General features: G+C 44.2%; 6 protein-coding genes and 1 long non-coding RNA gene across 14 annotated transcripts; 3 read left to right on the forward strand and 4 right to left on the reverse strand.

The window, feature by feature from the left end:
* The first annotated feature begins 39,775 nt into the window (after positions 1-39,775).
* ARAF (A-Raf proto-oncogene, serine/threonine kinase) lies at positions 39,776-50,359 on the forward strand. Of its 2 annotated transcripts, none has more exons than XM_043458127.1 (16): positions 39,776-39,930; positions 41,629-41,783; positions 41,927-42,030; positions 42,804-42,906; positions 42,990-43,144; positions 43,257-43,355; positions 44,771-44,912; positions 45,017-45,044; positions 45,124-45,269; positions 45,364-45,566; positions 47,190-47,366; positions 47,457-47,503; positions 47,989-48,107; positions 48,303-48,434; positions 49,431-49,565; positions 49,771-50,359. In XM_043458127.1, the coding sequence occupies exons 2-16, from the start codon at positions 41,688-41,690 to the stop codon at positions 49,903-49,905; spliced, it is 1,821 nt and encodes a 606-aa protein (XP_043314062.1). In that variant the 5' UTR covers positions 39,776-39,930; positions 41,629-41,687; the 3' UTR covers positions 49,906-50,359. The 2 variants fall into 2 exon arrangements, with proteins under 2 accessions (XP_043314062.1, XP_043314060.1); XM_043458125.1 differs by having other exon boundaries at positions 39,777-39,930; positions 44,756-44,912.
* On the reverse strand, positions 50,353-102,198 carry SYN1 (synapsin I). 2 transcript variants are annotated; one of them, XM_043458124.1, is made up of 13 exons: positions 101,665-102,198; positions 86,018-86,075; positions 85,821-85,912; positions 83,595-83,751; positions 83,333-83,422; positions 56,656-56,718; positions 55,416-55,558; positions 55,243-55,317; positions 55,040-55,142; positions 53,543-53,689; positions 53,082-53,169; positions 52,391-52,982; positions 50,353-51,396 (listed from the first exon to the last, which is right to left on the reverse strand). In XM_043458124.1, the coding sequence occupies exons 1-13, from the start codon at positions 102,039-102,041 to the stop codon at positions 51,369-51,371; spliced, it is 2,013 nt and encodes a 670-aa protein (XP_043314059.1). In that variant the 5' UTR covers positions 102,042-102,198; the 3' UTR covers positions 50,353-51,368. The 2 variants fall into 2 exon arrangements, with proteins under 2 accessions (XP_043314059.1, XP_043314058.1); XM_043458123.1 differs by having other exon boundaries at positions 50,353-51,434.
* Positions 60,712-64,438, forward strand: TIMP1 (TIMP metallopeptidase inhibitor 1). The gene is made up of 6 exons (XM_043458128.1): positions 60,712-60,916; positions 61,824-61,952; positions 62,688-62,767; positions 62,950-63,076; positions 63,343-63,467; positions 64,165-64,438. The coding sequence occupies exons 1-6, from the start codon at positions 60,781-60,783 to the stop codon at positions 64,333-64,335; spliced, it is 768 nt and encodes a 255-aa protein (XP_043314063.1). The 5' UTR covers positions 60,712-60,780; the 3' UTR covers positions 64,336-64,438.
* Positions 102,199-105,765: 3,567 nt separating the features above from the next.
* LOC122435388 (complement factor properdin) lies at positions 105,766-111,497 on the reverse strand. The gene is made up of 9 exons (XM_043459525.1): positions 111,010-111,497; positions 110,777-110,927; positions 109,407-109,585; positions 108,765-108,935; positions 108,436-108,627; positions 108,079-108,252; positions 107,639-107,830; positions 107,361-107,472; positions 105,766-105,994 (listed from the first exon to the last, which is right to left on the reverse strand). The coding sequence occupies exons 1-9, from the start codon at positions 111,074-111,076 to the stop codon at positions 105,844-105,846; spliced, it is 1,389 nt and encodes a 462-aa protein (XP_043315460.1). The 5' UTR covers positions 111,077-111,497; the 3' UTR covers positions 105,766-105,843.
* A 4,029-nt stretch (positions 111,498-115,526) lies between these two features.
* On the reverse strand, positions 115,527-131,149 carry ELK1 (ETS transcription factor ELK1). 4 transcript variants are annotated; one of them, XM_043458663.1, is made up of 7 exons: positions 130,568-131,149; positions 125,149-125,211; positions 121,700-121,943; positions 118,902-119,345; positions 117,777-118,244; positions 117,006-117,107; positions 115,527-116,920 (listed from the first exon to the last, which is right to left on the reverse strand). In XM_043458663.1, exons 3-7 carry the CDS (start codon positions 121,907-121,909, stop codon positions 116,822-116,824), a joined length of 1,323 nt encoding a protein of 440 aa, XP_043314598.1. In that variant the 5' UTR covers positions 121,910-121,943; positions 125,149-125,211; positions 130,568-131,149; the 3' UTR covers positions 115,527-116,821. The 4 variants fall into 4 exon arrangements, with proteins under 4 accessions (XP_043314598.1, XP_043314595.1, XP_043314596.1 ...); XM_043458660.1 differs by having other exon boundaries at positions 121,700-121,973; XM_043458661.1 differs by lacking the exon at positions 125,149-125,211.
* Positions 131,150-131,165: 16 nt separating this feature from the next.
* Positions 131,166-136,499, forward strand: LOC122434870. 3 transcript variants are annotated; one of them, XR_006267482.1, is made up of 3 exons: positions 131,166-131,505; positions 132,112-132,459; positions 136,335-136,499. It is a non-coding gene; the product is annotated as an uncharacterized LOC122434870 (long non-coding RNA). The 3 variants fall into 3 exon arrangements; XR_006267481.1 differs by having other exon boundaries at positions 131,171-131,505; positions 132,112-132,338; XR_006267480.1 differs by lacking the exon at positions 136,335-136,499 and having other exon boundaries at positions 131,177-131,505; positions 132,112-132,565.
* Positions 131,857-138,754, reverse strand: UXT (ubiquitously expressed prefoldin like chaperone). The gene is made up of 7 exons (XM_043458664.1): positions 138,623-138,754; positions 138,331-138,437; positions 137,263-137,344; positions 137,060-137,127; positions 136,685-136,792; positions 132,168-132,231; positions 131,857-131,952 (listed from the first exon to the last, which is right to left on the reverse strand). Exons 2-7 carry the CDS (start codon positions 138,426-138,428, stop codon positions 131,902-131,904), a joined length of 471 nt encoding a protein of 156 aa, XP_043314599.1. The 5' UTR covers positions 138,429-138,437; positions 138,623-138,754; the 3' UTR covers positions 131,857-131,901.
* Positions 138,755-142,601: the final 3,847 nt, after the last annotated feature.

A 142,601-nucleotide genomic window follows, 5' to 3' on the forward strand; every position in this document is an offset into this window, starting at 1 on the left:
TCTTTGTGAACCCATGAACTGTAGCCCGTCAGGCTCCTCAGCCCATGGAATTCTCCAGGCAAGAATACTGGAGTGGGTTGCCATTCCCTCCTCCACAGGATCTTCATGACTCAGGGATTGAACCTGGGTCTCCTGCATTGCAGGCAAATTCTTTACCGTCTGAGCCACAGGGAAGCCCATATTACCCAACAATTGCATTCTTGGGTTTTTGTCCCAGAAAAACAAAAACTTATGTTCACACAAAACCCTATACACAAATGTGCATAGCAGCCTTATTATTATAGTGAAAACCTCGAAACAACCCAGATGACCTTCAACAGGTAAGTAGGAAAAGAAACTGTAGTATATCCATACTCTGAAATATTACTCAGCAATAAAAAGGAACAAAACATTGATACACACAACAGCTTGAATGAATCTCCAGGGAATTGTGCTGAATGAAAAAAGCCAAACCCAAAAGTCATATATTAATACTATATGATTCCATTTATATAATAGTCTTGAAATGGCAAAATGATATAGAACAAATTAATGTCAGGGGTTAGGGTCATGGAGGGTTAAAAGGTAGTGGTTGTGGTTGTAAAAGGGTAGTAGGAGCAATTCTGTGCCTCATGTCAATGTTTATTCCCTGGTTATGATAATATACTGTCATTTTGGAAGATGTTACCAACAGATTAAACTGGATAAAAGGTATATAGGTTCTTTCTGTATTATTTCTTACAATTGCATGTGACTTTACAGTGCTTTCAAAATTTTAAAAATCTTTCATTTTTTAAAATGCACAGCTCACACATGATGGCTGTGTATCTCTGCTTTAGTGCATGGCTACAAAGTAGTAACCAGAAGAGCAGTGAGAATAAGGCAAAGAAAGAGGAAATTTTCTGGAGGCAGAAGAGAAGACCAAGCAATTACGTGGTGGCAAGAACCCCACTATGTGGGCTAGAATCTTGACTCTGACACATAACTAGTTCTATAGCCCTGGCTAAGTTACTCCCTTTCTCTGTGCCTCAGTTTCCTCACTGTAAAATGTGGATGAATTAATATGTACAAATCACTTAGAACAGCAACTGACATATAGCACTCAAGGGTTTGTTATTATTTCTATTCTAGGAAGGATATGCTCAACTTCTGGCATTGCTACAGAAATACTAAGTTGACATCTTAAAACAATTCCATAAAAATCATATCACATGAATATTTAACTCATGAGAATTTCACTATTTATGCTCTGTGGATAAATAGCATCTATGTAATAATTTGAAAGACTATTCAGATTTTCTGTTTTTTTTAATTCATTCTTCTCCATCTTTATCCTTATTTGTATAATAAAAGTAATATACATTAAAAAATAAAATAATAATAAAAACAGATTATAACTGATAGAATAAATAAGGAATTATGAGTCCATATTTATATAAATAAATGAATACATTGAAAATTTGATGAGGAACAGGATATTTACATGATCTTCATAAATTACATATTAATTACAAAGGGAGAAAGAGTAACTTTACAGTATCGAAGTCTGGCAGACTCACCTTACTTGAGTCATCATAGTGAATTATCATTGGTTATAATGCAAATTTACATTTTGTGCCATCTGATTGGATACACTCAGGACACAGCCTCACTTCTGTGCTATCCCTGACAAAGATTAATTACCTGAGTTTAATCATGATGAAGCATTGGACAAATCCAAGTTGAAGGACATTCTACAAAATAACTGCTCTAGAAAGGAATGGCAACCCACTCCAGTATTCTTGCCTGGAGAATTCCATGGACAGAGGAGCCTGGTGGACTACAGTCCATGGGGTTGCAAAGAGTCGGACATGACTGAGCAACTAACACACATAAACCTCAAAAGATTATGAAAGATAAAGCAAGACTGAAGAACTATTCCCAATTGAAGAATACAAAAGAGATATGGAAACTAAATGCTAAACATAATCCTAAACTGAATTCCTTTGCTATAATGAATGCTGTTGGGACAATGTGCTCAGTTGCTCAGTCACGTCCATGTGGTTTGATCTCTGGTCTGGGAACTAAGATGCATATGCCTTGTGGCCAAAAAATCGAAACATAAAAAACAGAAGCAGTATCGTAACAAATTTCATAAAAACTTTAAAGAAATGGTCCAGATAAAAAAAATCTAAAAAAAAAATTTAAGCAGGCAATTGAAAAAAGAAGCAAATAATCATATAAAAGATGCTCAGGCTCATGAATAAAATCTCATAAAGAACCAGAGGCAGTAGTCATTGTGCTATTAACCCAATACTGGAGATCTTCCAATACTGTAAAACCTACTTAATAAGAAAATGATTGCTTTCCTCATCATACATATAAAAATGATTTGTGCCTAGTATATTCAATAGCATATGAGTAAATGTAGCTAAAGTGTCTGATCTTCATAGTGATTCAAACCTGTTCTGCAATATTTATTTATTTATTTAACAGCTTTAGTGAGATATAATTGTGCAGAGAAAAAAATGTTGCCTGCTATTTCAGTAAACAAAGAATCTTGCCTGTCATTCAAGTAAACGACGAATGTTGCCTGCCATCAAGTCATCAACCACTGCAGCCACCACTGATGATGCACCTTGAGGGGAATTCAGGATGGAGAAAAACAGGACACTGGCCCTAGATAGTTAAGATGCATATCTAAGGAATAATTTCAGTGGATCTAGATTCTTGCATCTTCCTATACATAGAAAAGCACTAAAGTAATTAACTTGAGATGTCTGTTTTTCTGGTTAGTAGTAATGTTTTCATGTTTGACTATATGTTAGGTTATTTCCCCCACAAAAAACTCCTATATATCCTGGCTCCTTTGTTATTACTTTGGAACAGTTCCTCCAAGCTATCTGAGAGGCTGTCTCCCAGCCTATCGTCCTCAGTAAGGTCCTTGAAGAACACCTAACTCACAACTTTTAGGTTTTGCTTTTTTTTCTTCAATCAATAATTGACACATAGCATAGTGTTAGGTACCACCTCCATCCTGTCACATAGTTACCATTTTATTTTTGTGTGTGTGTGTGGTGAGAATGTTACAGGGAAGATCCAACTTGACTCCATGTTGGATCTGTTTCTTTTACTTTAATGTTTGCTTCCTAATGCTTTTGTTCACTAAAAAGATACTGTTAATGCGTAATGGCCTGCCTCAAGGAACCCTGCCCCTCTGCCTGAATGTTAATCCGATATGCCTTTGTTTAGGACTCTTTCCACCTGTTGATGGCTTCAGGAAGGAAGAAATTGACACATCCCCATCCTGAAGCTGGCCACTCCAGGAGATATTTGTAAGATTAATGGCCCTTTTTACTTTACTTCCTCACCGGCCCCCTCTGTTCTATAAAAGAAATTGGCATCTAGACCCCATAAGAGGGTTATTTTGAGACATTAGTCTGCTATCTTCTTGGTCTGGTGGCTTTCCAAATAAAAGTCATAGTCCTTGCTTCAACATCTTGTCTCTTGAATTAATGACCTGTCATGCAGTGAACAGAGCAAGCTTGGACTTGGTAACAAGAACATTTAAGATCTACTTTGTAGGCAACAGTCAAGTATATGAAACAGTATCATTAGCTATATTCATCATACTGTACAAAAGAACCCTAGATCTTGTTCATCCTAAAGTTTGCATTTTGTGCCCTTTGACTAGTATCTCCCCCATTTTCCTACCCCCAGCCCAGGATAACCACCACTCTACTCCATTTCTGAGTTTGGCTTTTTTACATTCTACATATAAGTAATATCATTCAGTGTTTGTATTTCTCTGCCTGGTGCTTTATTTCGTTTAACATAATCCCCTCAAGGTTCATCCAAGTCATCACAAAAGTCCTTCTTACTCACAGCTGAATAATCTTCCATTCTTTAACCACTCATTTGTTGACAGACACTTGGGTTGTTTCCATTTCCTAGTTATTATAAATACTGCTGCATTGAACATGGGAGTGCAGATATCTCAACAAGATCCCGATTTCTATTCCTTTGGATATATACTCAGAAGTGGGATTGCTGGATCATATGGTAGTTTTATTTTTAATTTTTGAGGAAGCTCCATACAGTTTTCCTAGTGGCTGTACCAATTTGCACTACCACCAATGGTGCACTGTTTCCCTTTCTCCATACCCTTACCAACACTTATCTCTTGTCTCTTTGATGATATTCTAACAAGTGTGAGGTGCTATCTCACTGTGGTTTTGATTTGAATTTCCCTGATGATTCGTGATGTTGATTACCTTTTCTTGTATCTTTTGGCCATTTGTATGTCTTTGTTGGAAAACTGTCTATTCATGTCCTCTGCCCATTTAGAGTTGAGTTGTTTGAGTTTTTAATATATTTGGATATTAACCCCTTATCATATAAATGCTTTGCAAATATCCTCCCGCATTCCATAGGTTTCTTTTTTTCATTCTGTTGGTTTCCTCTCTGTGATGTAGTCCCACTTATTTTTTTTTTTTTGCCTTTGTTGCTTGTGCTTTTGCTGATATATTTAGGAAATTGCTGCCAAGACCAATGTCAAGGAGCTTTTCCCTGCATTTTCTTCTGAGAGTTTTCTTCTAAGAGTTAAATTAAGTCTTTAATTCATTTTTAGTTCATTTTTTGTGATTGGTACACATTCAGCAATATTGTTTTACCCAACAAAAAGGTAAAGGAAAACTATATTTCAGTTAGCTGCCTTACATTCTGTTGGCTCAAAGCCAGAGAGCAAAATTTACTTGTACTATTAATCCCTTTAAACAACTACTCTCTTATAAACTTAAGATGAAGGCAATAAGAACTCTTTTCTTCCCTACCAACTTGGAGATTTTGATGTCAAAATAGCATGCATCATGATTTCCAGGTGTTGTGACTTTTCCCTGTTCAAGGAATACCATGACATTGTTCTATTTTTGGTAGTGATTATTTTAATTACCTGTTTCATGGCATTTTCTTTCTCTATCTCACTACTTATAAAACTGCAGAGTTTTAAATAAAAAAGAAATGAAATATTTCCAGTTTTCTAGGGTATCTAGTAGTTATTTGGGGAAAAAATGAAAACATGATATCTGTCTTCTCCTTGTACCAAAAAAGAACATCCCATCTGGTTTGAAGCTCTAAATGTTAAAAAAAGAAAACAGAAAAGAAAACTCAAGGAGAAAAAACCTTGAAAGTGTTAAATTAAAATAAGGGCAAATATTTTTATAATTGACAGATCAGATGTCATGAAAGAAAAAAACATTGATAAATTAAGCCTCCTAAAAATATAATTGTTTGTGTGTGCTTCTGAACATTTTGCTATTCTTATACCAACAAAATTTTTTAACAAAAAATGAGATCAGTGAATGCTTATTGCTCTGCAACTTATTTTTATTCACTTTGCAATAAAATAAAGGCATCTTTCCAAATCAGTGCTTTTGTTTTAATGAAAATATATCTCATTATATGGAAATCTATAATGTATTCTTTTATATTCTTCTCTTTTGTTAGTATCTTAACTAACCAGGCTATAGGAAGAACAAAGAGTAAGCCTACACCAACACTTATAATGCCTAGAGGTTCTTATCAAAGGGTTTCAAAGCACCTAATGCAATGCTTTCCTAATATTCTTTGCTTCAACAAGTGGCAGGAAATAAGTGATTCTGAAAAGAAAACTGCTGAGTCATGAAGCATATTTTTTACACCACCCACAGGTGGATATGAAGTTTAGTATTTAAAAAAAGTAAGATTCTGAAGAAAATAAAGTTATGGATGTTGAAAATTACACAAGTTTGCTTTTCAGAGTGATAATAAAATGTACCATGTTAGTAAATTTAAAAAATAAACTTAACACATCAATACATCTCAGGTGATGTTAACAAAAAGGAGAGGAAAAATGAGCTTTCTAATTTGATGATTTAAATATTATATCTTCTAAGCAGTTTCCAAATTGTATACAAAATAAAATGTATATTTAGTTGTCTTCTTTGGTTCTCAGAAAATTTTTTTCCTACATTACATTCTCCTTGGCTTGTTTCCTTCCAGAAAGCTCCCTGGATGGAATTTTGCATAAGGCCCAGAAGAGGGCTCTGTGTTCTGAGCCATAGTCAGGCATACATAGAAGACACTGCAGACACCCAGTTAGGGAATCAGGAATGAGGGCTCCTACCTCCCACACTCCAACCACAGGGCTATCAAGTTCTAGTTACAGCTGTTCAGCTAACAACAGATGGTGTTTGCACTTCCTTTTAATCAAGGAGTCAGAAGAAATGGTTTCTAAGAATAACTAGCAGCTTGGAAAAGTATCCCTTATGTGAATTACCATGCAAGTATTTTATATTGCAGCTTTTATTCCCTTAAGTTCTTATTTTCATTTTAAAATGTATTTGAAAGATATACAGGTATATAACATAAATGCTCAGGAGAAATACATTAAAAAGAAACACATCACAGTGGTGGTGAACAGTGGTTACTAATGAAGAGATTATGGTTGATTTTGCTACATTCTTTTTTCTCCTAAATTTTACAGTTTGTGCAGTTCTTTTGTTTTGAATATTCCACTTTCAAAAAGAGAAAATATAGAAGAATGAAAAAGCAAGAAACAGGAAGTGAATAATGCTTATCAAAAAGATTCAAAACATTTGGAGCAACTTTAAACAATCTTTATTTGAAAGAGTTTTTAGAATGGTATAAAATAATGTATGTGAAAATGATTCATTTAGCCTATATAGAATTGGACCATAAAGAAGGCTGAGCACTTAAGAATTGATGCTTTTGAACTGTGGTGTTGGAGAAGACTCTTGAGAATCCCTTGGACTGCAAGATGAAGCCAATCAGTCCTAAAGGAAATCAATCCTGAATATTCATTGGAAGGACTGATGCTGAAGCTAAAGCTCCAATACTTTGGCCACCTGATGTGAAGAGAGCTGACTCATTAGAAAAGATGCTGATGCTGGGAAAGATTGAAGGCAGGAGGAGAAGGGGACGACAGAGGATGAGATGTTTGGATGGCATCACAGACTCAATGGACATGAGTTTGAGCAAACTCTGAGAGATGGTGAAGGACAGGGAAGCCTAGTGTGCTGAGGTCCATTGAGTTGCAAAGAGTCAGACACAACTGAGCAACTGAATAACAACAATATATAATTGGTCATTTTTAATCCTTTCAGGGAAAAATAATGGAAGAATCCACTTATGTGAAGAAGGTATGGATCTTTTTTTCCAGAAACAAAGTTTAAAAGATGCACCATGAAGTACTGTTGTTTTTATCTCTGTTTCAAGGAGGGGTGAAAACCCTGTCTGATGACTCTGTCATTAACATATATTTTGAATTAAAAGATCATTTACTCCTTTATTCCACAAATATTTAGATTCCTTTTATGTGCCAGGCACTTTCACACCCTGAATGCTTCCCTATCAAAACCACAAAAAAGGTTTGCCTGCCTAATCTAGATCTTATCAGGAAATGCCCTTATCAGGAAACTAAACATGTTACCATCTTATCCCCTTTAAGCAGGTCCTCTATCTCCCCAACTCCAGCTGTGACTTACCCAAGCCTCCTTCATTCTTTGGTTCTTCAACTGTTCTTTTCTTCTAGTTGAAGTATAGTTGATTTGCAATATTTTATTAGTTTTATTTTATTAATATGCAGGTCAAGAAGCAACAGTTAGAATCAGATATGGAACAGCAGACTGGTTCAAAATTGGGAAAGGAGTACATCAAGGCTGTATAGTGTCACCCTGCTTATTTAACTTATATGCAGAGTACATCATGGGAAATGCCGGACTGGATGAATCACAAGCTGGAATCAAGATTTCTGGGAGAAATATCAACAACATCAAATATGCAGATGACACCATCCTTATGGCAGAAAGCAAAGAGGAACTAAAGAGCCCATTGATGAAGGTGAAAGAGGAGAGTTAAAAAGCTGGTTTAAAACTCAACATTCAAAAAACTAAAATCATGGCATCCAGTCTCATCACTTCATGGCAAACAGATGGGGAAACAATGGAAACAGTGACAGGTTTTATTTTCTTGGGTTTCAAAATCACTGCAGATAACTGCAGCCATGGAATTAAAAAATACTTGCCCCTCAGAAGAAAAGCTATGACAAACCGAGACAGTGTATTGAAAAGCAGAGACATCACTTTACTGACAAAAGTCCATATAGTCAAAGCTTTGGTTTTTCTAGTAGTCGTGTATAGATGTGATAGTTGGATGATAAAGAAGGCTGAGCACTGAGGAACTGATGCTTTCAAACTGTGATGCTGGAAAAGACTCTTGAGAGTCCCTTGGACTGCAAGGAGATGAAACCAGTCAGTCCTAAAGGAAATCAGTCCTGAATATTCATTGGAAGGACTGATGCTGCAGCTGAAGCTCCAATACCTTGGCCACCTGATGTAAAGAGAGCTGACTCATTAGAAAAGACCCTGATGCTGGGAAAGATTGAAGGAAGGAGGAGAAGGGGCTGACGGAGGATGAGATGGTTGGATGGCATCATGGACTCAATGAACATGAATTTGAGCTAACTCCAGGAGACAGTGAAGGATAGTGAAACCTGGTGTGTTGCAGTCCATGGGGCTGCAAAAAGCTAGACACTTACTCCACTTAAAGTTATTATAAAATAATGGTTATATTTTCCTGTGCTGAACTATATATCTTTGTTGCTTATTTATTTTATACATGGTAGCTTGTGCCTCTTAATCCTTTACCCCTATTTTTCCCCTCCCTCCTTCCCAGTGGTAACCACTAGTTTGTTCTCTATATATGTGAATTTGTTTATATTTTGCTGTATTCATTTGTTTTATTTCTTAGATTTCACTCTCCAACTATTCTTCAGGGAGATCTACTCATCTTCCCCTACTGCAACTAGAAAAAATGGATTTGTAAGCATTCTGTAGTTCCAGGATGGGTCTTCCTTCTCTTTCCCACCATATTTTATTTTACTTTTTAAAAACTGAAACATAGTTGATTTACAACATGTAAATCAGGTGCACAGCAAAATGATTCAGTTATATACATATATATTTCAGATGGTTTTCCATTATAGGTTATTACTAGATATTGAATATAGTTCCCTGGGCTATACAGTAAATCCTTCTTACAGTAGTTTATATCTATTAATCCCATATTCCTAATTTATCCCTCCTCCTCTCCCTTTCCCTTTTGGTAACCATAAATTTGCTTTCTATTTTATATTTTTAAATGTTTATTTGGAGATTATTTTAAACTTAGAAAACTTGTAAGAACAGTACAAAGAACTCCTTCATCCAGATTCCTCATTTGTTAACATTTTGTCCCATTTGCTTTATCCTTCTCTCTTTGCACCCCCCTTCATTTATATTGATGACTTAAAAAATAGTCATAACCTAGAAGTCTAGAGTTGTTTTTTATTTGGTGGAAATTTTTAGGACTTCAAGCTCAGGAGACAGCATCTCAAGAGACCCTGAGAGAACTTCCAAGGAGGTGGGGGTGAGTGGGGAGGAGTCAGGTTATATAGAAGCTTGCAACAAGAGGCAGGTAGTCTGAATATCAAAAGATTATTGTTAATTAAGGAAAACCAGATATCTCAAAGTTAAGGAACTTAGCCCTTTTCTATATATGGGAAGAAGCAAGAGTCTGGGCTTACTGAAATCATTCCTTTCATATGCATCTCAGCTATCTGAGGCCAGTATCCTGGCTTTTTTATATCCTTGGTTTATATCCTTGGTTTTCTCAGTTCACTGCAGGGAGTGGCTGCAGCCTTATGGTGGCAGCTTGATGGCTGCCAGAAGAACACAATTCTTTCTGGATGCCCTCTGGGCCCAGAAATTCATATTTGGAGGACCAGGAAAGCTGATGGCTGTGACATCCTTGTTTATTGATATGAAAGGAAATACACCACTTCACAATATATATAATATTTTGGCATGATTTCCATTTACCCTTAAATATTGTGAGACTTTAAAGAAAATATTTTCATGTTTCTGCATATTCAGGGTTTTCTGAGCAAAGAAATTTAGGCTAAAAGATAAGCCTTAGAAGCTAAAGGGTGGTTAGATAGTAGGAGACCACTGGGAGAAATTCGCCATCCCAAAGATATGAGTTTACATATCAAAGTGAGAAGAAACCCAGATCCAGTTGTTTACCTTCCAGAAGATTCTGAAGGACTGGGACTAAGGTACAATGGGTTCTCCCTCTCTTTCCCAGAAAGGAAATGGGAGGGCAACTGTCCTATTCCTATATAACTTCCAAGATTCCTAATTTTGGTCCTCCTCTCTTATAGCCTAAACTTGGTGTTGCATGTCTGTCAGTTTAACTCTTAATGAATTCCCCTAGAAGAGGGAAAGATAGGGGCAAAGGGAAACTGATGTAGTTATTCCTGTAAGTAAATAACCTGCCTTGAAATCTTATGCTTACTTTCAATATAATATGAATAAATACAGATATTAAAATTTTATCAAATACTTCAGATTGTATCTCCTATTAACAAGGGCCTTCTCTTACAAAATCACAATTCAATTATCAAATTCAAGAAACTTAACATTAATATGAATATTATCTACTCTACAGCCTTTATTCAGACTTTGACACTTTTCCTAATAATGCCTTTTAAAGCAATTTTTCCTGGTCCAGGATACAATCCAAAATCACACATTGCATTAATTGTCAAATTCATTTTAGTTACTTTTAATCTGAAATGATAGATTTGATTCAACATTAACTTTGGTTTTTTTATTTTATTTATTTATTTATTTTGATTCAATATTAACTTTGATCACCTGGGTAAGGTGGTGATTGCCAGGTTTCTCTATTGTAAAGTTGCTGTTTCTTTCTTCCTAATTAATAAGCATCTTGTAAGGAGACACTTTGATGAATAGGATATTTTATAGACTCAAACTCCTCCCCTCCCATTTATTGATTGTTGTTGTTTTTGTTGTTTAGTTGCTTGGTTGTGTCCAACTCTTTTAGACCCCATGGACTGTAGCCCACCAGGGTCCTTTGTCCATGGAATTTTCCAGACAAGAATACTGGAGTGGGTAGCCATTCCCTTCTCCAGGGGATCTTCCCAATCCAGGGAACCCATGTCTCCTGCACTGGCAGGCAGATTCTTTACCACTGAGCCACCAGGGAAGCCCATTCATTGATTATTCTTGCCTACATCAAGACTGGTTGAAAATAATGATTTTTCTAACTCTATAATATTTTCTACTTTTAATAATAGCTTTCTGGGCTTCCCTAGTAGCTTAGTGGTAAAGAATCCATCTGCCAATGCAGGAGACTTGGGTTTAATCCCTGATCCGGGAGGATCCCATAAGCCGTGGAGCAACTTGAACACGTGCACCACTTTGAGCCTGTGCTCTAGAGCCAAGAAGCTGCAAGTACTGAGCCCACCTGCCACAACTACTGAAACCCACATGCCCTAGAGCCCATGCTCTGCAACAGGCCATTGCAATGAGAAGCCCATGCACCACAACTAGAGTAGCTCTCGCTTGCTGCAACAAGAGAAAAGCCAGCCCAGCAAGAAAGATGCATCACAGCCAAAAATAAATCAATAAAATAAAAAATGCTCTCTAATGTAAAGCACTTGGTATAGGCTGAATATTTGTATACTGCTTCATTCATATGTTGAAAACCTAACGCCCAATGTGGTTGAATTAGGAAGCAGAGCCTTTGGAACATGATTCGGTCATGAGGGTGGAGCCCTCATAAATGGAATAAAAGAGGGCCCAGAGAGCTCCCTCTTCTCATCCACCAAGTGAGGGCACAGAGATAAGTTGGTACTGAGTAACTCAGAAGAAGGCCTTCACCAGAATCTAGCAATGCTGGCACCCGAAAATCTTGGACTCCCAGTCCCTAGAATGGTGAGATAAATTTCTGCTATTGTAAGCCACCCAGTCCGTGGTATTTTGTTTTAGCAGTTCGAACAAACTAATATAACATAGGCACGTGTGTGCTAAGTCACTTTAGTCATGTCCGACTCTTTGCAACTTTATGGACTGTAGCCTGCCAGGCTCCTCTGTCCATGGGATTCCCCAGGCAAGAATACTGGAGTGGGTTGCCATGCCCTCCTCTAGGGGATCTTCCCGACCCAGGGATTGAACCCACAACTCTTATGTCTCCTGCACTGGCAGGCAGGTCCTTTACCACTAAGGCCACCTGGGAAGCCCATATATATATATTATATATATATATATATATATATATATATATATATATATATGGTATGGATTCTTAGTTTATTAAAATGATTACAGTCTATTACAATGACAATCTATTTTGATGCTCATATGATTCCATATTTGCTCAAATAATACCACATTTGGCCAGTGCAAGCTGGCTTTTGTGTCCTTTTGACATGTCTCTATCACTGTTTGAGCACATCCTCACTTAATTGCACAAGATGTTCCAATTTCATTTGTTTCCCCTTCCATGGGTTCCTTTTAATGGGGAATTGAATTTAGACATCAAGATTTGTATGCATATTAAATCTTGAAGAAGGAAATGGCAACCCACTTCAGTATTCTTGCCTGGGAAATCCCATGGAGAGAAGAACCTGGTGGGCTACAGTCCATGGGGTCACAAAGGAGTTGGGCACAACTTAGCGACTAAACAACAAAATGCATGTTAAAGCTTTTTATTTATAATTTACAATTACAATTTACATTTTCCTTATAACAGTTAATATTGAGTATTTTTGAAGCAATTTTAAATGTAAATGTTTGAAGTAATTTTAAATATAAAAAAGTTATTTCATTTCTTTTACATTTTCATTTCTTTTTCTATTTCATTTAACTTATATTGTGATGGAACACATAAAATTTTGTATACTTATTTCAGTTGCATTTTATTTTTAATCCTTTAGTTCATTACTAAACCAACCAAAATTTCACAAGATCTTGATTTTAGTATTTTTGCTAAAATTAAGGAAAATGAATTATATGGAATGTGCATGTAATAATTTAAACATTTTATGTGCATTCTTATTTTAATATTCATCAAAATATCAGCTATTCATCAACAGAATACATATGGGCAGTGATAATTACAATGTAATTACATTACAATGAAAGCAATTTTTTATTTTATTTATTTATTTTTGGGTGTGATGCATGTGGTGTTAAGTGGTTCAGTCGTGTCCGCTCTTCACAACCCCATGGACTGTAGCCCACCAGGCTCCTCTGTGCATGGAATTTCCCAGGCAAGAGTACTGGAGTGGGTTGCCATTTCTTCCTCCAGGGGATCTTCCCAACCCAGAGGTCAAACCCAGTCCCCTGCATTGCAGGCAGGCTGTTTACCATCTGAGCCACCAGGGAAGCCATAATTACGTTTAGCCACCTATAATATTTTGCTAACTTTGAGTCATAAAACTACAGTTGCTCCAACCTGTAAAAGCTGGAAGATGTCTCTTTCATACTTACAATAAGAAAAAAGTTGGTAAAACTGAAAATCAATGACTCTTGTTAGATCCATCAGAGAACTGAAGTCACAGGACAAACTTCCACCCCCAATCTGGAGAGACCCATGAACACAGAGAATTCATGTCAGTTTACCAGAAGCAGAAGCTACTGGAGCCAATAAATAGTTTACGTTTGGCCAGGGAATGGGGGGAAAAGTATCCATTCAGAAACAATCCCAGAATGTTCTCCCATAATGTTAATCCCATAGCAAAGAACTACCCCACAATGGAAAAGTCTTTGCCAGGGCCTTATCCAACTTGGAGGAAGGGAAATTACCCAACTTTAGTCCTCTCCAGGCTTTCTGTCTGAACTAAGGGTCAGGGAGGAGCTGAGAAACACTTGTGTATGTCACAGGCCAGGGGCCAAGAGTCACTAAAAGAGAGAAACCTAATCATATGATTATAGGAAGTTTCTCTTCCTCCCACACCTAACATCAACATTGTTCCTGTATAATAGCAGTGGATTAAGCTGAAAGAACTTTGAGCCTTGGTCTCCATTTAAGAAGAATATTCTAGGGAAATCCAAAAATAACAGGAGCTGTAATACAATGACACTAGAGGAAATTGAAGCCCCTGAAACTTGAAGATACGACAAACTGTAAACACAGCTTACCTCTAGCCATATTAATATAAAACCTCACACTAAAGGTCTATCTACCTCAGTTCCTATTACCCAATATATTATGTATGGCTTTTAGCCAAAAAAATTACAAGACATGCTAAAAGGCAAGAAAAAACATGGTCTGAAGAGACAAAACATGCAACAGAACTAGACTCAGATATAGCATAGATTTAGAATGATCAGACCAAGAATTTAAACAGCTCTGATAACGTGCTAAAGACTATAATGGAATAAGACTATAATGACTATAATGGACAACATGCAAGGATAGATAATGTAAGCAGAGAAATAAAAACTCCAGAAAGAATAAAAAGGAAATGTTAGAAATCAAAAACACTGTGATAGAAATGAATTCTTTTGATGCACTGATCAGAGGACTGGACAGGATCAAGAAAAGAATCAGTGAGTTTGAAGATCTGTCAATAGAAACTTCCCAAACTAAAATGCAAAGAGAAAAAACCAATGAGAAAAACAGAACAGAATATCCATAAGATGATTATGAAAGATGTAAGAAAAATGTAATAGGAATATCAGGAGAATAAATGAATTGAAGAAATAGTTGAGATAATAATGGCTGAGAATTTCCCAAATTTATTGATATAAACCAAACCACAAATTCAGGAAGTTCAGAGTATGCCAAACAGGATAAATAACCCAAAACATTTATATCTAGGCATACCATCAACCATGCAACCTTGAAGAGAGTGGAGTGAAATATTCAAAATCTAAAAAAAACCCCATTAACTTAGAATTCTGTATCCAGTGAAATTGTCCTTCAAAAGTGAACAAAAACAGAGAATTTGTTGTTAGTAGACTTGACTTGCAAGAAATGTCAAAAGAAATTCTTCAGAAAGATGGAAAATTATATAGGTCATAAATTTGGATATACATAAAGAAATTAAGAGCATCAGAGAAAGAATAAATGAGGTCAAGAGAAAATATTTTTCTTACTCTTATCTAATGGAGAATTGTTTCTTCAAAGTGATAATAGCAACAATGTATTAGGTGGTTACAGCATGGATAAGTGAAAGGAATGGCAGCAATGCTATAAAAGATGGGAGGGAAGAATTGCAAATACTCTGTTATAAGGTACCTGTATTACCCATGAAGCACTATAGCTTTATTTGAAAGTGGACTTGGACTAGTTTTAACGTATATTGCAAACTCTAGGGTAACCACTAAAATAAAATTTTAAAAAGATGCATAATTTATATGTGAAGAAAGAGAGAGAATAGAAGCAGAGGGAATTACTTCCTAATTCATTCAGCAAGGTCATCATGACTCTTAATACCCAAACAAAATAAAAACGTTCCAATAAAAGAAAACTATAAACCAATGTCTCATTAAACACACATGTTAATATCCTCAACAAAACAGTAACAAATTGAATCCAAGAAAGAATTATACAGCACAACCAAGTAAGATTTATGTCAAATATGTAAGGCTGGTTCAATATTTGAAAGTCAACTAATGTAATTCATGACATCAACAGCCTACGAGGAAAAATGGTATGACCATATTGCTAGATGCAGAAAAAGCGTTTGATGAGTCCTAGCACTTACTCTGGAGAAGGCAATGGCACCCCACTCCAGTGTTCTTGCCTGGAGAATCCCAGGGAAGGCGGAGCCTGGTGGGCTGCCGTCTATGGGGTCGCACAGAGTCGGACATGACTGAAGTGACTTAGCAACAGCAGCAGCAGCAGCACTTATTCGTGACAAAAGCTCTGTGTGAAATAGGAACAGAGAGGAACTTCTTCAAGTTGATAAAGAACCTCTACAAAAACCTACAGATAACATACTTAAGAGTGAGAAACTAGAACTTTCCCATTAAGGTCAAGAAAAGGTAAGGGTGTCCCCTCTCACTACTCCTTTTCAACTTTGTACTGGAAGTCCTAGTTAATGCAGGAAGACAAGAAAAAGAAATAAAAGTTATACTGATTGGGGAAAATGAAGTAAACTCTGTTCACAGATAACATGATTCTCTATGTAGAAAATCCCAAAGAATCAACAGCAACAACAAAAACCCTTGGACATCATAAGCAATTAAACAAGGTCACAGAATATAAAATTAATATATAAAAGTCAATTGCTTTCCTATTTGCCAGCAATGAACAATTGGTATTTGAAACTGCAAACACAATACCATTTACATTAACATCAAAAATTACTTAGACATAAATGTAACAAAATATGGACAGAATGTATATGAGGAAAACTATGAAACTCTGATGAAAGAAATCAAAGAAGATATAACTAGATGAAGAGATTTGTATTCATGGGTTGGAATTCTCTGAAACTTCATTTATACATACATTCAATACAGTCCTAATCAAAATCCTTGCAAGTTATTTTGTGGATACTGATATACTGATTCTAAAGTTTATATGGAGAGGCGAAAGACCCAGAATAGCCAACATAATACTGAACAAGAACAAAGTCAAAGAACTAACTCCTAAACTTAAGACTTAATATAAAGCTACATTAATTTAGATAGTGTGGTATCAGTGAAAATATACATAAATTGGTCAATGGAACAGAATAGAGATCCTAGAAATAAAACCATACAAATATAGTCAATTGACCTTTGAAAAAGGAATAAAAGCAATTCAATGGAAAAAGGATAGTCTTTGCAACAAATGGAGCTGGAATAATTGAACATCAATATGAAAGAAATCTAGGCACAGTCCTTACACCTTTCACAAAAATTAACTCAAAATGAATCTTAGACCTAAGTGTAAAATGCAAAACTATAAAAATGTGGTGCTGGAAAAGACTCTTGAGTGTCCCTTGGACAGCAAGGAGATCAAACCAGTCAATCCTATAGGAAACCAACCCTGAATATTCATTGGAAGGACTGATGCTGAAGCTGAAGCTCCAGCACTTTGGCCACCTGATGCAAAAAGCTGACTCATTGGAAAAGACGTTGATGCTTGGAAAGATTGAGGATGGGAGGAGAAGGGGGCGACATCGGATGAGATGGCTGGATGGCATCACTGACTCAATGGACATGAGTTTGAGCAAACTCCAGGAGATAATGAAGGACAGGGAAGCCCAGTGTGCTTCAGTCCATGGGGTCACAAGGAATCAGACATGATTTAGTGACTGAACAACAATAACAAATAAAACTTCTAGATGATAACACAGGAGAAAATCTAAGTGACCTTAGGCCTGGCAGTGAGTTTTTAAATATAATACCTAAAGCACAATCCATGAAAGAATAAATGGTTAAGTTAAAATTTAAAATTTCTGCTCTGCAAAAGATACTGTTCAGAGAATGAAGAGACTCAGAGAAAATATCCGCAAAACACATATCTGATAAAAAAAAATACTTGTATCTAATATATACAAACAACACTTAAACCTCAACAAGAAAACAAGCACCCCAATTAAAAATGGACAAGACAGGGCTTCTCTGGTGACTCAGTGGTAAAGAATCCCCCTGCCAATACAGGAGAAACAAGTTTGGTCCCTGATCCAGGAAGATCCCACGTGCTGCTGAGCAAATAATCTTGTGCACCACAACTACTGAGCCTGCGCTCTATAGCCAGGAAACCCTAACTACTGAACCCATGTGCCATAACTACTGAAGCCTGTGCACCCTAGAGCCTGTACTCCACAATAAGAGAAGCCACCACCATGAGAAACTCTCACACTGCAACTAGAGAGGAGCCACTGCTCCCTGCAGCTAGAGAAAACCTGTGCACAGGGATGAAGAACCAGTACAGTCCTTAAATAAATAAATAAATAACTTTTTAAATGGACAAAATAATCAAAAAATTACTAGAGCTAATCAAATAATTTGGTAAAGTGACGTGATATAAAATTAAACAGAGAGATCCCTTGCATTCCTATACACTAACAATGAAAAATCAGAAAGAGAAATTAAGGAAACAATCCCACTCGCCTTTGCAACAGAATAAAATATGTAGGAATAGACCTACCTAAAGAGATAAAAGATGTGTATGTAGAAACTATAAGACACTAATGAAAGAAATCAAAGGTGACCCAAACAGATGGAGAGATATATCATGTTCTTGGATTGGAAGAATCAATATTGTCAAGATGCCTATACTACCCAGAGTGATCTACAGATTCAATGCAATATCTATCAAATTACCAATGACATTTTTCACAGAACTAGAACAAAAATTTTCACAATTTATATGGCAACACAAAAGACCCCAAATAGCCAAAGAAATCTTGAGAAAGAAAAATGGAGTTGGAGGAATCAATCGTCCTGACTTCAGACTATACTGCAAAGCTACAGTCATCAAGACAGTATGGCACTGGTGCAAAAACAGAAATATAGACCAATGGAACAAGATAAAAAGTCCAGAGATAAACTCACACACATATGGGTACCTTATATTTGACAAAGGAGGCAAGACTATACAATGAAGAAAGGACAGCCTCTTCAATAAGTAGTGCTGGAAAAACTGGACAGCTTCCTGCAAAAGAATGGGCCTGGTGCACTGTGAAGACCCAGAGGGATCGGATAGAGAGGGAGGTGGGAGGGGGGATCGGGATGGGGAATACATGTAAATCCATGGCTGATTCATGTCAATGTATGACAAAAACCACTACAATATTGTAAAGTAATTAGCCTCCAACTAATAAAAATAAAATGAAAAAAAAAAGAATGAATTAGAAACTTCCTAACATCATACACAAAAAGTAAACTCAAAATGAATTAAAGATCTAAATGTAAACCCAGAAAAACTATTAAGTTCTTAGAGGAAAACACAGGCAGTACTCTGTTAGACATAAATTGCAGCAAGAGTCTCTCGGATCCGCCACCTAGAGTAATGGAAATAAAAATAAACAAATGATACCTTTAAATTTAAAAATTTTTGCACAACAAAGGAAACTATAAACAAGATAAAAAGACAGCCATCAGATTGGGAGAAAATAATTGCAAATGAAGCAACTGACAAAGAATTAATCTCCAAAATATATAAGCAGATCATACAGCTCAGTATCAGAAAAACAATCCAATCAAAAAATGAGCAGAGGACCTAAACAGACAGTTCTACAAAGAAGACATACAGATGGCCAATAAACACATGAAAAGATGCTCAACATCGCTCATTATTAGAGACGCAAATCAGAACTACAATGAGGTATCACCTCACACCAGTCAGAATGGCCATCATCAAAAAAATCTACAAACAATACTGGAGAGAATGTGGAGAAAAGGGTACCCTTCTCACTGTTGGTGGGAATGTAAACTGATACAGCCATTATGGAGAAGGGAATGGAGATTCCTTAAAAAACTGGGAATAAATCTACTATGCATGTGTGCATGCTCAGCCACTCAGTTGTGTCTGACTCTTTGCAACCCTGTGGACTGTAGCCCACCAGGCTCCTCTGTCCATGGGACTTTCCAGGCATGAATACTGGAGTGGGTTGCCCTTTCCTCCTCCAGGGGATCTTTCCCACCCTGGGATTGAAACTGAGTCTCCTACATCTCCTGCATTACAGGAAGATTCTTTACTGCTGAGCCATCAGGGAACCTACCATATGACCCATCAATCCCACTACTGGGCACATACCCTGAGAAAACCATAACTCTAAAAGGCACATGTACCCCTGTGTTCACTAAAGCACTATTTACAATTACCAGGTGTGGGAGCAACCTAGATGTCCATCAACAGATGAATGGATAAAGATGTGGTGCATATGTACAATGGGATATTACTCAGCCATAAAAAGAATGGATTTGAGTCAGTTCTATGAGGTGGATGAACCTAGAGCCTGTTATACAGAGTGAAGTCAGAAAGATAGAAACAAATATAGTATATTAACGCATATATATGGAATCTAGAAAATGGTACTGATGAACCTATTTGCAGGCAAGGAATAGAGACGCAGATGTAGAGAATGTACTTGTGGACACAGTAGGGGAGGGAGAGTGAGGGATGAATTGAAAAGGTAGCATTGAGATATATATATACACACACTATCTGTGTAAAGTGGCTACCTAGTGGGAAGTTGTTGTATAACACAGGGAGGCCAGCCTGGTGCTCTGTGGTGACCTAGAGGGGTGGGATGGAGTGGGAGAGAGGTTCAAGAGGAAGGAGATATATATATATATGTATATATATATATATATATATATATGGTTATGACTGATTTGTGTTATTGTACAGCAGAAACCAACACAACATTGTAAAGCAATGTTCCTCTAATTTAAAAATATATTAAAAATAAATCAAAAAATAAAAAGGCAAAATATCTGAGCATAAGAAAGAATGAAGAATATACACAAATGATAAACAAGCATATGAAAAGATACTCAACATAGTATGTCATTAGGGAATTGCAAATTAAATCAGTAGTGAGATACCACTACGTCCTTGTTAAAATGGCTAAAATCCAGAAACTGGCAGTATCAAATACTGGTGAGGATGCAGAAAAACAGGAATCCTCATTTACTGCCCATGGGAATGCAAAATGTGTCACTTTAGAAGACAGTTTGGCAGTTTCTTACAAAGGTAAACATAGTTTTACCATACTATCCAAGTCAGTTGAAAACTTATGTCCACACAAAAAACCTGCACACGGATTTTTAAAAATCATTTTTAGTATAGGTGAGGGAGATTAAGAGGTACAGAGTTCTAGATGCAAAATAAATGAGTCATGGCATGAAATGTACAGTGTGGAGAATATAATAAATAATTATGTAATATTTTTGAATGGTGAAAGACAGTAAAGACTGTCTTTACTCTGAAAGACTTATTGTGGTGATAATTTTGAAATGTATAGCAATATACAATCACTATGTTGTGTATAATAACAGGAACTAACATAGTGTTGTAGGTCAATTATACTTCAAAAGCAAACTCATGGAGAAAGAAATCAGAAATGTGGTTACCAGAGGCAGGGTGGGAGGAGGGGGGATTGGATGAAGGCTGTCAAAAGATACAAACTTCCAGTTATAAGATAAATAAGTACTAGGGATGAAATGTACCACATGAGAAACATAATTAACACTTGTATGTTATATATGAAAGTTGTTAAGATAGTAAATCCTAAGAGTTCTCATCATAAGTAAAGAATTTTTTTCTATTTCTTTAAACTATATGAGATAATGGAGTTCGCTAAGCTTACTGTGGTAATCATTTCATGATGTACGTGAGTCAAATAATTATGCTATACACCTTAAATTTATACAATGTTGTATGTCAATTTTATCTCAATAAAACTGGAACAAAACTCTTTTTAAAAAAATCATTTTTAGTATTCATAATTGCCAAAAACTAAATGGAATCAGGCTCAGATGGTAAAGAATCTGCCTGCAATGCGGGAGACCCAGGTTCAATGCCTGGGTCGGGAAGATACCCTGGAGAAGGGAACGGCTACCCACTCCAATATTCTTGCCTGGAAAATTCCATGGACAGAAGAACCTGGCGGGCCACAGTCCATGGGGTCACAAAGATCAGATATGACTGAGCGACTAACACCAAAGGAATCAAACTGTCCTTCTATAGGTGAATAGGCAAACAAACCGTAGTACATCCATATAATTGAATATAATTCAGTGACAAGAAGAACTGAACTATTAAGCCATGAAAGATACAGATGAATTTTAAACACATATTGCCAAGTGAAAGAAGCCAGTCTGAAAGGCTACATACTGTATGGTTCCCAGTATGTGATGTTTTGGAAAAGGCAAAACTACAATAAAGACAATAAAAGATCAGTGGTTGCCTCGGGTTCAGTATAAGGGAGGAAAGGGATAAATAGGTGACACGTGGGGATTTTTTAGAGTGGTGAAATTGTAAAGTATGATACAGTAATGCTAGATACATATCATTTTGCATTTGCGAAAACTCATAAAACTGTATAATACAAAGAGTGAACCTTAATGTAAACTATGAGTTTTAATTATAATTTTGTATCAATATAGATTTATTCCTTGTAACAGATATACCATATTAATTCAAGATGTTATTAAGAGGGGAAACGTACTAGTGGCAGGAAAGATGTGGGGGACAGGGCTCTATGAAACTCCATGCTCAATTTTTTTGTAAATTTATTTTTAAAAAATATTTTATTTATGGCTGCATCAGATCTTAGTTGTGGCATGTGGGCTCTGTAGTTGTGGTACTTGGGCTTAGTTGCCCCATGGCATGTGGGATCTTAGTTCCCTGACCAGGGATCCAACCCACGTCCCCTGCATTGGAATGTGGGTTCTTAGAATTGACCACTAGTAGTAGTGCTCAGTTGCTTAGTTATGTCCGACTCCTTGGGACCCCATGGACTGTAGCCTGCCAGGCTCCTCTGTCCATGGAATTCTCCAGGCAAGAATAGTGGAATGGGTTGCTATTTCATTCTCCTGGAGACCTTCCCAGCCCAGGGATCAAACCTGCATCTCTTGCATCTCCTGAATTGGCAGGTGGATTCTTTACCACTAGTGGGTAAAGGGAGCAGCCCAGGGAAGTTCCTTGTTCTGTAAATTTAAAACTAATTTTTTAAAGTGTGAAAAAAAACCTGTCATTGGTCAGTATGAAGTTTGTTTGTCAAGACTGGAAGAGGCAACATGTTTTCTTAAATTTTTAGTTAGATTTATAGCTTTAAAATATGTGTACCTACATATACATATATATACATATATATGTATATATATATATATACACATATGTACACACACATATGCTGGAGGAGGCAATGGCACCCCACTCCAGTGCTCTTGCCTGGAAAATCCCATGGACAGAGGAGTCTGGTAGGCTGCAGTTCATCGGGTCACTACGAGTCGGACACGACTGAGCGACTTCACTTTCCCTTTTCACTTTCACACATTGGAGAAGGAAATGGCAACCCACTCCAGTGTTCTTGCCTGGAGAATCCCAGGGACGGGGGAGCCTGGTGGGCTGCCGTCTATGGGGTCGCACAGGGTCAGACACGACTGAAGTGACTTAGCAGCAGCAGCATATACATATGCATTATTGATATGTGTGTGTATATATGTGTGTGTGTGTGTGTGTATACATATATAGGGAGTATGTGGCCTATATCTTCATTCTTGCTTTAATATCTGATAGAGGCGGCCTTAAATTGTGTAGATGATCTTTCTGAAGAAAAGCAAGTTTGGAAGACTTGTTCCACCAGATTTCAGAATGTTGACAAATTAGGGCAATGTTAATAGTTATAGGGATAGGCAAGCAAATACTAACCCAGGTGGCACTAGTGGTAAAGAACCTGCCTGCCAATGCAGGAGACGAAAGAGATGTGGGTTCGATCCCTGAGTTGGAAAGATCCCCTGGTGAAGGAAATGGCAACCCACTCTGGTATTCTTGCCTGGAGAATCCCATGGTCAGAGGAGCCTGATGGGCTACAGTCCATGGGGTCACAAAGAGTTGGACACAGTTGAAGTGACTTAACAGGCAAGCAAATAAATGAAGTTGAATGGAAAGTATAACAGTATGTCCAATATAGACTCTTAACCTATGATCTAGGTGTTATTACAAAGCAATGGGGAAGGTAGGCCTTTTCAATAAGTGGCTCTGGGCCAACTGTGTATCTATATGGAAAAAGGCTGAAACTGGTTTCCTCTTTCACACTGTCCACTAAGCATCAACTATCAGGGCATTATAGATCTGGATAAGAAAGGCAGAACTATAAATCCTTTAATAGATAAGATGGGGAATATCTTCATGAGTTGGTGGCAAGGAATTTCTTTTTTTTTTTTTTTTAAGGAATTTCTTTTTAAATGAAAACTCCAAATCACAAATCTTAAATGTGTGATTTCTTTTACTCTATTAAATTAAGAGATTTGTTCATCAAATTATACTGTAATTAAAATAAAGAGATAAGCCACAGTATGGGAGAAAATATTTGCAACATAGCTATGAAAAGGGAAAAAGAGTTTTTGCAAATCAATATAAAAATGGGCAACCCAACAATAAGGGGGTATGCAGGCAACTCATAACTAGGAACTTCAGATGACATATGGCATATAAACATATGAAAAAGTGCTCTATTTTATAGTAGTAGGGACATTGCCAATTAAAACCATAATACAACGCCACTACCCACTCAAGAGATTGTCAAACATTTTAAAGTTTGATGGAACTGTAAAATCTGCACCTTTTTCTAATGACTTTATGGATATGTACTCTCTATGACACAGAGATGTAAACACATGTCTGTCAGAGTCATTCATAAGGATAAAGTGCCATAGGCTGGCTGCAGTTTAATCCATGCAAGTGTAAGGATTTCCCTAAATAGTTCAATTGGTGTACATTTCCTGAACCCCAGTAATTGGACCATTGAAACCCTATTTCTTTTTTTTTTTTTTTTTTAGTTGGAGGCTAATTACTTCACAACATTTCAGTGGGTTTTGTCATACACTGATATGAATCAGCCATAGATTTACACGTATTCCCCATCCCGATCCCCCCTCCCACCTCCCTCTCCACCTGATTCCTCTGGGTCTTCCCAGTGCACCAGGCCCGAGCACTTGTCTCATGCATCCCACCTGGGCTGGTGATCTGTTTCACCATAGATAGCATACATGCTGTTCTTTTGAAACATCCCACCCTCACCTTCTCCCACAGAGTTCAAAAGTCTGTTCTGTACTTCTGTGTCTCTTTTCCTGTTTTGCATATAGGGTTATCATTACCATCTTTCTAAATTCCATATATATGTGTTAGTATGCTGTAATGTTCTTTATCTTTCTGGCTTACTTCACTCTGTATAAGGGGCTCCAGTTTCATCCATCTCATTAGGACTGGTTCAAATGAATTCTTTTTAATGGCTGAGTAATATTCCATGGTGTATATGTACCACAGCTTCCTTATCCATTCATCTGCTGATGGGCATCTAGGTTGCTTCCATGTCCTGGCTATTATAAACAGTGCTGCGATGAACATTGGGGTGCACGTGTCTCTTTCAGATCTGGTGAAACCCTATTTCTAACATCCACAAGCTAATAACAAGCACTTGTTTTGCAAATGAAAAGACATTTTAAATGTTCAAAACGTTGATCAGAGAGAATATAGATGAATAACCAGTAGTAGCCTTCCAGAGTGAGGCCTTCCTGAACAAATGCTAGCTCACTCTCCTTGCGCTGGGAATGCTCAGTTAGAATAACTTGCTGTTCTAGGTGTCAGTTAAAATCAACTCACCTAAGGAATTCCTTGTGGTCCAGTGGCTAAGACTCAGTGCTCCCTATGCAGGGGCTGAGGTTCAATCCCTTGTCAGGGAACTAGATCCCACGTGCCACAACTAAGAGTTTGCAGGCTACAAGGTGAGATGTATGGAGAGTAACATGGAAACTTATATTACCATATGTAAAATAGATAGCCAACAGAAATTTGCTGTATGGCTCAAGAAACTCAAACAGGGGCTCTGTATCAACCTAGAGGGGTGGGAGGGGAGGGAGATGGGAAGGAGGTTCAAAAGGGAAGGGATATATGGCTGATTCATGTTGAGGTTTGACAGAAAGCAACGAAATTCTGTAAAGCAATTATCCTTCAATTAAAAAAATAAACAGGTTAAAAAAAAAGATCTTGCATGCCGAAACAAAGATTAAAGGTCCCACATGATCAAAGGTCCTGGATGATCATGAAAGCTATCTTAGGAACTGCATGTAACAGCTAGACTTGTCCCTCTGTCCAGTCTGGCCTCTCTGCCTCCCCTACAAATTCACCAATAACAAGAACATTCCAGTATAAATCATCTGAACATTAAACTCCATCATGGGTTGGGACTGCTTGTTAGAGAGCCCCACCTGCAACATCAACTTCTTATCTTGCTGCCTATGCTGTCAGGTTTTAAAAGAAATGACGAACATTGCAACTACCAGATCAGATGGATCTGATGGATCAGAGTCTATGGCTTCAAGGTATATGGTTTCAACAAACTTGTGTATATAACATAGCTATATTCTGGAATACACCTCAAGTTGCAAAGCTTCAGCCTACTGTGAAATGTGTGCATTTTGAAGGCATAAATGGAAAAAAATCATTTAACTCAGCTTAGATTTCAATTAGTTTGTACAAATGCTAAGGTATTCGTATTCTTGGATTAAACCTGAAAACCTTTCCATTAATTATAAAGAAAGAAAGAAAGAAAAAGAAAAAAAAAAACTGATGCTCTAGAAATACAAGAATTTTATCTGAATTAAAACTTCATATTGAAGGTGAAATGGTTTTTTACCATCTTATCCCTTTTTGTTTCTTATATTTTAGTGTGACATAAAATTTAAGATTAATCTGAACAGAAACATTTGAACTCAGAGTAAAAATTAGCAACTTTTTACAATCTTATGCTAGTTTCCGGTGTACAGGAAAGTGATTCAGTTTTATATATATATATATATATATATATATATATATATATATATTCAGTTATATATTAATATATATTCAGCTATATATTATTTTTTATTTTTAAAAATTTATTTATTTTTACTTGAAGGATAATTTCTAATTTCTTTACAATATTGTGTTGGTTTATGCCATACATCAACATGAATCAGCCATAGGTATACATATGCCTGCTCCCTCTTGAACCTCCCTCCCACCTCCCTCCCCATCCCACCCCTCTAGGTTGTTACAGAGCCTTAGTTTGAGTTCCCTGAGTCACACGGCAAATTCCTATTGGTTATTTTACACTTGGTAGTGTGTATGCTCCTGGAGGAGGGCATGGCAACCCACACCAGTATTCTTGCCTGGAGAATCCCCATGGACAGAGGAGCCTGGCTGGCTACAGTCCTTGGGGTCGCAAAGAGTCGAACATGACCAAGCAACTAAGCACAGCACAGTGTATGTGCTTCCATGTTGCTCTCTCCATTCGTCCCACCCTCTTCTTCTGCTCCCCCAGCCTTGTCCTTAAGTCTGTTCTTTATGTCTGCATCTACATTGCTGCCCTGCAAATAGGTTCATCAGTACCGTCTTTCTAGATTCCATATATATGTGTTAATACACGATATTTGTTTTTCTCTTTCTGACTTACTTCACTCTGTATAATGGGCTCTAGGTTCACTCACCTCAGTAGAACTGACTTAACTGCATTCCTTTTTATGGCTGAGCATTATTCCATTTTATATATGTAACACAGCTTCTTTATCTATTCATCTGTCAATGGACATTGAGGTTGCTTCCATGTCCTAGCTATTCTAAAGAGTGCTGCAATGAGCATTGGAGTACATTTGTCTTTTAGAATTTTAGTTTCCTCTGGGTATATGCCTAGTAGTAGGATTGCTGAGTTATATGGTAGTTTCATTCCTAGTTTTTAAAGGAATCTCCGTACTGTCTTCCATAGTGGCTGTTAGCAATTTACATTCCCACCAACAGTGCAAGAGGGTTCCCTTTTCTCCACGCCCTCTCCAGCATTTATTGTTTGTAGACTTTTTGATGATGTCCATTCTGACTGGTGTGAGGTGGTATCTCATTGTAGTTTTGCTGTACATTTCTCTAATAATGAATAATGTTGAGCATCTTTTCATGTGTTTATTAGCCATCTGTATGTCTTTCTTGGAGAAATGTCCTTTTAGGTCTTTGTCCATTTATTGATCCGGTTGTTTGTTTTTCTGGTATTGAGTTATATGAGCTGCTTGTAAATTTTGGAAATTAATTCTTTGTCAGTTGTTTCATTTGCTATTTTCTCCTTTTCTGAGGGTTGTCTTTTTACCTTGTTTATAGTTTCTATTGTTGTGCAAAAGCTTTTAAGTTTAATTAGATCCCACTTGTTTATTTTTGCTATAAATTATTCAGTTATATATTAATATATATTCAGTTATATATATCATATACAGATATTCTTTTTCAGATTCTTTTCCATTATAGGTTATTACAGGATATATTAATAGAATATATTTCCCTATGCTATACAGTTGGTCCTCTTGTTTATCTATTTTACATATAGTAGTGTGTATCTGTTAATCCCAAACCTCTAATTTATATGTCACCTCTGCATCTTTTTGAAATAGACATTTTTTGTGCAATATAAATGCCTAAGTCTTTGTTGAAATCTTTCAACAGTGCCACTAGAGGGCCTGCACTTTAGGAACACTTGGTATAGTAGAGATTGCTAGGTTTAGCAATTGATGGTTTTAAGAGCCTTAAAAACTTTAAGACAGAAAATAATCTGCATGAAGGAAATGAGAAAGAGAGAGATACAGAGAGAGGTAGATAGTGACAACAAAGCATTAGGTGTTGATGGGTTACAAAGTGTGTTAATTACTCACTTGTGTCCAACTCTTCGAGACCATGGACTGCTGCCAGCCAGGCTCCTCTGTCCATGGGATTCTCCAGGCAAGAATACTGAAGTGGGTTGCCATTTCCTCCTCCAGGGATCTTCCTGACCCAGGGATTGAAATTGGGTCTCTTGCATTGCAGGCAAATTCTTACCCTCTGAGCCATCAGGAAAGCTGATGGGTTACAGGAAGGATCTTAAATGTCCTAGGGCCTAACAGTGCCAATATTGCTCTTCAGAATTAAGAAGTACCATTTCTCATGGGAGCCTGAACTTTTAAAGAAAAAAGGTTAAAAGAAACTCACCCTTGGGGACTTCTCTGGCAGGTCATTGGTTAAGACTCCACACTCCCCATGCAGGGGGCTTGGGTTCCACCCCTGATCAGAGAACTAGACCAACATGCCACAACTAAGAGTTTGCATGCCACAACTAAAGATCCCGAGTGCAGCAACCAAGATATGGTACAGCCAAATAAATTAAGTATTTAAAAAAATAAAAAACAAAATGTAAAAGAAACTCACCCTTCTTTGGCATCCTTAAAAGCTTTGGCATTGTCTCTAGCATCTGTTAGAATTCTTCTAATATTATGATGCAAATTACATTAAGAGCAAGGTTGGGAATAAAGAAGTGGACACAGGTTTAGAAGCTAGGCTAGGCCCTGCTGGGAAAGGCAGATCTAGGCCCCCTCATTTTGTCCCTGGGAAGTTTGGCCTCCTCATGCTTAGGACCAGGGAGGGAAGAAATGGGATCTGATTCTCCTCACTTGTTCCAACTTCATGTTTGCCAGCCTCTGCCTAGACTGACTCCAATTTAGGACACCTCAGTCTACATTAGTGCCTTAAGACATCATTTTTCTCTTCTGCATTGAAAAAGGCTTCCCATGAGGTAGAATAACATTTAGACTGGAAAATTTGGCATCATCTATAAAATTGTAAAGATTTTCAAATGTGTGTGCATTTGTGAATGCCAAGAATTGTTATTTTTCAGTGATTTCTCAAGGGAACACTGATAAGAAGATGTTTTGAATATTTTCCTTCCATGCCCTTTGCTAACATCATCTTTGCTCACGCATTTGCTGAGAACATGAAACAGAGACAAAAATGTTGTGCAATTTAGAGGAAAGAAATGTTCCCAGATCCTTATCCTTGAATGAGAAATATGGTGTATTTAGCTTTTGGAGTTGCCATAACAAAATACCACAGACTGGATGACTTAAACAACAGAAATTTATTTCTCACAGTTCTGGAGGCCGGAAGTCCAAGATCAACCTGCCAGTGAAGTGAATTCCATTCTGAGACCTCTTCTCTTTGTTTTTAAGCAGCTGCCATCTCACTGTGTGCTCACATGACCTCTTCTTTGTGAAGAGGAGGAGAGTGAGAAGAAGAGAGATAGGAAGAGAAGGAAGGAGGGAGACAGAAGAGATAGAGAGGGAGAGAGAAAGCTCATGAGCACTTTCTGATGTCTCTTCCTATAAGGACACTAAACCAGCAGATCAGGGTTCCATCCTTATGACCTCATACATGCTTGCTAAGTTGCTTCAGTTGTGTCTGACTCTTTGTGACCCTTTGGACTGTAGCCCACCATGCTCCTCTGTCCATGGGATTCTCAGGCAAGAATACTGGAATGGGTTGCCATGCCCTCCTCCAGGGATCTTCCTGACCCACCCAGGGATTGAACCCATGTCTCTTAGTTCTCCTGCATTGGCAGGCCAGTTCTTTACCACCAGCGCCACTTGGGAAGCCCCCTTATGACCTCACTTAACTGTAATTACTGCCTTACAGGCTGCATCTTTAAATATAGCACATTGGGTATTAGCCGTCAACATGTGAATTTTGAGGCAACACAACATTCACTCCCTAACATATGGTGAAGATGCCTTCATTCTCTTCCATGAATAAGGAGCTGAATGTACTTGATATACTTGTTCCTAATAAGTATATTGGTAAAATCTCCTTAAATATTAAATTTAAGAATGGAATTCTACAGCATAGTAAAATTTTTTCAGAAGGCTCAGAGACTATTCTTTTTATGCCTAAAGGTATTTATGTTTCCTATAAAACAGCTGATTAACAGAACTATTGTGCTGAAGCAAGTTATATACCTAGGCTATTTCTATATTAAGCATTTAACTGCTAACCTAGAATTAAACCCAAGAATAACAGACAGGGCTTTTCAAGAGGAAAGATGCTGTGTGTAGCAAAACTTCTCCTGCAAACATGAAAAAAAATTCAGGGAAACAGAGCTTTTAAAGAGACTTTAACTAGACTTATATCATTATTTTTGGGAAAGCTCCAAGATTTTTATTTAGGGGTTTACATGGAGCCACTTAGGAAAAGGAGCAGGCACTTCTGATTCCAGTCAAGATGAAGTAACAGGTAATAGATATAACCTTCCATCTGAAAGAACCAAAATACATGAAATAATATAAATTAAAATGGATAAAATAAATGAAACAATGGGTTTTTAAGACACTGGCTATCAGGGAATGAAGGAAAATGATCCATGAGATATGGAACATAAGGTGAGACCTGTGATTGCCCTACCTTACTGCCTTGAGAGAACTTCCATGCCCAGCAAACCATCAGAGAAAGAGATGAAGCCCGACAGACTCCTTGAGTTGAAAAGATCTCCTGGTTGTGACAGTATACTACAGTTTTGCAAGATGTTACTATTGGGGGCAATTTGGAAAAAGGATACACAGACTTCTCTTTATTATTTCCTATGACTGCATGTGAATCTACAATTATCTCAAGATAATTTGTCTTAAATTTTAAGTTTTAAAAATCTTAACTTTAAAAATAAGACAAATAAAGGTGCTTCAGATATAGAAAAGCTGAAAAAATTAATCATTAGTAGACCTGTAGTATGAGAAATGTTAAAAGCATTTCGTTAAGGCAAAAGGCAAATGATGTCAGATGGAAATCAGGACCTACACAAAGGAATGATGAACACTGAACATGTAACTACATATATAAGTATATAAGATTTTGCATATTCAAATCTCTTTAAAAGACAATTGTCTGGGCTTCCCTGGTTGGGGTGGCTCAGTGGTAAAGAATCTGCCTGCCAATGCAGGAGACATGGGTTCAATCCCTGGTCTGGGAAGATCCCAGATGCTGCAAAACAACTAAGCCCATGCATCACAGCTATTGAGCCTGTGCTCTGGAGCCCGGGAACCACAACTACTGAAGCCTGCGCCCTAGAGCCCATACTCTGCAACAAGGGAAGCCACCACAATGAGAAGCCCATACACTTCAATGAAGAGTAGGCCCTGCTCACCACAACTAGAGAAAAGTCCTTGAAGCAATGAAGCCCCAGCACAGCCAAAAATAAATACAAAAATAATATTTTTTTAAAAGACAACTGCCTGTTTAAGCAAAAATATTAATACATGTTGAGGTTTATAACAGTTGTAAAAATATAATGCATGACAACAATAGTATAAATTTCAGGAGGGTGAAATGGAAGTATACTGTTGTAAGGTTCTTATACTCTATATGAAGTGGTATATTATAACTTGAATGTAGACTATGATAAAAGTTAAATATGTTTACTATGAAACCTAAAGCAACCACTAAAGTAATAAATAATTATAGCTGGTAAGTCCACAAAGGAGATAACATGGAATCATCATAAAACTATCAATCTAAAAGATGGTAGAAAAAGAGATAAAAGGGCACAAAGAAAAAGGGACAAATAGAAAATGATTAGCAAGAGGATAGACTCCAACCTAACTGTGTCAGTAACCACACTGAACATAAATGGTCTAAACAGCCAAATTAGAAGGAACAGATTGTCAGACTGGATAAAAAGGCAAGACACTACTATATGCTTCTTACAAGAAACACACTTTATTTTTTTTTAATTTTTATTTAACACCAAAACGTTTGTATTGGGGTACAGCCAATTAACAATGCTGTGGCAATTTCAGGTGAACAGTGAAGGGACTCAGACATACATATACAAGTATTCATTCTCTCCCAAACCCCACTCACATCCAGATTGGCACATAACATTGGGCAGACTTCTATGTGTTATACAATATGTCTTTGTTGGTTATCCATTTTAAATACAGCAGTGTGTACATGACCTTCTCAAAATCCCGAACTATCCCTTCCCCCTCGGCCACCATAAGTTCATTTTCTAAGTCTGTGAGTCTCTTCTGTTTTGTAAGTAAGTTCATTTGTATCAAGAAACATGCTTTAAATATAAAAACAGAAATAGGTTAAAAGTAAAAGAGTGGGAACAGATGCACTGTTCTAACACTAGTGAACACGAGTGGAGTGACTATATAAATATCACACAATGTAGATTCCAGAGCAAAGACTACATCACAGAAAAGGTCATTTCAAAAGAAAAGAAAAGGTCATTTCATAATGATAAAGTAGTCAATCAAGAGAACATAACAATCCTAAACATTTGTGTACCTAATAACCGTGGATCAAGACACATGAAGCAAAAACTGATTGAAATGCAAGAAGAAATAGAAATTCCAATATCTTTCTTTCAAAAGCTGATAGAACGAGTAGGCAGAAAATTAACAGGAATACAGTAGATGTAAACAACAACTGTATTATTCTGTTCAGGTTGCCATAACAAAAAAAGACTCAGTGACTTAAACAACATAAATTTATTTTCTCACAGTTCCAGTTGAAAGTCCATGATCAAGGTGTTGGGAGGTTTGGTTTCTCCTGAGGCCTCTTTGTTTGGCTGCAGATGGCCATCTTCTTACTGTGTTCTCTAAATCCACTATCATAGTTTGGAGATATAAAACACCTTTCTTTCAGAAATGGACAGATCCAATAGGCAGAAACCAGTAACTAAAAGATCCTTGGAAAAATCCCCCAATATTTGGGAACTAAATAATACACTTCTAAATAACCCATGGATCAAAGAGAAATCAAGAGGAAAATTTTTTAAATCTTAGAATTTGTGGTATACTGCAAAAGCAGTATTTAGGAGGAAATACCTATATTAGGAAAGAAGAAAGATCTCAATTCGATGAGCTTAGCTTCCACATTAAGCAACTAGAAAAAGAGGAGCAAATTAAACCCAAAGTAAGCGGAAGGAAGAAATTTGTAAAGATCAAAGGAGAACTCAAAGAAACAGAAAACTGAAAAATTAGGAAAAAAACCAATGAAATCAAAAGTTGTTTTTTTGAGATCAATAAACTTGATAAACCTCTAGATAGACTGAGAAAAAAAAGGCACCACTTACCAAAATCAGGAATGAAAGAGGTGACATGACTACAGATTCTACAGATATTAATAAAGATAATTATGGAATATTATGAATCATTTTATGGCAATAACTTTGACAACATGGGTGAAATGGGTTAATTCCTTGAAAGACATAAACTACCAAGGCTCACTCCAGAAGACAACCTGAGTAGCCTTAAAGAAATCGAAACTGTAGTTAAAATGTTTCTATAGAAAAATGAAAATCTCCAGGCCATGACTTTACCAGTGAATCGACTAAATATTAAGGAGGAAATAACGATTTTACACAAACTCTTCCAAAAAATTGAAGAGGTGGCAATACCTCCCAACTCATCCTATCAGGTCAGCATTATCTTCATTCCAAAATCAGACAATGACATTACCAGAAAAGAAAACTACACACTAATATCCCTCAGTAATATAGACACAAAATTTGTAAACAAAATTTTGGCAAATAGAATTCCATAATATGTTAAAATTCTATTACATTGTGGCCAAGTGGGATTTAGCCCAGGAATGGAGAATTGGTTTAACACTTGAAAAGCAATTAATGTGATTCAAAATTACCACAATGACAAAGTAGAAAAGAAAACCATAATCATCTAAATAGATGCAGAAAAACATTTCACAAAATCTGATACTTATTTTGATAAAAACTCCAATAAAATTAGGATAACAGGAAACTTTATAGGGTATCTGGGAAAAGGAAAGGAAAGGGAAAGAAAGGAGCAGAGCTTCTGAAGGCCACAGCACTGGCTAAGCAGGGTAATTGCAGGCCACCAGGACTGCTAAAACATCTGTCAGTGCCTCTGAAATGAAACCAGCCTTCATCCTGGATTCTTGGAGATATTTAATTTATTGTAATCCTGTCAGAATCCTTGAACTTGGATCATACATCAAGTTCTGCCAAGGGACAAAGATCTTTGCTTTGATATTTTATTAATATCGGCAGTGATGATAGTGATAATAGGAATAGCTAACAATTACTGCACAGTCACTATGCACCAGGCACTTGATATAGTTTGATATAGATTAGTTCACAGAGTTTTACAACAATTCTATCACGGAAGTACTTTTTAAAAATATATTAAAGATAAGGAAACCGAGACATAGAGAAAGGAAATAATTCATCCAAGGTCACACTGTTACATACCAGGACATGGAGATACTCACACACTCCAATTAGGCAAAAGATCAACTCCTAAGGCATTCTGGGTAACTTCAGAATTGATTTTCTCATACCACATGATGTGACACAACATTTTTATGGGCGGCACAAAAACTGTGAGGAATTTTTATATACACGTGTGTGCTAAATAGTTTCAGTCATGTCTGACGTTTTGCAATCCTATGGGTTGTAGCCCTCCAGGCTCCTTGGTCCACAGGATTTCCCAGATAAGGGTAATGGAATGGGTAGCCTTTCCCTTCTCCAGGGGATCTTCCCCACCCAGGGATCGAACCTGAGTCTCCTGCATTGCAGGTGGATTCTTTAGTCTGCGACACCAGGGAAGCCACCCCCTTTTATATATACAAATGATTAAATATAATACATATGTCAAGAATGATATAGCAAAGACCACATGTTGGTCATTTATGCAGAAATAATGAAAATTTATTTGGAGCATATTTATCTGAAATCTAATTTACAATGATTTTACAAATTGAATAAAAATTTATTGAATAACTGTGAGGTAAACCTACAGATATTAAACTCTTTTTTTTAACCCTTGATGGGCCTGTGGATCAGCGTACATGTGTTTGGAATAAATATGCTAACCTTGAGAATGTTGTTTTACCAAATGTGTTTCTGATCAAAACCAAAAGCAGACATTTCAGGACCACTTCCTTTGGGGAAATTGCTTTTTGTTTGTTAAATTAATTGATTAAAATAAAAAAAATAATTGCTGACCATATTGAATTGCAGTCCTTACTGAGGGAGCTACCATGGAGAATCAGAGGTGTGTGTCACTGTTCATGGCACCTCAAAGATGGCTCCACTGATCAGTTTGTAGATTTATATTGATCCCTTTGCTCAACTATTAAATATTTTCATATTTGAGTTTTGCTTTATTTCTGAGAAATAAACATACCCACCAAAGGATTTCCTTATCAGAGTAAACTTAAATTACAGGGCTGTTATTTGGTTTATTATTTTTTTACCAAGCTTTATTGAGAAATAATTGATCTTTTAAAAACTCATCTGATCCTTGGGTTTGGAAATTGAAATTATATAAAACTGCATGTTTGATTTTACAAAAGCACAGAAGTATATATATATATATAAGGAGCTTTAAAAAATTTTAAGAACCCTCTCTGTTGGTTTAATAGTGTGGTTTCCATCAATTTGGTTCACAGAGATACCAAATTAAAATTACCACCCATTGCATTTTAATAAGGGATATTAATGTTACCAGTAGCATTTCGGTTCACTTGTAAATTTCCCACACCTCTGACCCCGAGGTTGTACATTAAAAAAATCTCTTCAAGGAATATTCAGAAGTGGAAATTTCCATACTCTGCTGTAGATGGAACAACTACAATTGCATTGGCACTCATTTAAAAGCAACATTAAATTGCTGGTTGGTAGCAAGTCTCAGTCCAGCACCACCTCCTATTGGTTGGGACCGCCCAAAACCCACCTCCTATGCCTAACTACTGGTCTGTCAGTGGCTCCTAGGTCTGGATGGCTCTCTCTTTTCACTCCTAAACGCTGGCGGTGAGGTAGGGCCTATCAATGGCCCCTGGCATCCCAAAGCCCGCCCTCCACCCCATTGTCATTAGTTGATCTCGCTGCCTGTCGGAGGCTTGGAGCTCAAAGTGACTTCCTTCAGAAGAGCCAACAGTTGAGGGCGCTGAGTCAGGGCTTTGGGACCCCTAGCAAAGTCTTGAACTGTCGCTCAGCAAAATGTGTATGCAGTCACATGTGAGGTATATGACTGAAGTCGTGTTAGTTTGGGATGGGTTTTGAGTGAGCCTATGACTCTTTGGAGAGAAAGGATTACCCTTGAGTGAGCCTCACCTCCCCTCCCACCCCCCCCACAGCACCTGTGCAGTGACCTTACCCTGGAATTTTGCTCATCTTTTTGTAAACGTTGAGCAACAGAGTCAGAAATCTGTGTTCAAATACTGCCTAGAAAGTAAAGTTTTTAAACAAATTAAATAATATTTAGATGAACTGAAATTTAAAATACACTCTCCCCATCCATGAAATTATTCTTTCTTCTGGTAAGCATTTTGGAGCCCTTCACTGAGCTCCAACTGAAGTTGTTTCTGACCCTATGTGGTGCTGAGGTTGCCACCAGGGCTCCTGCACTGGGAAGTGGGGTACCTGGTCCAGGTATTCAATTTCAGAATAGAGAATTAAAAAAAATCCTGTAACCAATTAGAATTTATAAGAAATCAAACGTTTAGAATTATGTTTGAAGCCATTTTTTTGCCATGAATTTTTAAAAATCAAGGTATATTTTACATACAACAAAATATACCCATTTTCAGGGAATTCCCTGGTGGTCCAGTGGTTAAGAATCCCTCTTCCAATGCAGGAGATGTGGGTTCTGTCCCTGGTCAGGGAACTAAGATGCCACATGTGAGGGTCAATGAAGCCCACATGGCCACAACTACTGAGCCTGCAAGCCACAACTAGGGACCCTGTGCGTCTCAACTACTGAGCCTGCATGCCCCAACAAAGTTCCCATGTGCAGCAACTAAGACCTGATGAAGCCAAAAATAAAACTAAAATATAATAAATAAACATGCCCATTTTCAGTACAGATTTCAATGAGTTTTGACAAATGCATACTGAACAGCCCAATCACCTCCAAAAGCTCCTTCATGCTCATTCCAATAATTCTTCCCCAAGACAACAACGATTTAGATTTCCTTCACTACAGATTACTTTTCCTGGCTTAGAATTTCATACAAATGGAATAATAACAGCATTTCTCTTTTGTCTGTGGCTTCTTTCACTCAACCTTATGTTTATGAGCTTCATAGACATATGAAGTAGTTTGTCTCTTTCATTTGGTAAATAGTATTCTATGATCCCCTTGTTGTGTTTGTCAGTTCTTTAGTTGTTGGACTTCTGAGATGTTTCCAGTTTTTCGCTATCATGAAGAAAGCTAATGTGGGATTTCCCTGATGGTCCAATGGCAAAGACTACACTCCCAATGCATGGGGCTGGGGTTCCATCCCTGGCTGGGTGGGGAACTAGATCCCACATGCCACAACTGAGAGTCCAAACACTGCAACTAAAGATCTCGCCTGCCACAACGAAGATAGAAGAACTCACGTGCTGCAACTAAGACCTGGCACAAAACGAAGATAGAAGAACTCACGTGCTGCAACTAAGACCTGGCACAAAACGAAGATAGAAGAACTCACGTGCTGCAACTAAGACTTGGCACAATCAAATAAATATATAAATTTTTTTAAAAAAGAAAGCCAATATGAACATTTGAGCACAAGTTTTTTTGTGCGTGAACATATTGCGGTAGTATGCTGTGGCTGGCTCACCAGAATCAATTTTGCCAATCTCTTCTCAACTCTGGTTCTGTGATGTCATATTAGTACACAGTTTGAAATAAGCCACGATGGGAGTATTTATACCATAGTTGGCAATTGCTACAAATTAGAGCTTTATTCCCCTGGGGAGCTGGTTGGTAAACATTTACCAGCACACCATTGGACATATTTGTTTTCATTGTTTTTTTCCTTTTTTAGAGTAAATACCTAGGAGTGAAATTGCTGGACTGCATGATGTATCTATGTTTGACTTTATATGAAGCTGCCAAACTGTTTTCAAAGTGGTGTAACATTTTATACTCTCAAAAGCAACATATGAAAGTTCCAGTTGCTCCACATTCTCATCAGTGCGTGGCATTGTCAGTCTTAATTTTAGCCATTGAATGAAGATCTGAATAGAAGAGGGGTGATGGGAAATGGAAGTTATATGGCAGCCCAGTAAGCCATACATTTGTTTTCTCTCCTTACAAATGGAGAAAGCCCTCAAATACAAGTAGAAGCATGTTGAGATCCCCTCACATAACACCCTTTCTCTGATGTTCCCATTTCACTGCAGAGGAATGTTGATGCTACCAAGGAGAGAAGGTAGTCACTTCAAACATAACAGGCCATGTTCATGATGTTGGGGAATAATTAAAAATAAAATCTCATGCCAACTCAATGAATTCTCAACACAAATGTAGAAAAGAATGAACTGGTTTTATTATCGAGTAAGCATTAAAACAGACAGTGAAGTGTATCACAAACAATTCACTAAAGTGATTTAGGAGAAAGTAACCTCATCCTTTTATATAACCAGGCAGATAGAACCCATTTCATACGTGTTCTTAGGACATGATAACTTGCCTTCAAGAGAACTTGACAGCACTATTTGCTACACACAGTTCATCTCAAATTTACCTGGTAATTGGTGTAGCCATCTGCCTTTAGGCAAAGGAAAAACAAAGCACATATCTCTCTGACAAACAGCGACTTGGAGCCAGCCACCTAGGTCAAATTCCTAGAGACCAGAAGATAGGGCGCTATCTTCGCTGACATTTACATTTCAAAGAGATGGCTCCCAGGGCCTCAAGAACAACATTCCTGAGTTGTAAAACTGGCAGGAGGCCTATTTAGCTTTTATTAAAAGGAGTTACATACATATTGAAGGGAGGGAGAAAAAATTTACAATTGAAAGTTTTCTAAGGGAACTACACTATGAAAAGGGAAGATGGAAAGTCTCATTTGTTGACACCAATTCGACTTTTAAAACCTTTGTGTTTACCCTACAATACCTCCACACGCTTCCCAGCGTTATGCACCATTCCAGGTCCACAATTCCCCTACACGTCTAGGATTAGTCTTTCAAAACCCTTATCAACTCCATTCCTAAAGGAAGGAAGCCTCCTCTAACAGCAGACCGCCACTCCTAGGGTAAGACCTCCAGTCCCAGCCACACTAGAGACTCGCTGTTTTCAAAAGTTATGACTACAGGCTCTCAGAATTGGAAAACGTTGCAAATGTTTGGTCTGATTCCAACCCATTTCAAAGACGGTAAAACTGAGACACAGGAATGGTACTTAGGGCGCTGGGTCACTGGAGCAAAAAGAGCGCTTAAGGATCCCCCACCCAGTTTCGGGAACCCCTAAAGTCAGCCCCAAGTGACCAAAAAAATAAAAGCCCTGCCTTATTCCATTATGGCAAGATTGGGGTTAAAACCCTTGGCACGCAGGTCTTTTCCCGACTGCGCCTGCGCGAATCCGGACGAGCGAATTTGCCCTAGACCCTGACGTTTCAGGCAGCCTCTCCTAATCCGGAACACGACCCACATTCCGACGGCCCCTGCTTTGACAGGCGTGTACCTAACCCAATAAGGATGGAGGGCTGAGTCCTCCGGAGCCAATGGCCAAAGTCCGAGAGGCGGTGGAGGCGGACTCTGTAAGGAAACAAGACGACAGGCCCAAGATGGAGGCGGCGGCGGCTGTAGCGGCGTGACAGGTGAGGGCGGGCCCGGTAGGGTTAGGTTTCTGGAGTTACTGTCGGGCACGGGTAGGGAGCCGGGAACGAAAGCTCAGCTCCAGGATGACTGCGCCTGGGCCCTAACGCCCCCCCACCCGGAACCGGAGGAGTGGTTTGACCCGGGGCGAAACCATTGTCGACAGCGCGGGGGGGGGGTGCGGAATTGGAATGGGTGCAAGGCTGCGGGGGATGGTTTAGCCCGTCGCGTGTGGCAGCGCGCCTGCGCAAAGCTGGAAGGCCCTCGGTGGGCGGAGCCGGGCCGAATGTGGCTTGGATTGTGGTATCTCATCTTGTGGAGTCCTTCTTAACCTCTTTAAGGTATCTGATGCCCCTTCCTTACCAACAACGGGGAATGCGTGAAGACACGGATCATTCCTCGCTTTCCTTATTCTAGATCAATGTCTAACCCAATAGGAGAATGTTTGAGGATTCTCACATTCCTCCTCTTTAACCCTCTCCAGCCTCCATCCATTATCACTAGTAATATGTCTGCGACCCTTTCATTAGCTGTCGAGGAGAATTTTGGAGCACCCTCTGCCTCATCTACGCTTTACCCCTACTTATCTCGCCTCAGCCACATCTGGTGATGCTCCATAACCCTCATTTCCCCCATTACAATGTCTGGTGATACCCATTGTCCACTCTTCTTCCCATTACAGTCTCAGTTCAGTTCAGTCGCTCAGTCGTGTCCAACTCTTTGCGACCCTATGGACTGCAGCACGCCAGGCCTCCCTGTCCATCACCAACTCCCGGAGTTTACCCAAACTCATGTCCATTTTGTCGGTGATGCCATCCAACCATCTCATCCTCTGTCGTCCCCTTCTCCACCTGCCTTAAATCTTTCCCAGCATCAGGGTCTTTTCAAATGAGTCAGCTCTTTGCATCAGGTGGCCAAAGTATTGGAGTTTCAGCTTCAACATCAGTCCTTCCAATGAACACTCAGGACTGATTTCCTTTGGAATGGACTGGTTGGATTTCCTTGCAGTCCAAGGGACTCCTTACAGACTCCTTACAGTCTCTAGTGACGACTATTACATCTCCCCTCAGCATAGTGTCTCTGAGCCTTTATGAACTCCCCATCACAGTCTGGTGACTCCTATTAGGCACCTAGCACAGTACCCGTGAACCTACTGTCATTACAGTCCAGGGCTTCAGGGTGCCCACAATGCCCTTACAAACACTGGTGCAATTCCCATTTCCCCCAAGCTAAGGGCAGTGTCTGATGATCCTCAGTTAGTTCCCCATCACCCCGTCTGTGACTCCTCCCACACCACAGTATCTGGTAACCCCCTTCTCCATTCGAAAGCCAGGACAGCCTGTTCATGTCCATTATGTACTTGACACGCCCCAGTGTAGTGCGTGCTGACTTCCCTGTTAGTCCCCAGCACAGAGACTTATGTACTTCTATGCCCTGCGGGACAGTGTGTGCTGCCTCTCACTATGTCCTACCCCCACCCCACCCCACCCCGCCCTGTGCAGTGAATCTGAGACCTTGGCACTTAAGCGTGAGACAAACAACTGGAGGGGCTGAGCAGAGGAGGAACTGGATCCCTTGAGCAGTGTGGAAATTAGGCTACAGGGGGTGACGTGAAGTCTGGAGATTGAATTTTTTGTCCTCTGCAACTTTACTTCCATACTATTATTATAAGACCTCTGAATTCTTCCTCTGTCTTTTAGGAGCCCCATGGCACCTGCCCAGCCCCACCTTAGCCCATCTTGACAAAGTCCTAGGCTCCATGGAGCCACCACGGGGCCCCCCTGCCAACGGGGCCGAGCCATCCCGGTCAGTGGGCACTGTCAAAGTGTACCTGCCCAACAAGCAGCGCACGGTGGTGAGTCTGATGGGAGCAAAACTGGCTGGGGGTGGGCATGGATCTAGTTGTAAATCTGGGATCAGAAAAGTGACAAGGGCTGGGAGAGTCCACTGCGGACCCCTCTGGGTGCTGACTCCTTACATGTGTGCACACACACACAGGTGACTGTCCGGGATGGCATGAGTGTCTATGACTCTCTAGACAAGGCCCTCAAGGTGCGGGGTCTCAATCAAGATTGCTGTGTGGTTTACCGGCTCATCAAGGGGTAAGTGTGGCTCTCCCACCCCCAACTGGGTGCCCAGCCTTCCACCCCCTTCTCAGAGTCATCCAACTCCTCCACTCTGCTGTGCAGTCTCTGTTAGTCTTCGCTTCACTTAGTGAATCCAGCTTTTGTCTTATTGCTTCACTAGTTCATTGACCTATAAAGTCAGTAATTCATTTTCTTCTTAGATCTGGAGTCCTCACCGTGCTCCATCGTCTCCTCCCGGAATTCATCTGTTTCATTCTTTCACTGTTTTATCAACTTCTCAACTCCCTCCTTCTTCTGTCTCCTTATTCTCTGTCTGCTGTGTGGGCCTTGCTGACCTTCAATTTATTCCTCTGTTTTAGAGTTCCTTAACTCTTGTATTCAGTTCACACATTGCTTTTTTTTTTTTCACGCATTGCTTTTTATTTGTTATTTCAGTGCCTCGCCAGCTGCTTTGTCGGGGGCTTGCTTAGCACCTCTGAGATTTAGTTGTTTCTTCACTGTCTCATTTCCTCCTCCTCTTGTAGCTAAGAACATGGGCTCTTCACACTGTCCTTCCACTCATAGTCCCTTGTGGCTCTGGGCAAGTCATTTCATCCCTCTTTGCCTCAGTTTCCCCATACATAAACAGGGGTAAGGACAGTACTAGTTCCTAGAGTTGCCATACTAAAAATGCAACATATCATCTTTTATTTCATGGAAGGCAGGCTTGGAAGGACTTTTGGTGGGTTCCCTTCCTCCTTGTGGCCCCTGGCCACCCTCCTGCTCACTCCCTTCCATGCCTTTTGCAGGCGAAAGACAGTCACCGCCTGGGACACAGCCATTGCCCCCCTGGATGGCGAGGAGCTCATTGTGGAGGTCCTTGAAGATGTCCCCCTGACCATGCACAATTTTGTGAGTGGAGATTGGGGGCAGACCGTGGGCATGGCGGGAGGGTCCATGACCAGGCTTCAACCTTTTCTACTCTGTGGCAGCAGGTACGGAAGACGTTCTTCAGCCTGGCCTTTTGTGACTTCTGCCTTAAGTTTCTGTTCCATGGCTTCCGCTGCCAAACCTGTGGATACAAGTTCCACCAGCATTGTTCCTCCAAGGTCCCCACAGTCTGTGTCGACATGAGTACCAACCGCCGACAGTGAGCCTGGCCTGGGGTGGGTGGGGAGATGGGGAGGACAGAGGCCCAGCCACAAGGCTTTTACAGACAGCTGACCCATGTTCCCTTGCTTTATACCCCAAATGCCCTCAAGGTTCTACCACAGTGTCCAGGATTTGTCCGGAAGCTCCAGACAGCACGAAGTTCCCTCAAACCGCCCCCTGAATGAGCCACTCACCCCTCAGAGTCCCAGGTAGGGGATGCCTTAGCTAAAGGGCTACTGTCAGAAGAAAAATATCTGGAGGCCTCGGTAGAGATCAAGCCATACTTAATTCTTTTGTCTACTCAATGGACATTTAGTGAGCACCTACAAGTGTAAGTAAGGGCATGGAGCTGTGGGGCCTCAGGCAAGTTCCCTAGTCTCTCTGGACCTTAGTTTTCTTATTTGTAAGGAAAGGATAATGATACTTTTACCACATAGGGTTCTGGTGTGGATTAAATGAGTTACGGTGGGTCCAATGTTTAGAACATGATCCAGCACAGGATAAGTTCTTCTTATTAATTATAATATATATCTATGTATATATTATCTAACTACTTTGTTAATTCTTCCAGTATAACCATGCTCAAGCCTTTCCACTTTGGAATACATATTATTTTCTCATAAATTCACTTTTACTTCTCCTTTAAGTATAATAATACTATATTTCAATATTGAAATGTATTATCACTGTAATATATCATGTTTATATGATATGCATTTTGTATGTATATGTATTTTATAATGTCAATATTTATATGATTTTATGCTATTGTATAATGGTTATATTGATAATATTTTCATACAATGTAGAATATTAAATATTTTTATGTAATATATAAAATAGTAAAGTTAGGGCATTATGTTATTTTTAATTATGGGCACATGTGAATTACCTATGAATTGCATTTCAGGATAGTGAAGGAAACATTAAGAAATATTTTTATAACATAATATATTTAATATATATCATGTATAACACATGTATATTTGTAACATTAACATTATATGTACATGTAAAGCATTGCCATTTTAATATAGATAACATTGTATATTACATAATGCATAATATATTTGAGTACTGCATATAGTTATACAATATTACATATTGCTCTTCCCCCACTATCTGTGTGGCTTTGCTGTCCTTCCTTTAAGTCTTTGCTCAAATGTCGCTTGCTCAGAGAAGCCTTTCCTGACAAGATCAGGGACACTTCTTGTCTTCTTACGTTGCTTTATTTTTTGCTTTACTGCTTCTATCACCATTGAACGTATGAAATATTCTGTTTTTTATTTCTCTCTCTCCCTACTACAGTTAGTCCCATGAAGGCAAGAACCTTTGTTTTTCATTTATTTTTTTTAATTTAAAAATTTTAGTACAGTTCAAATCTGCATGTGTGTAGAACCTTTATTTGTTTTGTCCACAGTTTTATTTCCACTGTCTAGAACGGTATCTGGCACACAGCAAGCAGTTAGTCAGTGTTTCTTAAACAAATGCATAATAGTAATGACAGTGGACATTTACTCTATGTGAGCTAAACACATACCTAGAAAGGGGCAGTGGGTTGGGGGGATGTTCTGCTGGTTCTCTCATTCACTCAACAGTGATTTCACAGCCTTTCCCCTACCAGCTCCTGCACCCAGCACTGCGACCCCGAGCACTTCTCCTTCCCTGCCCAGGCCAACACCCCTCTCCAGCGCATCCGCTCCACATCCACCCCCAATGTCCACATGGTCAGCACCACAGCCCCCATGGACTCCGGCCTCATCCAGGTTGGTGTTGAGGCAGGCGGTCACCAGGGAGCATGAGGCAGAGGGGAGGGCCATTCCTGTTGTCCTACATGTCCTCTCTCTGACTCCCAGCCCTCTTCTTCCAGCTCACTGGCCAGAATTTCAACACTGATGGTGAGCCCCCCGCTGCCTGTGCCCTGAGCCCCCCATCCCACCCCACCCAGCTCCACTCACACCCTCTCTGTAACTGCAGCTGCTGGGAATAGAGGTGGTGGTGATGGAGCCCCCCGGGGGAGCCCCAACCCAGCCAGCGTGTCCTCGGGAAGGAAGTCCCCACATTCCAAGTCCCCATCAGAGCAGCGGGAACGGAAGTCCTTGGCTGATGACAAGAAGAAAGTGGTGAGCTCCAGGGGACACCTTTGGTGGGGGCACCACAGGCTGAGTGATGAGGGGTGTGGACAGGCCCCTGAGATGCCGCCCGTGTGGCCCACAGAAGAATTTGGGGTACCGGGACTCGGGCTATTACTGGGAGGTGCCACCCAGTGAGGTGCAGTTGCTGAAGAGGATCGGGACGGGCTCGTTTGGCACCGTGTTTCGCGGGCGGTGGCATGGTGATGTGGCCGTGAAGGTGCTCAAGGTGGCCCAACCCACAGCTGAGCAGGCCCAGGCCTTCAAGAACGAGATGCAGGTGCTCAGGTGAGATTGCTCGTGTGTGTGGATGGGGCGGGGGCGGCAGACATGGCCTCTGTGCCTCTCTGGGGAAAGGCCCTGCTAAGGGTGCTTCCTCACATCCCCCATATTTATGTTGTGTTATAACCATAATAGTAAGTTGTTTGTTTATCAGAGAAGTGCCTTTCCCCTCTGGGAAATGGGTATGTTTAAAGGATCTCTGATGAGGCTGTTGTTTGTGTAAATATTGATATTAATTAATGGCCCTGCCTCCAAAATGTGACTCTTTTTGCTTGCTTGTTGTGAAATGAGTATCACTGCAGTGTTATTGTATTTACTGACATCAATAGCATAATGTTAGTTAGCTGCATCGCCCGGTAGGCTGGTTGCCTTTCTTCACTGCTTGTTCTGCACCATTAGTATGTATTTACTGTGTTACATTCTTGTTATTAATTACAATAATACCATTCTTTAAAGAACAGTATTAAAACTATAATCAGAAGCATAATTTAATCATTGTTCGGTTAATGATTGTGATTGCTCTACTTAATATATCATCCTACTATATTAATTCATTCACACTGAGAAACCCTGGTGCTCCCTTTTGTCACCCTAGTTACTACCACTCTTGGGGTTGCTGGTGTGGGCTTTCCCCTCATGACAAGTGGGCACAATTATGTTGCAGAGTTGACGTTTTCAGTCTCTGCTCCTCTCTGTCAAATGACAGTGATTTGAACAGGCTGTGAATTTGTATTGTGTTTGTACTGAAACCATAACCTAACTGCTATGAAGAACTCATGTGCTGTTATCCACTCTGATGTGTGCAAAACTGTGGACTGTCATTGATGTTCTTTGCATGTATGTTATCCTTCTATAAGGAATGAAAGTTTTCTTCTAAATGAGGGTGCCTGTTCATACAGGACAGAGTTTCTATAAGGTAGATCCAGGTACCCAGTAGTGATGACAGCAGGGACAGTGGTATTTTTAGGGTGCTTGCTTGTGTTTGGCCATTCAGAGCACCTTACAGGTTATTATGTAGTCCTTCCAACACCCATGCCAGGTATCTCATAGAATAATCACAGTTTTTCAGTTAAGGAAAATGAGGCACAGAGAGCTTAAGTGTCCTCCCTGAGATTGCACAGTGAGTACCTGAGGAAGCCCGGATTAGAACATAATTTTAGTCCATACCCCAAACTCTTTACCTCTAAGCCTCTCATGGTTAACAGGACATAGTCATACATCACTGATGTTTTTACCCAGCAGTTATCAATGTTATGTTGATATATCACTGATGAAGGTTGGCATTCCACTTTCTCATCTCATCTCAAATGGTCACAGGCTCAGGTCATGGTCATGGTCAGAGGTGTGGCAAGTCTGATGATTAAGATGCTCCTGGTCAGTAGGGAGAGAAGGGTTATCCGTCCCTCCTGCTTTTGTTGGGAGATTTGGATCAGGAAGTTCAGGACATAAGTGCTCAGCCCAGTAAACATATCTCACAAATTCACTGAATCTGGCCATAGTCTGGTCCTGAGCCTCCTGAAAGACAGGGTGGAAATGATGGCAGAAGGCAGCAGTGAATAGCACCCTTCCAAAGGCTCAGAAAGTTGCTGTTTGCCCTCCCTGCCCTGATACCGCCTGCCCCACCTGCAGGAAGACACGTCACGTCAACATCTTGCTGTTCATGGGCTTCATGACCCGGCCAGGATTTGCCATCATCACACAGTGGTGTGAGGGCTCCAGTCTCTACCACCACCTTCATGTGGCTGACACACGCTTCGACATGGTCCAGCTCATTGATGTGGCCCGCCAGACTGCTCAGGGCATGGAGTGAGTGTTCTGGCTCAGGGACTAGGGGGTTGGGGGTAGGGAGATGAGGTAGCCCCCCAGACAGTCTGACACCTGCTTGTACCCCTACAGCTACCTCCATGCCAAGAACATCATTCACCGAGATCTGAAGTCTAACAGTATCTACCTATCCCTCTCGGGCTGGGCTGGGACAGGCAGCATCAAACAGGATGAGGACTTAGAGGAATGGCTTTTGTGGGGGGCCCTTCTGGGGGCAAACAAGGAGGGGCACCTGTTGCATTTCCCTTTGCTAGGTGCCAGAGTTGTGGCTAGTTCAGGTGGTGTTCTTTGGGACTCTGGTCAGGGTCTGAGGAGTGACAGTGGTGGAAGGCATTATGGGGGTTCCTGATCAGTGTCATAGGCATGGTGAGTGTGGGTACCATGAGAGGAGCTTCCTAGTCAGAATTCACAGGGGAGCCAAGTATAGGGAGTGTTAATTAGAGCTCCCCTCCAAGTCAAGATTGTACCTAGTTTGTGTGACACTGGGGGGCTTCCGGTCAGGGTTAGAGGCAATGACTGGTGTGGAGGCGTCGATGAGAGCCTCCCAGTCAGGGCAAGAAGCATGGCTATTGGGAGACCCTGTAGTGGCCCTTAACCCTGGCGGACATCTTCCTGCACGAGGGGCTCACGGTGAAGATTGGGGACTTCGGCCTGGCCACAGTAAAGACGCGCTGGAGTGGGGCCCAGCCCTTGGAGCAACCCTCGGGCTCTGTGCTATGGATGGTGAGTTGGACCAGGCTAGACTGGGGGTGTATAGGGACATGGGCTGCTGGGCTAAGATGTGGAAGGAGGAGTGGGGTCGGGGTTTCCTGCACCAGGTGTGGGTGTCTGGACCACTTAACGCTTCACCTCGTGGGGGCGGCTCTGAAGTCACTTGCTGACCTGCACATTCCTCCTGCCCGGTCCCGTCTGCTGAAGGCAGCTGAAGTGATCCGTATGCAGGACCCGAACCCCTACAGCTTCCAGTCAGATGTCTACGCCTATGGGGTTGTGCTCTATGAGCTCATGACCGGCTCACTGCCTTACAGCCACATTGGCAGCCGAGACCAGGTGAGCCCCATACCTTACCCGCCTTATCTCAGGCCAAGGGATCCCCTTAGACTCCAAACCTCAGATCTTCTCCTTTGCACAGACCATGAACACCACTCTGCCCCCAGGAACCCCAAATTTTCAGAGCTGAGGACTCCCAGACTCCTCTGGGTCTTCTGTACCCAGAATTCTTTCCTTCACTCATATCCACTTCTCTGGGTCCTCAAAGTCCAGAATCTCCTGAGTCCCCTATACCCAGAATCCCCCAGGTCCCCAAAAGTCCCCCTAGACACATACAGTCCTCTGACCTGGGTACTCAAAACTCCCCAAAGCCCAGAATCCCATTTCTCCCAGAAACAATCCCTTTGTGCTTCTGGAATCCCCACAGATGTTTGTGCTTCTGGAATCCCCACAGATGCCCACAACCACTCAGGCCTTGGGTATCTGTCAAGCTCCAGGACCCTTGAATCCACAATACTCTAGGCCCCAGACTCTCACATTTCTCCAGGTTCAAAGACTAGAATCTCCCAGGCCCTCAGAAACCCAAGATCCTCTAGGCTCCAGGTACCAATAGTCTTTGGGTCTTAAGCACTCACTGTCCTACAGGCCACTTGGACCCATAGTCCTCTCAGCCCTAGACTGCTACAGAAATACAAGTTCCTGAGGACTACCAGCCTTTAACTCCCTCCAGACCCAGAAATTCATGTTTCCCCCAGACTCAGTTCTTTCCAGGCCCCTAAGCCCCCTAGAAACCTGTGGACGCATAATCCTTTGGGCCCCAGACACTTAACCATTTTTGATTCCCCCAAGCTTAAATCCTTCTGTACCATTAAGCAGAGAATCCTTCCAAGTTTTCAGGGACCCAGAATCTCTAGATCCACCAGATACCCACAGTCCTCTGGGCCCCAATACCCAGAATACCCCAGTTCTCCCAAAAGGAGTCCCTGAGGTCCCTCAAGACCCAGAATTCCCTGTGCTTCCCAGCCCAGATCACCCCATTCTTGTCCCCTCTCCCAGATTATCTTTATGGTGGGCCGTGGCTATCTGTCCCCGGACCTCAGCAAAATCTCCAGCAATTGCCCCAAGGCCATGAGGCGCCTGCTGTCTGACTGCCTGAAGTTCCAGCGAGAGGAGCGGCCCCTTTTTCCCCAGGTGGGCTGAGGAGGAGGGCTGGACACCCTGGGGAGGGAGCCTCTGAGGAGGAAGACTCTGAGGTGCGAATGTGAACTGTGTGTGTTCAAGGCTCCGAAGTGTACAATGTGTGTGAGTGTGTGTTTCCCCTTTAGGCTGGGGTTTGGGGGTGTTTGGATGCCCACACGGCTCTGGACATCCCCTCCTCACCCGCCCCTGCCCCCAGATCCTGGCCACGATTGAGCTGCTGCAGCGGTCACTCCCCAAGATTGAGCGGAGTGCCTCCGAACCCTCCTTGCACCGTACCCAGGCTGATGAGTTGCCTGCCTGCCTACTCAGCGCAGCCCGCCTTGTGCCTTAGGCCCCAGCCCCAGCCACCAGGGAGCCAATCTCAGCCTCCCACGCCAAGGAGCCCTTCCCACAATCAATGTTCTGTCTCTGCCCTGATACTGCCTCAGGATCCCCCATCCCTGCCCTGGGAGATGAGGGGGTACCCATGTACTTTTCCAGTTCCTCTGGAACTGGGGGACCCTTGAAGACCGAGACCCCCATAATTTGGTTTCCTCTTGGCTTTGGGGATACTTTTAAATTCGGGAGCTCCTCCATCTCCAATGGCTGGGATTTGTGGCAGGAATTCCACTCAGCACCTCTCTGTAATTTGTGCCTGATGTGCCTGATGTAATTTGTGATGATGTGCCTTCCACTGGATTTTGGGGTCCCAGCACCCCATGTGGATTTGGGGGTCCCATCTGTCTCTTTTCCACCATTCAAGGACTCCCCTCTTTCTTCACCAAGAAGCACAGAATTCTGCTGGGCCTTTGCTTGTTTATTTTGCTTCCCGACTCTTCTCATGGGGTTCAGAGCCGCTGAGGGGTGAGGGTGAGTCCAGGCAAGGGGTGGAGTTTGGGGGGAGGTGCGGATCACACAAACAGTGCCACTGCACGCATCACCACAGGCGGCACGATGAACGAGGACCACATATGCCAAGCACAGGCACGAGAGGAGGCCACGTCAGTCACAGACACAGACATCACGGCAAAGGTGGGGAAGTGGGAGACCACTGGCCTTCTGTGTGCACAGGATTCTGGGAGGATGGGTGGAGTTTGCATATTTAAAGACAGCTGTCAGAGGCAGGAAAGTGAGGCAGGGGTCCCTGGGGAAATGAGGGGTCCTAGCAGTGGGAGGAGCTCTCAAGTGTGTTGAGTGGGGTTGGTGGGGGGAGGACTGAAGGGAAAACCTTGGGGGGCTGGGTGGGGACAGTTGAACAGGTGGATCCCCAGAGATAGGAAATCCAAAGAAAGGGTATCAAAGGGAGGGGTTTCTTAAGGATTGGGTAAATTTTGCTGGGGAACAAGGTGCACTGGAGAGATCTGGGGCCAGGAAGGCGTTTTCCAGGAATTTAAGGGCTCCAGGAGTGGTTGCCTGGTGTTTGGGAGCTTCCAGGAAGGAAAATGCACTCGGAGGGCACCATGGGTTGAGGTCTTCAGGGATCTGGAGGTTCTAAAACTGAGAAGTAGTTCTTGAGATGACTGAGAGTGGGTTTTTCAAAGGATGTGGGAATTCCAAACATGAGGACTGGATTTAGGACCAGGAGTGAGGTTTCCCCAGGGACTTGAGCATTCTGAGGAGTGAGAAGAGGGATCTTGACGATCCAGGAGAGGACTTCTCAAGGGATGAGATTTCCAAAAGTGAGAAATAGATTCAAGGCCCAGACAGGGGTTGCCCAGGGATTTGGGGGTTCTCAGGGTAGGGTGTCAGTCGGAGAAGAGGCTCGCGAAAGACTTCCTCAGGCTGCGGATGGTCTCAGCTTTCACCTCGTCCTGGCTAAGGCTGGGCCTGGGCGGGGCTGGCTCTGGAAGGTTGAAGGCATTGGTCAGAGACTGGGATTTGCTAGAGAGAAACAAGGTGGAGGCGTGGGAGGAAGGGGGAAGAGGAAGGGAGGAGGGGGAGAGAAACACAACGTTACCCCAGGCCCGGCCCCAGCCCTGCCCCTCTGGTCCTGGGGCTGTGCCTGTTACCCTCCCACCCAGCAGCACAGGCCTGGACTCTGAGGGATTCTCAGGAGGAGTGGGGAGTCCTGGGCTGGGTGGGAGGATTTGGATCCAAGGTGAGGAGGCCTGGGATGGATGGGAAGAGCTCTGGGCTGAATCTTCTCAGAATTCTAGACCAGATTGGGAGGAGTTTGATATAAGGTGATGATGGGCAGGAAGGTTTCTTTCTAGTCCAAGGGTGAGGAGTCCAGAAAAGGGGTGGGGTAGGGCTTGGACCAAGGACAGGCTGGAAGGGGAAGATCTAAGGGGGGAGCACTTGGGTGGGGCAGGGAGGGCTTTTGAGGTAGTGAAGGAGGTCTGGAATGGACCAGAAGAGGCAGAGAGGATAGTGTGATAGTGAGAGGAGACTCAGATGGACCAGAAGGGAGCCTAGACTCTGGAGAAAGTAGGAGGATGACTGGAAAGTGAAGTAACTTAGGATTGTGGATTGGGCTGGGAGGAGTTTGGGGGTTCGGTTGCAGGGAGTCAGGTTGGGCAGGAGGAGAATGAGTTGGGCAGGGAAGTACTGAAGAAGGGTTAGCAAGGCGCCTGGGGTAGGCCAAGAGGAGCTGGGCTGGGGGGCTTTCCCAGGGCCTACAGGGAGGATTCTGAACTGAAAGGGGGGATTCTCTGGAATGGAGGGTAGAAGCCTCTGTGAACCGGGAAGGGTCTGGCTCAGACTGGAACCGGAGAGAGAGCTGTTAGGACCCCGTGCAGGACCGGGGTCTGAGGAGCCAGGGAGCCCAGGGCTGCCCTCCACGTGCAGGAGCCCATTTTGTGAGCAGCAAGGTGAGGGCTGCTGTGGGGTCCTCTTACTTGAGCTGGGGGTGTGGGGGTCCCCCGGCAGCAGCAGTGGCAGGTGGTGGCACATCCTGGCTGGGTTTCTGGGCCAGTTGTGGCTTGGTGGGACGTCCAGCGGGGCCCGGGCCACTGGGTCGCGGCTGCTGCGTAGTGGGTGGCCCAGTGCGCGGCATGGGACCCGCCTGGCTGGCCTGGCGTGTGGGGCCAGCAGGGCCTGGGGGTTTCTGGGGTGGGCCCTGGCGCTGCTGACCACCCGGTGGAACCCCTGAGGCCTTTGGCGGAGCCTGACCAGAGACTGATGTCTGACGAGTAGCCTGTGGGGGGCCCGCCTGGCGCTGGGGAGATGGGGAGGCAGGTGGGCGGGCGGCTGGAGGTGCCCCAGGTCCTCCAGCCACTGGCCGGGATTGGCGGCCTTGACCCTGGGTCAGCGGTGTGGCCTGGGATGCAGGCTGCTGGGGCACTGATGTGGGACTTGGTAGACGCTGGGGCAGGGGGCTGCCAGCTGGGGGTCCAAGGCCCGAAAGGTGCTGCTGGCCCTGTGGGGTCGGGCGCTGCTGCAACGGGGGTCCCTGGCGTTGGGGGCCCGGGCCCGGCTGTGGAGGGCCGCCTGAGGGACAGAGAGAAAGTGCACATGTGAGAGTGAGCCAGTGAGAGGTAGGAGGCTGCCAGGCAGAGTTGGGGCCCAGGAAGCTGGCCCCTCACTTACCCTGTGGCGGGGGTCGTTGCTGAGCTGGGGGCCCCGCGGGCTGCTGGGAGATCTGGCGGCCCAAGGGCAGGGCCCCTGGGGACGGAGTCTGCGGCAGAGGAGTGGAGCAGGAGAGGTTAAAAATAGTTACCAGCCAGTGGGGCATCAGCCAATCAGAATGTCACGGGTTCCCTGTATGCTGGGTGTTGCCGCATTTGTGGCTGAGCTGAGGGAAGGCAGGTTGTGGGGTAGGGGGGGATTTATTCCCAGGGGAGGGGTCAGGAGGTACTCAGAGAAGTCAGGGTAGCAACTATTTATCAATTTTTAAAATATTGGACAATTTTTAAAAGTTGGTCATTGCCGTGACACATGTGTGTCCCTGTGTTACTCTTAGCCTGCTGGTTATTAGCTCTATGACACAGCATGACCAAGGGCTAGCCTGCCCGCCACTAGCCCCTGAGAGCCAGAGCCAGGGGCCTGACCTGGCTGTGGGAGCCCCTGCCGGGGGAGGCATCCCGCTGCCGCTGCCGGGGCAGGGCCTGGGCCATCTTGTTGACCACAAGCTCTACGATGAGCTGCTTGTCTTCATCCTGGTGGTCACCAATGAGCGGCATGGAGGAGCCCACCACCTGGGGGAGGAGAGGGGATCCGGTGAGGAGAGAAGCAGGAAGTGCATGGGAGGGCAAGGATGACAAAGTGCTTGAAAAATTGGAAAAGGGCATGACTGGCAGCTGCCCAGGAAACAAACTTTGGTTTGACATGCACCGATTACCCAGTGTGGGAAGGCTTGTCTTTTAAGAGATAGCTTACAGCTTAGGACATTCGAACAGGGGTGAACAAATGAGGGCTTACCTACCAGCCAAATCTGGCCCAGCACCTGTTTCTGTACAGTCCCCTCCGCCTCCCTGCCTCCTGAGCTAAGGGTGGGTTTTATATTTTTTAATGGTTGAGGAAAAAAAAAAAAAGATTTCATGTCCTGAGAAAACTACATGAAATTTAAATTTTGGTGTCCATAAACCAAGTTTCATGGGAACACAACCCTCTTTACTTTCTTGCTATATTGTCTGTGGCTGCTCTTGTAGAATTGAGGAGCTGCAACAGACATTATATGACCCACAAAGCCAAAAATACACACTGTCTGGCCTTGATAGAAAAAGTTTGCCAATCCCTGCTTTATAGTTTGCTAGGTGCTTTGTCCTTTACAAAGAACTTTGTGGTTTATGTCGTACTTTACAGTATACAAAGCTCCTTGCCCTTTACAAAGGACTGTTGCATATATGGTGTGTTTAGGCTTTAGAAAGTACTTTGCAAAGGGCACCACTGTTTACAAGATGCTTACCATTTATAAAGCGCTACCATTTATCGTGCATGCTGAATTTTCAAGGTATTTTACAGTTTACGAATTGCTTTACTGTTTACTGGGGACACTGCTGCTTACAAAGAGCTTTAGAATTTTGAAAGCACTTTGCTTCAAGAATGAGGACTTCCAGTTTACAGAGCTCCTTTTTTATTTTCAGAGCTCCTTTAAAACTAATTTTATAAAGCACTTTGCTATTCATGAAGCAGTACCTTCTTAAGGTACTTTACAGTTTACAGAATGCTTTAGTATCAGCCACCACTCTCTGTGAAGTTCTTTGTAGCTTACAAAGTTCTTTGCTGTCAGCCAAGTACAAGTTCACAGAATACTTTAAAGATTACTAAGTTCTTGGTCATTCACCATGGTGTCTCAGTTCACAGAGAACATTATAATTGAACAAGTGTTTTGCTATTCACTAAAGATGTCCAAGTTTCACAGAGCAGTTTAGAATTTACTAAGAATTTTGCCACTTGCCAGGGAAATCCCAGTTCGCAAGGCACTTTACAGTTTTACATATTGCCATTCATTCAGGGCTTTCTGGACCCTGGCATGTTTCACAGAGTGTTGCTGCCTGCACCTGCTAGTGTGTCTGTGCCATCACCAAATTCTGGGGTGCTCCCACCTCAATGATGTGATCTCGTCCATCCTTGCCATGCAGCGCTTCCACTGCACAAATGTCCAGTCCCCCAAAAATCTCTGAGCACGTGTCCACCCACAGCTTGTACCTGCCAAAATGCAAGGCAAGGAAGTCTGTCAGTACCTGGTATGGGCAGCCACGCTTCCACTCTTCCCCCCATCAGCCCCCACCAAGGTCAGGCCACCCACCTGTCAGACATAGCAATCTGCTCAAGCATCGCAGAGCCAGTGTTGGTCTTCCAGTTTCCTGACACTGATGTCCTCCTGGAGAACAAAAGGAGACAGGAGAGAGGCTCAGGGGGCCTGGGCTGCACAAGGCAGGGCAGGGGGACCCCTCCCTAGGCCTTGGTCTTTCCACTCACATATAGGCCTTGTAGTTCTGCCCAATCTTCTGGATGCGTACATCGTATTTAGCATCAATGAAGGGCTCAGTGGTGGCATATGTCTTGGTCAGTGCCACGACACTCGCGATGTCCTGGAAGTCATGCTGGTTGTCCACCTTGACCTGTGGGAGTGGGGTGGGAGTCAGGGCCCAGTTAGGATGGGGCGGTAGTGGGCAGTGGGGGTGCCTTGGGGCAAATGACACAGGTGAGATGAGTGCACAGAAATCAGTGGACACCCCCAAGGCACTCAAGCATGTATTAATTCTGGGCCTCCTGGTTTTTACATGTGCATGTAGATACCTCATGGGGTGTGAGTACATACAACCCGAGTTTTAGACTCGTTTACTCTAAATGGGTCAGTTTATAGTATGTGCATTATATCTTAATAAAGCTGTGAGAAAATTGTGTGTATATACAGTATATGCATATGGGCACCCAGACACAAAATCCATTGTATATACAATATATAAACAGAGAAGCATGGACACAAACATAGAGAAGCGTGGACACAAACATTGCAAATTACAAGTCTGCTTTCTATGGACACACAGACAAAATCAGATGGGTGGACAGCACACAGGACCCCGAGACCCTTGAATATAAGAGATGACATAGTATGTGTTCAACAAAGAGGCCTGCCTACATACAAACACAGTGCTGGAAACACTAACAAATAACAGGACACACAAAACTGGCTGAGTGCAGGATAGAAAATTGGGCCAACAAATGTAAGCATATGTGGAAAAATACAAATAGATAAAAGGACACACATACAGAATTATTTTATTCACTGAATACACAATATACTTCTACAGGCATACCTTCTTGGAGATACTGTGGATTTAGTTTTAGACCACCGCGATAAAGCGAAGGTCACAATAAAGCAAGTCACAAATTTTTTTGGTTTCCCAGTGCATATAAAAGTTGTCTTTAGACTGTATTCTGTTAAGTGCAATACATATCTAAAAAAACAATGTACATACCTTAACTTTAAAATACTTTATTGCTAAAAGATGCTAGCCATCATCTGACAATGCAGGGTTGCCAGGAATCTTCAATTTGTAAAAAAAAAAAAAAAAAGAAGAAGAAAAAAGGTATCTGTGAAGTGCAATAAAGGGAAGTGCAATAGAACAAGGTATGCCTGTACTTACACCTGCACAGTGCCAGGAACATGCATCATTTACAAGCACACAGGTCCAAACCCCACCTGGGGACTTACCTTGCCCATCCCAGAGTGTGCGTGCCCCATCTTCACAACCACAGGGTATGTTGTGCTGCTCAGCTGGTAGGGTGGAAAGGCAGAGTGTGGTCAGTGGTCAGGGCAGGAGGGCTGACAGCTTGGGGCAGGGGTGAGGGGAGCCCATCCAGTGGGAGCCACACTGAGAGCCATTTTCCCACAAGAGGTGGGTCAGAGATAGCCAGCTAGCAGCTGGGGGTCACACAGCACTTGGGAGCTCAGAATCCAACCCAGAGCCCTGCCTGCCTGTCCCTCCCTCCACCACCCCCGTCCCAGACTTCCCGCCTCTGCTTTCCCGGGCAGAGGCATGGGTAAGGGGTGGGGGACTTTTCCGGAAAAGGGAAAGTTTATTTTTACAGTGAATGGATGGATGATAGAGAAGTGAGTGTGTGCATGTGTGTGTGTAGGGGTGTGGTGGTGAGCATGTAGCAACTGGACCCCTCAGCCAGGCCTTGTGTGTGCATCTCCTCCACACACATATACAACTCAGAGACACACAAAGCCTCAGAACTCAGATCTACACTGCCACACCCAGAGGTTCCCACACATGCTGAGACCGAAGCAATGGAAAGACCCACCGCCAACACAAGCTCCTGAACACGCCTTGTTCTCTGGCCACACAGCCAGCCAGCCAGCCCAGCAGTATACACTCAACACTTGTAGACATGCAGTCCATACTTTTGGGCACAGACATACACCCAGCCCTCCTCTCACCCAAAGCCATGTAACAGAGGGACACACAACACGAAGATTACCTGTGCAACACTGAGACACAACCCTCAGAGGCACACGCAAGTGTGACAGGCACATATAACAGAACTGGGTACATATTCAACACTCACATACACATGCAATATTCCTAGGCATATGCACACCAAACAGAAAGACCCACTCTACATCCAGAGGTGCACACACTTCTGGGTATTCACAGAAGCACTGAGACCCACAACACAGAGACACACCACCCTCCTGGACACATATAAAGTGTATCTAGGGACACACACATACAAAACATGCCTTGCCATATATGCAAACAGGCATGTACACAACCAGGGACACCCACAACCTCTTAAGTACATGAACAACACTCTGGGGTGTGTACGTGCACACACACACACACACATTCAGGTGTGGGGATACCTCAAGTTTCCCCCAACCCTGGGCAGGGTAGAGGGAACTGAGTTGGCTGACACCAGCCTCACCACACATGGATGCACGCGAAGGGTTGTGCCCTCCCTCTGCCTTGTCGAAGGGCCACAGGGTAGAGAGCAGCATTCCCGGAGGGGCTGCTGGGGTGGTGGCGGTTCTCAGTTCCCGACACAGGCACAGGAAGCCCGCAAGGTCAGGATGACCGATTGACCTTCAGGCCTCACCCTCCCTCCACCACCCCCCACCTTCCTCATTTCCCAAATGAGTGGTGTTACGATGGGGTGCTGAGAAGCACCAAGTCGTTACCTTGTTGCCGGGATGCTTTAGATAGCGTTCCAGGCAAACCAGGCAGAAATGGCAGGTGATGTAACACAGGCGCACACCCAGCTTACAGAGGTGACAGCACACCCTTAATTCCATGCGCAACCCAGACCTGCCTTACAGAGGCAGATACAAATCCAGGAGTAGTAGGCTATCCAAAACATTCAGGTACACACCGCACACACACCACACACATACTACACACCACACAGAGGAGCACACACCACCTAAAGCCACACACATAACCCTCAGAGGCAGAGACACAACAGGATGCTGTGTGTAAGCGCACGTGCACACTCTTCCCTGCAGTCTTTAGGCCCCTTTTATAAGCCACCTTTTGTTTTCTCTGAACCGGAGCCTGAACACAACACTGTGTGTATATGTGTGTGTGCCCACACATGCTGTGCCTGTAAGGATCTCTGAACACTGGGATCCCCGAGCCAGCCCTAGGTTTGAATCTTGGCCTCTCCTCTTCCTAAGGCCATGTTTAAGCCCAAGCAGGTCACTTAACCCCCTCCAGGCCTCAGTTTCCTGATCTGTACATAGGGCACAATCAGGCCCAAGCACTCGGTGTGTGGGAGGACTATCAGGTGTCTGCACACCCAACTGAACCCCACGCCCCCCACACCCACCTCACCAGGTGGCCACACCAGCTGGACTACCCCTCCAGGAAACCCCACCAGTTTCGAGATCTGTACAACAACCCGCATCCACACAACCCCTCATGTGTAGACAGTGGGCAAAACTCTGTGCTGACTCAGGTTTCAGACTCACAGAGCTGGCGTCAGAAGCAGGGTCAGCAAGGGGCTGCAGCAGGACTTTCCCTGCCCTCACTTCTCCCTTTGCCCCACCACCGACTTACTCAGCCCCCCTCTCATTCACTCTCACTCCCCACTTTCACAATCAGCTTCTCCAAATTCCTGGTTTATGTCTCTTCCCCCTTATCTAGTACCCCCCCCAACCACCACCCCCGCCCCAACCCAGAGAGTCATTTCTTCACTCTCATTCCTGGGCAGATCACTCGACCCCTTTGTCTGTTTCCTCATCAGGATAATGAGAACATGAACAGTCTCTAACTCACAGATTTTGTGAGGAATGCAACAACTATTTCAGACAAAACATTTAGCACTGGCATGCTAAAGCCTGTGCTGGCTTTAGTATCTGGCACACAGGAAACCTCCATCCTCAAAAAGTGTCGAGCACTATTATTATTATTGGTTTTAACATCCCTAGGTTAGTCAATATTAATTGACAAGGAGGTAATCGGGATTGATGACAGAGTAGTTACAAAGATTTTCAGAGCAGTGTTTGATGTGTAGTAATAGTAAGAACTCCGTAGTGCTGGCAGTAGTTTCTGTTGTGGTGGTATTGGTGATGGTGATGGTTGTGCTAACCTTGCTGAGTTAATCAAGCTTAATTAGCAAGGAGGTAACAGAGATCTGATGACAGAATTACACGAAGGCTTCAGGGCACAGTATATAGTAAGTGCTCCGGAAGAGGCTGCTATCATCACTACCATTATCATCATTATTATTGGCCTGTCCTCCCTGAACTAACCAAGGATGTTAATTGGCCCTCAGAGCCCTTTCCCAGGACCCCAGGGAAGATCCAGGCAGCATGTGGAAGCCGGTGGACAGATTGTCTCACCCCACCCCCCACCAGGGGCATGGGAAGGTTGGTGAGGAAGGGGGAGGGCAGGATGGGAGGGGATTTGTTTTCTACTGACTCACTGGCCTCTTTCACCACCTTTCAGCTCCCCCCACCCCAATGCTCATTCATTCACTGGCAGCTTCCCTGCTTGCCAGAACTGTGCCCAGCCTAGGTTAAGATCCTGGCACCAGTTAGCCTAGGTTCAAATCCCAGCCATGCCCTGTGGTCCTGGGAAAGTTCTTCAGTTCCTCTGTGCCTCCTCTGGGAAATAGGAATAACATCAATAACCATCTCAGAGGCTTACCATGAGCTTGAAGTGGTTGTGTTAGTTGCTCAGTTGTGTCTGATTCTTTGTGGCCCCATGGACTGTAGCCTGCCAGGCTCCTCTGTCCATGGGATTCTCCAGGCAAGAATATTGGAGTCGGTTGCCATTTCCTTCTCCATGAAGTGAGCTGGTGCTATATAAATGCTGATTGTTTGCCTGTTTTTGTTTTTGTTTTTTTTCTGAGAGGGGTTAAGACCCAGGCTTTGGCTCTACGACCTGAGTTCAAATCCCATTTCTGCCACTTATTAACTGTGAGCTTGAATAAATCATTTAACTGCTCTGTGCCTCAGTTTCCCCACTGTATCCTTCCTCCATTCACCCGCCCTATCTCCCTCCACTGTTTCTATTTGTTTGCTCTCTGCCTCCTCCCACGGTAGGTGCACACCAAAGTGTTTATTGAAGGAAGGAACCATTTGGGCTTCACCCATGAGGGGTTGGGGGAGATGTGGGTGATCAGTTAGAGACTTTAGGGAATTGCATTGGGCGGAATCCTGCCTGTAACCCTCCGCTGAGACCGCCTGGAGGGATGGTGCCTGACGTGGAGACGGGGGAGGGGGGTGGTCAGGGCGAGGCTCTGGGGGAGGGAGAGGAGAAGGATGCACGGCCTTTTCGGCAGCCCAGGGACCGCCCCTTGGCCTCCACGGATGGTGGGCGGATGAGTAATGCATCCAGGAAGCCTGGAGGCCTGTGGTTTCCTACCGCTGCTGCTACCCCGCCCTCGCGTGGATATTTATCCTCCGCGGCTCCGGCCCTGCCGCCATCGCCGCGGACCCAGCGCCCAGAGAGGCTACACCAGAGGTAGGCAGGGGCTTGGGCGGCCCGCGGGGCCTGGAACTGGGCTGGAGCTTTCCTGCCTGATACTCGGCTGCTCAGCCCGGCCTGCGGGTACCAGGACCCTGGGCTGGAGCAGGGGAAAAGGGTGGGGGCGGGGGAGGGGGACTGGAATCGCTTTTTCAATCCCAACACTCCCAACTCCTTTGAACCCCTGACATCCATCCCCAGCTCCCCGAAGCCACGAGCCCCTAAAGCCACAGCTGCCTCCCAAGCTGCCAACTCCCCTAAATTCCCTCTTTGTCCCCCAGCAACCCTAACCCCGAAGCTCCCTCAGCCCCCACAATCCCCAGCCTCCCAAATTCCCAACTCCCTAAACTCAGAGCTTTCTCTGCACCCTAATTCCTCAGGCACCCCACCCCCTTAAGCCCTCAAACTCTGTCAACTCCTTAAATCCCCAGGCTCCTCCAAATTCCTCAACTTCTTTCAACTGCCCCACCTCCTCTACCACTCAATATGCACAACCCCCAAACTCCCAACCTCCCCGCAAACTCCTCCAGCTCCCCAACCCCAAATTCTTCAACCCCAACTCTTCAACCTTCTCACCACTTTAACACCCTGAAATTCTCCAACTCCCCCAGCCCCCTAAACACTGCAGCCCCATAACTCGCCCACTTACCTAGTGCTCAAAGTTTAAACTGCTCAAACTCCACGACTCCTAAACTCTCCTCACTCCCTATCCCCCTAAACTCTCCAGGGTTCTCAAATCCCCAAGCCCCTTAAAAATTCCGTGTGTGTGTGTGTGTGTGTGTGTGTGTGTGTGTGTGTGTTTGTGTGTGTAGGGGTGTGGTGTAGAGTGGAGTGGGAAGCCTTCCCAGGTACGTGGATCAGCTGGGCTGGGGGCCCTCTGAACCCTCCTCCCCACCCCCTACAGAACGCACCATGGCCCCCTTTGCACCCATGGCCTCTGGCATCCTGTTGCTGCTGTGGCTCACGGCCCCCAGCCGAGCCTGTACCTGCGTCCCACCCCACCCACAGACGGCCTTCTGCAACTCCGAAGTCGGTGAGTGTGCCTACCTCGCCCACACACTCCTGGCTTTGGTTTCCCTCTCAGTCCAGTGGGGTGCACGAGGGTGCCTACCTCTAGAACAATTCCACTCAGCACACTGACTCTGCTTTAGCTGCTCTGCATCCTCACACTTTCTTGATTACTCAAGGCCCAGACCAACCTCAGAGCCCTGGTACTGGCTGCTGCTTCTGCCTGGTATACCCATCCCCCCAGGTATCCACATAAGTGGCTGCCTTAAATGTCACCTTTTCAGGATGACCTTCCCTGACCACCCTATTCAAAACTTGAACCCCTGATCCCCCTCACCCAGCTCTGAAGTTCCCTATCATACTTACTACCTTCTAACTTCCCATATACTTATTTCGCGTGTGTTTAGTTGCTCTTCTCCTAGCTAGACTGTGAGCTCCACAAAGGGAGAGATTTCTGTGTTTTGTTCCCTGCTGTGTCCCTGACACCCAGAACAGTGCCTGGCACTGAGCAGATGCTCTAAAATATTTGTTGTGTGAACGAACAGGATGAATATAGGAAAAAAGCTTGAAGCAGTGCTTGGCCAAGAATAGGCATTCAACATACAGATGAAACAATTAACAAATGTATAAATCTCTAGGGTGCTGTCTGGCATCCAGCAATCCCTATTTAAGTATGTGCTTTGCTAGTATTATTGTGATTATTTGTATTGACCCCTTGCAGTCCCTTTGACTTGTTTTTATTTCCCCTCTTCTTTTGCAGTCATCAGGGCCAAGTTCGTGGGGACAGCAGAAGTCAACGAGACTGCCTTATACCAGCGTTATGAGATCAAGATGACTAAGGTAACCCTTCAGTTCTTGCCCCAGCAGTTCCTAACATCTTCGTCCTCATCAGAATAAAAGCCTCTGGCCACCGGTTTGGCGGGAAAGTTAGCTGTGATCTCAGGATGCTATCTGACTTCAGGGAAGAATGTGGAGTGGGAGGACTGTGTCAGTAAAAGACTCTTCCCCTCATCCACTGACAGATGTTCAAAGGGTTCAGTGCCTTGAGGGATGCCCCTGACATCCGGTTCATCTACACCCCCGCCATGGAGAGCGTCTGTGGATACTTCCACAGGTCCCAGAACCGCAGTGAGGAGTTTCTCATAGCTGGTAAGGTCCCACCCTATCGCCCTGTGCCACGCCAACCCTCCGCTGCTGCCTGGCAACTGTGCAAGTGCAAGGGAAGGGAGGCTCTAAAAGAATGGTCCCCGTTGAAATGAGGAATGCCCCAAATTTCAGCCTATCAGAAGGCTGGGGCTTTGCCCAGCGGGTGTTGGTAGTCCTGGGACACCAATCTGGTGCCACTCTGTCCCTGGCTCAGCCAATCAGAAGCTGCCTGTTGACCACCCCTCCCCCCCACCCCACCCCGGCCACAGGACAATTGTCAAATGGGCACCTGCACATCACCGCCTGCAGTTTTGTGGCTCCCTGGAACAGTATGAGTTCTGCTCAGCGCCGGGGATTCACCAAGACCTATGCTGCTGGTTGTGAGGAATGCACAGTGAGTGCCTGGAGCCTGCCCACCTCCTGGAGAGCAGGCCTTTGGCTTGTCCCCAAACCATGGCTTGTTTCTTGCTCCCTCTAGCTATTCCTTGTCCCCATGGCTGCTCCCCAAACCCTAGGGATATTCCTGATCTCTCTTGCTGTTCTCTCAAATCTGAGACTGTTCCTCCAGGCATTCTGCTTGTTCCTTTACCTTGTGTCTGATACCTGGGGATTCACAGTTCCCTAGACTATCTGCCTGCTTTCTGTCCCTGTCACTCCCCCTGTGACTGCTCTGCCACTCTGAGGGTTCCAGGATTGCTCCCTGATGGCCCTGGAAGTCCTCTGACCCCAGTAACTGTTTCTGAGCCCCATGTCTCTTTCTTAGGCTTAAGTTGCCTGCCTGCCAGTTGTTCCCTGCTACTGCCAGCTATTCCCCGTCCAATGGGACGGGTACCCCCCAGGTGACCTGCCTGACTGCTCCCCCACCACCATTCCAGGAAACTGATCCTTCACATGGATTGCTGTCATCTCACCAAGCCCAATGACTGTTCCCCACAATGGGAGGGACTGTTTTTGAGTCTGTACCCATGTGGGGTGACACCAGGTCTCCCTAGCAGCTCTATGTTAACAGCTGAGGAGTGGAAAGTTCTCTGGAGGGGCAGTAGGGGCAGGAGGAGAAGCCCTCAGAGCTGTTCCTCCCTCCCCTCCTCCAGGTGTTTCCCTGCTCATCCATCCCCTGCAAACTGCTGAGCGACACTCATTGCTTGTGGACGGACCAGTTGCTCACAGGCTCTGACAAGGGCTTCCAGAGCCGCCACCTGGCCTGCCTGCCCCGGGAGCCAGGGATGTGCACCTGGCAGTCCTTGCGGCCCCGGATGGCCTGAATCCTGCCCCCAGCAGAAGCTGAAGCCTGCACAGTGTTCACCCCTGTTTCCATTCCCACCTTTCTTTCTTTAAGAGGATGAAATAAAGAACTACCACCCAGCAGGCAGTCTCCTTGTGTAGTGTCTGGGAGCAAACCCATGTCACTTGATGACCTGGTGGGGGTACCCTGGGACCAATGCTGAGGGAGTGAGGGGTGTCCAGTGCTTTTTATATTTATATACAGTTTGAGGTATTGGTATTATTGGTATTGGTATTATTCTCTACATTGGCATTAGCACTGCTGTCATGTAACCTGCTTTACCAACCATGACTTACTGGATCATCTCTCTATCAGACTAATTTGTAGTTCCTACTGCATTGAGCTTTCTAGTTCAGAAATTATCCTACTGCTGCCACATGGCGGGGGCTTCCCAGGTGGTGCTAGTGGTAGAGAACCTGCCTGCTAATGCAGGAGATGTAAGAGACGCAGGTTCCATCCCTGGGTCGGGAAGATCCCCTGGAAGAGGAAATGGCAACCCACTCCAGTATTCTTGCTGGAGAATCCCATGGACAGAGGAGCCTGGCGGGCTACAGTCCATAGGGTCATGGAGTTGGGCATGACTGAAGTGACTTGGCACGCATGCATGCATACCAAATGGTGACCTCACTGGCAAATTCCCCTATTCACAAATCCCTCCAGTGGACCAGCTCATTGACAAATGCCCTGTCAATCATTTGTAAACAGCTCTCCTAGTTTCAGGCGCTGTCCTGATGTCATCCAGAGAGGACGTTTTACCCCATCCAAACCTGTGGGTGTCACTGTTGCAACCTTAGGTTTTGTACTGTGAGTCTGACTTGAGTGAACAGGGAGACTTCCAGTAGGCCCAGAGGTCTCCCCCATCAACATAGCCCAGCCAGGGACTCTGGAAGAAAGGGCATCCCTGGCCCCCCACCCACGGCCTATGGGAGATTCCTTGGAAGTGTTCATTTGGGGACAAGGAGGGAAGGGGAGAATGTGTGATCTGAAAAACCCCAAGTTCTGCCCTTCTGCCCTCCCCTTTACTTCTGCTCCCCTCACTCTTTTGATCAACTGAAGCAGTGAAGTGCAGCTAGGGTTCAAAATCAGGACCAACCAGGTGCATCAGCCCACCTCCACCTCCACCTTCCCCTACACAGCTGTCCATTCACCAAAACTTAGGCCTCTAGACTCAAGCCTCACCTTTCTGGTTCATCTTCCTCCCAAAAACCTGAGTGAGAGACCTTCCAAACACTCCCTTCCTCATGACTTCTTGCTCACACAGCTCGACCCAGGCCCTTCTGGGCCCTTCCCAGTCCCTAGAACTTGCCCCTTATACTCCAAAGATCCAACTGAAGTGAGGCCCCTGGGAACTGGGCTTTCAGACTAGCGCAGACATTCAGTAGAACACTCAAATGTTCTGTTGACTGGAATCTGCTTTACATAGAACTTTGTTGAAGGAAGGGCTTCCCAGGTGGCTCAGTGGTAAAGAATCTGCCTGCAATGCAGGAGACCCAGGTTCAGTCCCTGAGTCGTGAAGATCCCCTGGAGGAGGAAATGGCAATCCACTCCAGTATTCTTGCCTGTAGAATCCCATGGACAGAGGACCCTGACAGGCTGTATAGTCCATGGGGTTGCAAAACTAACACTTTTACTTTGTCGAAGGAAAAGACTTCCAAATTCCCTCCTATCAGACTACCTACTGGTGCTACCAGTAAGAACCCAGGTCTCCTTCAGGACATTCTGGGTCATCAAGTATGGCCCCCTTGGTCCATGTATGGACCCCTTGGTCCAAGTATGGATCCTTTTGGTCCATGTCCTTTTGTACTCCTGGAAGGTTCTGCCAGGGCTCAAGGTATGTCCCAGGGATGGGTGGATTTTGAGCACCCAATGGGTACCTGTGCAGATATGTCCAGCAACAATCTGTGTCTTAATATTTACATGTTGGTTATGCCCTGGGAGGATTGAACCCTGTCCACCAAAAGGGGCAAATGGCAGCCTCTGCTGATGGGTACAAAGAAAGGACCTGGGCTCTGGTGGCTTTGTCTCTATTGGCTCAGCTGCCTGCAAGAGTCTGGCAGCTTCTGACAGTTCATCAAACCCTAGTACCAGCTCCCTGCACTCTTACACTGTTTCCTGACCCCAGGACCTGTTCTCTGCATGTGTGCATGTGTTTTCAGTCGTGTCCAACTCTTCGCAACCCCATGGACTACCGCCTGCCAGGCTCCTCTGTCCATAGGATTATCCAGGCAAGAATACTGCAGTGGGTAGCCATGTCCTTCTCCCAGGATCTTCCCGACCCAGGGATCAAACCCACATCTCCTGCATTGGCAGGCAGATTCTTTACCGAGACACACCTGGGAAGTGTCTTGAGCTCTCTATTATTTTACCCCTGGGAGGAAGGTGAAATAGAAAGTGGCAGTAGAAGGATGGAGCCTATTGTGGAAATGGTTCTCCTGCCAACCTGCCCACCTACAGGTAGTGCCCTGGATCAGGACTCAGTACTTCATGGGATAACCACCAGACCCTACTGAAGCCCTTTTCACAGAGGCTTAGCATACAAGATCACCTTCCCCAGACCCCAGCAGGAGCTCCAGGCAAGATACGTGTAGTCCTGGGGTCATTACACATTTCATCACTCTTCTAGAAAATCAACTAAAGGACTTCTCTGGTGGTCCAGTGGTTAAGACTCCACATTCCCCATGCAGGGGCCCACAGGTTCAATCTCTGGTTGGGGAACTAAGAACCCACATGCTGCGCTGCAGCCAAAAAAGAAAATCCACTAAAGTGAGTAAACTGAGTTGCCCTTCACCCCTAGCATTCCACATGTCTGTGTGTGAATCTCTGATTGGAAGAGACTCTGATGGCTGAGAAGAAGCAAGTGGGGGGTGGCAGTCCTGTGAGGTGTGCAGCATGGGGTCCAGCACCATGGGTAGCCTGGGGGCTGGCCCTTCTCACCCAAGCCTCAGTTGTTGTTGTTCAATCGCCCAGTTGTGTCCGACTCTTTGCAACCCCATGGACTGCAGCATCTGTTCCTCACCATCTCCGGAAGTTTGCCCAAGTTCATGTCCATTGCATTGGTGATATCATCCAACCATCTCATCCTCTGATGCCCTCTTCTCCTTCTGCCCTCAACCTTTCCCAGCATCTCCCTGAAAGATGGGCCTTGCAGTCCCTACCCAGAATCCTTCTGAAGTCTGTGCTAGCATTGGAGGATGATTAATGGGTGCATTCACCCACTGGGTATTTTGGGGGTGTCAAAACACATGAAACTCTTAATAACAATGACTTCCTGTATAATGTTACAGTAATTTAAATTTCTAGACCGGTAGTGTAGTGTAGTGATTAAGAACCTAAACACTCAAGCCAGGTCATTTGCATTCAAATCCTGCCGTTCCATGTACTAGCTCTGTTACCTTGGTGAAATTACATTACCTCTTTATACCTCAGTTTCCACCTCTGTAAGATTGGTATAAAATGAATGCCTAACTCATAGGCATGTAACTTTACGTGTAAAGTGCCTGGAACCGTGCTAGGTACATAGCACTTGTAAGTATTAATTAGGAGTAGTATGATAAATGTAATTTAACATTTAATAGTGATCATCTGTATCACTAATGATTATTTACAATATTGAAAATCATGTTTAATGTCGGGAATGATAATGTACAATATTAAAAATAATGTATAATATCAGTAGTAATAATTGAATGCACCCTAGAAATCTTAGTTTAACTCATCATCCTGATAACCTTCTCCAGAGATGTAACAAATATTTAATATGCTCATGTGTTATTTTTTCTTATTATATGAGACTTTTACACTGCTTCCCAGTGTGCAAATCACCCCACTTAAAAATACTGACATTTTCAAAGACTTCTGAGGACAAGTCCTCCCCTCAGTGATAACGTTCCCCACTATAAAGTCCTCACTGTGGACAAATCATCACATTTATAAATCTCTAAACAGGTGACAAATCTCTAAGCCCTTGGCATATCTTTCCTTTGAAATGTTCCCTCTCTTCACTGCACAAATTCCCTTTTCCACAAATATCCCAGTAACAAATACCTCTGTTGAGCTACCTTCTTTATTCATAAACATCTGATTGACTTATCTCCATTGATGACCTCCCACTGACAAATCTCCCCATTCACAAATACCCAGGAGCAATCTATCATCAACTGATGGACTCTAGTAACAAATATCTCTCTTGATGATTACCCAATCCGTTGGCATATATCCTATGACCACTCAGTTGACACATCTCTCTATTCATGAATACCTTTCTATGACATAATTCTCATTCACAACCTCTATCAACAAATCTTCCCAAGAGTACATTCTATTGGCATATCTCCCCATTCAGGCATGCCTATCAAAATGCTCTCATTGTCAAATCTTACCATTCAGAACCATTCAGAAATACCCACCATTGATATCTACCTCATTGCTAAACTCTTTCCATTCATAAAACCTCATCCATCCATATAGCCCCTACTGATTGGCCACCCTTCCCCACTGACACATTTCCCCATCCTTAGATATCTCTAGTTGGAAAATCTCCCTGCTGGAACAGCTCTCAATATATTACCCTATATGTTGAAACATCTCTCCATACTCCCAATGACAGATGAAGAGGTAGAACAATTCTTCCTTTTCATCAATACTGACTGACACTTAAGTCTCATTGTCTAGCCTGGGACACCTCCTATGCCAGTAGTGATGAAATCTGAGGACCAACCCCAGTTATACCATAGAGCACCCACCAAAGGAAATGATTAGGGCACACATTCTCTCTGGATGTAGAGGTGAAGGTGGAGCTTGAAAAAAGAGCTTAGCTGAAAGTCTGCATAAGAAGTTGTTAGAACCCCAGACACTCCCCAAATACCAGTCCCCACTGCAATAAAAGGCTGAGGATATGAGCTCTTAAAAAAGCAAAATAGAGAGTTCATGTGGGCAGGAACACCCAGGCTGCACCTCTTTGTCGTTAACTATTTATCCACCACTGAGCCTGGGCCTCCTGCTGAACCTTTGTGAAGAGTTACAGCTCTGATGGGTGGAGGTGGGGCCACTGGTACCAGAGGGCAAGTCTCAGTGTCCTTTCCCTCCATCACATCACGAGGGCCTCCTCTGACTCCAGGCCCCTGGAAAGCAGTAGTATTAATTAAATGTTCCCTGAATCCTCTCCTGATTGAGAGTGAGCTGGGCCAGGAAAAGCTCATGCTTCAACTCCGCTCACCCTCACTGTGTCTCCAGGTCCCTGCCATGAGTCCCAGCTTCCTTCTGGTCCCCCCTTTGTTCCTGGCTCTGTCCCTGACCAGCCTCAGGCTGGCCCTCAGGTGCTACCAACCACACCCCCACACTATTTATTGTAACTCAGATGTGGGTAAGTCTGGGCAGACCTCAGGAAGGCCTCTAATGCAGGGACTCACAGTGAGGTTCCAGAAGAGTGGATAAAGCCCTGTGAGGTGGTTGAACCTAAACGGCAGTTGCTCTGCAAACTTTTTTTTTTCCCCCAAGAGTCTTGGGACAGGGAAAATCTTTAATGTTTGAAACCCAAGGGATCCCTTGACACATTTCTCCCACCGTTAATCCCTGTGGCTTAATTCCTGGGTCTTCTTACTGAGACCATGAAGCATTATGAGTTCAAAACATCAAGGTACCCTGCCCACCTCCTTCCCCATATCCATCTCCTCACCAAAATACAAGCCCCTGACCTTGCTCTGGCTGAGGGAATAGGGTGGCTCTTTGAGGCCCCAAAACTAGGATGTGATACTAAGACCCAGCCCCTCAGCCATTAAGTATTCTTCAATCCCAGGGTCCCTCTCCCCTTTCCCCTCCTCACAGACAATCAATGTTCTAAAAAACCCAGAATCAACGTTTCTGGTCATGAAAGTACTCAAATATAAAGAGCAATGTGGTTATATCTATCTATCTACACACCACAGCGGTGGTGACATCCCTGGGGAGAAGTTTTCTTCTAGGAATTCCTTATCTCAGGCCAGCCTGCATGTCCCTACCCTGCATGGATACCTCATCTTCAGGCCTCTCTCTGTCCCAGCCCTAGAACAAAGTGTCCCCTCCCTGGAGCATTTTCCACCAAGTACTCCTAATCCCAGCATGTTTTGCTCCTGATTTCAGCCATCCACAGCAAATTCTGTCCCCAACCCATAGTGTTCTGGATCTTTGGGACTGAGCACTTGGGGATCACAATCTGTCCCAGCCAAGGGACATCTGGTCACACTTTACTGACCATCGGGAATAGCATTCACCCCCTTTAGGCTCTTTGATGGATGAGAATGTGCACTGACTTGTGTAGTCTTGAAAGGGGCTCAGGGAGGAGTATATATCAGGGAGGGGTCCTGATTATCTACAGGTATGCCTGCAGGAATTCCAGCAGAGCTATTTAAAATTCTAAAAGGTTATGCTATTAAAGTGCTGCACTCAATATGTCAGCAAATTTGGAAAACTCAGCAGTGGCCACAGGACTGGAAAAGGTCAATCCTCATCCAAATTCCCAAGAAGGGCAGTACTAAAGAATGTTTAAACCACCGGACAATTGTACTCATCTCCATGCTAGTAAGGTTATGCTCAAAATCCTTCAAGCTAGGCTTCAGCATTATGTGAACTGAAAACTTCCAGATGCTTAAGCTGGGTTTAGGAAAGGCAGAGTAACCAGAGATCAAATTGCCAACATTCGGTGGATCACAGAGAAAGCAAGGGGATTCCAGAAAAAACATCTACCTCTGTTTCATTGACTACGCTAAAGCCTTTGGCTGTGTGGATCATAACAATCTGTGGAAAACTCTTAAAGAGATGGGAATACCAGACCATCTTACCTGTCTCCTGAGAAACCTGTATGCAGGTCAAGAAGCAACAGTTAAGAACCTCGTATGGAATAACTGATTGGTGCAGGATTGGGAAAGGGGTACAATAAGACTGTTTATTGTCACACTGTTTATTTAACTCATATGCAGAGTACATCATTAGAAGTGTTGAGTTGGATGAGTTACAAGCTAGAATCAAGATTCTGGGACAAAAAAAAAGATTCTGTGACAAATATCAACAACCTCAGATATGCAGATGATACCACTCTAATGGCAGAAAGCGAAGAGGGACTAAAGAACCTCTTGACGAGGGTGAAGGAGGAGAGTGAAAAAGCCAGCTTAAAACTCAATATTAAAAAAACTAAGATCATGGCATTGGGTCCCATCACTTCATGGCAAATAGAAGGGGAAAAGGTGGAAGCAGTGACAGATTTCCTCTTCTTGGGCTCTAAAATCACCGTGGATGGTGACTGCAGTCATGAAATTAGAAGATTGCTTCTTGGCAGGAAAGTCATGACAAACTTAGACAATATGTTAAAAAGCAAAGACATTACTTTGCCGACAAAGGTATGTATAGTCAAGGCTATGGTTTTTCCAGTAGTCATGTACAGATGTGAGAGCACTGTACATAAAGAAGGCAGAGCATAAAATAATTGATACTTTTGAACTGTGGTGCTGGAGAAGACTCTTGAGAGTCCCTGGGACAACAAGGACATCAAACCAGTCAATCTTAAAGGAAATTAACCCTGAATATTCATTGGAAGGACTGATACTGAAGATGAAGCTCCAATACTTTGGCCACCTGATGGGAAGAGCTAACTCATTAGAAAAGACTGATGCTGAGAAAGATTGAAGGCAGAAGGAGAAGAGGGTGATAGAGGATGAGATGGTTGGATGGCATCACCAATTAAGTGGACATGAACTTGGGCAAACTCTGGGAAACAGTGAGGGGCAGGGAAGCCTGGGGTGCTGCAGTCCATGAGGTCACAGAGAGTCAGACATGACTTGGCGACTGAGCCACAAAATGCCTGCAGACACAGATCCAGCTCTTCCCTGTTCTTTCTGTTCCTTGCTCTTGTTTGCTGGTCCCTTCTTCCTCTCCTGATCCCCTGCTCCTTCTCCATGTTCTATCCTTTTTTTCACTCCTCCACCTTCTCCTCACTCTCTTCCTTCCTTCCTGATCCACACTCCTCCTTGTTTCACTGCTGTTTGCTATTTCCTTTCAGAGGTCCCTGGCTTCCGGGCCCATCCTTCATCCTTGTGGCCATTCTCTTCCAAAAGCAGAAGCTATGTAGAGAAGCACATGGAGCAGTGTTCTGCCCAGTCACCCCCAGGTGCCTCCCTGCCACCCCTGCAAAGGCACATACCTGAGTATCAACTTTGCACAATCCCTGTGGAGGAACCCTGAGTGCAAGAATATGAAGGCATAAACTTTGCTGTCTTCCTTGGTGACCTGATATCTGCTATTGAATCTTCATGTACAATAGCCTCTGGCCTTGGACCCAGACTTCTACTCAGCCACCGTGGGCTGGGGATGCTTCACCTTCTTCAACATCATAAACCAATCTAAGCCCTTCAACCTCCCATCACCACCTCCTCAAGCCTCCAAAAGACTCCCAGCTTCTAACTGTGCTGGGGATCTACCTGGTTCACGTTCTGTTTCTTGATCTGGATGCAGAAGAGAGGACTATGTTCACTGTGTGAAAATTCAGTGAAAATTCACTTATGATATGTTCCCTTTTCTGAACTTGTTACACTTCAATGAAATTGGCCCCTCAAAAGAAAACCCCGTAAACTACAAGGATATACTGTGCAGCACAGAGAATATAGCCATATTTTATTATTACTATAAATGGAATATAATCAAGAAAAATTGTGAATCACTATGCTGTACACCTATAACTAATACAATACTGTAAATAACTTATACTTCAATTTAAAAAAAAGTTAAAAGAAAGGGAATAAATGAAGTGCCCCACCCTCTTAATATATCTTCCATGCTTTTTCCTTCAATTGCTCCCTCACTCCTGCACTCTCTCTTTCACACAATCCCAAAGTCACTTACCCTGTTGATTCTCACCCTCTCTTTCCTTATAGCACAGGGACCATGAATCCTGGGCCCAGAGAAGGGACTGGATCCAGAGAGACCTTGGGGTTGGTCTATGCCTGTCACATCATGAACCCTCTACAAACATTTGCTGAGCCATAAATCACCTGGAGTGCAGGTAGCAAGGAAAGAGAAGTCCCTATTCCCATAGCAACCCACCCTCTAGGTCTACATAACCAAGTCGATGCAAGTAGATCACCAGGCTAGGGAAGTTGGGGTGAAGTGAAGTCAAACTGTACCCCACACTTGACTGGCAAATATTTAGACGCACTGAGCTGAGCATACTAGAGGATTCCTGGTGGTCTGCCAACTGGATAGGAGTAGATAGGGTAGTGGGGCCAGAGTCCTGATGTGTCTGCCATCTCAGCTTCCAAGTATGGGGTTGGGCAAGGCTGCTCCCACAAATCCAGGGCTACCTTTTACCCCTCCATGTTGTACAGTGTTGGTGAGGACAAAAGAGGAAATAGGGGAGGCAAGCTGGCTGGCAAAAAGTCTAATGCTTCTGCCATCACCTGCCACCATTACCCACCATTAACTGTCTTCCTCTGAAGGCCCGTTCTTTCTGTCCCTGACAAAAATAGCCTTTGAATAGCTACAAAACAGCCCGGAGGTACTATCAGGAATTAATGAGAAAATATAGCTATTAAGATAGCACTGAATTGGAACAGGTATAAAGAAAGTGACCAGTGGACTAGAACAGAGTCCTGAACTTGCCCATACATACATAGGAATTTAGGATATGATGGAGGTGGCATACCAGATCAGTGGGAAAAAAAGGGTTATCTATAAAGGAAAAGATGAAACTGGGTCCCTACCTATCTCATACTGTATTTGAAAATAAATTTTAAAGAACACATGTAATAAATATGTTTGGAAGACTGCTAGGATTGCTATATTGAGAACAGCATTATGTAAGTGAATGGATGCAACAGCCATTCTGTAATGCACGTAGAGAAGTGTTAAAGAAATGTAATAAAGATGTTTGTAAGAATGCTAAAAAGAGAAAGGAAATCAGTTTAAGATGGATGAAGAATTTAAATGTCAAAAACAAAGCTTGCTACTTGTATCATCTACTAAATCTCCATTGTACATGGGTCTAAATCTGGACTTTGAATTTTTCTTCCTTTAGTCTGTTAGTCTGTCTATCCATGTGTGTCATATTTTTAAATTAGAAAAGCTTCATAAAATGTTTGCTTGCAAAAGCATTAAACTCCTTGTAGACTGGAAAGGCTAGTCCTCCCTCAAACCTCTTTTTCAGGATTTTCCTGGTTATTCTTGCATGTTTGCTTTTTCATATGAACTTTACAATCAACTTATCCAGCTCCAGATAACGGCTTATTAGGTTATCTGGGGAGATCATATTATATTTATAATTTAAAAATAGAAACCTAAGAAGGGAAACTGATATCTTTATGATCTTAATTTATCCTATCCACAAATAAGGAATGCCTTCCCTCCCATTTGTGTAAGTCTACCTTTGAGTCTTTCAGGAGTGTTTTAAATTTTTCCTCATATGAGTTTGCACATCTCTTGTTAAACTTATTCTGAAGCATTTTATCTTTTTTGTTGTTACCTTAAATGGGGTTTTCTCTTCTGTCTGGTTAGTTGTATATATGGAAACTACTGACTTATGTATCCTGATTTTATATTCTGCTGTTACTATTATTGTTTGAATTTGTTATTGAATCTCTGGGGAATTTCTAGGTATACTATCATGCAATCTATAAATAGAGATATTTTTACATCCCCTTTACCCATTTTTACATCTGTAATTGTTTTCCTAGTCTAATTGCATTGGTCTAATACCTCTAAATGCAAAAAGGCAAAATGGTTGTCTGAGGAGGCCTTACAAATAGCTGAGAAAAGAAGAGAAGCTAAAGGCAAAGGAGAAAAGGAAAGATATACCCATCTGAATGGAGAGTTCCAAAGAATAGGAAGGAGAGATAAGAAAGCCTTCCTAAGTGATCAATGCAAAGAAATAGAGGAAAAGAATAGAATGGGAAAGATGAGAGATCTCTTAAAGAAAATTAGAGATACCAAGGGAACATTTCCTGGGAAGATGGGCACAATAAAGGACTGAAATGGTATGGACCTAACTGAAGCAGAAGATATTAAGAAGAGGTGGCAAGAATACACAGAAAAACTATACAAAAAAGATCTTCATGACCCAGATAACCATGATGGTGTGATCACTCACCTAGAGCCAGACATCCTGGAAAGTGAAGTCAAGCGGGCCATAGAAAGCATTACTACAAACAAAGCTAGGGGAGGTGATGGGATTCCAACTGACCTATTTCAAATCCTTAAAGATGATGCTGTTAAAGTGCTGCACTCAATATGCCAGCAAATTTGGAAAACTCAGCAGTGGCCACAGGACTGGAAAAGGTCAGTTTTCATTCCAATCCCAAAGAATGTTCAAACTACTGCACAATGGTACTAATTTCACACGCTAGCAAAGCAATGCTCAAAATTCTCCAAGCTAGGCTTCAACAGTATGTAAGCCAAGAAATTCCAGATGTTCAAGCTGGATTTAGGAAAGGCAGAAGAACCAGAGATCAAATTGCCAACATCTGTTGGATCACAGAAAAAGCAAGAGTTCCAGAGAAACATCTACTTCTGCTTCATTGACTACACTAAAGCCTTTGACTGTGTGGATCACAACAAACTGTGGAAAATTCTTAAAGTGATGGGGATATCAGACCACCTTAACTGCCTCCTGAGAAACCTCTATGCAAGACAAGAAGCAACAGTCAGAACCAGACATGGAACAATGGATTGGTTCCAAATTGGGAAAAGAGTATGTCAAAGCTGTATATTGTCACCCTGCTTATTTAACTTATATGCAGAGTACATCATGTGAAATGCCAGGCTGGATGAAACACAAGCTGGAGTCAAGATTGCCAGGGGAAATATCAATAATCTCAGATATGCAGATGACACCACCTTTATGGCAGAAAGCGAAGAGGAACTAAAGAGCCTCTTGATGAAGGTGAAAGAGGAGAGTGAAAAAGCTGGATTAAAACTCAATATTCAGAAAACAAAGATCATGGCATCTGGTCCCATCACTTCATGGCAAATAGATAGGGAAATAATGGAAACAGTGACAGACTTTATTTTCTTGAGCTCCAAAATCACTGTAGATGGTGACTGTAGCCATGAAATTAAAAGACGCTTGCTCCTTGGAAGAATAGCTATGACCAACCTAGACAGCATATTAAAAAGCAGAGCCATTAGTTTACTGACAAAGGTCCATATAGTCAAAGCAATGGTTTTTCCAGTAGTCATGTATGGATGTGAGAGTTGAACCATAAAGAAGGTTGAGTGCCAAAGAATTGATGCTTTCGAACTGTGGTGCTGGAGAAGACTCTTGAGAGTCCCTTGGACTACAAAGAGATCAAACCAGTCAATTCTAATGGATATCAATCCTGAATATTCATTGGAAGGACTGATGCTGAAGCTAAAGCTCCAATACTTTGGCTACTTGATGCGAAGAGCCCACTCATTAGTAAAGACCCTGATGCTGGGAAAGATTGAAGGCAGGAGGAGATGGGGACGACAGAGGATGAGATGGTTGGATGGTATCATTGACTCCATGGATATGAATTTCAGCAAGTTCCAGGAGATGGTGAAGGACAGGGAAGCCTGGCATTCTGGAGTCCAGTCCATGAGGTCGCAAAGAGTTGGACATGACTGAGTGACTGAACAACAATACCTCTAAACACAGTATTGAAAAGGAGTGGAAAGAGTGGGCACCTTGCTTTGTTCCTCACCTTAATGGAAATGCTTTCAATGTTGTCCTATTAAGTTGACAGTAACTTTTGGATTGAGGTATACAAATTTGATCATGTTAAGAAGGCATGAGGTGATTTCTATTTTTGAATGATTCTATCAGAATGGGTGCTAAACTCTGTTAAAGGCTTCAAAAATACCTATGGAAGTGATCATATAACTTTCTCCTCAGATCAATTAATACATTGCATTATATTGGGTTGGCCAAAAAGTTCATTCTGGGTTTTCCGTAAGATGGTACAGAAAAACCCAAATGATCTTTTTGGCCAGCCCAGTGTATTATCTATAACAAACCATTCTTTCATTCCAAGGGGGGAACTTACTACACAGTTATATTATATTATTTTCTTAATATAGTTTTGGATTTGTTTTCTAATATTTTCTTTAGGATTTTTGCATTGATATTCATGACTGAAAATTGCCTGTGCATTTCTTTTTTCTGTTGTCAAAGTTATAACTGCTTTAGAAAAGTAATGTGGAAATTTCTCTTCATTTTATGTTCTTTGGAATAATTTATGTGGCATTGGGATTAACTGGTCTCTAACAGTTTGGTAGAATTCCCCTTTGAAATCACTTGGGCCTGATGCTTTTTTAGGAGGTAGTTTCTTAGTAACTTTCTTCATTACTTCTATGGAAATTGGTGTGTTAAGCTCAAACGGGGTAAATTTCGTTAAACTGTGTTCCCCTAGAAAATTATCCATTTCCTGTAGGTTTAAATTTTTATCTGGGAATGCCTTTTTATATTTTGACTTTTGGAATCATGCTAACATATTACATTTAAATACATAAAATTAAGTCAGCATAGATAGTAAAAAACCCAAAATTTAATATAAAGGGAAACAAACTATATTTGAAATAAAATGAGTAACACAACTGTTTTGAATGACAAAATGAACTAAACCATGTAGCATTTGAATATAGTACTTTGTATATTCTCATCTAAAGACATAAAAAGGGCAAACAAATCTCAAGTTATACCTTACTGTGGTTGTTTTTCACAGTGGTAAGGATGTTGAAATTCTAAAAATATTTTCTGTGTATTGTAGGATTGAGCAAATGAGTAAATATGTTGATGATGTTGGAAGCTAGGGCTCTCAATGTTAGAGAGGAGAAATATAAATATGGAATGGGGAAAGGCTAGAAGGAACCTTATATTGTGTTGGATTAGAATTTAAAGTATCAGTGGAATTCCCTGGTGGTACAGTGGTTAGGACTTGGCACTTTCACTGTTGGGGGTCTGAGCTCGGTCTCTGGTTGGGGAACTAAGATCCCACAAGCTGTGTGGCATGGCAAAAAAAAGTATCAGTATGAGCACACTACATATGATTTTATACATGTGCATATATAAAATTTCATATGTATATATGTCATAAACCACTCTAATAATCTTGCCAGGAAAATCCCATGGACAGAGGAACCTGGTAGACTACAGTCCATGGGGTCACAAAGAGTTGGACACAATTGAGCAGCTAAACAGCAACAAAAATATATTTCCTAGCTCTGCACAATGAGACAATCTAGAAGCAAGGATGTTCCAGTAGCAACGATCTAGCTCCCAGATCCTGACTTTGAAATACCATTATCCTAGGGCAGGGAAAGAACAAGATATACCTGGAGGAGAAGTCAGCAGAAGTGCCAGAGTAAATGCCTATAAATGTCTTCTCTGTAAAAGCAATGAGAATACTGGCAAAAGTGGTCACAATGAACTTTGTCAGAACTCTGAAAATTGAGCATAGGTTTACAATAATTCAAGAAGTATTTATTCAAGAAAAAGGCTGAATCTCACTAAGAACAGTTAAGTTTTGTGACATTTGAACTTTTTCTGTTCTTATTCTCTTCTTTCCACCTCCCCAACAGATTTGAAAATCAACAGCCTTGCAATTCTGATGAAAACTAGCAGGCTAGCAGCCAATGGAAGAAGCAGAACAGGGTTGGAGTCCTCCAAAGCCCCATTCCCAAAGAACTACCTTTATTTGACCTGTCTGGGACTTCCCTAGAAAACTTCACACACAAGACTTGTCTATTTCACCTGATGTGAGGAGTTTTTTGGAGGGATGCTTTTCAAAAATAATCAGCAGCAATTATTTAACATAGCAGCTGCTCGAGGCAACAATTGCAGTTAAGACAAACAACAAGCTGACCAAAAGACTTAACAGAAAAATCTGAGGAATAAGACATCCATAGGAGTCTTTGAAAAGTTCTGACATATTCCTAGGAATCTAAAAAGCCATAAATATGTATAAGGCTGTGTGCATGAATAGGATCTCTGGCTGACCCTGAGGCTCTGCAGAGGCAGGAAGTGAAGGCTAAGCAAAGTTGTAAAAACGTGAAGAAATGAGCACCTGTAACAGTATGAATGCATACTGTCATGTCTTTTTTTTTGTTTCTGACACTTTCCCCCACCTATCTGATTTAAAACACAACTGCATCAAGCAATAATTCATAAGTCTATATTCATGGGCATATGATGTGTAAAGATGTAATTTGTATGACAACAATAGCACAACAATAGCACAAGAGTGAGTGAATAAAGCTATAAAGAGGCAATTTTTTTTTTAATACTATTGAAATTAAACTGGCTTTAATTAAAATGAGAGTGGTATAAATTAAAATGTTAATTGTAATCCCCAGGGAAACTACAAAGAAAATATTTTTTAAAAAATATGGAAAAGAAATATCAAGAGAATTATAATGGCACACTGGAAAATATCTATTTAACACGAAGGTATGCATTAACAGAGAAATACAGGAACAAAAAAAGGCACAAGAAATATAGAAAACAAATAGCAAAATTATAAACATAAATTTTACCTTATTGGTAATTACATTAAATGTAAATTAATTAAACACTCCAATTAAAGGGCAGAGATAGGCAAAACAGATGAAAAACATGACCCAATATATGCTATCTACAGGAGATACACTTTAGAAACAAGTTGAACTACACTTTCAAATAAGTTGAAAGTAAATGAGTGGAAAAAGATTTACCATACAAACAGTAACCAAAAGAGGACTGGCATGGCTATACTAACATCAGATAAAATAGACTTTAGAACAAAAATTGTTACTAGAGATTAAAAAGGACATTTTATATTGATAAAAGAGTCAATCTATCAAGATTTAACAATTATAAACATATATGCATCTAACAACAGAGTCATATTGAAACAAAAAACCAGACAGAACTGAAAGGGAGAAATGGACAATTCAGCAATAATTGCTGGAGATTTTAATACCTCACATTAAATAATGCGTAAAACAACTAGACAGAGGATAAACAAGGAAAGAGAAGACCAGAACAGCATTATAAACCAACCAGACCTAACAGACGTCTATAGAACACTCCATCCTACAACAGTGGCATACATATTCTTCTCAAGTGTACATAGAACATTCTCTAAGACAAGCTATATGTTAAGCCACAAAACAAATTTCAATAATGTAAAAGGACTGAACCATACAAAATATGTTCTCTGACTACAACTGAATGAAATTAGAAACAAATAACAGAAAGAAATTTGGGAAATTCATAAATATGTGGAAAGTAAGCAACATACTCTCAAAAAAACAATGGGTCAAAGAAGTCATCATGAAAATTAGAAGATACTTTGAGATGAAAGAAAATGAAGACAACGCACAAAAATTGCTTATAGGGAAATTCATAGTTGTAAACTTCTATTTTTAAAAAGAAGAAAAAAAATAAAAAGAAGAAAAATATCAAATCAATAGCCAATAATCTTCCTAAGAAATTAGACAAAAACAAAAACAAACACCAGAGCAAGCAGAAGAAGAGAAGAAATAAAGATTAGGGTGGAAATAAATGAAGTTGAAAATAGAAGAAAAAAATAGAGAAAATTGGTGAAACCAAAATTGATTCTCTGAAAAGATCAACAAAATAGACAAACCTTTAGACTAAGATTTTAAAAAAGAGAAAACTAGCTACTAAAATTAGGAATGAAAGAGACATAATTACTAACCTTACGGAAATAAAAAGGATTATAAGTGAATACTATGAACAATTCTATGCTAATAAACTAGAAAACCTAGCTGAAATAGACAAATTCCTAGAAAGACACAAACTTCCGATACTAACTCAAGAAGAAATGAAAAATCTGAATAGACCTACAATAAATGAAGAGATTGAATTAGAAAATGAAAAAAAAAACCTTCTTCACTGGTGAAGTATACCAAAAATTTAAAATAAAATTAGTACCAATCTTTCATTAACTCTTCCTAAAAATAGAAGATGAGGGAACACTGTCTATTTCATTGTATGAGGTTATTATAAGCCTAATACCAAAACCAGACAAAGACATCGTAAGAAAACTACAGATCAAAAAAAAAACAAAACAAAAAACTACAGATCAATGGCCCTTATGATTACTGACAGCATCATTTTCAACAAAATACTAACAAACTGAATCCCACAGCATATAAAAAGGATTATATGCCAGATCAAGTGGGATCTGATCCAGGAATGCAAGTGTGGCTTAATTCAGATAAAAATGAATTAATGTAATACACCATATTCATAGAATAAAGGCCAAGAGCCATATCATATCAATAAACACAGAAAAAACATTTGACAGAGTTCGACATCCTTCCATGATAAAAACACTTCATATTCAGAAGGGACAACAAACAAGTGTTCATCAACACTTAGGTAGCAGTTAGTATATATGCCAAATGCACTGTTCTAACCACTTTATGTTTGTTAAATAATTTGATTCTCACATTAATTCTATGAGGCAGAAACTATTATTACCCACATTTTACAGATGGGAAGACTGAGGCACAGAGCATTTGACTAATGTTTCTTATGTTCAGAAGTTAGTAAGTTGTGGAGCTAGGATTACAACACAGAAATTCTGACATCAGGGTCCATGTTCTTAACCATAGTTTTTCAGTGAATATAAGATAATAATAATGATGAACAAATTTGGTTTCAAAGTAATGATTTGATTTTCATCTACAAGTAAGCTTAATTCATAACACTGCTGATTTGTATCAGTGACCATAATTAGTAATACTTGTAAGAATTTTTACTACTTTAATCAATGTTTATTTAAGTTGATAAAGCTGGGTCAATACTGATATTTTATTGTAATTTAATTCATAAAACTGGTGATGATAACTTATACAAGTAAACACAACTTATAAAATCATAAAAAACTTGTAAAATTAGTTATAAAATTTGATGGCACTAGGCACAGTGACTCAATTTCTATTTGGAACTAAAATTTGATTAATAACTGTTGTACTCATAACATATTAGTAATCATAACTTTAATCTTAGTAACTATTTATGATATCAGTAGGATTATTAACCATATTAATAGTGATTTCTATTAGTAACTGTAGGATAGCTTAAAATATAGATATTCATAATTTATATTAGTAATCTTAATTTATAACATTGGCAATAAATTGTAACAGTATGTTACAATGTTTGTACTAATAGCTTAATTTCTTTTAGTAATTATACCTTAATTAACAAAATAGGTTCTAATCACTTATATTGATAACCTTAATTTATAGCACTGGTAATAAATTGTAATTTAGTTATAATATTTGATGATATTAGTAATGATAATATAATTTTTATTACTAAGTATGATATAATTCAAAACAGGGACTTATAATTTGTATTAGAGCATAATTTATATATTGATAATAATTTAAATAATAGTTATAATCTTCAGTGGTACTAGAAACGATTACTCAACTTCTATTTGGAACTATAATTTATAACACTTGTACTCATAATTTACATCAATAAGAATAGTTTGAAAGAATGGGTATAATTTATAATGTTAGTGATTATATTTGTGATAATAGTAGCCAACAGTCAAATTTTCTATTTACATACAATTTAATTTATAACATTGCTACTGATAATCTTTACTGGCAATCCTAATTTGAAACACTGTTAACATTTCTATCAGGAGGAATATTTGATAATGTTAGTAACAATGCCTTGATTTGTATATGTAACGTAACCTGAATCATTACATTAATTCTGTTTACATTGGAAATCAGTTTCTTAATCCTGGTGAGAATAGATATTATAGCAGGATCAATGATTTAAATCATACTTGTAACTGCATACATAAATTTATGGTATTAACAAACCCTATCACAAAGCAACATCGCCCTCCATGTGCATGTGTCAGCTGTACTCTCTTGATGGCATTCCACCAGCAACACATCCATTGGCAATATTATTGCAATAGGCATGATGCTTTTCCCTCCTGCCCACTCCCTTCCCCTAGACTCACCATCTCTTTGTGATTGGGGTAGAAGGTCTGATCGATTAGAGGGAATTCCTCTGTCCCCAGTTTCTTGTGCAGTCGAACCATCTGGGCAAACTATGAGAGCCAGGAGAGACAGGTCAGCAAGTCCCTTCACCTAGAGGGAGTCTGTAAGCTGGGACTTCAAGGTTCTAAGCTTCCTCTGATCCCCCAAATCACAGTGCGTTCAAGCTCCCGCATGCATGTATGAGCTATTCCCTCTGCCAGTAGCACCCTTCCTGTCACTTACCACCCAGGGTTTGTCACAGAAGTTGTAGACAGAATGCAAAGAGTTAATGCTGGGGATTCCAGCATACTGCAGCCCAATAACCAAACTGCGGTAGTCTCCGTTCCGTGCCATGCTGAAGGCATGCTGGCGGATCAGCACGAAGTCTGGCTTCAGGGACCTGGGGTGGCAAGGGTAAGAGTGTTGAGGGTCCCCCCAGAAGCTCCCCACCACCTTTAGAATAAAAGTCAAGTTTTGAAATCTCCACGGCTCCTAGAAACGGCATAGTGGTTTCTTACCTCAGCCACATACACAAGCTATTCCCTCCACCACCTGCGCCCTTCCTAACCTCTCCTCATCTGGTGACTCCCTTTTAAGCCTTTCCTGCCTGTTCTTTTCCTCACCAAGGTAAGCTTGCAGCTTGCCTACTCAGCTCTCACAGTTTCCCCATCACAATCTCTCAGACTACCACTTTACACAAAGGATGCTGCCCAGAATAAATTCCAGCCTCAGAGCTCTACATGGGTTATTCCCTCAGCCTGAAATGTAGCCTCCCTAGATTTCTGCATGCACCACTCTTCCACCTCCTTCAGGTCTTTCCTAAAATATCTCTCACTCTTTTGGTCTACAGCAACCAAACTGCAGACTCTTCACCATCCAACAATCACTACAGCCCTTTGCTGATATGCATATATATATTTTTAGCACTGTGACATTTTCTTCTTTGTTTATTATGTGTATGCCACAGTAGGATGTAAGCTTCATGAGAGCAGAGATTTTTTTTGGGGTCTTTTTGGGATCTGTTTTGTTCACTTCCAGGACCTCAGCATGAAGAACAGCTCCTGGCACACACCAGATACTCAGTAAATACTTGTTGAATGTGAAATGCTGAGAGCAGCACCTGGTATGCAGTAGATGCTCAAGAAATGCTTGCTGAATTAGTCACTGAAAAATTCGGCTTGTTGACTTCTGAGATCCTTGGCTCTTCAGAAGAGAAGCTATCTCCTTTCATTCTGTTCCTGCTGCTGCTGCTAAGTCGCTTCAGTCATGTTCGACTCTGTGCGACCCCATAGACGGCAGTCCACCAGGCTCCCCTGTCCCTGGGATTTTCCAGGCAGGAACACTGGAGTGGGTTGCCATTTCCTCCTCCAATGCATGAAAGTGAAAAGTGAAAGTGAAGTCGCTCAGTCGTGACCGACTCCCCATGGACTGCAGCCTACCAGGCTCCTCCGTCCATGGGATTTTCCAGGCAAGAGTACTGGAGTGGGGTGCCATTGCCTTCTCTGCATTCTGTTCCTAAGTTCTTTTAAAAAATTGGAATATAATTGACATGTTATATGTCAATTATTATATAAGTGTAAGGTGTATTGTTGTTGTTTAGTTGCTAGGTTGTGTCCAACTCTTTTGCAACCCTTTTGTAGCCAGCCAGGCTCCTCTGTCCATGGGATTTCCCAGGCAAGAATACTGGAGTGGGTAGCCAATCCCTTCTCCAGAGGATCTTCTCGACCCAGGGATGGAACCCAGGTCTCCTGCATTGCAGGCAGGTTCTTTACCACTGAGCCACCAAGGAAGGTGTATAACATGTTATTTGATACATTTATATTAATATATTATAATATGATTGCCATTGTAGCATTAGTTAGTACCCTTACCATGTCACATAATTATCATTTCTTTTCTTCATGGTAGGAATAATTAAGATCTAGTCTTTTATAATAGGAGCTTTGCTGATTATGATACAGTATTATTGTTTATATCATGCATACTGAATTAGACCTCTAGGACTTATTTATCTACCAGTTGCAAACTTGTACTCTTAAACATCTCTCCTATTCTTACACATCCTCCCCCAGCCTCTGGCAATCACCTTTCTAGAAAGGTGATTTCTATTAGTTTGGGTCTTTTAGAATCCACATATAAGTGATAGCATACAGTATTTCTCTTTCTCTGTCTGATTTATCTCACTTAGCATAATGGCCTCAAGATCCATCCATGTTGTCACAAATGGCAGGATTTCTTTCCTTCTCATGGCTGAATAATATCCCTGTGTGTGTGTGTGTGTATGTGTACCACTTCTTCTTTATCCATTCATCCATTGATGGATACTTAGGTTGTCTCTATATCTTAGCTACTGTAATGTGCCTAAGTCTTGTTCACAGAAAGATAGGAGAGGAGGTGGGAACTCTCCCTCAGCTCTAAGGGAGCCCTTATGTCTCTCCCACAATACCAAGGTGACCTTTTTACACTCACCGCACAACCTTCACCCCATTCCGAAGAACTTCCATGTCCACAGAGAATCCACCATTGGCATGAGCCACGAGGTTGAGATCAGAGAATTCAGCCTGGGAAGAAAAAAAAAATCAGGGATTCACTCACATCACACACAAAAGACCACTCAGTTTTCAGTATGGACAGTTGACCCCACAGGTCCACCTGCCCCAACTAACCTGTTCTACTTTAATGTCAATTTCTCCATGGATCTTTTTCCCTTTGAAGTATTTCGCCCTGGAGAGGAAAAGCAGAGTACATTTATCAATGCTCAAATCTCAGGAAGACAAAACCCAGGCCGGTCCTTTGACCCCTTTGCTCCTTCAGTGCCACTACAGAAACTATAAAATGACTTATGATGGTTGAAATATTTTGAAAAAAAACCTAACAGTTGTTTGTGAACAATGAAGTCTGTTATAATCCTTGTGGAGGTATGTAAATGTCAAGGTACTAAATTGCTCAGTCGTGTCCGACTCTTTGCGATCCCATGGACTATATAGTCCATGGAATTCTCCAGGCCAGAATACTGGAGTGGGTAGCCTTTTCCTTCTCTAGGGGATCTTCCCAACCCAGGGATCGAATCCAGGTCTCCCACATTGCAGGCGAATTCTTTACCAGCTAAGCCACAAGGGAAGCCCTATAAATGTCAAAGGACACTGCAAATTATAAGTTCTTAAAACAGAGTGCAGGCATTTCCCAAAGTATGGTTTGCTTGTCACACTGCTATTTGAAAAACTTCTCAAAACAAGGAGTGCTTTGTATACTGTAACATACTTTAATATGGCATGGAGGTTTGTAAAATGGCAAAGATTCTTAGAGGACATATCTATATCTGTGTGTGTGTGTGTGTGTGTGTGTGTGTGTATGCACACACTCAGTCGTGTCCAACTCTTTTGCGACCCAATGGACTACAGCCCACCAGGCTCCTCTGTCCATGGGATTCTCCAGGCAAGAATACTGGAGTGGGTTGTCATTTCCTTCTCCAGAGGATCTTCCTAACCTAGGGACTGAACCTGCATCTCTTGCATCTCTGCATTGGCAGGCAGGTTCTTGACCAGCTGAGCCACCATATATATATATGTTCATATATATATATATACACACACACACGTATATATATATATACATATGTATATATATACACATGTATGTGTATACATATATATGTGTGTGTATGTATGTGTGTGTGTGTATATATATGGAGTATGTCCAAGTATGTGTCAGTGCCTGTCTGTGTGAGCTGCAGCATCTCTTTGCTTGGGTCCTTTCCCAAGGAGGAACACATTTACCATATGTCGTTGTGCACCAAGAGGAACACAGCAGCCATGAGTGGGCAGCTGCATCAGAAAAGGAAGAGGAGACTAAGGGCCTCAGGCTAGTGAGGGATCAATAGAAGCTGGAGTCAACCATGATGAGGTTGGAGGAAAATGCCACTGAGGATAAGGGGAAACTACAGGAGGGAAGAGGGGTAGGAATGGCAGTAGGCATATCACTAATTGCTAAGTCACTGTCCCTGGGCCCATCCCCAGCTAGACTCCTCCACCAGGCCCAGGATTCCTATCCGACAGGCTTGTCCACAAACAGAAGTTCATCACCAATCAGGTTTTTCATAGACAGGGGTTGAGGGGAGGAGCCACTCCTGGGATTGCCTACATGCACACCATCAGGGTCTCTGATATACATGCAGCACAACTGGACTCTGGTGATGTCACTGACATACCCCAAAGACCACAAGCTATTTTCTTCTCTCTTTCATTCTTCCCTCCTACCTCCCACTTCATCTCTGACACTGTCCCCTCACAGATGTTGGAAGAGAGTCTCTTAGACCTGTGCATTTTTCATTTAGAAAATGATGAGTGTAAACTATATCACTACTTTCTTTTTCAAACTTTTTTGACCATAAATGTAGTGGATACTATGGTGCTCTGCTCAGGTCTCCTCTTCAGGGCCAATGCACCCTGAGTATCAGCTGTTGACAGATAGCAGCTGTGTCACTGGGGGAATTATCTTCTATCACAGAGAAATTTCCTGCCCAAGGTTATACCTATTTTGGACAGCCCATGGATTATATCTGGTCTGTGAGTGAGTATGAAGGCCAGCTTCTTCCCCTCAATTATAGCCTGACTCTGAAGGACCACCCTAGGATCTCCCTAGAAGCTCTCTAGGATCAGCCGAGGCCTCAGATGCAACTGCACTGGGGACCCACTTCTCCAACTGCTCAACTTTGCCTTCCTTACAGCTGTTGATCCCAATGCATGTGTGCTAAGTTGCTTTAGTTGTATCTGACTCTTTGCAAGCCCATGCACTATAGCCCACCAGGCTCCTCTGTCCATGGGATTTCCCAGGTAAGAATACTGGAGTGGGTTGCCATGCCCTCCTCCAGGGGATCTTCCTGATCCAGGGATCGAACCAGCATCTTACATTTCCTGCATTGGCAAGTGGGTTCTTTACCACTAGCACCATTTGTTGATCCCAAAGGCACTCCAAAATAAGCCTGTGCATGCAATTCTCTGCCTGAAAAATCTGTTTCAGAGATCCCAACCTAAAACAGAGGGTCAGAGAAGTCAAATTACAAAGAAAACCCTACTGCCTTTCTGGAGCTGGGCCACCCAGCAGCCCGAAGGCAAAAAGGAGCCATCATTTGTGCAGGTGGAGCATAGATGAGGGCTTCCCTGGTGGCTGAGTGGTAAAGAATCCGCCTGCAATGCAGGAGTCTCAGTAGACATGGGTTTGATCCCTGGGTTGGAAAGATCCCCTGGAGAACAGCATGGCAACCCACTCCAGTGTTCTTGCCTGGAGAATCCCATGGACAGAGGAGTCTGGTGGGCTACAGTCCATGGGGTCACAAAGAGTCGGACACGACTGAAGCGACTTAGCATGCACGCATGCAGCATAGATAGCTTCTGACATGCTGTAGTAACACAAAGTGCCCTGTGGCATGTCTGGGCTGTGGTACAAGCAGGATGCCACTTGCACCATAAGATGTAGCAAACCCTATGATACTGGAGATGTCTTTAGGGAGAAAAGATGCAGCATGGAGTGGATTCTCCTGAGTGGGAGAATTATAGTGCAGGACCATGGGGTTTGGAAGCAGCAGTAACTTAACTGATGGTGGACTGTAATGAGATACTAGTGGAAGGGAATGCACCAGCTGGTGAAATATTGCTGGTACTTGACAGGTGTGAGGAAAATGATAACCAGACTTGGGTGACTAAACACCACTGATTAGCTGAAGAAATATATGACATGCTCAGGGTGAATAATCACTAATTCAAAGCAAAATGTAGAGACTTCCCTGTGGTCTGGTGGCTAAGGGTCTGTGCTTCCAAGACAGGGGGCCCAGGTTCAAACTGTGCTCAGGGAACTAGATCCTACATGATGCAACTAAAGATCCTATGTGTTGCAACTAAAACCCGACACAGCCAAATAAATAAATAATTAAAAAAAAAAAAAAGCAAAATGTAAAAGACAAAAGACCTCCTGGGGTGTATTTAGTTCAGTCCAGTCGCTCAGTCATGTCCGACTCTTCGAGACCCCATGCACTGCAGCACACCAGGCTTCCTTGTCCATCACCAACTCCTGGAGTTTACTAAAACTCATGGTCATTGAGTTGGTGATGCCATCCAACCATCTCATCCTCTGTTGTCCCCTTCTCCTCCCGCCTTCAACCTTTCCCAGCATCAGAGTCTTTTCAAATGAGTCAGCTCTTCGAATCAGGTGGCCGAAGTATCAGAGTTTCTGCTTCAACATCAGTCCTTCCAATGAATATTCAGGACTGATTTCCCTTAGGATGGACTGGTTGGATCTCCTTGCAGGCCAAGGGACTCTCAAGAGTCTTCTCCAACACCACAGTCCAAAAGTGTCAATTCTTTGGCACTCAGCTTTCTTTATAGTCCAACTCTCACATCCATACATGACTACTAGAAAAACCTTAACTAGACGGGCCTTTGTTGGTAATGTCATTGCTTTTTAATATGATGTCTACGTTGGTCATAACTTTTCTTCCAAGGAGCAAGTGTCTTTTAATTTCATGGCTGCAGTCACCAACTGCAGTGATTTTGGAGCCCAGAAAAATAAAGTCTGACACTGTTTCCCCATCTATTTGCCATGAAGTGATGGGACTGGATGCCATGATCTTAGTTTTCTGAATGTTGAGGTTTAAGGCAACTTTTTCACTCTCCTCTTTCACTTTCATCAAGAGGCTCTTTAGTTCTTCTTCACTTTCTGCCATAAGGGTGGTATCATCTGCATATCTGAGGTTATTGATATTTCTCCCGGCAATCTTGATTCCAGCTTGTGCTTCTTCTAGCCCAGCGTTTCTCATGATGTACTCTGCATATAAGTTAAATAAGCATGGTGACAATATACAGCCTTGACGTCCTCCTTTTTCTATTTGGAACCAGTCTGTTGTTCCATGTCCAGTTCTAACTGTTGCTTCCTGACCCGCATACAGATTTCTCAAGAGGCAGGTCAGGTGGTCTGGTATTCCCATCTCTTTCAGAATTTTCTACAGTTTATTGTGATCCACATAGTCAAAGGCTTTAGCATAGTCAATAAAGCAGAAATAGATGTTTTTTCTGGAACTCTCTTGCTTCTTTGATGATCCAGCGGATGTTGGCAATTTGATCTCTGGTTTCTCTGCCTTTTCTAAAACCAGCTTGAATATCTGAAAGTTCACGGTTCATGTACTGTTGAAGCCTGGCTTGGAGAACTTTTAGCATTACTTTACTAGTGTGTGAGATGAGTGCAATTGTCTGGTAGTTTGAGCATTGTTTGGCATTATCTTTCTTTGGGATTGGAATAAAAACTGACCTTTTCCAGGTCATGGTGGAGAGTTCTGACAAAATGTGGTCCACTGGAGAAGGGAATGTCAAACCACTTCAGTATTCTTGCCTTGAGAACCCCATGAACAGTATGAAAAGGCAAAGAGATAGGACACTGAAAGATGAACTCCCCAGGTTGGTAGGTGCCCAATATGCTACTGGAGATCAGTGGAGAAATAACTCTAGAAAGAATGAAGACACGGAGCCAAAGCAAAAACAACACCCAGTTGTGGATGTGATTGGTGATGGAAGCAAGGTCTGATGCTGTAAAGAGCAATACTGCATAGGAACCTGGAATGTTAGGTCTATGAATCAAGGCAAATTGGAAGTGGTCAAACAGGAGATGGCAAGAGTGAACGTTGGCATTCTAGGAATCAGCGAACTAAAATGGACTGGAATGGGTGAATTTAACTCAGATGATCATTATATCTACACTGTGGGCAAGAATCACTTAGAAGTAGCCATCATAGTCAACAAAAGAGTTCGAAATGCAGTACTTGGATGCAATCTCAAAAATGACAGAATGATTTCTGTTCGTTTCCAAGGCAAACCATTCAATATCACAGTAATCCAAGTCTATGCCCTGACCAGTAACGCTGAAGAAGCTGAAGTTGAATGGTTCTATGAAGACCTACAAGACCTTCTAGAACTAACACCCAAAAAAGATGTCCTTTTCATTATATGGGACTGGAATGCAAAAGTAGGAAGTCAAGAATCACCTGGAGTAACAGGGAAATTTGGCCTTGGAGTACAGAATGAAGGAGGGCAAAGGCTAATAGAATTTTGCCAAGAGAACGCACTGGTCATAGCAAACACCCTCTTCCAACAACACAAGAGAAGACTCTACACATGGACATCACCAGATGGTCAACACTGAAATCAGATTGATTATATTCTTTGCAGCCAAAGATGGAGAAGCTCTATAAAGTCAGCAAAAACAAGACTGGGAGCTGACTGTGGCTCAGATCATGAACTCCTATTTGCCAAATTCAGACGTAAATTGAAGAAAGTAGGGAAAACCACTAGACCATTCAGGTATGACCTAAATCAAATCCCTAACGATTATACAGTGGAAGTGAGAAATAGATTTAAGGGACTAGATCTGATAGACAGAGTGCCTGATGAATTATGGACGGAGGTTCGTGACATTGTACAGGAGGCAGTGATCAAGACCATCCTCAAGAAAAAGAAATGCAAAAAAGCAAAATGGCTGTCTAAGGAGGACTTACAAATAGCTGAGAAAAGAAGAGAAGCAAAAAGCAAAGGAGAAAAGGAAAGATATACCCATTTGAATGCAGAGTTCCAAAGAATAGCCAGGAGAGATAAGAAAGCCTTCCTCAGTGCTCAATGCAAAGAAATAGAGGAAAACAATAGAATGGGAAAGACTAGAGATGTCTTCAAGAAAATTAGAGATACCAAGGGAACATTTCATGCAAAGATGGGCTCAATAAAGGACAGAAATGGTATGGACCTAACAGAAGCAGAAGATATTAAGAAGAGGTGGTGAGAATACACAGAAGAACTGTACAAAAAAGGTCTTCATGACCCAGATAATCACGATGGTGTGATCACTCACCTAGAGCCAGACATCCTGTAATGTGAAGTCAAGTGGGCCTTCAGAAGCATCACTATGAACAAAGCTAGTGGAGGTGATGGAATTCCAGTTGAGCTATTTCAAATCCTAAAAGATGATACTCTGAAAGTGCCGCACTCAATATGCCAGCAAATTTGGGTGTATTTAAGGAAACCTCAATCTTCTGTGACCAGAGGGCAGACTGAGGAGAAGATTAGACTTACGACTTAACTGTAAGGGTAGCAGAACTTCAGAGAAGGTTGAATTCTCAGGCCCAGTACATCCCCCATTCCATGCTCAGTGCCCTAATAGGACATGAGTGGAGCCCTGAGATTGGGATGGGGATATCTGGGAAGATGCATTTAACACCCTGACCTTACAGATTCACCTGAACCCACCGGGTCTGCAGAAGTAGCCCACTTCTCCTTGTTGGAATATAGATCTTCCCTTTGCTCGAAGATGATGCACAGGCCTTGATAAAGCATGTGCCTTATAAAACAATTCTTCCTCTCAGAATCAACTTCCCTTCCCCTCCTGGCAACCAGATCAATAAATAGGGTCAAATCCTAGCACATCCTGACTGGAGAGGTTCTCAGCTTGCAAAGGAAGGAAAGGAATGATATGTGGAAGCTGAAGAATCTGACTAACATGTATCGGCAGGAGTTGGAAAAGCATGTCTGAGACTGGATGCTGAGGACAATGGATCAAGGGAATGAAGCATAAACTTGGAGCACTCTCCCAGGATACGGAACTTAAAACCATGGTAAGGACTCTAGGAAATGTTTCTGATACAATATTTGGGTGACTTCTGGAAGCCTGGCAAGAACAGTGGCCCACACCAAGTGAAGTAGAAACACCAGACTTCAATGGCAGATTGTGGAGGAAAGGATCAAAGGGCTCAGAGGAGCTGATGTGTTAGATAAGATACACTGCTCCAGTCTGGAATACCAACCAGCTGACTATATTCTATGGGAGGGCCCAGAGCATATACCCAAATTACAAATGAGGAATACGTTGGTGAGAGTAGCACCAGACATGTTGAGAAGCACAGTAGAGGTAAGGTCATAAATGAAATCCCAGCCCAGGTCCTGCTCACAGTGGGTACACTGGGTCCACAGATCCACCTAGTGATCACTTTCCCAGCTCACAAACACCTAATTGGAATGGACATATCTGTAGTTTTCAGAACCCCAGCATGAGTTCCTTGGCCTGTGGGGGAAGAGCTATGGTAGTTGGGAAGTCCAAATGGATGCCTCAGAAACTATTCCTGCCTTCTCTGAGCAAACCTGTAAATCAAAGACAATACTGTATCTATCCTAAGGGTGATGGTAGAAATTAGTGTCCCTCTGAAAGATCCAAAGGATGCAGGGGTGTTAGTCCCATCATGTATATGTGCTTAGTCGCTCAGTCATGTCTGATTCTTTGTGACCCCATGGACTATAGCCCACCACGCTCCTCTGTCCATGGGGATTCTCCAGGCAAGAATACTGGAGTGGGTTTCCATGCCCTCCTCCAAGGGATCTTCCCAACCCAGGGATCAAACCCAGGTCTCCTGCATTGCAGGTGGATTCTTTACTATCAGAGCCACCAGGGAAGCCCAAGAATACTGGAGTGGGTAGCCTATCCCTTCTCCAAGGGAACTTCCTGATCCAGAAATCAAACAGGGGTGTCCTGCATTGCAGGCAGATTCTCCACCAGTTGAGCTACCCGGGAAACTCAGTCCCATCATATCTCTGCTGAATTAACCAATTTGGGCCCTGAGGAGGCTGGGTGGATCCTTGAGAATGTAGACTACTGCAAGCTCAACCAAATGGTAGCACTGATTGAAGCTGCAGTACTAGTCATGCTGACATTGCTGGAGCAAATGAAGAGATCTCAGGTATGGCAGGTGGCCACTGATGTAGTGAATGCCTTTTCTATTTTGATCAGAAGATCAGAGACATTTCACTTTCATCTGGGACTGGCCACAATATATATTGATGGTCTTGCCATAGGGCTAAGTTATCTTTCTCACCCTATGTTATCATATAATCGAAGGAGAAATGGACTATCTGGACTTCCCAGGGACTATCACATTGGACTACTATATCAATTACATCATATTGATTAGGCAACGTGAACAAGAGTTGGTTAGCACACAGCCTTGATAAGACACATGCACTCCAGAGGGTGGGAGGTAAACCCTAAAAACACTCAGGGTCCTGCCATATTAGTACAGTTTCTAGGGATTTGGGGGTCCAAGGTATGCCAGAACAGCCCCTCCAAATCATAGGGCAAAGCATCGCATCACACGCCTCCCACTGTGATGAATAAAAACACAACAGATGGGAAGAGTCCTCAGGTTCTGGAGGCAGCATATTCCACACCTGGAAATACTGTTCTGATCCATATTTCAGGTGACATCTAAGGCTGCTAGCCCTGAACAGGTCCAGGCTGTGGTGCAAGCAGTCCTGCCACTCAGGGTATATGATCCAGCAGATCCTATGATACTGCATAGTGGGGGAAAATGCAATGTGGAGCTTACAGGATGCCTGAGTGGGAGGCCCCTGGGGTTCTGGACCAAGGCCACGCCATCTGCAGCAGAGAATTACACAGCTTTTGAGAAACAAATCCTGGTACAGTACTGGACCCTGAGTGAGACAGAATGCTTGACCACAGGTACCAAGGAACCACGTATCCTGGTGCCTGTTATGAGCTAGGTCATGCCAGGCCCACCAAGTAATGAAGTCAGATAAGCCCAGCAGCCAGGATTGATCCCAGACAGGACCAAGCAAGCTGTCTGAGCAAGTAACCCGGATGCCTGTGTCATCCACACTGTTGTGTTAGTGCCTCCCTCAGCTCACTAAGAGAACTCCTTAGAACCAGCAGATGAAGGGAGAAAAATCTTAAGCTTGGTTCACAAATGGGTTGGCTTGGTATGTGGCTGGAATGGACAAAAATGAACAGGGGTGATCCTATAGTCCCATTCAGAGTGACCTTGAAAAACAGTGGTAAAACTCCCAAGGGGCAGAGCTTTGAGCTATGCACCTGGTCATCTATTTTGTTGGGAAATAGAAGCAACCCAAGATTCGAATACATATTCACTGTTGGGCAGTGGTAAATGGCTTGGCTGATTAGGCAGAGGCCTTGAAGGAACAATATTGGAAGATCAGGAAAAGGAGGTCTGGGACAGCGAAATGTGGGTGGACAAATGGGATTGGAGATGAAACAGAGTGAAGATCTTTGTATTGTGTGTTAACACCCACCAGATAGCATCCACCCTGAAAGTGGCACTAAGCAACCAGGTAGAATGACTCAGCCAAATGATGTCAGCCAGTTTCTAGAATCAGCCGCCCCAGTGCTGGCAGATGGGCACACATATGAAGTGGCAAGGGTAACAGAGATGGAGGCTGAGTGTGGGGCCTATAGCATCATTGCTGAATGTCCAACCTGTCAGCATCAGAGACCAATATTGGGTCCCCAACGCAGCACCATCCCTTAGGAAGGCAACCAGCCATTCTGTGGTGAGCTGACTACACTGGGCTCCTACTCTGGAAAAAGTAATGATTCATTTTGACTGGAATATTCTATATATGAGTTTGCTTTTCCTGACTACAGGACCTTAGCCAGCATCACTGTCCAAGGGCTTACATAATATTTGATCCACCAGTATGGCATCCCACATAACAGTGAAATAAACTGAAGGACACACTTTACAGCAAAGGAGGTGTAAAGGTAAGCCCACAACCCTGAAATCAACTCACATTTTATACAGATGACATTCTATACCACACCATGCAGAAGCTGCTAGTCAGACAGAGTGATGGAACGAATTGGCATAGCCACAGCTAAGATTTCAGTTTGGAGGTGATACTGTGCAAGAATGGGGTACCATCCTCCAAAACACAGTATACACCCTAAATCAATGAACAGTGTTTGGGCTGTGTTCCTTACAGGTAGAATACACTGGTTTGGGAACTCAGAGGTGAAAGTAAGAGTGGCCTAGCTTACCATCAGTCCCCCGGACCCACTTTTGGAATGTATGTTTCCTGTTCCCTCAGGGCTCTGCCAGGTTAAAGGTCCTGGTTTTCCAAGGGGGAACACTGCTACCAGGGGACACAGCAAGAACCCTATTACATTATAAGCTTTAACTGTTACATGGACACTTCAGGTTTCACAAGGCAATGGGTAAGAAGATGAGTCTGTCTCAGCAGGGGCATGGACCCTGATCATCAGGAGGATATAGTTGCTGTTGTCTAGTTGCTAAGTCGTGCCTGACACTTTGCGACCCCATGGACTGTAGCCCGCCAGGTTCCTCTGTCCATGGGATTTCCCAGGCAAGAATACTGGTGTGGGTTGCCATTTCCTTCTCCAGGGGATCTTCCTGACCCAGGGATTGAACCTAAGTCTCCTGCATTAGCGGGTGGATTCTTTACCATTGAGCCACCAGGGAAGCCCAGGAGTAGATAGGGCTGCCATTAAACAATGGGGGCAAGGAGGAATATATTTGGCCCCAAGGCTATCTGCTTTGACATCTTGTTGGCATTTCTTGTTCAACATTGAAGGCAAATGGATAAGTACAGCAGTCATAGCCTGAGCAGATGGGGACCAGGAGTTCAGGGATCCCTTAAGGATAAGGGAATGGATCACTCACCAGGTAAGCCACTGTGACCAAGAGAGGTGCTAGCTGAGGGTGAGGGGAATCTAGATTGTATAGTACAGGAAGGAAACAATGTATCATTTATTTATGCCACATTTATCAAACTACAGTGGAGGCTGTAGTTTGTCCCACTAACTGGGCTCTTTCAAGTGCCCCCCAGAAAACAAGACCAATTAGAATCCTAGAAACGCTGTTCCCAGATGGAATGAACTTCTGAAAAGCAAGTCAATCTGAGAAGTCCTGGGGGTTGCCTATGTGCTCTACTCAGATCTTCAAGCCCCTCCTTCTGGTCATAACTGTCCTCCAGCTTCTGGGAATATCTGCTGCTGAGGGCTCACAGTGCTGTCCATCACTGGGAACTGCCCCCTACAGCAGGGACTCACCTTCTGCAAAATTATGCCTCCTCCCAGAGGGCAACTTGCAGTCACTGACTGACTAATGCAAGACTAGAAAAGCCTGGCCACCCCATCTCAATTGGGACAACTCTGAAGGGTCATCCCAGCTCCAGAGCTCCCCAGGTGATTGGCTGGAGCAATTGCTGCACAGCATCACAGCTGCTCAACCTTTCCATCTGCCAAGTCCTGCTTCCCCCACTACTCCTCTGCAACACACATTGTTCCCAAGAGCTCTCCCTGATCAATCTGCACACAAATCTCAGAGTCTGCATCCAGGGAAGTCTAAGAAAAGAAGCCACAATAAGAACGTTCTATATGTGCTCTTGCCTGGAAAATCCCATGGACGGAGGAGCCTGGTAGGCTGCGGTCCATGGGGTTGCTAAAAGTTGGACACGACTGAGTGACTTCACTTTCACTTTTCACTTTCATGCATTGGAGAAGGAAATGGCAACCCACTCCAGTGTTCTTGCCTGGAGAACCCCAGGGACGGGGAAGCCTGGTGGGCTGCTGTCTATGGGGTCACACAGAGTCGGATACGACTGAAGTGACTTAGCAGATATATTTAATATATATTATATAAGACACACATACAGAAAATTTAATATAGGATGTCTTATATAACATATTGCATGTTATGTATTATGTGTTGCAGTATCTAGAATGTATATAAATATGCATATAGTAGAATGAAAGTTTCAGTAAATAATTACCTTTAATATGTACAATGGGGTCATATTTCCTATTCTATTTCATTTCATGAAAAGAAACATATACATATATATGTATGTGATACTATAAACCCACTGTATAACAAATATATTACAGAATACATGTAATATGTATGGTACACATTAATGATTATATTTCTTATTGGAGTAAGTTTCACTAAATAATAATTCCACTTACTATGTGCAATGTACTCTCATTTTTTATTTTCATGTATCAATATTATCATTTATCATAGTTTTATTTTCATTTCATGGAGAAAATGAAACACTGGTCACAAGCCAAGAGGTGACCTACAGCTGGAAAAACACTGGACTAAATGATCTGTAAAAAGAGGTGATGAGTCTCAACTCTGAGTTTGCAGCTTCAAAGCACACAGGACTCAAGACCCAGGAAAGAATGAGAGTGGTGAGGTTTGGTGGGGAAGGCACCAGACTGTACTTAGGTGTACAACCCCATTACAGAGTTTGCACGATTCCTTTTATTCCAGGCTGAGATCCCTAAGCTTGTGTGGTTCTGAATGTCTGCAAGTTGGTGATGCAGTCTCTGTTCCTCACACTAAACCTGATGTACACAGGCTCCCTCCCTTTGCCCATCCCACCCCATCTATACCAGACACTAAATAAATAGTTGCTAGGTTGACTGGAAGAAAAGACTGAAGCGACTGCTGGGATAAAGGAAGGTTTTCGGGATACAGAAGTGGGAGGGAAGAATAGTTCACAGAATTCAGCAGGTGCTCAGTAAGTGCTTGCTAGACAAATTAGAAGAAACAGTGTAAAATACAGGAGTTGTGATTATGGTAGGGGAAGGGTCTTGACAGTGGTCTGTAGATAATTAATAAATGCTTAATGGAATGAAGGAAAAGGCAGCAGCAAAGGACCTGCCTGGAGGGTTGGAGTGAAGAAGGGTAGGTCGAAAGGAGGGGGGTTACTAAAATATTCCAGTGGATCTTTCCAAACCAGGGATCAGAACCACATCTCTTGCGTCTCCTGCATTGGCTGCAGATTCTTTACCACTAGCGCCACCTGGGAAGCCCCCAAGGTACAGCAAGGACTTCAATAAGGTTTGTTGACTTCAATAGAGCAAATTTAGCCAGGAAGATGGCATCTGTGTGAGTGGGTGTTGGTGAAGGAATTAAAACACGTGTTCAATAAATGCTTTATGGATTGAAGGAGAAGAGAGTGGAGGAGTCTGCTGCAGGGATGGGAATGTTGTTGTTTGAACAGAACACAGCAAGAGAGTGATAAATCCTTTTTGGATTAATTGGGGGGAAAGAGCAGTGGGGAAGATGGCTACTATGTGGGAGAGGGTTCCTAGCCAGAATGCAGTAGGTACACATCGTGAGTTTTTGAGATTGTGTCATGTGAAAGGCAGGATGGAGATTGTTGAAGGAGGAATTAGGGCTACAGGAGGGGGAGAAAAGGCACTGACTATGGGTTCTCAGTAGTATAAAATAAGTGCTCATTAAAAGATTGTTGGGGTTGAGTGGAGGAGAAGGTATGAAAAACCCAAGGTGGTTGGGATTAGAAGGAAAAGGAACTGAAGGAGGCTTCTTCCTAGTGTATTGTAGTGCATAATAAATGCCTCCCATAGTTTAACACATGGAAAGTATGCAACAACTATCTGTAGAATGAATAAATGGCTCTGAATAGAGAGAAAGCCTGCTGGGTAAGGGCTCCTGGCAGAGGAGAGGTAATTAACCAGTAAAGAGCTGGTAATCAATATATTTAGGCTGAAGGGGACCCCTGGAGAGAGAGCTCTTGAGACAAGGGCAGGAACTTCCAAGCTTGGAAAGGGGAAGTTGAGAATGGCTCTTAAGTAGTAACTGCTCAGTTAAGTGTTTATTGGCTTAAATAGAAAAAAAAATCCTTTTGGGGTCTTAAGATTGGGAGAGGGAATCCTAGGGAGACTGAAGAGAGTGAGAAAAGGTAACCCTTCTAAATTTGGTTCTAGATTTATCGAAGGAAAGGACTCTGTGGAGATGTTGTATGACTGGCATAGGTTATCCTAACAGTAAAGAAGGGGAATCTACTTCCTACACACAACAGGTACTGCAAATGTGCTCATGCACCCACTGGAAGAAAAGCACTTTGGGGAGGAGGTGTGAATATAGAGCACACAGGAAGCACTACACAAATGCTCACAGGAGCCGCTGGAGGAAAATGCCTTTGGGGGAAGGTGATCTAGAATCGAGCACCTGGCAGACAATGACCAAATGCTCACTTCATCTGTTAAAAGAAAAGGTCTTTGGGGAGGATGGGAGGGGGGAGGCTATGGAAGAGCATATCACCACTGGATCCACTGGAGGAAAAGTCTTTGGGGGAAGGGAAATGGGGATACAGTAACTTGATTTATGTAAGCTTGATTCTCCATCCTTGGGAAGAAAGGCTTTTATGAAGAAGGCACAGAATCAGCACACAGTGGGTACTCCACAAATGCTCCAAGAGTGATTTTTTAAAGAGGTATTTGGAAAGACAGATTGAGATGCTCCACACAGTAAGTGCAGATATATGATCACTGTATTAATTGGAGGCAAAGGTCTTTATGGACAAGATCTGAGGTTGAGTCATGCAGATGGTGCTCAATATATACAGACTGAAGCCACTGGAGGAAAAGGTCTGGGGTGACATAAACAGTGGGCACTCAATAAATGCTTGCTGAATACACTGAAGGAAAGAGCCTTTAGAGAAGGCTCACACCTTTAGATCAGGCAGTTGATAAAGACTAGCTGGGTCCACCAAAGGAAAGATCGTTGAAGAAGTAGTTGAGAATAGGCGGTAAGGGAGGCACTCAAATGAATGCCTTCTAGATCCGTCTGCTGTAGGAAAAGGATTTAGAGCAGAGTGTGAAGATAAGCCTCACACAGTAGGTTTAAAAACGCTCATAGAACTCATTTAAGGAAAATATGTTTGAGGAAAGGGCTTGGGGATGGGGCATACACCAGGCACTTAATAAATGCTTCTTAGATCCTTTGGAGAAATAAGCCCTTAGGGGGACTGAATTGGGGCACACAGAAGGCATTCAATAAAAACTCACAGGATCCATTAAAGGCAACGCTATTGGCAAGAAGCTGGGGTGGGATACACAGCAGGCATTCAATCAATGTTCAGTGAATAGTTTAAAAGGTTTTTGAGGTGAGGGCTGGGGTGGGGCACATAGTGCACTCTGGATACATGCTCACGAGATCAGAGAAGGCCTTAGGGCAAGGACTGAGGAGGACAAAACACATATCAAGCTCCCAACGAATGTTCACAAAATTCATGTAAGCCAAACGCCTTGAGGAAGGATTCCCCACTGAGGCACACTGCTGGTACTTGATAAATGCTCACAAGATCCATTAGAGGACAAGACCTTTGGGGCACGGGTTGCGGGGTGCAGGGCACATCAGACTCTTGAATGCTCACAGGATATACTGAAGTCAGGCTTGTGGGATGGAGGCAGACAGCAGGCGCCCCATAACTGTTCCCTGTATGGATCAAGAAGGCTTGGGTGAGGGCAGCGGGGAGGCAAGCGCGGGGCACACAGGAAGCACTTCGCATAATAATTTAAAGGAAGATGGTTTGGGTGAGGCGGGCAGACAGAGGGCAAACAAGCGGCGCTCAATAATTGCTCATCATGGGATGATCTGGGGACCCAGAACCGCGGGGGTACGTCCGCAGCAGTGGCTTACCAGTCGGTGTGGGGCTCGTCGATTACCAGCAGCACCCTGGCGGCAGCGCCCCCACGGCCTGCGCCCCCAGAGCCGCCGCCCACCTGCTCGCTGAAGGTGGCGGCCGCCGCCGCCGTGGTCTGCTTGACCGCATTGGACAGCGACGAGAAGAAGCCACCGCCCCCCGAGGACCCGGGGCTAGGGGCAGCCGGAGAGGCCACGGGGGCGGCCGAAGAGGCCCTCTCGGCAGTGGCGGTCGCAGGACCGGTCGTGGCCCCGGGACTGGGGGCAGCGGGCGGCGGTGGGGGCGGCTGCGGGCGCTGCAGGTCTGTCATGTACCCATTTGGCAGATTGGCCATGAAGTTGCTGTCCGACAGGCGGCGCCGCAGGTAGTTCATGGCTGCGGCGCGGGGCAGGGGGTCTTAGGAGCAGTCTGGTCAGGAGCCGCGGGGGCGGACCGCGAGGGGCCCAGGAGCACCGCTGCGCTCTCAGGCACGACACGACTCTTCCGCTGCCCGCTGCAGACTGAGGCAGCGCTGAGTCGCCGCCGCCGCCGCAGCGCGGTTGGTCGCGCCCGTGACCCCCTATTTCGCGCCCCGTGTGGTGCAGCCCGGCTGGGCCGGCGGCGGCGCGGACGCGACCAAGGCGACTGCGAAGGGGAGTTTGCGGAGGAGCGGCGAGTGACGTCAGCGCGCCTTCAGTGCTGGGGCGGCGGTGGCGCGCGCCGGCAGGCGGGGGCGAAGGAGCTGTCCGCGGTGCTGAAGGCATAAGTGCGCAAGCGCCACGCCGCATCCTGTCTCCCCTCCCCCGCCTCCAATTGGGGGTGCGCAATTTGGGGATGGGGGCGGGGTGGGAGCCTGTCCGGAGGGTCGGGTGGGTGCATCAGGCAAACCTCCCACCCTGTCTGATCCTGGTCTTCACATGCACTCGCACCCACACCTAGGACCCTCTGCAGATACTAGGTTTCCAGTGTTGATATTCACCACAGGAGGCATTTGGGGGGTGGGAATGGAGTTATACTCGGAGACTCAAAAGTAGAGAAATAACCCCTTCACAGCGAGAGTTGAGGGTCACACGCAGTACTCTGCAAGATCAGTTTCCCACATCCACATAGGCTTAGCTAGGCAGAGAGATGGATGAGGGGGTGGTGTAGACAGCATCAGACAGGCGGAGGTGGACACTTGGGCAGAATGTACACCCTTGCCCAGGGTTGGGGGGCGTCCTGGAGGCACACTGGGAATGACACGTACGTGGAGATACATATAGAAATACACAAAAGTAGGGAAACATACGGAGGCATGTACAGAGGACACACCGATCTAAGTATCTATACTGACACAAACAAGCCCAGGGTAATACTCATGGGCATACATGCATACATGCACATGAATATGCCTACACACACACACAGAAGCACCACACGGACACACAGAGACCTAGGCAGATTTGGAGTCTTTTCTGCCTGAAGGACTTTCAAATGAATCATCCACTTATTCATTTCTACATTCTCCATTTATTAAATCTTTGGCGTGTTCAAACAAGGTCATGGTGTGAGGTCTGGAGTCAGAGTGCCTGGGTTCAAACTGGGCCTCCACTATACTCTTGGGAAAGTGACTTAACATCTCTGAAACTCAGCTTCCTCACCTATAAAAACAATTACCTGACCAACTCTAAAAGATAGGGGTGGGGGAGTGCTGTGACTTCTGCCAGAAGTGTCCTTTCTTTCTCTCAAGGATCACTTTTGGCCAAGGTCTCCAGGAAGTCCCCTCTCCCCTTAGGCTCCTACTGTCCATCGTCTCTGCTCCCTCCTCCATACCAGCCGGCTTTAGTCCACCTGCAGGCTTTTGCTTTGGCCATTCCTTCTCTCTCTCTCTCATGGATGCCCTTTGGCATCCCACATTCCAGTGTTCCCCAGATGGGGAACTGCACACAAATTGGGTATTTCCCAACATTGCGAAGTATGTGCTCCCCAGTTTTTGCTCAGTAATGGAAGCAAACAAGTTCTGCTGGGTCTGTGGCGCCCTCTCTGAGGGACAGGAGCAGCTGCAGGTCTACAGACCTTTTTGGCTACTCTAGGAGTAAAAAGTCAGGCTCCTTAGGAGCCTGTATCTAGACTGCCCCTTCCCAGTGGCCCCGTTGCCAGGTTTATAGTACCATGCCCCTCAGTGTCATCCCCTTTCTCCAGGTGGCTCATTTCCCAGAAATTAATTTTTTGTAGAAGAATGAAGAGTTTCCCACCCCCACCCCCAAGGAGTATCTCAACTCCCTGTGCAGAGGTCTCAACTCCTTCTCTGCACTAGCTTCATCTTCTCCAGTAGGAAGGAACATACAGAAGGGGCTCCAAGAATGTTTTTCTTTGTTGTGCATTGGTGAGCAATGACTCTGAAACACACACCCTTGACATATGTTCGTAATCAGTATTGTACCCATGTTTATGGGCTTCCCAGGTGGTTCAGTGGTAAACAATCTGCCTGCCAATGCAGGAGCTGCAGGAGACACGGGTTTGGTCCCTGGGTCAGGAAGATCCCCTGGAGGAGGAAATGGCAACCCACTCCAGTATTCTTGCCAGGATAATCCCATGGACAGAAGAGCCTGGCGGGCAATAGTCCAAGGGGTCCCAAAGAGTCAGACACAACTGAGCACACATGCACCCATGTTTATAACTCACAATACATATCCATGCCACCTGTGTATGTGTGTATGAGTATGTGCACACATATACCCCCACACCCATATAACTCACACATTGTTATGGTGCACACAGTTGTAACTTCACATGCACTCCACACACACTCAATACATCCTTAATTCTTGCACAGACCCTATAGGTCTTCCTATCACACATACACAAAGATATGTGCCTCATAATATACACATACAGCCAAATTTCCACTTTCTTATAGACCTATAACTTTCTCATACCCTGCAGTAGCAACCAGACTCCCTCACTTAGGCTCATTCCTCTTAGGATAACTAATATGCATTGATTTCATCTTTACCCCTACCCATCAATTGATCCATTTTACACAAGAGAAAATTGACCCAGAGAAGTGAGCAGCCTGACAGACTCTTGAGTGTCACAAATCTCCCATCTAAAGCCTCCCACACAGAGGCGCCCCTCCACTCACAGGACAAACTCCTAAACTCTGCTCCTGGCATGGTGTTTCCCAAATGTCTAGCCCATTACCTTTCTATGCCTGTTCCCTCCTGGGTAAAATGCAGATAATAATATTGACCTCATATGTTCATTGTGGGTTAAATGAATTCATGCTATGGAAAGTCTTAAAACACTATCAGGCACACATCCTTCCTCCCTTCACTGGGGAAATACGTATCGCTCTGACTCTTCTACCCCATTTCCCATGATATCCAATGCTATTGTTAGTATTCAGTAAGCGTTGATAAATGTTAAATAAATGTTCGAATGAAAGGATCTCCCATTCTGGTCTGTTCCCTCACTCAGATGTCCTCTCTACCAGCCTTCCTTCACCCGAAGCCCAGACTTAGCTCTAGTATACAGTAGATGCTAATAAGTGTTGAATAAACGAACGAACGCTAAAGAAATGTGTCTGAGTATCTTGGGGGCTCCTCCTGGCAGATGCTGACTATAGCTTCTCTTTGCTCCTGTCCCAGTTCAGAGCCCCTCGTAGGCACTTCCTCGGTCCCCCCGCCCCCGCCCCCCGCCTCGCGGAACTATTTGTCGTCGCTAATTGTGGTGTTGGAGCTGGGCTGTTGGGAGTGGGTGAGTGCAGATGTTCGCTCTGCGGGGGCCCCAACCCCAGCCACGCCTCTTCGCCGGATTGACGTGGAATCTGACAGCTGAGGGAGCTTTAGGAGGAGAAGAAAAACAAGCACGCCAGCCAGTCAGAAAGTGCCTGCCAGGGCATATAGCCAATCGGAAAGCTCGTAATCAGAGCTCTGCAGAGGGACGTGCTGGGTGCCCTGGGGCACTGACAGAGAAGGGGACAGACATCGAGGCTACTGCAGGGATGGGTACTCGGATATGCGCCTTCACTTCTGTCACACCGTGGCCACAGTGGAAAATACTGTTTTCCACCACAGGCCACTGCGACTTTGCCTGTGCTGCGCTCTTTGGCCTAGAAGATGCTATGGTCCCACTCCTCGGGAAGAGGCTGGTTTATTGAAGTCTGAGAAGTCAGGGGGTCAGAGTGGAAGAGAGAGACGTAAGAATTCTCATCCTCAGGGTTCTTTGCAGGGAGGCACGTGTAGACATGGCCGTTTCTCCTCCACCATCATCTTCTGCCCCTGCAGCACATCGCACTGTACAAACGGTTTCCCCCAGAAGGTCACATTCTTCTCACCCTGACCTTCGACCATGGTAACGGTGGGCCTGGTGTGTTAGTGGGGGTGGGGATGAAGAGGGAAAGCTCAGGGAAGGCAAGAATACATTCAAAAAACTCTTACTGAGTGGATACTATATTTTTTTTTAGCTGGGAGATACTGGGCAATTTAGCTCCTCTGTGCCTCAGTTTTCCTCATCTGAAGAATGGGAATAATAATACTCCCCTCACTGGGCTGAGTGAGGATAAATGAGTTGATTCAGGTAAAGTGCTCAGAGTTATGTCTGGTACACAGTAAGTGCTCAATAAATGTTGGTAATTATCGATATGAGCTACCATCTCGTACCTTTAAAACCTTTTCTTTCTTTCCCCACTGCCCACTGGAAAGAACCCAAATGCCTTGCCTTGGCATTCAAAGCCTTGTTGTTGGGCCCAAATCTCTGCCCCCAGGTCAATCTCTAGTTCTTTCTTCCACTTTATTTAGACTAAGCCCCATGTTCAAAATGGTCTTTGCCTGGGTTATTTCTTCCACTAGGCAAACCCTCCATTCACTCCCATCCCAATTCTCTCAATCAGTCCTTTCTCCATTCATTCCCTCCCTCTGTCAAGTCCTTCATGCCTCCATTCAACACCCTAACTCTTCTTCCAGACCCACTCTAAACCCCACACCTGGTGCCCAGGTGGCAGACCTTCCACGAGTTGGGAAGAGGTCACTTAACCTAGTAGTTTGATGTTTGTGGAAATAAGGAAAGGATAAGTGTTTTAACCCTCTCCAACACCTGGGCCACCCTGGCCATCTGGAAACATTTCAGGCAGCTGATTACCTGTGTCCAGGACTCTGCTCACACAGTTTTGATGGTGGGAAAGTGTTTCCCAACCCCTTCCTGCCAGGGGAGGCCCAATCAGCTTCCTGGACCCAGACCCAACATGCCAACCATTCTCCAGATGTCTTCTGTCAGGGTGGAGTGGGCCTGGATCCCTTAGGGGAACCTATGGGACCTGGGTTCTGTGTGTTTGCAACTGTTGCCAAAAAGGCCTTAGAACGTCTTGGGGCACAGGTGACAGAGGGAATGAGAGGGTGAATGGAGGCATGAGTGACTGAATGGGCAAATCAAAGCTTGGGTAACTGAGGGAGCAGAGCATATGGACACAGGAAGGACAGAGTGAATGGGAGAATGGCTGAGTAACTGAAGCAGCGACTGAAGGGCACAGATGTTACTGATTCTCCCCTCAACATCCTCTTTCTCAGCTTCTTTAGTTTCTTCCCTCTTCCTACAACTGGGAGATGGCACTCAGCCAGGCAGGCACCTTGGACCCAGTGACAGAAGCCTGTTTATGGGCGACCAACCCTCCTGCCTTATCTGCTGACATATCACTATCATAACCCCCTCCAAGGCACAATGCCCCCTCACTCACGAGAACTTGGGGAGAGGGGCCTGGCAGAGGCGCTGGCGGGTGCGGATGGGGTTGGGTCCACATGGGGGTATGCACAGCCCCCAGGTACTCCACTCCGACCAGGAGCCTTTCCCTGCAAAGAGGGGAGAGGTTCCTGAGGTAGAATTAGAGGTCTTGGTTGGGGGGGGGGTTGTGAGAGAGAGGCTGCAGGGACATGGGGTCCGCAGCAGAGAGTCAGAAAGCCCCTGTCCCTGCACGGGCTGCCCCACCCTCGAAGCATGGTCCCTGGAGGCACTCACAGGAGCAGCGCTGGATGTTGTAGCAGTGCCGGATATCCTGCAGTTTCCCAACACATCGCTGTCCGTCAAATTTGCGGCCCTTGCAGACCCTGGAGCGTGTCTGCTGGCCTGGGATCTCCTGGCAGCTGATGTGTTTAATGTTTGGGCGGATGCAGTTGCTCCACTCCCCCCAGAGCCCCCACTGTCCATTCACTGCAGAGACAGGGGCAGCTGGGCTTGCACCAAAGAAGGGAGTCAGTGAGAGGGTTCAGAGGAAGGAATGGGGCTGAGGAAGAGAGTGGGAAGGATTGGATGTGGGAAAGGGGGATCAGACATGGAATCAAGGCGCTGGGGCCAGGAATGGAGGGATTAGAGGCAGGAACAAGGCATTAACAGCAGGAATTGGGCAGCAGAGGCAGGGGGGCCTTAGGCATGGAAATGGGGCATCTTGGGGTGCTGACCAGGGCAGTGCACGGACGTGTTGCAGACATGCGTCCGGGTGGCATCACCGACACAGAAGGGGCCCCCATGCTGGGGCAGAGGGTGATCACATGTCCGTTTTTCCTGGATCTGACCCAGGCCACAGGTCACAGGGCAGGGGCTCACAGCACCCCATGGCCCCCAACCACCAGCCACTGTTGGGAGGACAGAAGTGAGAAGAAAGGCCACCTCAATCTCCCTGACTCAGCCCCTAGACCCATGAGGCAGACTGCTCCCAAATGAAAAGCTCCATGGTCACATGGTCTCAGATCTCTGTCCCTTGAAATGTCACAGCAATCTCCATCTAAGTTAAGAGCAGAGGTCTCATACCCCAATACCTGGGCAAGGTGGCAGGCCGGTGCAGGCCCGCTGCTCATAGGCTGACCCTGGGCAGGGATTCCCAGGAGGCTGTGTGGAGGGCTCAGGTGCAGAGCATGTGCGGCTTCGTCTCTCCACAGCTGCACTGGGTCCACTGTGGCAGGTGCCTGAGCACGGGCCCCAGGGGCCCCAAGCAGCCCAGGCCCCGTGTGCTGTGATGGGGTGGGGGTGAGGAGATACCAAGTGTGGTCATGCATGTTGAAGTCTTCACACCATGGAAGTTCCCTGCTGTAACCCCCAGACCCACCCTGGGTGCCTGCATCATTGCCCAGTGGTTGCCCTCACTCACTGGGGCAGACTTGTTTGGTGTCACAGGCCTCTGACTCCTGTGCCTCTCCTATGCAGTGGCCCCCACACTTGGGGGTGGGGCGATTACATGCTCGACGACGAATCTGGGCCCCTCTAGAGCAGGTGACAGAGCAAGCTGCCCAGGGTCCCCAATCGGACCAGCCACCCATCTCTGTGGAAGAGAAAAGAAGGGATAAGATGGAGGTGGTGGTATTATTCAGGGGTCCAGGCTTGCTCATGTACCCCACATCAGCTTATCCTATCCCCAGTTTCTGCCATACCTGGCCTACCATCATTGCTCATCTGGACTACTGCAGTAGCCTTCACACTGGTCCCTTTGCTTTGCTACTCAGCACATACAGTTTGTCTTCCTGACAGCAAAAGGGATCTGTCACAACCCAAATTAGATCACGTTTTTCTGCCGTCACTGCATCACTCAGAATAAAAGCTGACATCCTCACCATGACCTACAGGGGTCAGTCCCCCTCTGACCTCATCTCTCATCACTCTACTCCAACCACACTGGCCTCCTCCTTGACACCTCACAAATATCAAGCACAGTCCCACCCTCAGGGCTTTTGCCCTGACTGTTCCCAGTGCCAGGTAACTGACAGTGCTCGCCCGCCTTGCTGATCCTCCTCACCAGGACAGCATGGCTTGTCCTCACAGGCCTGTAGCTGCCACTGGAGAGTTCCAGGCTCCACCTTCTCGGGGGAGCATTGCTCACCCCAGCCTATGCAGTGCCGGTGCCGCAGCTGGGAGCCCTCAGTGCAGGTCACTGAGCAGGGGGACCATGCGGACCACGGTGACCATTGTGGCAGCCTGTAGGGAGAAGCACACATCCCACCCTGGCACACTCGGGCAAGGATGGTATATGGGACCACAGAGTGTGTGTAGGCACAGGCAGGAGTGTGGGATAAATGTATGCAGAACAGAATGATGGGAGTACCTACCTCTTAGTGATGTTGGGGGATTGAACGGGAAGAGGTGAACACACAGTAAACACTTATCATTTACCTTCATGATCAGGAATCTGGAGTTACCCTTTGAAGTCTCCCAAGGACAGTGCCAGGCACGCAGTAAACAAGGATAAGGACTAGGGGCCCAGAACTGCTGTCAAAAGCCCACCAGGCCACAACTATGCATGGTAGCAGGCAAACAGGAAGTGCTTAATAAATAGGAGCCATCATCCCAATGAGCTCAGAACCCCACCTCCACTATGGCATAATGCTAAACAGATAAGACCTGTTGACAACAGGGGGCCGAGAGCTGCCTTCAAAAATCCCCAAGCTACACACCCCTGTAGCTGTGTGTATTTGGTGTATACACAGTGTATCTGGGATATATAGTAAGCAGTTAGAAAATATGTCTGACATACAGAAAGGGCTCAATATATGTCAGCGGACATTACGATTAAGAGACTAGAGCTACCCTCAAAAATCCTCTAGCTACCCCCAACATCTGCAATGAATTGGGATGCTGGAAGTACTCAATGAATGTGAAGTGTCATTATAATTTGGGGTCTGGAGTTGCCCTCAAAATTGCCCAAACACTCCCCGTCCTGCAATGTGTCTATACAGTATAAACACTCCATATGAGATGTCATCACCATTTGAGGGCTTGAGCTACCCTCAGAAATAGTCAAGCAGCAACCCACCCACAATGCTTCTGGTATGCAAGAAGTGCTCAACATGTGTAAGCCATCTTGGTTCTCAACCAGGGGTGACTTTCACCTGTCTGGAGACATTTGAGTTGCTGCAGATTGCTACTGATAACTAGTGGGAGGCCAGTGATGTGATAACACATTCTGCCCTGCACAGGTCAGCCCCCCACAACAAATAATTTTCTGGCCCCTAAGTGTCAACAGAGCTGAGGCTGAGAGACCTGGAGCTACAGTTGTGATCAGGGCCTTGGAACCATGCTGGAGAATCTCAGAGAAGGCAAGAGCCCAAGTTCTGTGTTGCCCTGCGTACAGTCCTTTTTGCCTCCCGCAAACCCCAGGCTCCCTCTGACCTGCATGCCATACAGAGCTTGCTGCCAGGCTTCTGGAAGGCATAGGCAGCATTGAGACAGCAGTCTTCCACTCTGACCCCTCCCCCAAGGAAGTCCTTGCACTTGCCCGTAGATTCCTCATACTGGGCGAAGCACTGTACAGAGTCTGAGCCTGTAACAGAGTGGGGGAGCATGGTCAGGGTTGTGAGGGGCCCAGGCACCCCTGGGGGCCAACCAGGCCCCCACCCACTCACCTGTGGCTGGCAAGGTGAGCAGCAGCAGTGGCAGCAGCAGCAGTAGGGCCTGCGATTGGGCGGGCATGTTGAGCACTGTACCTCTGCAGCCCTGCCAGGGAGGAGGCCTGGCTTTATATGGGCTGACCTGCTCCCAGAGTTAGTGGAAAAGAGGAACCAGGGCCAGGAGGAACTAGGAGGGCGAAGGGCAGTGTGGGAGGGGAGGCGTGGGGGGAGGAGAGGGTACTGTGCTGGTCTCTTCAGCTCCAAACTCTCCTGGCCACCTCTGGCCCTGAGCTTCCTCCTCTCCTCTCCCCTCCCTACTTCCTGCCTCACGCCTGTGAGGTCCTGTTGTGTTTGTCACCATATCCCCCAGCACCCCAGGCCCCGCCCAGCAACCCATGGGCACTCAATCAGTGCACCTTGGACAAGTTCTTACTGAGGGAGAAATTGAGCCTGGAAGTTGGAAGATAGAACTTCCTCACTGTGTGACCTTGAGCAAGTCACTTGAACCCCTCTGAGCCTGCTTCCCCACCTATAAAAAGCATGCCCTCTACCACAACGACAGGGCCAACCCCATGGGGGTGCCGAACATTAGTAAAGTGAGTGCAGCATGCTCAGCGTGCCCTGCCTCATGGGGTGGAGCGGGCATCGAGGTAATTGCTTCATCCTCCATCCTGCCTTCACCACCAACCTCCTCTTTCCTGAAAGTGAAGTTCTTCGTGGTCAGCAATGTGGAGGGGAGGTCAGCACAAAGGAAGTGAGAAGGGGAAGTGGCAAGAGTGCGGGGAGAATTCAGGACTGAATCGGTGCTATCCACTGCCCCAGGGGGCAGCTGGGGGTACCTTCAGGTCCCAAGGAGGGGGTGGGTGGCTTGGCCATGTTCCACTGACTATCTTGGATGGGTAATAAGTGCCCCCCTCCCCACCCCATACACAGCCTACATAATAGGGCATTTTGAGCAGATCTGGATCAACTAAAGTAATACCTTTTAAGGTATTTAAAAGTCCTTAGCCTAGTGCCTGGCATACAGCAGGTAAGGTTTGTTAAATACATTGATTCGACATGTATTGAGCAACTACTGGGTGCCAAGTGCTGTTCTGGGCATTGGATGGAGCAGACAAGAAGAAGCCCCAAATGCTAGCCCTTAAGGGACTTTTGTTCTAAGAGAGGCAGACAAGGTCACCTCCCTCACAGAAGGGTATCTGTCACTCTCTAGCCCAGAGGCTCTCAAATCTAACTGGCATCAGAATCATCTGGAAGGTTGGTTAAATCCAGATTGCCAGGCCCCACCCTAGTTTCTGGTCCTATAGGTTTGAGGTGGGGCTCAAGAAGGTGAATTTCTAATAAGCCCCAGCTGACACTGATGTTGCTGTTCGGGGGCCACACTTTAATTAAGAGTCATCATTCTAGTTCCTGACCCTTTTCTCCGTGGGTCTCATGTAGGAAAACTGTTCTTTGTAGCCCTTATTTTACTGTTAATAATTAATTCCAATTCAGCCTAAGCTCCACAGAGCCTTTTTTTTTGTTTAAATAAGCCTAATGAGTGAAACTCCAGAGCTTACTTTAAAAACAGAAATCTTTTTAATTAACAAAAAGGAGTCTAAGAAAGTTAGGAAGGCAATGTCTCATTTCTTCTGCATCCATGCAGGAGCACTATTCTGCAAATTAAAACAAGGTTGAAGGATTTGATTCAGCCAGGTGTGTTAAAACAAGAGCTTTCTCAAGAATATTGGTCTTACTTTACAGGTGATAAGGCGTGTTGACAATTCATATCCGTTACAGACGTACTGTTTTCTGATAACATAAGCCTGTCTTTGAACAAAGCGGTCTTGTTAAGCTTCCAGGACTTCAATGCTATTATCCTATGAAAACAAACTCAAGAAACCTGTAATTCTGGTTGGTTGCTTTATCTAATCATCTGTTGCCCTGGTAATGATGTTATAATCGATACTTCATTTATTCCTAAACTCTGTACCTACTTGCTGGTTCCCCTGGGAAGAGGATTGTCGGAACTTTCATCTTCTCCCACACGTTTAGGCAATAAAATGACTGCAGATTTCTTATTTAAACAAAGACTGAGAGTCTTATCTCATGTAATCATTGCAACACCGCCACGACGCATTTGTTTCTTGTCTGTTGTCCCCACTACAATGCCAGCTCCATAAAGGCAGGGATTTGTGTCTGGTTTGTTAACCGCTGTGTCTGCAGGGCCTGGATGGGCACCAGCAAACAGTAGGTGCTCAATCAACATCTGCCGAATGAGTAAGTAAATGCAATAAACAGTGTTTTCAAGATTCTGAAATGCGCTTAGAGGAATAATCTGGATTGGAGGTAAAAATGTGATCATCATGGCGGGGAGAAGCAGTGTTTCAAGTGCTGGAACTGGACCAGATAATCTGGAGAGGGCTTGGCTTTGGAGAAGAGGGAAGGGAAGCCCAGGCTAAGCCCTGGGAAATTCCAGCATTTCACCTTTTGGAGAACTGGAGAGGCCAACCCAAGGGCCCGAGGAGGAAAAAGACAGACAGAAGAGAGCTTTCCCCTAAGCCTGGCACAATCCATCCACCAGCTCTCACCCACTAATTCAGTTTCAGTCATTCTCTCTCGAGATCTCTTTTCTTTTTTACATATTTACACACACACTTCAGAATTTACAGCTTCTACCATAGCCACATACAAACAAGATCACATACATACTCGAACACACAGCCTCTCTCAGCCACTCTTTGAGGGAGTCATTTGCTGTCATTGACATCAGCCTTACTGTGGTCTTTAAAGAACAGTTTCCCACACAGTCACGTCATCTAGCCTGTATCCTTCAGCCAAGGCCACAATGACTCTCACCAGTCAGTTTTGCACATACACACAGTCATGCCTTTTGATGTTTCAACTGCTCATTCGGGCCATCATTTTCTCATATACACAAATGTTTGGTGATTTATAGCCACCGCTAGTCCCTCCAGAAGTTCCTTGCACACACATGATCCCTCTGTCTCCCACCTCTCCATACTCATGCCCATTTCACACATCTAGAGTCCCTGACTATGCTGAATTTCACTCATGCACAATCAGTGTCTCAGATACTGTCTTAGTCACCTAGTCTCACATTTCTTTGCAAGCAGCTTCCAACATGCCCAGTCTTTGTTCTACAGTCTTTAAAGTCTCTTTTAGAGTTTTACACAGACCCTCAGCCTCTCAGACATTTTGTCACAGGTACAGTGTCACAGTCACTTGCCCTCATTCACCCTCTGACATCCTGTAGTCACTAATTCACAACTGCTACTAGGCTCTCTACAAGTCTCACAGTCTCTCACAGCTCATCTTAGTTGTTTACACCATCCAGCCAGAGTATCCTGTACACTCAAACACAAGTACAGCCTCCCCGGTTTCTTGCACAAACTGATCACATAGTCTCTCAGTGTCTCGTTTGCTCAGTTTCACCTTCTCAGTTTTTCACCATATGTAATCTCTGGTTTACTGTTTCTCATGAAATGCTTCACTCTCACACACTGCTCAGTCATCAGTTTTCTCTCATGTGGTGCTGACTTCCTTCTTTTTACTCTTCGCTTCTCACTCACAGTGAAGTGGTCTCTAGCACACTTCCACTCTTCCACTCACTCTGTCTCACCATCATCTTCTCTTATACTTTCACGGTCCCTGAACCTGTTGGCTAGATTGGAGTAGTAACTGCATCCATCTGCCACTAGGCTCAGGAACACGCGTGCGCACACACACACACACACACACATTACAGCTTCTCATGCTCTCCCAGCTGCAGCCACTTTTTCTGTTTCTCATGCAGTCTTTGCTAGTTTAATCTCACAGAAAGTTTTCATACATACAATCGTGCATTCTGGTATCTTAAATCTCAGGCACCCATCTGGCCTCACAGCCATTTTCTCTCATACAATCAACCTCTCAAACATACGCTCTCATTACTTTAGTTGATCCAACAGCCTTGCATGAATGGTTTCACACACAAGCCATCTCCTAAACACTGAGTCACCTGCTTACTTAAAATGAAGTTTCTCACCTATGCACTGTCCCTGACAATCTCCACTGCACTTTCATGCCCATACAGGCTCTCACATGTTGTTTTGGTTACTCTCCCTTGCTCACCGTCAGCTTGTCCAACAGTGACTGATGTGTAGTCCCCACTTCCTTCTCATAAACATTGTTGCACAAAAAGCACCAGTTTCTGGCATAGTATCTTACTCACTCATTCAGTCTTATTGTGTTTTTTTTGCCACCCAGCCGCAATCTCTCACATAGATACAATGTCAAGTTTGTGGTTAGGACTTCCACTCTCTCAATACATAGCTTCACAAATGTACATGTGCAATCACAGCTTGCCAGAGTTTTCTCTTTTTCACACACCAGGTTACCAATCTGCAGTCTTTACTGTTTCTGACACACACCATCATGCTCTCTCTCCCATGATCAATCTCACACCCTTATGGCCTTTCACACAGAGTCATGCCTTTGCACACAGTTATTCCCAACAGCTTCAGGGAAAAAAATGCTACCAACCTCCAGCATCACCTTTAAAAATATATATTTACAGGAACAATTCCCCATTCTCTGGGACTCTTAGAAAAAAAATCCATTTGGGGGGGAAGTAAGATGAACAGTGGAGACAGGTGTAGCACCGTCCCCCAAATCACCAAGACCCAGGTCCCTAGGCCCGGGCTGGGACGGTGCTGATGGGAGGTGAACCCAGGAGTCCTCTGAACCCACACTTCTCCAGGAATTCAGACTGAGCAGGCTTTATGTCCCTCATTCCTCCCTCCCAACTCCAGGGACACATAAAGGGTCCTTTGTACCCGCCCGCAGGAAAATTGGGGGGCTGGGAGGGAGTTGAAAATACACATTTGGTATCAAAAATAAACACTTGGGGGTGGCAGGGAGATCCCCCAAATCCCTTCCTTCCCACCCACCCCATCTCAGATATAGGAAGAGATACCTCCCTCTCCCTTATTGAAAAGCCCTGTTTAAAAATAGATTATACTATCAAAATGGCAGGGGGTGGGGGACAGGGAGACCTGGAGTACTGGCTGGAGGGGCCCCCCAGACGGGGACCACTCCCCAAAAATCCCTCCATTGGGAGGTAACAGGCAGGACCCCAGGCATTTGGCAGACACAGGAATGGCTTCTCAGGGGGAGAACAAAAGGGGCATTCCTCCCTGGCCGAAAAGGTGGTTGAGAAAGGACAACCTGTCTGAGAGAAAGGCTGGGGAGGTGGAAATTCCCATCTCCAAGGGTGTGAGTCTTCCTTGGCCAAGACTCCCAAACCATTAAATGGCACAAATTCTTCCTGGACCCTTGGGGAGGGCCAGGAATAATAAACTACAACAAGCTAGCTCTTCTACCCATACCCCAAAGTGAAGACAGGGCTCCCTCAGCTCCCCAAGGGCAGGCTGAGAAATAAATAAAGAAAGGCCTGTCTCAAGCCAGACCCCGATTGTCTCATCTTGGGGAAAAAATGTGGAACATGGGGGAGATGCCCTTGCCACCCCCTCCAAAAGAGTTGGGCCAGGCTCCTCCCAGTGGCCTTCAAAAAATAAATAAATAAACCGTCCCCACCACTGCAGTAGGAGACGTATAAGAGCGGCCACTGGGGGACTGATCAAGAAGAGAGAAGTTGTATGTTTTTTTGTGGAAGGGTTATTGAGAGATCCTTCCTCCTAAGAATCCCTACCCAACCACAACTGGAGCACGAGTCTGTCAGCTGAACTATGTTTCTCCTTGAGACAGCTGGCTGGAGAGAAGTTCAGGGCATGGAAGGAGTAACCCCAGAAAGGGGTGGTGGTGGTTGTGGTGGTGGTGGTGATAGTCATGGCTTCTGGGGCCCTGGGGAGAGCACCACGGGGGTTGAGAGGCCATCCACGCTGATGGAAGGGATGTGCACCTGGGCGCTGCCACTGGATGGAAACTGAGGACAGAAATAGGGAGAGGTCATGGATGGGGACCGTGCTAGGGTCACTCACCCTTTCTGCGATGGGGGGAGCTGATCCTACCTGGAAGGAGAGCTTGGCCGGGCTACGGGGTGCAATGGGACTCAGGGTGCTCCAGAAGTGAATGCTGGGGGGCAGCGAGCTGGGCGTCAGCAGCACCGGGGTCTGTGGGGAAGGGGTGGTCAGAGCACAAGTGAGCAAGAGGGCAGCTGTGGGAAAACCAAAGGAACTTGGTTCTGGCCCCAACTGATTTCCCACTCATACTTCCAAAATCACTCCTCAAAAGTGCACAGGCCTAGACCATAACCACTGAGACCATGTCTGTGACAGCTCTCTGACTTCACACAGACAACTCCTCCTAACTCCGGAGGGCCCACCCCAGCCTCACTAGGGAAGACTACCTCCAAGAACCCACCAACATGCTGTTTTCAAAGCTTACCATCCCAGTAGCTCAGGATCAACTTCCAACTCTTATCCCCTACCTGCATACCTCACAGGAAACCCACTGAGAAAATCCCAGACCCAAGAGCCCCACTCAGGTTCCTCAAGCCATGCCTCAACCCAGAAACAGTTCCTGCAGAAAGCCTCTCAGCCCCTGCCCACAAAACTCCCCAGAACTGCCCTTCTTTGGGCACCTGATCCTTGGCATTGCAGACTCCTCCGTCCAGTAGCAATCAAGCCTGTCCCTCCACGCAGCCAATCCCACTTGAAGGCTCCACCCTCCCACTCTTTCAGAGGTAATCGCATTGGCAGTAAGTCTATTTCTTCCCTCCCCTACCCCGCCCTAATCCCATTTGTTCCAGGTGCCAGTCCCGCCCCTTTGAAAGTTCTCACCAATGTGTGCGTAGGTAGCAGGGAAGGCGTCAGCGCTGGACCTGGCGCCTGTAGACCCGAACCAGTTCCCGATCCTGGAGTCCGTTCGGGTCCTGGTCCACCCAGCAGGCTCGGGCTGAGTGGAAGCTCCAGGTCCCGGGGCTTCCGGCCCTTCTGAGGCTGGGCGATCTCCGTGCTGGGTGTTGTGGAAGCCGTGAGGCCGCCCACCTGCGCCGCAGTTTCCATTACGACGGCGGACAGCCGGGCTGGCACGCCCTCTGCTGGAGGGACTTCTGGGTCGACTTTGGGCTCAAAGGGCTCGGCCTTGACGGCTTCCAGCACAAACCCCGCCTCCCCACTGGCTGCAGCTTCTAACTCTTCCTTGGGCTCTTCCACTTTGACTTCTGGGGGCAGTGGCCGGCCCAACCCAGGCTCCATATTTGGCTCTTCGGATTTAAGGTTTGGGGCCTCGGGTGGGGTCAGGATGACCTGGGAGAGGTACGAGTGCAGAGGGGATGCCTGAGGATTGCTGGGGTAGTGAAGCCAGTTAATTCCCATGGAAAGTGGGACCTGAGAGTAGGGGCAGGTCCTTTAACAAGATGTGGTACTTTGCCAAGAAAATGGGGCTTCTTCTGGTCGTCCTATCTGGAATGCCTTCAGGGGTGGGACTCCAGGAGATACTGCCCCCATTTATAAAAGCAGTGTTTCTCAAAAATTTGCTTTACGGACCAGCAGCATACACCTCATCTGGAAACTTGTTAAAAAATTAGACTCTTGGGCCCATCCCCAGACTCACGTAAAGGAAAACTCTGGGGGTGTCCCCCAGCACCTCTGGCTTAAAAAGCCCTCCAAGTGCTTTCTGATGAGTGCTAAAAGTGTGAGAGCCAGTGCATTAAGCAAATACATTCAAGGGCACCTACTACATATTGGGTGTACTGCTAATTGTAGTGCACTCAATTTCCTTCTTCCTTCCCAGGGTTTGAATAGTTTCCCTCCCCATCTCTTTCTCCAAGGGGACTTCTGTGTCCCTCCTTCCACTATATCATCTTTAACAGGACATTTATGTCCCTCCTCCTCCCAGTCCCTCTCTATATTTGGGAATTGTACATCCCTCCTCTTGCTGAAATTCCATATTCCAGTCCTTACCTGCAGAGGCAGGCCAGCCTCCTCAGCCTCCAGGCAGGCCTCCAAGGGGTTTGGACTGGTGCTCCTGCTCCCCGAGGGAGGCACTGCTACTCCTGTAGGGCCGGTGCTGGGGAGCACTGTGGAAGGCCGAGGATGAGAGGGCGGTTGTGGCTGCAGGGACTGGATGGTGAAGGTGGAATAGAGGCCTGAGCGCATGTAATCGTTTCGGCTGCTGCGCGCCAAGCTGCCTGGGCCTGCCATTCCTGCACCCTTGAGTGTGCCTGGCTTCCCAGAGGCAGTGTCCCCGGGGATGGCGTGTACAGCTGTGGCACCTGCATTTGCCAGAGTGGAGGTGACAGACACCTCAGGCTGAGGTGGGCAGTCCTCAGTGGAGCACCCTGCGACCTCAGGGTAGGACACAAACTTGTAGACAAACTTCTGGCCGCTCACTTTGCGGATGATGTTCTGGTAAGGGGAAGAGACAGGATAGAGTGTCTTAGAAGAAAGGGCCAAAGAGAGTGGATGGTGAGGAGTGTCTCCTGGTGTTTTTTTCCTTCATGCCTCTCCTGTCCTTTTACATATACACTGTCCCGGCTCAGTGTCTGTGTCCCCATAGGGTCCTCTTCCCAGCTTCTTTCACATCTCACTCATCTCTCAATCTGGGGCCTCCTCCCTTCTCCCCTACTTTCTACTACTCTCCCCCAACACGATTTCCCTGTCTTCTCCCCCAGCTTCTTCCCCTTCTGTCTCCCCACTGCATAATCCTTCCTTTAGTCTACTGCCCTTATCCCTTCCACATCTCAGTCCCACCCATCCCCCTCCAAGTCTCCCTCTGTCATACTCTCATCTCCTTCTGTTCGATTCCCCCACCCCACCTTAGATACACATGGCCATGCCCACTGGCTCCTCTCCATACTGGGGCCGAACTAGGGAAGTGGATCTAGGAACAGGCTTTCCTCTTGGCTCCTGGAACCAGGGGTGTCTGTGGGCTAACAGGGCCAGGCCCTAGGGGTGGCTGCCAGGACACAGTTTTGGAGTCTAGCTAATGCAGTATGACACGGAAATGAAGTCACTGATATAAATGTTGGAAGAGACTAAATGAATGTGGAGGAATACCGTGATGAATTGTTAATAAATATGAATTATTAGAGGATGATTTAAAGCTCTTGACACAGCCGTGAAACAGGGCAAAGTCATCAGGGTGGACAGGATGAGGAGCCTTATTCTTAATACCACTGGGGAGGTTTAAGCCAAGACAATTGGAAAATGAAGTAGCTGATAGCAACTAACGAGAATTAAAATACTGGTATAAATACTGTGGGAATCTTAAGGCTGCCTTGGGTGGGTCACAGAGCATGTTTGGGGTATTTCAGGATAGCCCTGGAAGGTCTCAGGGATGTTCTGGTGGTTTCAGTGCATAGAGTGAGGCAGACTCATTATGACTAGTGTTCTGAAGGTTTGAGATAAAGGATTAAAATATAAAAATGAAATAAATGCTGTAAGTGAGTAAGGGTGGGCAGCAGCACAGGTCCAGGGCTGTTCTGGGGGACAAGAGGCATCTGGGGGCATTAGGGCACCTTGAGGACATCTTCATGTTGGCCATGAATGTCACAGGGTGGGTTTGTGTTTCTCAGAAAAGGAATGAAAAGGGAGACTCATTAATATTGAAGTTTCAGTGTGGGGTGAGAGGAACGGGAATTGGATGAAGGCAGTCAAAAGGCACAAACTTCCAGTTATAAGAAAAGTACTAGGGATGTAATGCACAACATGATAAATATGGTTCACACTGCTATATGTTATATATGAAAGTTAAGAGTGTAAAGAATTTTTTTTCCTTTTTACTTTCTATCTGTATGAGCTGGTGGATGTTCACTAAACTTATTGTGATAATTATTTCTTGATGTATACAAGTCAAATCTTTATGCTATATGCCTTAAACTTATACAGTAATGTGTGTTAATCATATTGCAATAAAACTGGAAGAAGAAGAACATTGTTTTGGAAGTTTCAGGTAAAGAAATAAGAAAATGAAATAACTGGTATAAATGTGAGGGGGGGATATCTAGCACTGGTTTGGCAGTCTGAAAGGAAAAGATAAGGAAAATTTACAATTTTAGCTACAGGAATAAGATGATAAAATAAAATAACTGATATAAATATTGGAGAGGACTAGCATTGCTCTGGGAATACAAGAGGATGGGGTGTGGAGCAGACATTATACATGTTGTTTCAGAGGTCTTAGCTAACGAAATAAGATATGAAAATAATTGGTAAAAATGTTGAGGGTCTTGGAGGATGAGATAGGCAAAGGTTAGGATAATGCTATCATGGAGGCTTTGATTCTAAGAATAAGGCTATTCTAGAATTCTTATTCTTGGATAAGAGCAGACCATGAAATACCTGGGGGAGCCCAGGACTGTTCCAGGATGAGGAAGACTCATTATTAATAGTTATCAAAAGTTTTGGTCAGAGGAATAAGGAATAAGGCAAGAAAATGAAATGTGTGGGGCGTGGTTGGGACAGCAGGACTCTGGGGATCTCAGAAAGAATGGAGTGAGTAGGGGTCAGTATTAATGTTGCTTTGAAGGTTTTAGCCAAAGTTAAAATACAAGAAAATAAAATAACTGGAATAAAAGCTTGGGGGCCCCAACATTGGTCTGAGAGTACCAGAGGACGGGGTAAGAAATGGTAAATTTTAATACTGTTTTCAAAATTAGAGTTAGATCAAATTAAGACAAGAAAATGAAATAACTGGTATAAATGTTTGGTGGTGTGGGGGTGGGGGGAGTGGGTTCCCAGCCCCGGCTCAAACACCTTACCTTGTCATAATAGTACCGCAGGGCCCGGCTGAGCTTGTCATAATTCATGTTGGTCTTATTCTTGCGCAGCCCCCACAGCCGGGCCACCTCCTCAGCGTCCACCAGCTTGAACTCACCGCCATCCCGAGAGGTCCAGGAGATGATGTGGCCATTGCCTTGCTCTCTCAGCAGCTGCAGCAGAAACTGCCACAGCGTCACAGAAGGGTCCATCGCTGGGGAAGTACTCACGCCATCCCAGGGGTACCTGGAGGGCAGACAGCTCAGAGCTGAGAGGCTGTGAATACATAAAGGGGAAGAGGTCAGCAGGAGAAAGATTCCTTTCTTTCCACCTTGCCTCCACCTCTGTCCTCAGCAACCACCATCATTCCCTGAGCACCCTCAGCCTGGTTTTGGATGATGGAGGGATGGGATGAGAATTTTGGAAATGATAGGATAGTGTGAATGCATTCTGCCTGTGGGACAAATGTGAACCTCTGGGGGCCAAAGGGCAGACTGTGCTAGGCAGAATAATGCCCCCCACCCAAAGATGTCCACATTCTAATTTCTGGAACCTGTGAATATGTTACACGGCAAAAGGAACTTTGCAGATGGATTTAAGGTTATGGACCTTAAGCTAGAGAGATGTTTGGGTGACCTCAATCTGATCACATGAAGCTTCCAGAAAGGAAAGTAGTCCTGCTAACACCTGGATTTTATCCTGGTGAGACCTGTGCTGACCTTCTGACCTCCAGAGCTCTTAAGAGAATAATTTGTGTTGTTTTAAGCAGTTAAACACAAGCTGGAATCAAGACTGCCGGGAGAAATATCAATAACCTCAAATATGCAGATGACACCACCCTTATGGCAGAAAGTGAAGAAGAACTAAAGAGCCTCTTGATGAAAGCGAAAAGGAGAGTGAAAACCCTGTCCTAAAACTCAACATTCAGAAAACTAAGATCATGGCATCTGGTCCCATCACTTCATGGCAAATAGATGGGGAAACAGTGGAAACAGTGACAGACTTTATTTTGGGGGGTTCCAAAATCACTGTAGATGGTAACTGCAGCCATGAAATTAAAAGATGCTTGCTCCTTGGAAGAAAAGTTATGACAAACCTAGACAGCATATTAAAAAGCAGAGACATTACTTTGCCAACAAAGGTCCATCTTGTCAAAGCTATGGTTTTTCCAGTAGTCATGTGCGGATATGAGAGTTGGACTATAAAGAAAGCTGAGAGCCGAAGAATTGATGATTTGAACTGTGGTGTTGGAGAAGACTCTTCAGAGTCCCCTGGACAGCAAGGAGATCCAACCAGTCCATCCTAAAGGAAATTGGTCCTGAATATTCATTGGAAGGACTGATGCTGAAGCTGAAACTCCAATACTTTGGCCACCTGATGGGAAGAACTGACTCATTTGAAAAGACCCTGATACTGGGAAAGATTGAAGTTGGGAGGAGAAGGGGATGACAGAGGATGAGATGGTTGGATGGCATCACCGACTCAATGGACGTGAGTTTGAGTAAACTCTGGGAGTTGGTGATGGACAGGGAGGCCTGGTGTGCTGCAGTCCATGGGGTTGCAAAGAGTTGGACACAACTGAGTGACTGAACTGAACTGAAAGCAGTTAAAAGTTTGTGATAATTTGTTACAGCATGACTAGAAAACCAGAATAATGCCCCTCACCTGAACATTTTCATTTGCACCTTCTACCATATCAAATACCAAGTTTCCCAGGAGGTTCCTTCGGTCAGCTTCTCATAAAGGCTGTTCACTCCATGCTGGGTTCCCTTCCTCTGCTTTCAAGTCTTCTCCATCGTTCAAGTCTCAGCCCCAAGGAGCCTTGACTTTATGAAAATTCCTGACACTGAAATGTCTGCTCTCTTCTGTCTGTCTATCCCATGCTCCTCTGACCTATTCCTTTCCTTCTGGTTCTCCTTCTTGACAGCAGCAATAATGAACATCTACTGAGTGCTAATATGTGCCAGGCATTGTACCAATTAGAGGCAATATGGCCTATTGGACGATCATCCAGGCTCCAGAGCCAGACTGCCAGGGATGGAATCCTCATTCTGATACTTATTAGCAGTGTGACCCTGGGCGTGTTCTTTAACCTCTTTGTGCCTCATTTTTTCCATCTCTAAAATAGATGGTAAAAAAAACTACCTAGCTCACAGGGTTATTGTACAGATTAAATATGCTATGCCTGAGGTATGATAAGCTCTTACAAAATATCCATTTCTAATTTGCTCCTAATTCCTTATCCACTATACAAAATATCCATTTCTAATTTGTTTCTTATTCTTTATCTGCTACTCTAAGACCTGATCGGAAACAAAGTAAGGCCTTTTGTGGTCTTTATGATCTTCACTTGGTGTGATTTTTCATACATCTTGCTACAGAAATCTGAATGTAGCTGATTACAGAGCCCACTAAGAGTATTATGTAACATCTTGTATGTGTACCTTGTTACTTTTCTAAAATCTGAAAAATTCAAAATTGTGAAACACATCTGGCCCCAAGGGTTTTAGATAAGGGCATGTAGACCTGGATTGCTATTTTTACAGCTACTGACTCATTTTCTCTCATCACAATGTTGGGAAATAGGTACTCTTATTATCTCTAATTTATAAAGGAGGAAGCTGAGGCACAAAATGTCTAAATGACATTTACATACCACACAGCTCTAAGTGGCAGAGTCAAGATTTGGACCCAGGCAGCCAAGTTCCAGTTGTCTGAGCTTTTCAACCATTAGACTAAACTGCCCCTCATACTGACCACTCCCTCAGCCTGTCATGCACAGAACAGGACCTTCCCTGGCCTTCTCCCCACAACCCGTAACTGCTCCTTTTGCTGAGTGTGAGTTGGAAATAAACATGAGCTTCCTAATCCTTAAGGAAAGAGTTTTCATCAATCACCCAGCTGGGATTGCTGGGTTAAGAAAGAACTTCTCTCTATTATTTATAGCTTTGAGTCTTTAATCTGTAATGAAATACAGTCTGATCCTCTTATGTCTGAGCTGTTTCTAAGTTCATTCGGCAGACACAATTTTAGGCAATTATGTAAGTCACAAGGCCATGAAGTATCCAGATCACAGTCCCATCATCAGACACCTTGCTGGGTTTATTTGGAAGGCCTGTTTGTTTCAGAGGCACAGAGTCCACTGTGACTCCTGGTGGTGACAACAGGCAATTTTACCAGTTCCCCTTTCAGCAGCCACAGAATCTATCACTTAAGGTGAAACCTGACAGTTGGCTTCAAGCCTCAGCAGCACACGGGGTTTTGTATTTTGTTTATTATCACATCTCCCAAATGACCCCTAACAAGAGTTCTAGTCATATGCCTCTCTCAGATGCATTTACTTCTCTTTATTTCATTCATTTAGCAAGCATTTATGGAGGGCCTACTGTGGGCCAGGTGCTGGGGAAGCAGCAGTGGATACAACAAAAATCCCTGCTCTGGCATAACTTACGTTTTAGTGGGGAAGACACAAGAAGCAAGATAAACAAGAATTCTTCAGATGGCGATAAGAGCTCTGGAAAAAAACAAAGAAACAGGGGAGAAGTTATTTTCTGAAAAGGTAGTTGCTGTGGAGGTGATATTTGAGCAAAGACCTAAGAGAGGTGAAGGTGTCAGGTTTGTGACAACCTGGAAAGCAGTCATCCAGGCAGAGGAAATAGCTAGGGTGAAAGACCCTGAGGCTGGAGAGCCTGGCCTGGTCAGGGGAAGGGAAAGGAGTCTGGCACAGTCCAAGAGAAAACAGTGAGGGGAAAGTATCAACAGTAGGAACTGAGAACAGAGAGGCAATGGAGGCCGGACTGTGTGAGGCTCTTTTAGGCCAGGAAGGGCTTTGACTTGACTGAATGAGATAGGAGCCATGAGATGGCTGTGAGCAGAGGAGTGACAGGCTGTGACTTGGATTTTAACAGAATCCCTCAGGCTGTTGTGAGGAGAACCAGCTGTAGGGACTGAAGAGGCTACTGCAATAGTCCATGTAAGAGATGGTGGTGTTAGCAGTGGAACTGGTGAGAAGCAGCTGAGTTCTGGATAAAACCTGAAGACAGAACGAATGGAATTTGTTGACAGATAGGATTGGGGGTGGGGTGGGGTGAGAGGTGACTCTAGGTTTGTGGCCTGATCACCTGAGATAGGAGCCCTGCAGGAAAGCAGGTTTTGAAGGGAGAACATGATTTGGAGATGGTCAGTCTCAGAGGCCTGTGAGACACCTACATGTATGCCAGGAATAATATTACCAATTTAAAAAACAGGAACCAGCCACATAACCCTTACCATTTTAGTCATTTAACTGATTCAATCCTCAAACCAACACCATGGGTGGGCACTCTTATTACCCTCCCATGTTCCAAATGAGGAAATGGAGGCACAGAGAAGTAATGTAACTTGCCTAAGGTCACAGAGAGACAGGGATCAAACTCTGGCAGTTTGGCTCTAGGCAGTGATCCTAGCCACTTTGTTCCACCAGCTCTCCACAGAGTGAAACTGAACGGTAAGATCCTAGAGGGGGACAGGGATGCTATTTTATACAGGGTGTTCCCTGAGGAAGTGACATATGAGTAGAAATCTGAAGGAGGGGAGGTAGCAAGCCATACTGACATCTGTGGGAAGGGTCTTTCAAGCACAGGGAACAGAATGTACAAAGGCTCTGAGGTGGACCAAAGCTTGGCATGTTACATCGTGGGCACCCTGAGTTCATCCAGTTCCCATTTCTAAGGATATGCATGTGCTGATCTCCCTGCCAGGAGTGTCCTTCCCTCTTCTCAACACACGATGAACCATTTATTACACACATCATCAAGTTCTACGATCTCCCAGGCAGAATTAATTCTTCCTCTGTGTGCCAAATAACCTGTCTACCCTAGCAGATCTGTTCCTCTCTGGCTTGCCAGCCTCATACTCCTCTGTCCTGTTCTAGCTCTGTAATCATGAGCAAGTTACTCAACCTCTCTGGGTCTGTTCCCGTACCTATAAAATGGGGGATGTTCCACTCTCAAAGTTAAGTATCTTCAAGATACACCTACTCTGAAAGGTTTCTGGGAGGATTAAATGTCAGTATATGCCAACATCCGCTGGATCATCGAAAAAGCAAGAGAGTTCTAGAAAAACATTTATTTCTGTTTACTGACTATGTCAAAGCCTTCGACTGTGTGGATCACAATAAACTATGGCAAATTCTGAAAGAGATGGGAATACCAGACCACCTGACCTGCCTCTTGAGAAACCTGTATGCAGGTCAGGAAGCAACAGTTAGAATTGGACAGGGAACAACAGACTGGTTCCAAATAGGAAAGGGAGTACATCAAGGATATATATTGTCACCCTGCTTATTTAACTTATATGCAGAGTACATCATGAGAAACACTGGACTGGATGAAGCACAAGCTGGAATCAAGACTGCCGGGAGAAATATCAATAACCTCAAATATGCAGATGACACCACCCTTATGGCAGAAAGTGAAGAAGAACTAAAGAGCCTCTTGATGAAAGTGAAAGAGGAGAGTGGAAAAGTTGGCTTAAAGCTCAACATTCAGAAAACTAAGATCATGGCATCCGGTCCCATCACTTCATGGCAAATAGATGGGGAAACAGTGGCTGACTTTACTTTTTTTTGGCTCCAACATCACTGCAGATGGTGATTGCAGCCATGAAATTAAAAGATGCTTACTCCTTGGAAAGAAAGTTGTGACCAACCTAGACAGCATATTAAAAAGCAGAGACATTTCTTTGTCAACAAAGGTCCGTCTAGTCAAGGCTATGGTTTTTTCAGTAGTCACGTATGGATGTGAGAATTGGACTATAAAGAAAGCTGAGTGCTGAAGAATTGATGCTTCTGGACTGTGGTGTTGGAGAAGACTCTTGAGAGTCCCTTGGACTGCAAGGAGATCCAACCAGTCCATGCTAAAGGAGATCAATCCTGAGTGTTCATTGGAAGGACTGATATTGAAGCTGAAACTCCAATACTTTGGCCACCTGATGTGAAGAGCTGATTCATTTGAAAAGACCCTGATGCTGGGAAAGACAAGGCAGGAGGAGAAGGGGATGACAGAGGATGAGATGGTTGGATGACACCACCCACTCAATGGACATGAGTTTGGGTAAACTCTGGGAGTTGGTGATGGACAGGGAGGCCTGGCGTGCTGCAGTTCATGGGGTCACAAAGAGTTGGACACGACTGATCGACTGAACTGATATGTAAAGGACTTTTGTTCCAGCCACACTGGCCTCCTTCATGGCCCTTGAACACGCCAGACACAATCCCTCTTCAGGGCTTTTGCACTGGCTGTTCCTTCTGCCTGGTACACTCTTCCCTTACACATCATGGGTCCCTTCCTGAACTCCTTCAAGCCTTAATTCAAGTGTCACCTTCTAAATGAGGCCTGCCCTGTGCCTAAGATTTCAACCACCCTGATACTCTATTCCTACCTTCCCTTCTTCACTTTTCCTCCTTAGCACTTGTCTAACATACTAATTAGACTGACTTATTTATATAGTTTGCACTCTTAGTAAATGTCTGCTCCACAAAGGCAGGAATTTCTGCTTGTTTTGTTCCCTTTCATATCCCCAGCACCTAGAAGAATGTCTGGTGCTCAGTAAGTGTTTGTTGAATAAACAGTCCTGATTGACTAGTCTCTTAACTCACTCTCTTATGCCCTCTTCATCTCCATCTGTCCCTAACTCTGATTTGTCTGAAACTGTTATTTTCCCCATTCATTTGTGCAATAAATTCTTATCAAGTACTAGATAAGAATTTTAGGTGTTGGAGACCTAGTGGTGAATACGCAGACAGAAAGAGTTCCTCATGGGACTCCCATTTTAACAGGGAAAGACAATAAATAAGATAAACTGTAAACAGAGTGCCTGACAGTGATAAAGGGCAAAAACACAAATAAAGCAGAAAAGGGGCCTGAGTCCTGCTAGGTATGCAGGTACAGATGGTCGGGGACAGGTGACATTTGAACAGAGTCCTGAAAGGAACCTCACAGAGATGGGGGTAGACTGTTCCAGGCAGAAAAAATAGCCAAGGCAAAGACCCCAAGGCTGGATTTCTCCTGGTGTTTCTGAGGATGAGTGAGGTCACTGTGGCTGGAACAGAGTTAGGGGTGGGTAGGAGGTAAGGCCAGAGAAGTTACTTGTTTTATTAATTCACAAGGCAACTCACTCCAGTATTCTTGCCTGGAAAATTCCACCGACAGTGGAGCCTGGAAGGCTACAGTCCATGGGGTCACAAGAGAATAGGACATGACAGAGAAACTGCACACACACATTCTTTATTTACCCTGGAGGGGATTCTAGTTCTGATTCCCCCACTTTACCAATGAGGAAACATGAGAAGAGAGAAAGTGGCTAAATCACTAAGGTCACATAGCTGCTGGGATCGGGTGTGTATGTGTCCTGAGACAAGGTGTGGAATGGAGACAGCTGAGGGAACAGCAAAAACCAAAGCGTGGAGATGGGAACTAATTTGGTTTTTAAGGAATGGGGCCTCAAGCGGGGTGAGATGAAGTGAGAGAGGAAAGCGTCAAAAATCATCCTATGTTCTGAGGAGCAATCTAATCTGATACCTACTGCATCACCTTTGAGTAAGGTATCCCTATGCTGAACTTCCCTCAGTACCTATCTTAAAGGTTGGATTAAATGAGCTCATTAACATAAAGCATTTTGCCTGGTACAAGGAGGTGCTCAATAAATGTTAGCTTCTATTGGCAATATCACTATCACTAATGTATTCATTTACTGGAGTGAGGTAGGATGTCTCAGTGGTTAAAAGTGTGTATGAGAAAGTGTGTTCTAGGGTAAAAAAGACCTAAGTTCAACAAGCACACAGGCTGATCCACAATTAAGAAGGAAGGAGGGTGGCAGGAAGGCCATGGACTGATCCACCACCACGAAAGGAGGGGGAAAATAAAAGCACACAGGTTGACCCTCCTGGAGGGATTACAAGCCACTGGACTCACAGGATGTTATACCAAAAGGGAAGGGTGTGAACGCAAGCACATGGGTGGCAGGAAGGCCAATGAACAGATCCACAGTAAAGGTGTGTATGTGTGTAAAGGCTCACCTTATTTACTAGGAGCAAGGAGATAAGAAAGCACACTGACTCCTGCACAATAGTGGAGAGTCATCCCACAGACTGATTAAAAGGAAAAGGGGACAAGGCCATTTACTGGGCTACTGAAAATGGGGAGATAAAACGCAATAAACTGATCCACTCTTAAGGAAGAAGCCCAAGGACTGGAGTGACAGTCTACAAAAAAGGGAGAACAGGGCAACAGGCTAATAAGCAGGGGCACGTGAAAAAAAAGCATGTAGATGGATCCACTGTAAAGTGGTGTGTGTGTGATAAAAGCCATGAACTGATGCACTGGAGGTAGGAATACAAGTTCACAGATTAACTCACTGTTTGGGGGGGTGGATACAACGCTACGGATTAACTAGCACAGGAACAGTAAGGGTGGAAAAACAAGGCCACAGAAGGGGCCCCTGAAAGTTGAGGACAGGAGAAATACAAACACTCAGATGCACCTACGGTCAAGGAGTTGGACACTGCCGGAAACTGGTTCCCTATAAGCGTGGGGCGGGGGGCAAGACCACAGACCAGTTTACTGTAAGGTGGGGTGGGGAAAAACACAAACACGGAGACTGATCCATTATAAAACAGAAAGGGGGGTTAGGCCACGGTCAGATCCACTACAAGGGGCGATGGGAGGGGACAATGCCACAGGCAAGTCCACCAGCCGTACTGGCGGTGGTGGGGAGCCGAGCACTAGCAGGGCTTGGGCCAAGCCACATCTCCCCCGCCCCCTCCCGCGGGGGCGGGAAGGATACTTGGGGTCATGGACCGGGCCCTCCAAACCTCCAGGCCCCGGACTCACCTGTGCGTAGAGCAGCGGCGGTGTTGGCAGCTCCGGGGGGCGGGGGCTCCATGCGCTGCCCCACCGCCCCCCAGGCCCGGGGTCCGAGGCGGCGGCGGCGACGACGGTGGCGGCGGCGGCAGCACCTAGAAGCCGCCCCTGCGTTTCTTCACCGCTCACGTGGGCCCGTGAAGGAGGAGCCGAGCGTCCTGCCGCTCGCTGATTGGCCAAAGTACCGTGGATCGACCGCGCGGCTTCCAGGGTTGGGCGGGCGGGCACTGCTCCACAGACCTATGCTGTGATTGGCCCGAGGGGAACTGATGGAACGCGGATGGCCGCCTGGGTTCTGAAGAGGAGAGCTCGGCCCTGCGGTGCTTCACACTGATTGGTTCAAGACAGACTGATAGGCCGGGGGCGATTGACAAGGTTTTGGGGGCGCCTGCCTCGCACGGATTGGCCTATATGGGGTTGATGGAAGATATCCAGCCTCCGAGGATACGGATGATTAGGTCCTGCTTTCTGCTGATTGGCTGCCGAGCGACTTCTAGACGGCTGCCAAAACCCCAACGGGGTGGTGCCGAACTCCACGCAGCTCAGCGGAAGCAAGACTTGTATAGAAGTACACAGGCATACCAGCCCGCAGGGAGGAGGTCTGGATACTGCGTAGGCGGGCAGGGTAACTGTGTAGTGATTGGCTGGAAAAGACGAATTTAGAACGGAGCAGCTGCCAGACTTACGAAAGTGTGTGCTGAGTGGCGGAAGCTAAATACCTACGGGGGCGGGGTCGAGCTGCAATCAGTTACAAACAGGCGGAACCTGGCTTTGCATGGATTGGCGGAAGCTGGACTCAACCTAGAATAGAGACCAGACCAGGGAAGGCGGGATCAGCCCTACACCCATTGCTGGAAGCTGGAACTGCTTAGCGTCTGGGGCAAGGCCAAGGTTGAGCCTAGATGGACGTGAGTGTAATTTAAAGTACCTGAGGAACAATTGGGGTGTTGGGAGAAAGGTAAACCTTTTGGTCAGGAGTGAAAGGCTGAATTGCTTTGAGAACAAACCTCCACCATGAATCGGCCCATTCTCTGGTAATTCAGAGTACTGTACAGGAAAAGAAATGGAAGGGTCAGGTGGGGGCCCAGGTTGCCAAGGCAACGGTAGAGAGGGCACAGAAGTCAAAAGGCAGGACTTCAGTGGTGCATTAATGGTCCCACACAGACCGGATCTCTGGGCCTCTTTAGTACTTTGTGCTTTAGAAACAGGGCACTTTAGGAAACAGTAGGGGTTAAGGGGGGAAAGAAGGGCCGTGTGACTCAAAGACATTCAGGCTCTTTAATGTCAGGGGAGGTAGGAAGAAGTCAGTGCTGAGTCTCTGGGAAATTCTGCAGACCTTGTAGCTCTCTAAGCCCCTGAAAAAGAGAACATAAGAGGCTGAACAGAGACTGGGTCCAGGCCCCATCCCAGGCTTGCGCGGAACTCTCTTCCCTCTGAGCCAGCCTGGCTCCAGTTTGACTCCAGTTTAAAGGAAAATGTGGTCCTTCCCATCTCTGGCTCTCTCTCCTTCTCAGGTCCCCACCCTAAACATTTGGAGATAGAGTCTAAGAATGGAGTGAGCTGCTCTCACCTCTAGCAACATGTGGATATGGGCCTTGATATTCATGGAGTCCTTGGTGAGGTTGTCGCTGAGCCTGGAGAAAAGAAACAAGAAAGGTGAAGTGGGCCCCACTTATGGTCAGGAGGATGATGCTTCTTCATCACTTCAGGAACTAACTACATTCTGTATGACTTCCACATGGTAGGTGGTAGAACATCCTACTACCTGAGCTGCTCCTATGCAGAGATGCCTGGCTGCCATCTGGACTGCACTGATTCAGAGACATTTTACTGAGTGCCTACTCTACACCAGGTCGTTTTAGGTACTGGGAGATAGCAGCAAACACAGCAAACAAAAATCTTGGCCTTGTGGAACTCAAATTCTCATTATGGGGGACAAATGATGGGAATAAAATATGGAATATGTCAGATGGTTATAAGTACAATGAAAAAATTAGATGTTAAGAGAGGATAACGAGTGCAGGAGTGGGGGCTGTAATTCTAATTAGAGTGCTTAGGGATCGCTTCACGGAGAAGCACGTTTGAGTAAAGACTTAAAATGAAGAAGCGAATTGTGTGGCTAGATGGAGGATGAGTGTTCAATACACAAGGGGCAGCAAATGCAGAGGCTCTGAGGTGGGAGTGCACCTGCCATGTCTGAGGTACAGCAGAGAGGCCAGCAGGACTGGAGAAGGATCAGTGAAGGGGGGGTTGTAGAAGGTGAGGTCACAGAGGTAAGCAGGGGAGAAAGATCATGTAAGACCTACCAGGCCATGGTAAGGACTCTGGCTTTTATTCTAAGTGAGATGGGAGCCAGAGGAGGATGGTGATCAGAGAAGGGATGTGAAATGACTAGGGTTTAAGAGGATCCATCTGGCTGCTGTGTGGAGAACTGACTGGGGATAAGGACAGCTAGTGTGGAAGAGGAAGTCCAGTGAGGAGGCAGTCCAGGTGAGAAAGGCAGACCCAGACCACAGTGGCAGTAGTTGAGGTGATGAGAAATGACTAGATTTGGGATATATTTTGAAGGTAAAGTCAACAGGATTTACCAAAGGAGGGTGTTGGGTGTGAGAGAGAGAACTCAAGGAAGACACCAAGGCCTAAGTGACTGGGAAGCTGGAGTTGCCTGAAACCATGCCAGCTCTGGGCTGTTGAGTTACATGAAAGAAAAAAAAGTGGAAGTATCAGTTGCTCAGTCATGTCCGACTCTTTGCAACCACATGGACTGGGGCTCACCAGGCGCCTCTGTCCATGGAATTCTCCAGGCAAGAATCCTGGAGTGGGTTGCCATTTACATGAACCAGTCACTTTTTTCTCTCTATGCCAACTGGGACCAGTCTCACTCAAAGAATCCTAATTCACCCAAAGGATCAAGGAAGGCCTTTGAAGAATGAGTAAAACAGTAGGATAGTCTTTTCCACAAAAAGTCCAAAAGGCAGGAAAGAGCTTTTTAAGGAGGAGTCAGGAGGCCAGAGTGTTAGAAACTAAGTGAATGGTGGAAGAAAAGTGGCACAAGTTAGGATCCAAGAGGTAGGTAGGGGACAGATCATGTAATCTTGATATTATGAGAGGAATATGGATTTTATTGTGTTGAGCTATCTGTCAATGTAAGAGTCAGTTTCAGGGAAATGAAATACTGTTAAGAAAAGCAGAAGGCAACAACAAAGGATATTAAATTGGGGAAAAATAGTATGAACCCATTTATATATCACTATCTCTCAAAGTTGTGTTTTCTTTTTTTTTTTTCAAAGTTGTATTTTCATCTAGCCCTCTCTCCTGAATTCCAGCCTTGGGAGTTTTAACTACATCTTCAGAAAACTTCCTTCAATTTTTAATGATCACCTCACACTTAACAGGTCCCAGACTGAAATCCTGATTTTCCCCTCCAAATCTGCTCTCCCCTTATCTTCTCCATCTCATAAAAGGGCAATTCCATCCTTTGCTCAGCCGAAAACCTGGACTCCTTTTTCTCACACCCCACTTCCAGTCAAGCATCCTATTTATAATTGCAACTGCTCCATCCCAGGCAATGTTTCTAGCCTCCAATCCTTGCTGCTTTCTGCACCACTGTCAACCTGTGACATACTACATCCTTTACTTATTTGTTTATTATTTGTCTCCCCTGAATAGAATGTAAGCTGCGTGGGCAGAGATTTGGTCAGCTTTGCCCCCCCCACTGTATTCACAGGAACCAAAAAGTACGTGGCACATAGTATATACTCAGTGTATAAGCTTAGTCTATGAAAGGTTTCAGCACTTAAAAAAAAGGAGAAAAGTATAAAGTTCACCAAATGCTAGTTGTAACAAAAGGGATATGTTTAATTTATTGCTACTGATTTAATATGTAAGGCTGTGTTAATAGTCAAATAGTTATTCTGTTTTTTCTGTAATCATGTCTACTTATGGGTGTGGATGTGTACTCCTTTCTGTGTTATCAGAAAGAATATATACAGAGACCTGATCTTTCTACTCCCCAAACAGAGAAATAGACTAAAAACAGGAAGTATTGATAGGCCATTTTGGTTACATAAAATAACCTGAAGGAAAGTTATTTAAAGTGTTTCTCAAATAACCACACATTTTAAAGAAGAGAATGAGCTCCACAGACTCAAATCTTCATCTCCTAGAAAGATTCAATTACTAGGGAGTCCTACTAATTATAATAAAGTAATAAGAGATTCATGGGCTTCCCAGGTAGTGCTAGTGGTAAAGAACCCGCCTGCCAATGTAGGAGATGTAAGAGATGTGGGTTCAATCCCTGGGTCGGGACGATCACCTGGAGGAGGGCATGGCAACCCACTCTGGTATTCTTGCCTGGAGAATTCCATGAATAGAGGAGCCTGGCAGGCTACAGTCTATGGGGTTGCAGAGTCGGACACAACTGAAGCGACTTAGCACAGTAAGGAATTCACATTTCTCATCACACTAATAGACCAAATCAATAAATCAGAAAGACCAAACAGGGGGCAAAGACACATACCTCATTCTGGGGAAAGACATCAAGTCTCAAAAAATTAAAATCTATTTGAAAGGCTCAGGAATCCGGTGACATAACAAGGAAGGCTTTATCACTAAGAAAAAAAAAACTGACTTGTTCTAAATGGCTACTGGTTCAGAATTATACTGGCCTATTAAAGCAGGCCCCTCAACCAAACTATTTACCAAATCTTATCACTAAGATTTAGAAATCTCCACAGGTCTGAGGCTCATTTGAGTTTATGAACACTGAAACCTCGAAAAGGTCTGAAAAGAGAAGAATTACTGAAACCTAAGGTAGCCAGCTCTGGAAGAAATGAATAAGACATAAAGGGAAATATAACCTAGAATTTTAGATCAGTAGTATTCACACTTGTGAGATGTTGTTAATCTAAGTGTATTTGCTCAGCGTCCCCTCACTCACTCCATCTGAGTGACTGAACGCTCACCATTCTCAGCAGTTCCTGTAACATGGCAGGCACACTGGTCCCCTTGCCAGGAATGCTCTTCCCTAGAGAGCCCTATGGTGTGTTTACTCAACCAAGTAACTCAAATGTTGCTTCCTCTCGAAGGCCTTCCTTAGCCACATTTCAGAAGTCTCTCCACAATCACAATTCCCCTTCCCTACATAGAACCTTACACTCAGAGTTCATCCTTTATCCCCACGCTACCTCCATCACCAACAGAGATCTACCAATACTTCAATCCCCACTTAAATCTATTTCCAGCATATGCTTTGAAATTCATTCAACAAACACAGGGTGCCTCCTATATGCTATGTGCTATTCTAGTGACTTGAGATGTAGAGAAAATCTCTCCCTTTGCAAAGCTTATATCCTAATGGGAGCAGGCAATGAACATTATAAAAAAGTAAATCACACAGTAAACATTAGGTGGTCATAAGTGCTAGGGAAAAAAGAAAAAGTAGAACAAGGGAGGGGAATCAGGAGTGCCAAGGGTTGCAATTTTCAAGTTAGGTTATAGGAAGTGACATTTAAGCAAGACTTCAAGTGAATAAGGAGAAAGGAAGCCATGCAGGTATCAGGGGGGAAAGTGCTGTAGGCAGACAGAGAACAGTTATTGCAATTGTGCTGAGGCGTGATCACTCTGTGGGCATTTAAAGAGCCTGCGAAGGTTAGTGTTATGAGAGCACAGTGAATGAGCAGGAAAATTAGCAAGAGGTGAAGTCAGAGGTAACTTGTTTTACGTTACTGATTTACAGGCTGAGACCTCCAGGATCTGTTCAAAACTGTGCTGATGTGTAACAGTTATAGCCCTTCTAGAATGCAAGCTTTCAAGGAATCCTTCTGTCTTGTTCATGCTGCCTCCCCAACATCAAGCACAGAGCCTGGCATACAGCAAATGCCCAATAAATTTTTGTGTGAGTGAACAATACAGAGACCATTTATTGAGTACTTATTATGTGCTACACCTGGGGCTAAGCTTTGCATTACCCCTAGAGAGAGGGGTAAGTGGTTCCTAGGTACCATCCCAGGTAGCCAGGGTGAAAGGGGGAAGAAGGATGTTACAAATGGTGGTGTTTTAGACAGTATCCTCATGCAATGGACTTACTCTGTGAGGAGACTGCTCTTACGATCAATGAACTTGAGAGCTTCTGCCAGTGTCAACTCCAGGAAAAAACCATATCCAAGGGCCACATAGATTCGTGAAGTGTCTGGGCTAAGGAAACAGTGGTGATAGGAAGTGGATAAGTCCTTATCACTGTTTAGCATACCACACAGTTTAATATTTTTTTTTACTCCCCACCCCCCACCTTCCCCAAACTGAAGGTCAGGGTGGGCAGAGAATTTGTCCTGTTTTATTTACTGTCACATATTCAGCACCAAGCAGTGTCTGGTTCATAGCAAATACTAACAAAAATATTTGTTGAATGAAGGAAAAGGGAAGCTGAACCCTTTGGGCTCAGAGGGGCAGGTAGACACTCACACCACTGTGTCAACGAAGAAGTTACAGCCCAAATCCACCTGCATATATAACTCCGAGTGATTAGCTTCCTGTGGGGCCAGGGAAAAAGAGGTAGGGATCAGTGGTCAACTTTTAGGTCAGGTGACAGGTTTTGGTCTTGGGTATCTCTTCTCTTCCCCCTGCTTTGCTCACAAAAAGACAGTACCTAACCCTGGTATCTTTACCTGGAGTCGCTCAATGACATTTCTCAGTTGAAGGTATTTGGCCAGCTGCTCATATACCTTGTCACGATGGTCCAGGACCTTTCTGATGGGACATGACAGGACAAGAGCAAAATGGTGACCAAGAGGAAACCCTGTCCCTCTTGGAATATCTCACATCATGACCCCCTGAGACTCTCCTGTCACCAGGGTCTAAACAGGAATTTTAGTGCTGAAGACAAGGTTTGGACTCTGGGTCAGATTGCTTCGGTTTGAATCCAGGCTTTCCATTTTACTAGCTGTGTGACTTTGGCAAGTGAGTAACCTCTTTAGAATTCAATTTCCCCATCTTTAAAATAGGAATGAGGAGTATTACTTCATAGAGTCATTAGGAGGATTAAATGAGTATTTACTATAAGGCATTTAGAATAGTGCCCACCAAACAAAGTTCTCTATATGCGTTAGCTCTTATTTATGAGTATTATTATTACACTCTACTCCCAATGCCTCCCTCCAATCAGAATATGCCATTCTCACCCTAGATAAAAATCCTCCATCTCTTTTAGGATGCTTGTAATCCTAGACCTGAACACTCTCCTTCCTGCTCAGATTAATAATGATAGTAATAATTTTTTATACTCACTGAGCCTCTAGTATCCAAGTTAAACCCTTTACAAAGACTGAATACACTGAAAACCCAAACCCACCGCCGTGAGGAAGGTTGCATTAACTTCCCCATTTCACAGATGAGGTAACTGAGGCACAGAAAGTGGAGGCGAAGTACGTGTTCACACGGAAAGCAAAATGCTCAAGCCAGGATTTGAACCTGAAAACTACAGCTTCAGAACTCTTAACCCTTTAGGGGCATCGGAAGCCGCGCATGCGCGGACACAGGCTCCATTAAACCACCATGTCGCCCTCCTCACCCCACGTTGCACCCCGGATATCGCCCCTCCTTCCTCCTCGAATGGCGCACGGGGCCGGGCTCTGAACGCCTCACCCACCAATCAGAAGGCTAGGCCCTGACTTCGAACGCCCCGCTCACCACGTGGACCGCTCCAAGCGCTCCGCCCCCCCCGTTCTGTCACTTACTGCAAGTCCCGCTGCAGCACGTCAGAGATGAAAGCCTCATAGCGCAGCACTTTCTCCGCCGTTGCCTCCACCGCCCGCCGTTTAGGGGGCGTCGCCATGATGGGCTCCTGAGGAATGGGTAGGGAGAAGACCACGTTGAAGACCACTTGTCTCAGTTTGGTCTCAAGCACAGTACAACTGCACCTTTTCAGCGTTGGGAGTTGGGTCGTCCGGCTTATGCCGAGGGTTCAGCCTTCCGCCCCTCCCAGCTCTGGGACCCCATCACACAGGGACACCCAAGTACGGCCGTTACCTGAGAGCCGCCGGCAAAAAGAACTGTTAGTAAGAACCGTGGCTTCCGGGTGGCGCGGGTAAATGACGTACGACGGGGGCGCTGGCCAACCAAATAATCAGGTGGGGTGAGGCGGTCCTGAACTGAAAAAAACGCCGGAGAGAAGGAAAGGGCGGGGCTTTACGAAATCAGCTGATTACGGAAGGCTGCAGAGCGTGCGAACCTGGACGGCGCAACAAGCCTATGGGGATAGTGCACTGTTGCTGGGGGTGGGGTTTATGGGATTTGGCGGGTTCCGGAGGAGGCGGGACACACACAGCGAGTAGAGAATTTGGTATTTAAAAGTCCAGCGCTTCAGAAGCAGTCGGGCAAGAAAAGATTTTGAATCTGGTCTGTAAAAAGGAAAGTACATCCTTGCATCGCCCTGGATTTTGATTTTTCACAAGGGAAGCTTGGGTTTGACTTCCAATAATGGAAATAAATGTGAGCATTAAAAAAAAAACGTTTTGAAAAGGAGACAAATTTTCTGACTTGCACCTTTGACGACTCCAGCTCTGTAGCCCGCAGTCCATGACTGGGGTTCAAGCAGAGGTTGATAACGCACCATGTCTAATCACGTCATTTAATTGGGGCGTCAAATGGAGGGTTGCTGAAGTCCTCTGCCCAAGATAGGTTATCTTGTAGTTAGAAAGAGTTCCTATGTTTTTATTTAAATGTGTAAACTTTATTTATTTTTATGCGCTCAAATTACCGAATGGATTTATTTCCTATGTTAGATTTTCAAATAATAGCATCTAATTCAGTTAAGTCCAGGCCTGAAGGAGAACTCCAGTGCTGGATCCCCCAAATGATACTCCCGCCTGCAGGCCCTAGAGCGCCCACCGTATCAGGGAAGTCTTCCCAGATAATTTGTGGGTTTGCTGTCTAAAACCAAGCATTGTTTCAAATGCTCAAAACCTGAGCAAGTCAAACTTTTCTTTACCCTTAGAACAATATGATTGCAAGGAAAACTTTGTGAGTTAAGAAAATTATTTTTGGTAAATCATCTCATGTTACATATAGTTATAATTATATTTAGTTTGATCAAAAGTGACAGTAGGTAGGTAGACAAATATCGAGTTAATCTATACAATTTTCCTGTGGAAAAAAGGGTGTTACATTTATTATCTTCATTTAACATGGAGAGCACAGAGTTCTGATGAGCTGGAGATGGGTTTGTGCAAGTTTATCAGCTTACATTTCACAAAAAAAATATGGAGTCCATGTAAGATTTCTTTTGTTAAAACTTTCTTTTTCAAAACGTTTTCAAAGTTGGCACTGAATGCCCATATAGCCTTTACTTAGATTCACCAAATGTTAATATTTGACAGCATTTGCTTTTTCTCATTTCAGACCATCCAATAATTGTTGATATGGCTGCATAGCATTCCATCTTTTGGATGACCTCAGATTTTTGAGCCAGCCTTCTGTTCCTCGATGTTTGGATCTGTCCAGTTTTTTTCATTGTTATAATCCAGAATAAGATAACAGTCTTTGTTTTCAAAATTTTGTGTGCAACCAGGTTTGTTTTCTTGTGACAAACTTCTAGAACTTAATTTATTGATCTAAGGGAGATCATTACATTGTAAAGCAAGTGTTAAGTGACAACTGTATATCTACTTCCAATAACAAACTTCCTCATCCAAGTTTTACATCAAGGTCAGCACACTGTGGCCCACTGTTTGCTGACCCTTGATTTACTACTGTCTGCAAGCTAAGAATACTATTTCCATCTTTTAGAGGCTTGAAAAACAGTAGAGTATTTTGTGACATATGTGAAGGAAAGTTACACAGCTCAAAATAGCCTGGAGTTAAAACTCCCCTCCGGGTCCTCCCCACCATTCTATGCAAAACAAAGAACTCTCTCACCTGAAAAACACAATGGACATTAAGGTTGATTACACCCAGCTCCCAGCCGGTCCCAGCCCCTGGCCAATCTCTGGAATTCCTTGCCCCAGCCATTTAAGAGATAACCTAAGGAAGCTGGTGGAGTTACTTCCAGCTGGGGATTCCTGGGCCCCCCCACCCCCATTCCAGCTAATTTATCCTCCCCACTTCCCTAGTTTTGGGAACCTGAGCCCTGAAGGGGCCCAAGAAGTCAAGAGCCTTGAGAAATGCACAGTGCAAATATATTGACTTTATTTGTCTCCGTTTGGGAGCCTCACAGACATATCTAGGTAAAAAAGATTGTTAAATAAATGCCATCAGCCATCGCAAAAAAAAAAAAAAAAAGAGAGAGAACTAATCCGAACAACCTTGGAGAAGAACAGGCCCCCTTAAAACAGTAGATTTCCACATATATGCCTATATATACTCACTCTTTTCTTGGGTTAGTTAGTGCAGCAGCTCACTAATCTGACTGCTGCCCCTTCTTGTCTCATTAAAGGTGATCTGTTCCTGTAAAGTGCTGGTCTTGTTCTTTCTCTGAACCTCACTTTCTCTAATCCCCTTACCCTACAATATAAAAATTATATGAAATTCAAATTTCAGTGTCCAATAATAAAATTTTAAACATAGCCACACTCATTCACTTACTCTGATGAAAGAAATTTTCACATATTGAGGTATGGGAAGTCATTCTGGCTAATACATGAGTTAACTTGAATTTTATGCTAACTAAAACAGCCTGTTTGTGGCCCATCAAATTTACATTGTACATCTGCTTTAATTATTAAAGAAAAGGACACACTGACCAAAAGTAAAGAAAATGCAAATAAGATAAATGTTAAATGCCTCCTTTTCTGGATGCCAATGCTGGTACTCCTTCAATGATAAGACTCCCTTCCCAGGTGCCAAGGCCATTACTGACTTGCTGTGTACATGCTGATCTGTTTTGTTTTTTTTTTAAACTTTGAAGGAATGTATCCCAGACTTGTTTGATGTTCTTTATTCTGACAAGATATAAAACTACCCTGAAAATCAAGCTTCTCCAGAGAAGTTCCTCACAGTTCTCTAAGAGGCTGTCTTCTGGGCTGCAGTGCTCAGTTTGGCTCAGTTTTACTTTTTCCTATTCCTATTCATGGGCTTCCCAGGTAGCTCTACTGGTAAAGAACCTGCCTACTAATGCAGGAGACATAAGAGACTCAGGTTCTATCTCTAGGTTGGGAAGATCCCCTGGAGGAGGAAACGACAACCCACTCCAGTATACTTGCCTGGAGAATCCCATGGACAGAGGAGCCTGGCGGGCTACAGCCCATAGGGTCACAAAGAGTCAGACACAACTGAAGTGACTTGGCATACAAACTGTAATTATTCCATTATAATTTCAATTTGTCATCACTACAATGGCAGAGTTGAGTAGTTGCCAAAGAAACCATATGGCCTGAAAATTCTAAAGTATTTACTCTCTGGCCCATTCCAGAAAAAAATTTCCAACCCTAGCTTTACACAATCATATCAGTTATATCAATCATATCAATACATAGATTGGAGCTATAAGCAACGTGGGCCTCCTTGACTTTAACTTACAACCTGTTACCTAGCCTACGGGTGGGTGTTTTCAGGCTTATGGGAGATATGAAGCTCTCATATCTCTATTTTCTCTTCCTCCTATCCAACCTTCTATCCCGTAACCTCCCACAGGTCTGACTTAGAGATCTCTGCCTTTGCCTTTACCCAAGAAGAGCAAGAAGTGACTGAAACCCAGATGAGTTATAGTGCAGTTGTTCATTCACCATCTACTTTATTTTCCACTGGATAACCTGACAAAAATACATCCCATTAAATTGAAAAGTAAAGGTAGGGTCACAGAAAACATAAAGCAAGCAAAATATTAACATCAGAGAAGATTGGGATGGAGGTATGAAATTCACATCTATGTGTAGCTGTGAATTTGTCTCTGATTTTCTTACAGCTGTAGCAAAAAGGGTCAGTTATGTTGATGAAAGTAATCAATAAACAATCTATAACAGGAATAGAAAAGAGTTTTATTTGAGCCAAATTGAGAACGATAGCCTGGAAG

Source organism: Cervus canadensis, chromosome X, assembly GCF_019320065.1.
Source record: "Cervus canadensis isolate Bull #8, Minnesota chromosome X, ASM1932006v1, whole genome shotgun sequence".
Taxonomy (NCBI): domain Eukaryota; kingdom Metazoa; phylum Chordata; class Mammalia; order Artiodactyla; family Cervidae; genus Cervus; species Cervus canadensis.

What these genes read in the sequence shown, in the direction of transcription:
- TIMP1 (XM_043458128.1), top strand. Translation starts at nt 60,781, where the DNA reads ATGCATCCAGGAAGCCTGGAGGCCTGTGGTTTCCTACCGCTGCTGCTA. An exon ending in CCAGAGAGGCTACACCAGAG is followed by an intron (nt 60,917 to 61,823) that starts GTAGGCAGGGGC and finishes CACCCCCTACAG; the next exon opens with AACGCACCATGGCCCCCTTT. An exon ending in ATGAGATCAAGATGACTAAG is followed by an intron (nt 62,768 to 62,949) that starts GTAACCCTTCAG and finishes ATCCACTGACAG; the next exon opens with ATGTTCAAAGGGTTCAGTGC.
- SYN1 (XM_043458123.1), bottom strand. Translation starts at nt 102,041, where the DNA reads ATGAACTACCTGCGGCGCCGCCTGTCGGACAGCAACTTCATGGCCAAT. An exon ending in TCTGTGACAAACCCTGGGTG is followed by an intron (nt 83,423 to 83,594) that starts GTAAGTGACAGG and finishes TGGCTCTCATAG; the next exon opens with TTTGCCCAGATGGTTCGACT. An exon ending in CAGATTGCTATGTCTGACAG is followed by an intron (nt 55,143 to 55,242) that starts GTGGGTGGCCTG and finishes GCATTTTGGCAG; the next exon opens with GTACAAGCTGTGGGTGGACA.
- ELK1 (XM_043458661.1), bottom strand. Translation starts at nt 121,909, where the DNA reads ATGGACCCTTCTGTGACGCTGTGGCAGTTTCTGCTGCAGCTGCTGAGA. An exon ending in TGCGGTACTATTATGACAAG is followed by an intron (nt 119,346 to 121,699) that starts GTAAGGTGTTTG and finishes TCCCCTTACCAG; the next exon opens with AACATCATCCGCAAAGTGAG. An exon ending in CGGCCAAGCTCTCCTTCCAG is followed by an intron (nt 116,921 to 117,005) that starts GTAGGATCAGCT and finishes TTCTGTCCTCAG; the next exon opens with TTTCCATCCAGTGGCAGCGC.
- LOC122435388 (XM_043459525.1), bottom strand. Translation starts at nt 111,076, where the DNA reads ATGCCCGCCCAATCGCAGGCCCTACTGCTGCTGCTGCCACTGCTGCTG. An exon ending in GCTCACCTTGCCAGCCACAG is followed by an intron (nt 110,928 to 111,009) that starts GTGAGTGGGTGG and finishes ACTCTGTTACAG; the next exon opens with GCTCAGACTCTGTACAGTGC. An exon ending in GCCCCTCTCCCCAAGTTCTC is followed by an intron (nt 105,995 to 107,360) that starts GTGAGTGAGGGG and finishes CTAACACACCAG; the next exon opens with GCCCACCGTTACCATGGTCG.
- UXT (XM_043458664.1), bottom strand. Translation starts at nt 138,428, where the DNA reads ATGGCGACGCCCCCTAAACGGCGGGCGGTGGAGGCAACGGCGGAGAAA. An exon ending in GTGCTGCAGCGGGACTTGCA is followed by an intron (nt 137,345 to 138,330) that starts GTAAGTGACAGA and finishes ATGTCCCATCAG; the next exon opens with AAAGGTCCTGGACCATCGTG. An exon ending in ATATCCACATGTTGCTAGAG is followed by an intron (nt 131,953 to 132,167) that starts GTGAGAGCAGCT and finishes TCTCTTTTTCAG; the next exon opens with GGGCTTAGAGAGCTACAAGG.
- ARAF (XM_043458125.1), top strand. Translation starts at nt 41,688, where the DNA reads ATGGAGCCACCACGGGGCCCCCCTGCCAACGGGGCCGAGCCATCCCGG. An exon ending in CTGATGACAAGAAGAAAGTG is followed by an intron (nt 45,270 to 45,363) that starts GTGAGCTCCAGG and finishes TGTGGCCCACAG; the next exon opens with AAGAATTTGGGGTACCGGGA. An exon ending in AGCGGCCCCTTTTTCCCCAG is followed by an intron (nt 49,566 to 49,770) that starts GTGGGCTGAGGA and finishes CCCTGCCCCCAG; the next exon opens with ATCCTGGCCACGATTGAGCT.